The sequence below is a fragment of the Barbatula barbatula genome, assembly GCF_947034865.1.
Source record: "Barbatula barbatula genome assembly, chromosome: 13".
Classification (NCBI taxonomy): Eukaryota; Metazoa; Chordata; class Actinopteri; order Cypriniformes; family Nemacheilidae; genus Barbatula; species Barbatula barbatula.
This window is the reverse complement of record NC_136776.1, coordinates 21,383,645-21,498,368: the sequence shown is the minus strand read 5'-3', so window position 1 is coordinate 21,498,368 and position 114,724 is coordinate 21,383,645. Positions and strand designations below refer to the sequence as shown.

The 114,724-nt window shown below is 39.4% G+C and overlaps 7 protein-coding genes and 3 long non-coding RNA genes across 18 annotated transcripts; 9 read left to right on the top strand and 1 right to left on the bottom strand.

Annotated features, from left to right (window-relative positions):
- The first annotated feature begins 352 nt into the window (after positions 1–352).
- Positions 353–6,541, top strand: LOC306902381 (uncharacterized protein). The gene is made up of 8 exons (XM_079470899.1): positions 353–654; positions 1,026–1,349; positions 1,538–1,876; positions 2,479–2,604; positions 3,466–3,759; positions 3,954–4,244; positions 4,392–4,430; positions 5,662–6,541. The coding sequence occupies exons 1-7, from the start codon at positions 597–599 to the stop codon at positions 4,418–4,420; spliced, it is 1,461 nt and encodes a 486-aa protein (XP_079327025.1). The 5' UTR covers positions 353–596; the 3' UTR covers positions 4,421–4,430; positions 5,662–6,541.
- Positions 6,542–7,738: 1,197 nt separating this feature from the next.
- LOC306902397 (uncharacterized protein) lies at positions 7,739–19,165 on the top strand. The gene is made up of 12 exons (XM_079470919.1): positions 7,739–7,902; positions 8,769–9,095; positions 9,176–9,517; positions 11,714–11,839; positions 12,216–12,521; positions 13,049–13,327; positions 13,634–13,933; positions 14,131–14,169; positions 14,654–14,692; positions 16,599–16,676; positions 17,067–17,372; positions 17,820–19,165. The coding sequence occupies exons 1-12, from the start codon at positions 7,791–7,793 to the stop codon at positions 17,954–17,956; spliced, it is 2,391 nt and encodes a 796-aa protein (XP_079327045.1). The 5' UTR covers positions 7,739–7,790; the 3' UTR covers positions 17,957–19,165.
- Positions 19,166–23,674: 4,509 nt separating this feature from the next.
- Positions 23,675–35,265, top strand: LOC306902311 (uncharacterized protein). 2 transcript variants are annotated; one of them, XM_079470778.1, is made up of 10 exons: positions 23,675–23,836; positions 25,724–26,050; positions 26,131–26,472; positions 27,307–27,432; positions 27,807–28,112; positions 28,640–28,933; positions 29,408–29,686; positions 29,880–29,918; positions 33,764–34,069; positions 34,483–35,265. In XM_079470778.1, the coding sequence occupies exons 1-10, from the start codon at positions 23,725–23,727 to the stop codon at positions 34,635–34,637; spliced, it is 2,286 nt and encodes a 761-aa protein (XP_079326904.1). In that variant the 5' UTR covers positions 23,675–23,724; the 3' UTR covers positions 34,638–35,265. The 2 variants fall into 2 exon arrangements, with proteins under 2 accessions (XP_079326904.1, XP_079326905.1); XM_079470779.1 differs by having other exon boundaries at positions 23,695–23,836; positions 25,724–26,018; positions 34,483–35,264.
- A 1,589-nt stretch (positions 35,266–36,854) lies between these two features.
- Positions 36,855–49,918, top strand: LOC306902310 (uncharacterized protein). Of its 2 annotated transcripts, none has more exons than XM_079470776.1 (17): positions 36,855–37,003; positions 37,397–37,723; positions 37,803–38,144; positions 41,715–41,840; positions 42,191–42,496; positions 43,024–43,302; positions 43,645–43,950; positions 44,159–44,197; positions 44,565–44,600; positions 45,602–45,640; positions 45,866–45,925; positions 46,067–46,102; positions 46,999–47,037; positions 47,268–47,555; positions 47,753–47,791; positions 48,101–48,403; positions 48,817–49,918. In XM_079470776.1, the coding sequence occupies exons 1-17, from the start codon at positions 36,949–36,951 to the stop codon at positions 48,933–48,935; spliced, it is 2,739 nt and encodes a 912-aa protein (XP_079326902.1). In that variant the 5' UTR covers positions 36,855–36,948; the 3' UTR covers positions 48,936–49,918. The 2 variants fall into 2 exon arrangements, with proteins under 2 accessions (XP_079326902.1, XP_079326903.1); XM_079470777.1 differs by having other exon boundaries at positions 36,861–37,003; positions 41,733–41,840; positions 48,817–49,910.
- A 2,598-nt stretch (positions 49,919–52,516) lies between these two features.
- Positions 52,517–54,477, top strand: LOC306903077. Its single transcript, XR_013787505.1, has 5 exons — positions 52,517–52,781; positions 52,888–53,211; positions 53,374–53,487; positions 53,664–53,749; positions 53,824–54,477. It is a non-coding gene; the product is annotated as an uncharacterized lncRNA (long non-coding RNA).
- Positions 54,478–54,780: 303 nt separating this feature from the next.
- LOC306903078 lies at positions 54,781–56,128 on the top strand. Its single transcript, XR_013787506.1, has 4 exons — positions 54,781–54,916; positions 54,995–55,528; positions 55,754–55,812; positions 55,911–56,128. It is a non-coding gene; the product is annotated as an uncharacterized lncRNA (long non-coding RNA).
- A 5,961-nt stretch (positions 56,129–62,089) lies between these two features.
- Positions 62,090–63,471, top strand: LOC306902385. Its single transcript, XR_013787440.1, has 3 exons — positions 62,090–62,543; positions 62,790–62,878; positions 63,089–63,471. It is a non-coding gene; the product is annotated as an uncharacterized lncRNA (long non-coding RNA).
- A 2,560-nt stretch (positions 63,472–66,031) lies between these two features.
- LOC306902809 (uncharacterized protein) lies at positions 66,032–68,388 on the top strand. The gene is made up of 4 exons (XM_079471659.1): positions 66,032–66,112; positions 66,205–66,282; positions 67,210–67,304; positions 67,507–68,388. The coding sequence occupies exons 1-4, from the start codon at positions 66,085–66,087 to the stop codon at positions 67,603–67,605; spliced, it is 300 nt and encodes a 99-aa protein (XP_079327785.1). The 5' UTR covers positions 66,032–66,084; the 3' UTR covers positions 67,606–68,388.
- Positions 68,303–73,128, bottom strand: atp6ap2 (ATPase H+ transporting accessory protein 2). Its single transcript, XM_079471658.1, has 9 exons — positions 72,951–73,128; positions 72,226–72,356; positions 72,021–72,149; positions 71,463–71,558; positions 71,194–71,331; positions 70,587–70,640; positions 69,988–70,137; positions 69,359–69,478; positions 68,303–69,052 (listed from the first exon to the last, which is right to left on the bottom strand). The coding sequence occupies exons 1-9, from the start codon at positions 73,000–73,002 to the stop codon at positions 68,858–68,860; spliced, it is 1,065 nt and encodes a 354-aa protein (XP_079327784.1). The 5' UTR covers positions 73,003–73,128; the 3' UTR covers positions 68,303–68,857.
- A 3,883-nt stretch (positions 73,129–77,011) lies between these two features.
- Positions 77,012–114,150, top strand: bcor (BCL6 corepressor). 7 transcript variants are annotated; one of them, XM_079471651.1, is made up of 15 exons: positions 77,155–77,737; positions 77,852–77,928; positions 84,564–84,638; positions 85,245–88,199; positions 89,411–89,467; positions 89,863–90,070; positions 91,726–92,007; positions 93,079–93,468; positions 96,659–96,966; positions 98,806–99,087; positions 106,790–106,956; positions 107,801–107,946; positions 110,042–110,119; positions 111,163–111,310; positions 112,915–114,150. In XM_079471651.1, exons 3-15 carry the CDS (start codon positions 84,636–84,638, stop codon positions 113,207–113,209), a joined length of 5,319 nt encoding a protein of 1,772 aa, XP_079327777.1. In that variant the 5' UTR covers positions 77,155–77,737; positions 77,852–77,928; positions 84,564–84,635; the 3' UTR covers positions 113,210–114,150. The 7 variants fall into 7 exon arrangements, with proteins under 7 accessions (XP_079327780.1, XP_079327776.1, XP_079327782.1 ...); XM_079471654.1 differs by having other exon boundaries at positions 77,012–77,928; positions 98,809–99,087; XM_079471650.1 differs by having other exon boundaries at positions 77,012–77,928.
- Positions 114,151–114,724: the final 574 nt, after the last annotated feature.

The window sequence follows — 114,724 nt, the reverse complement described above, 5'->3', positions numbered from 1 at the left end:
AGCAGCTTCGAACGTCCGAATCTGAAACGTTGTAGAGCGTTTGGTAAAGGCACAGAAGGAAGTGTGATGGTCTGTGATAAAATGGGTTAGTGAGACGACACTGAAGCTTCAGCGTGCACATCATGTGAGGTTGTGAAGGGTTTTGTTAGAGCCCAATAAATGTCCCCATGCATTTGAAAGTCTCAAAATCGTATTATGAGCAATAAAGTTTGAGTTAAGCCATTTATAATGATTTCAATCTTTGACTTGGTCTTACCAATATGATTTTCACCATATTGCTAAAGAGAAAAGGAAATTTAACAAGAACCTCCCACCTCTACAAAATGGTCACTACATGATAAAATGATGAAATAAGATGAATGCTGATCACATTATTTGAAGCACCATCATTCTGCTAGATAGACGACAGTCCCAACAATACATAAACGTAACTTACTTGACTACAACATTGCTATTTATCTGTTTTGACTCTGACAAAACACTGCCCAACCTGAAGCTTCAGGGCCATCTAACCATTTTATCACAGACCATCGCACTTCCTTCTATGGTTTTACGAAACGCTCTTCAAACATTTCACATCGCGTCTTTTCAGAACGATGGAGCTGCTGCAGAAAATGCTTGACGTTTTGATTTTGTTCTGTTTGTGTTTGGCTGGTGAGTAGAATTTTTTTATGGTGTGTTTAAACAGACAGATTAGTTTACATGTTTCTAATCTGTGCTTTAAATGTATTTTTATTTATATTTTATTACATTTTCATGTATTTTTGGCAATATGCTCGAAAAGCGCCAATTTACAGTTTACAACATGGCATGTTCTCTTCCTCTCTCTCTTACGTCTCTATTCACCTTGGTTTGTTTTATTTTCATGAGACATACCATGTATTTTAAAATAAATGCTTTTAGCTTTACTATAGTCTTCACACATAAAGAGGCAGGAAAGATAAATGAATGATTGAAATATTGCAAATAAGGAAGTTTTACAACACATTTGAGAAAGTTAAATGTAAATGACTTTTGTTCTCCAGGTGTGTACGGCGCCGATGGAGAGAAGTCAGTGCCCGTGAAGGAGGGAGATTCTGTCACTTTACACACCAATCTTACTGAACTAAAGAAAGATGACGTGATTCTGTGGAAGTTTGGACCTAAAGACATTCTTATAGCTCAGATCAGTATAAAGGAAAGAGAGATATATAATGATGCTTATGGGAGATTCAGAGACCGACTGAAGCTGAACACTCAGACTGGATCTCTCACCATCACGAACATCAGAATCACCGACTCTGGACTTTATAAACTGATCAGTACTAGAACAGACACCCCGCTTATGATATTCAACATCACCGTGGACGGTGAGAAGAGATTTCTGCACTAGCCGACTGACATTACAATTTCTTTTAACAAAACCCTTTTACTTTTAATCTGATTTGTCGTAGTTTTTTCAGTTTTACACCGGGTTTGCACAATGCTTTGTATGAAGGTCTTACAACGCGAGCCTTGAGGTTTTAACTAGTTGTTTCTTCACGTTTTCTTTCTTCAGGTGCGTTTGGTGTTGATCCAGATAAAGTGAAGTCCGTGTCAGTGATGGAGGGAGATTCTATCACTCTTCTCACCGATCTTACTGACACACAGACAGACATCCACATACTTTGGACTTTTAAACTTCAAGAGCCTGTGATAGCCGAGATCATTATGGGAAACCAATCGTGCTTTATCTCTGTCAGTACTGAAGGGATATTTAAAGACCGTCTAAAGATGAACAATCAGACCGGATCTCTCACCATCACAAACATCACTACCAAACACTCTGGACTTTATAAACTACAGATCAGAAGAAGCACCGAAAGATCATTAAAGAGATTCTATGTTGCAGTGTATGGTTAGTATATCACGTATCTGAAATGAACAGTTTTCAATAATGCAATATATGTCCAGCATTTGCTTTGCATAGAAGTTTTAAATATGTACTTAAAATAACAATATAAATATAGTAGACCGGTTCTCAAACTGGGGTCCCCAAGATGATTCCGGTGGGGGGGGGGGGCACGGACTATGTGGCATTTTATGAAATATAGAAACTTATGATTAACTTTATAATATATCAGAAAAACAAGACCACCAACAAAAAAATATGTTCCAGCATCATGTAACAGAATATGTTGTTGAATAAATTAAATTGTAAGTTTAATTGAAGTTTGAGGGGGACCGAAAAGCGATGCACCCCACACAAAGGTGGCCTTGCAATGAAAAAGTTTGAGAACCATGCGCTGCAATAGACAATGAGAAGATAATACGAACACATATATAGTCATAATGAGCATTTCAGAGAAAGATTGTATCACTCACCAGAACCACAGACACTTTTTTTCAGTTTAATTATCAGGCAAGACACTATCGTTCAACTTCAGCAGGTGATCTAGTGATCTAGCTGATGTTTTTAGTGATTAAGATAAATGAGTGTGTGTGTGTTTCTCATTCCAGCATCAGGAATATCTTCAGGTGCTGTAGCAGGTATAGTTATTGTTGTTCTGCTGGCCGTGTCTGGAGCCTTCTGCATATTTGTGTTTTGCTTTTGCCGCAGAACCTCTAAAACACAACAACAAAATAGTAAGTATTGGTAAAAATCATATTCTCTTAAACGCGGAATGTCTGTGTTAAAATTAAGGCTACAACGCATCAATAAATAACTCAGCAACAAAAGAACTACAAATGACTACAAACATGACGGGGGAAACAGGAGACAAACTTAACACAAAGTAAAACACACAAACTAAAAGTCCCCCAAATTTGCACAAAACAAGAGGTAAACCAACATGTGACGATATGATTTAAATATTTAATGCAACCAGCCCTCCACTGTAAAACTTTCCTGCCATAAATTAAATGTACAATTTTGTTTTAAACATACATTTATCCTGTTCTTGTATTTTCTTTTATAGAACAAGACTAAATATCTTAGGTCACATTTATTTTTATGTTAATGTATTTAAGATGCTTTCAATATTTTTACTATAAAACAAAAACGCACAGCAAGAATGTCATTTTTGTAGTGTTGCTGTGCCAGTAGTGAGACCAGTCTCGTCTTGCTCAGTTTGAATCTTAAAAGTCAAAGTGTTTTAATGTGGATGAAAGTAAAGTTGAACTCAAACAGCACTAATAGGAAAGTGCACTCCCTATAGATGCACAAGATGGCGCCTGTGAGCTTTTCGGTGTCGTGAAATACTGTGTGAAGGATTTTTGGCCAGTAAATATGGATAAAAAAAAGATAGGCCTAAGCTATATGACATCTTTACATTGCTGAGCACTTTGTTAACTCAATAGTGTCATACCACCGGAAATTAGCAGACTCTTGGCGCCATCTTGTGAAATCTACAGTAAATTACTGGCAAACCTGCTGCAAAACTACTGCAAAGTTGTGTAGTAATTAAAATTTTGGAAATATAACTGCAAACCTTGTGTGTTTGACAGATAAACTGTCTATGAATGAGGGAGAATCTTTCACTTTAAACTCTGGTCACACTGAACTAGAAGACAGTGAAGTGACGTGGAGGTTTGGAAACAAACCCGTAGCTACAATCAGTGGAATTCCGGCATCTGTTTGTGTTGAAGAGAGATTTAAAGAAAGAGTTCATGTGGATCGTCAAACTGGATCTCTGACCGTCAGAAACAGCAGAGCCGAAGACTCTGGACTTTATCAACTACAGATCAGCAGAAAAGACAACCCAGAGAAATCAGAACAGAAATTAATTGTTGTGGTCCATGGTGAGCAAGCCGAGGTCTTTGAGATCACTGTACAGTAAATGAAAGTTTATTTGCTTAAAAATGATCAAGTTGATGTTGTATTAAAACTGTAGCAAGAAGTACACCGGCAGAGAGATCTGTAATGAGAAAGTGATATGAACTTCTTTCCTTGTTGTCGCTGCACCATTTAATTTCTGCATTTCTGTTTCTGACAGAGAAAATACACAACGTGTCAGTGATGGAGGGAGATTCTTTCAATCTTAACACTATGATACAGAGACCTGATATGATCAAGTGGGAGTTTGGACACAGGTGTATAGCTGAAGTCATTGGTATACAACCGGCTGTTAGTGCTGTTTTTGATGACAGATTCACAGACAGACTGGAGCTCGACCATCAGACTGGATCTCTCACCATCAGAAACAGCAGAACCACAGACTCTGGACGCTACGTACTGAAGATCGGCTCTGAGGATTCAGAATGGAAATTCAACGTCACTGTCAGAGGTGAGTCGCTCAATTTCAATTCCTTACTTTTTTCATACCTGCTAAAAACTAATATTTCGCTTCTCAAATTCATTTATCTTATTTTAGGCTTGTTTAGATATGTTTACTTGACAAAAAGACAAATCTATGTTTATATTGTTTAAACAGGCCCGCCTCCTTGGAAACAACGTCCATAGTCGAAAAAAGGTGAGATTTATTCCTGCTGTTTGACTGAACCTAATTTTACACGTAACGTTCAGTGTTTCCTTAACAGAGAACCCCTCAGTCAAAAAACATCCCAAGTGCTTTAAAAGCTGCCCAACTTGGCAACCCCGTGCACAATATATAACACAGTGGTTCACAGAGGTTCTGAGACTGGGGGGATCCAGGGGGGCCCGAGATCTTTTAAGGAGTTTTTGTAATTTCAATGCAATCAAATATCAGAAAAATAAGACCACCAACCAAAAGAATTGATGTTCCAGTATTGTATAACTGAATATATCTTTTGATCTGTTTTAAATTCTAAGTTTGGGATTATAATTCTTTATTTGGGGAACCGCAAAGCAGTGCACTCTACACAAAGGGGCTTATAAGGTAATACTTTGAGAACCAATGGTCTAGCATCACACATCTCTGGATGAAGGGGCTGCTTGATTATGAAGAACACGATTACTGACCGACTTTTGGAATAATACAAAAAATAAGTAACTTGAATTTAACTGAAAGACCAATAGAAATCTGCACTAATCGAAATTTCATCCGGGTGGATTAAGGTGTTTATATGAAGGCTTTTCAGTTCGATTAAGTAACATCTTGTAATGTCTTGTTCTGAAATGTTGTTTACACACACACACAACACCCTTTTAACTTCCACAGAAAACACACAATGAAAATGATTTTAAACTCACTCAGACTGGATGAGCAGACAGGTTTCACCACATTTCTGTGTCAAGCCTTGTTGGCATTAGTTCGAAAACTTGATTCAAGTCAAACAGTTCAGCTTCTGTAGAAAAATAGAAAAACGTAGATAATCTCCACACATATCAAATATATATTTATGGTGGTTAGCTGGGAAACTGGTAACCGGTAACCGTAAAGTCATTATATTGCATAAAACCAAGCTTCTTTAATTGATCATATTTTAATGCGGTTTAGATATTTTACTTATACATGACAAATATATGTGAGCAATAAATACAACTTAAAGGAGTTTTGCATTGATAGAAAACATAGTTCTAGTTTATTTGTGAACATGTTGCATTTTGGCCGGATTTACTGGTTAATCGGGAAGAGAGAAGTTATGATGGAAAAACCTGAAGGTGTTGTAAGACATCTATGCGTTGCACAAAAGAAAGAATTAATATTTGGTGAACTGTTCCTGAAATTTAACACAGTTTCATTTTCTCTTTTAACGCATGTGGTTTTTCCTGTTTCTTAGTGCCTTCCACAGAAAACCAAGAGGCGTTACAAATACCTTTGATGAGTGAAGATGCTTCAGGTAGAAGAAATTATGGAATCAGAAAAGAAGCTGTTAATGTTGTGGATGATCAGAAGGGAATAAGCACACATTAAACAAATATGTTTAAAAGGCATCAATCTGAAATTCTATGGGAACGTAGTCCATTTAAAAGAAAAAAATCATTATTATTTTAAGATATACATCTATGTGATATGCATCTAGTTTTGTATTATTGTTTCAATGCTTTCTACGCAAAAACTTTATCTATCTCTAGAGGGGAAGATGCTTTACAAATGGCTTCAGAAATGCAATGTACCAGAACAATATAAATGCCTTACCTTTGACACATTTTTTAAGATGTCGTGGCAAGTGTCTTTTGGTTAAGACAGCTCAAGCACACTTCTGGGATCAGACTCGAGCCTTTTATAATTTTTTTGTTTATCAGAACAAGCTTAGTTTTAACTCATGTCAAAACTGTGAAATAATCCTCCTGCATTGTGAACAAATCCCATAAAAAACTGTAATATTCTGCCAGCTGCGTCATTAATATACCATAAAATAATAGTTTTTCCTCAAAAATTACATGCTACATTACAATATACAGTAAAATGATTGTTTTTCCTTTAAAGTTAAATGTTTTTCTAGTAAATTTGATATTTTTTACGGTTTTGATTGTATTTTAAGAATTACATGAAAAATTTGTAAATAAAACTTAACAATTGTGTACTATTACAGTTTTATGGACATAAACAGAAAATGTGTAAAAATAATAAATAGTCTAAAATTCTGTACAATAATATGTTTTACAGGGTGTCTTTATCTTTATGTCCTTGTTGAAATTTATGAAATTATGAGTGTCTATATTATTGTTGATTCATTTCTTTAGTTCAACATTCACCTTCACTGTCAAGATTATCTTAAGAAACAATCTAAAGAATCATAGTAAAAAATGGAAGTTAGAAACTCGTCATATTTAGGTAAAAAGAACAACACACACGCATGCACGCTCACATGCACGCACACACACTTGTGTGTAAGTTGCCCTTAAGAAATTCACATTTACCAAAGAAATCCACACGTCCTCCCAAGGAACAGGTTCGATTACTTTAGTTATTTCCGTGAGCACAAATCTTAATGCTATTCCAGGGAACTGTGTGCCTCTTAAAGTTTGGCAAGGGCCCTTTTCTATTCTGACATGACAATGTCTCTGTGTACAAGGTAGGGTTCAGAAAGAAATTATTGATTTAGTCAGTGTGGAAGAACATGAGGGATCTGTATAAAGCTCAGACCTGAAGCTAAAAACACATGCATGCATGTTCAAGTCGGCGTGAAACAGAAGTGCCGATTATGTTTTCTTCTGAGTCTTGATGTATATCTGAATGACATGAGATGAATGTTGGACAGGGCTTGATTTAGGGAAATGATTGGGTTGTTGGAATTTAGAAGTCTGGCATTGGACAGTCTGGAACAGTTGGGAGGTGGAAAGGAATTTTATCATTCTGATTAAAGATTATGAGGGCACATAAATGTAAAAAAATCAAAAGCACACACAAATAAATTATTATAATGAAAACTCCAATATTGCATGAAAAAGTAAGAACTTGGATTTCTCAATGACCTTAAACAAACCGCTGCAGATGTGCTATTATGTTCCTCCTGTCTGATGGTGGTTCATACAGATTGGACAATTCCGGCATTATGGATGTGAAGTATTTGACTAAACCTCTGAAGATAGAGTATGTGACATCGCTCTAAAGAGTATCTATTTAAGCCTGATTCTCACAGGTGTGTAAATTCTTACAGCTTATAGATGGCGCATCAGAGGGTGTAATGCCGGCATCAACCATCAGGGGCCAAGAGGGAGTCACGACAGAAATAGTGATAAAGAGAGAACTGAAATGATCGCTTGTGTGGCTCTGAAAAGACATGAAAAAAAGGGAAAAGTTACAAGGTACTCATGAATATTTAAATAATTTGCACCGCCCAGTGAAACAAAAAACATAGGCTCCCTACAGAAACCTATATATATATATATATATATATATATATATGTGGACTATTCTTGCTTAATCTGGTCTGTGCAGTTCAGGAGCTCGAGAGATGCATTGATGCAGTTTTATGAATTCTTCTCATCATCATTAAACGAAAGGCTATTTTACATCAATATGAAGAAAACTTTTACTATAAATGTGTTGTTTTATCTTCTATTTCATTTGTGCGGTAAGTGCATTACTTCTGTTTGTCTTAAACACTTTTTCTTTCGGTGTTCTTCAGTTGCAATTCATTCAGACTTTGTTGAACCACTTTAAGACACATTGCATTCGCATTATAGTCCTTTCGCACGGGATAAGTATTATTATCTGGGGATCTCGTGGGATTTATGATGTCCCCACATCTGTATTTCATGTGGCGCATTCGTGATTAGTGAAGGATTGCACTCAAATTTACGGATTTATTTGTAGCACTTTATCTATCAGTCCTGTTTCCCACGTGTGTACTTATTCCAGTAAATATAATAACTAGGTACTAGGGGCGTAAGTGAGGGGGATGTATGTGATTTGTTTATTAACAATAAAAACGATGGATACAATGACAGATTGGTACAAAATGTATAAAAAATAAGATATAAAACGCTTCCCATTTAAATGGGTGATACTAGAAAAGTGTATAATGATTTGAGGACGGACCTGTCGGAATTTGAGATCCGAGATTGCGATCCGGACAAAAGATCACCGAGCGCGAGCGCGGGTGTCAAATGTAATTACGGGAGTTTCCATGAGAAATAACAAAACGGTTAAATAGATTATATTATTGTTTTGAATTATACACTAAAAGAGGTGTAGCTATCACTTTTATCTGCACAATGTACACAATGTATACGAGATAACCGAGCAGACATTTTTAAAATAAAAGTTTTAATAAAATGAGCCACCAAAATATATTTTATGAGTCAGTCATCATTTTGCAAACCATATCATATCATCTTTTTTTATGTTCAAATGTTTCTTGGTTTTTCACTTTCATCCCCCTGTAAAAATGGTCTTATTTATTTTCCTTGGTCTGAATTGTCTCTGTTTGTTCTTCAGGTGTGTTTGGTGTTGATCCAGATCAAGAGAAGTTAGTGTCAGTGATGGAGGGAGAATCTGTCACTTTACAAACTGATATTACTGACATACAGAGCTATTATCTGACATTGTGGAGGTTTGGAGATGAAGGCGTTACCATAGCTCGACTCAACAGAGATAAGATCATATATAGTGATATTCCTGCATTTAGAGACAGAATGATGTTGGATGATCAGACTGGATCTCTCACCATCACAAACAGCAGATTCAAACACTCTGGACTTTATAAGATGGAGATCAGCAACAGCACCGGGACGTTTGTAAAGAAATTCCGTCTTAGAGTCAACGGTAACTATTAAACTACAAGCTTAATAACTGACTGTAAATTGTATAGTTATAATCTTTCTATGTGAAACTGTTTCTTTTAGATTCTCCGTTTTTGATCGATGCTGAAAAAGGTGAATTAAAGACGGTGTCGGTAACGGAGGGAGATCCTGCCTATCTGAAGATGGAAGATGTTGAAATTCTGAGATATGATCTGATAGTGTGGAGGTTTGGAGATGACGGCATTCTTATAGTGAAAGGTGACAGAGAAGACAAAAAGACCACATTTAGTTATGATGAGATATATGGAGACAGACTGGAGCTGAACTATCAGACCGGATCTCTCACCATCACAGACGCCAGAATCACAGACACTGGACTTTATAAAGTAAAGATCAGCGGTGACAGAAGAGCCGAATACTTGAGATTCATTCTGACTGTCAGTGGTGAGTAGATCACTTCAGCATCATATAGTGCTTTCATACTTAATAGTGTTTAAGATCAATGAGTGTGTGTGTGTTTCTCTCTTCAGCATCATATAGTGCTTTCATACTTAATAGTGTTTAAGATCAATGAGCGTGTGTGTGTTTCTCTCTCCAGCATCATATAGTGCTTTCATACTTAATAGTGTTTAAGATCAATGAGTGTGTGTGTGTTTCTCACTCCAGCATCATATAGTGCTTTCATACTTAATAGTGTTTAAGATCAATGAGTGTGTGTGTGTTTCTCTCTTCAGCATCATATAGTGCTTTCATACTTAATAGTGTTTAAGATCAATGAGCGTGTGTGTGTTTCTCTCTCCAGCATCATATAGTGCTTTCATACTTAATAGTGTTTAAGATCAATGAGTGTGTGTGTGTTTCTCACTCCAGCATCATATAGTGCTTTCATACTTAATAGTGTTTAAGATCAATGAGTGTGTGTGTGTTTCTCACTCCAGCATCATATAGTGCTTTCATACTTAATAGTGTTTAAGATCAATGAGTGTGTGTGTGTTTCTCACTCCAGCATCATATAGTGCTTTCATACTTAATAGTGTTTAAGATCAATGAGTGTGTGTGTGTTTCTCTCTTCAGCATCATATAGTGCTTTCATACTTAATAGTGTTTAAGATCAATGAGCGTGTGTGTGTTTCTCTCTCCAGCATCATATAGTGCTTTCATACTTAATAGTGTTTAAGATCAATGAGTGTGTGTGTGTTTCTCACTCCAGCATCATATAGTGCTTTCATACTTAATAGTGTTGAAGATCAATGAGTGTGTGTGTGTTTCTCTCTCCAGCATCATATAGTGCTTTCATACTTAATAGTGTTTAAGATCAATGAGTGTGTGTGTGTTTCTCACTCCAGCATCATATAGTGCTTTCATACTTAATAGTGTTTAAGATCAATGAGTGTGTGTGTGTTTCTCACTCCAGCATCATATAGTGCTTTCATACTTAATAGTGTTTAAGATCAATGAGTGTGTGTGTGTTTCTCACTCCAGCATCATATAGTGCTTTCATACTTAATAGTGTTTAAGATCAATGAGTGTGTGTGTGTTTCTCACTCCAGCATCATATAGTGCTTTCATACTTAATAGTGTTTAAGATCAATGAGTGTGTGTGTGTTTCTCACTCCAGCATCATATAGTGCTTTCATACTTAATAGTGTTTAAGATCAATGAGTGTGTGTGTGTTTCTCACTCCAGCATCATATAGTGCTTTCATACTTAATAGTGTTTAAGATCAATGAGTGTGTGTGTGTGTTTCTCACTCCAGCATCATATAGTGCTTTCATACTTAATAGTGTTGAAGATCAATGAGTGTGTGTGTGTTTCTCACTCCAGCATCATATAGTGCTTTCATACTTAATAGTGTTGAAGATCAATGAGTGTGTGTGTGTTTCTCACTCCAGCATCATATAGTGCTTTCATACTTAATAGTGTTTAAGATCAATGAGTGTGTGTGTGTTTCTCACTCCAGCATCATATAGTGCTTTCATACTTAATAGTGTTTAAGATCAATGAGCGTGTGTGTGTTTCTCACTTCAGCATCATATAGTGCTTTCATACTTAATAGTGTTTAAGATCAATGAGTGTGTGTGTGTTTCTCACTCCAGCATCATATAGTGCTTTCATACTTAATAGTGTTTAAGATCAATGAGTGTGTGTGTGTTTCTCACTTCAGCATCATATAGTGCTTTCATACTTAATAGTGTTTAAGATCAATGAGTGTGTGTGTGTTTCTCACTTCAGCATCATATAGTGCTTTCATACTTAATAGTGTTTAAGATCAATGAGTGTGTGTGTGTTTCTCACTTCAGCATCATATAGTGCTTTCATACTTAATAGTGTTTAAGATCAATGAGTGTGTGTGTGTTTCTCTCTCCAGCATCATATAGTGCTTTCATACTTAATAGTGTTTAAGATCAATGAGTGTGTGTGTGTTTCTCTCTTCAGCATCGTATAGTGCTTTCATACTTAATAGTGTTTAAGATCAATGAGTGTGTGTGTGTTTCTCACTCCAGCATCATATAGTGCTTTCATACTTAATAGTGTTTAAGATCAATGAGTGTGTGTGTGTTTCTCTCTTCAGCATCGTATAGTGCTTTCATACTTAATAGTGTTTAAGATCAATGAGCGTGTGTGTGTTTCTCTCTCCAGCATCAGGTGTGTCTTCAGGTGGTGTAGCAGGTATAGTTATTGTTGTTCTGCTGGTCTTGTCTGGAGCCGTCGGTGTATTTGTGTTTTTCAATCGACGCAGGACCTCTGCATTAAAAAAACAAAATGGTAAGAATTGGTAAAAATCATATTATCTGAAATAGCATAAATGTCTTAAAATTCCCAACACATGTTTGTGTGTCTGTGCTTTTGTGTATGCGTTTGTTCATGTTTGCATGACATCGAAACCCATAATGATTAAAAACAATAAAAATTATATTTCTGATTGTTTGCTGTTTTACTTTACTGTGAAGAATAGACGTTTTACTCTTAAGAACTGAAGAGAGTTTTTGTTCTGAGACTTGAATGCAGTATTACACCATAACAATTTATGAATATTTACAATAAAACTGAGTGCGCAAATAATGTATTTTATTAGACCCGACTCAGTGATTCCAGCTGTATTGATGCACTGAACGTGTCTTTGTTCTGTTTTGTTCTCTAGATGGACTCATTGATCAGTCAGTGTCAGTGAAGCCAGAAGATACTGTCATTCTAAACACTGGTGTTAAAGAAATACATGAAGATGACGAGATAACATGGATGTTTGAAGACACATCAATAGCTAAAATGAAAGGAAATCAAACTATTGAAAATATTGATGAGAGATTCAGAGGCAAACTGAAGCTGAACCCTCAGACTGGATCTCTCACCATCACAGACACCAAACCTGAACACACTGGCCTATACAAAGCAAAGATGAGACTTCAAGATGTGCCATCATCCCAGATAATCAGTGTTTCTGCCAGTGGTAAACTGAACACTTTCTTTCTATAGAGTATTTAGATCAACACTGTAAAGACAGAGAAACTCAAACATTAGTTTACTTTATACAACGATTAGTTTCAGTTCTTGATTCTGATTGGTCAATAGCTGTGGTTCATTCACAATAAAGCACAGCAATGAGCACCACACATACAGATGAGTCTTCAGTAACAGAGGAAAACAAAAGGGTTTGTATACAAACATTGAAACACATTATTAAATAATCAACACGACTACAAAGAAAACAAACTGAATACAAAGTAAAGCACATAAACTAAAAGTCCCTAAAATTACAAAACATAAGAGACAAACTAACTGTGTGACACATGAAGCTCTCAGAATCAGTTCAGTGATCTTTCTTACTCAGATTTCTTTAGGACGGTTAACCTTGATATGTGTAAACATGTGAGTCTGATGTAAATGATCAATGCACATGAGCCTCCTGTAATAACTTGAATCTTCACACTCACTTGATGTTTTTGTGTGTCTGTATTGTCTTTGTGTGTTTGACAGATAAACTGTATGTGAATGAAGGAGATCCTTTCACTTTAAGCTCTGGTCAGACTGAACTAGGAGACGATGTCATGATATGGAGGTTTAAAGACAAACTTATAGCTACGATCAATGGAAGTGAAGCATCTGTTTGTGTTGAAGAGGAATTTAAAGGCAGAGTTCATGTGGATCTTCAAACTGGATCTCTGACCGTCAGAAACAGCAAAACTAAAGACTCTGGACTTTATCAACTAGAGATCAAAGAGAAACAAGAAAGAAATTTCAATGTTACTGTCCGTGGTGAGTAACCCGAGGTCTTTGTATTACAATACATTCAAGTTTAAATTTAAAGTTTGAGCATTTCAAAATGTTATAATGTGTTAATTTATCTACACATACAAATTCCCTTCCGATAGTTTCTTTCAACCCCATTGAGTTTCATAAGCATAACATTAAAAATCTTATAGAATTAATGGGTTAATATAAATAAATATGTAGCATGAAGTACATGGGCAGAAAGTGTGTTTTGGCCCATGAACCTGTCTGTAACTTCTAGTTTATTTGTCGTTTTGCTTATTTTAATGTCTGCATTTCTGTTTCTGACAGAGAGATTTAAGAAGGTGTCAGTGATGAAGGGAGAATCTTTCACTCTCAACACTGGAGATGCTTTCATACAGAGACCTGATATGATCCAGTGGGAGTTTGGACACAAGTCTATAGCTGAACTCATTGGAAAAAGACCTGCTGTTGTTGATAAAGATGACAGATTCACAGACAGACTGGAGCTCGACCATCAGACTGGATCTCTCACCGTCACAAACAGCAGAACCACAGACTCTGGACTTTATACACTGAAGATCTCTGGCCCTGAGGATTCAGAATTGAAATTCAGTGTCACTGTCAGAGGTGAGTCGCTCAATATCAAAGGAAGAAAAAACAACCTTTCACAATAACTGCAACAGTGGCTGCTGGACAGTTATTTTCATTACCCCAAATAATGTCATAATATTTTTCACAATTATACTTCTGAAGTGAATTTTTCTTGTTTTAAAGATGTTTATACTTGACAAGACGACACATTTATGTTTATATTGTTGAAACAGGTCGGCTTCCTTGGGAAAAACGTCCAGAGCAGAAAGAAGGTGAGATTTATTCCTGCTGTTTGACTGAATCTAGTTCAACCCGTAACGTTCAGTGTTTCCTTAACAGATGATTATACAATAATCTCATCTGAGTAACACCAGAAAGAGAAATTAGAAAGAAAATTCACTGTTACTGTCCGTGATGAAAGCCGAGGTCTTTGAGATCAGTATACAATACATTCAAGTTTAATTGTTAAAACAATTGATTCATGATTCAATAAAAATGTTATGTGTTCACTTATCTTCACATACAAATGCACATTTTCCTTATTGTATCAAAAGTTTAAATTACAATGGAAATATAGTTTCAAGCGTTACATCCAGTTGAGTTTCATCAGCGTAACAGTGAAATCTAATAAGATTAATGGGTTAAAATTGTCCTAATGTTTTTCTCAATTATTTCTGAAGTTAATTTATCTTGTTTTAAGGTTTAAATGTTTTTACTTGAAAAGAAGAAAAATCTTTATTTATATTGTTTAAACAGACCAGCCTACTTGTGAAAATCTTCCAGAGCAGAAAGAAGGTGAGATTTATTCCTGCTGTTTGACTGAACCTAGTTTAACCCGTAACGTACAGATACCTTGCAGCGAAAATGACTCCATTACAACTTACAAGTCACAGTATCCAAAAGGACTTGAGTAAAAGTCTTGGAGTCTCTGATTTCAACAGCACTTGAGTATTTTACACTGAATGTAGACTCAACGCAGCACTAGTCCTCAACACTTACGAGACAAGTCAATGACAAAAAAAGAAACAGTTGATTCATGAGGAGAGGAATCGCATCAAACTGAACCCAAAATCAATGTGGACACCACAGACTTCTATTACAGACACACAAGTCTCAATTAAGATCAAGAAAAGCAAACCAATGTCCTCCAAGAGCTCTCTTCATTTAAACAGAATAATTAAATAATGTAAAGTAAAATTACAAAAGTCAAAAGTCTTTTTGCACTGGATGTGCTGGTTTTGTTCTTCTCGCCGGCTGCAGTCTTGTTCTCTTCCCACATAAAACTCCAGCGATGTCAACGACCTGATAATGCCCCCGCATTCACATAGAGAAGCCATGTTGACAAGTTTCACGAAGTAAGGGCACAAATGCACAATACTTTTGCACATTTACACATTTGGCAGACGCTTTTATCCAAAGCGATTGCATTACATTGCATTATTCTCTACATTTACATAGGTTTCTGCAATACCCTCGGATCCAACCCAAAACCTTGCTCTTACCGCTGAGCTACAGGAAAGATATATATTTCAATGCCCCGTAAATGGCAATATTGCTTCTTCTGTAGCAGAAATAAACTGCAGATAAAGTTATTTGTCATGCAAAATGTAACGTGTAATTGCAAAGAGTACATATACTTATTATACAATGTAGTCAAGTAGAGAGGAAAAGTTGCTAATATCTTTAATACTCAGTACAACTTAAGTACTTTCCTGTAGCTCTGTGGTAAGAGCATTGAGTTAACAACGCAAGGTTGTGGGTTGGATCCCAGGGGATTGCAGATACCTAGGATAATGCAATGTAATGCATTGTAAGTCGCTTTGGATAAAAAGTGTCTGCCAAATATGTAAATGTACTCCAATACTTTAGTAATGCACACACACACACACATTAACTAGTGATGTGACGAAGGTTTTGTGAAGCACTGTACCGAAGGTTGATTAGTTTTGCAATAACCACGTGACCATCTTTTACATCCAAAGCTTCATTTTTAGACACAATCACGTGACTGCTTCCTAATCCGATTAAAATGTTTCATGAACCCTTGAGCAGGTTTCTTTTGTCTTTCGCTTCAGTAGTGGATTTGGTCTACAACTGTCCCATGTGTAAGAACGTTCCTGAAAGCAAAAAAGGTAGTGAATAAAAAAAGAAATAGACCCTCGCATTGTTTAAGACGTCCTGTTTCTTGAACTTGAAAAGTATTTTTTATTATTATACTAGGCCTTCCCACAAAAAACAAATCACAAGCATGTCACAGTTGTATTTTATTTTGTCATGTATACATCGACATGAACTTACTGGTTTAGGACTAAAGTAAAGGTTTCTGTGAACGAGGCTGCTAATGTTGATCAATGCAAATACATGTAAAACATTTATTTTGTTCCTTTTAATCTTTCTTAAATACATTCATAGACTTTGTTATTCATACAGTATGTAGACCTAAGTGCTACATCAACACTAACAAATTAAAAACGGGTTATTTTTATTCATGTTAAGATGTATTACATGAAACAAAACATAAATGGGCACAAGTGGAGCATTTCCCTCCTTTGACCTCAAGATGGCGATAGTGCGCACTGTCTAGAAAAGCCTCCATTAATGAACCATGTATGGATACACTTGATGGAAAAGCCTCAGTGCTTCCCAAAGCTTCATTTCACCATCACTCATTTTAACTCACTATGATCATGTTTTCTTTCAGAATCCACAGAAAATACACCAGAAGAGTCAAAGCCGCCAACAAGTCCAGACTCACCCATCAGAGCAAAGGAGCAGACGGGTTAGACCACATTTCTGCTGCATGTTGCCCTGATAGATTATCTGTAGTGAAAAAACTAAATTATGTCTTTCTGTGTCTTCTGTCCAACACAAAAAAGTGAATCTGAAGCCACATAATAGCTTTTTGTGAGGAACGTTGACAATATTAACTTATATTATTGTCTTCTCTTAAATCGATTGTGAATATTCAGTTATTTGGCGGCTCTAGATGTGTTAAAAGTCCTCTGCTCTTTCCTCTAAAGCATTTTATTAACAGTGTTTACTTTAGTCTTTATGTCCCATGAACCAAACTAAAAACTACAGTCTTATCTTTCACAATTATGCTTCTCAAGTTAATTCATCTTGTTATATCACTTGTTTATTTTAATGTCTGCATTTCTGTTTCTGACAGAGAACATTAAGACGGTGTCACTGATGGAGGGAAAATGGTTATTTATCAGGACTGGGGATGTTCACACAAAGAGACCTGATATGATCAAGTGGGAGTTTGAAGGCATTTGTATTGCTGAACTCTCTGGAAATAAACCTGCTGCTGCTGCTGATGTTAATAAAGATCACAGATTCAGAGGCAGACTGGAGCTGAACCCTCAACATGGATCTCTCACCATCAGACACACAAGAACCACAGACTCTGGACTTTACACACTGAGGATCAGAACAGGGAATAAATACTGGAAAATTCTTGTCAATGTCAAAGGTGAGTCGCTCAATTCCAAAGAAATGTTTTTTTATTGGTTAAAAACAACCTTTCACAATAACTGCAACTTTAACAGTAACTTGATAAAAGTCACTGATGCATTTTTACCTTCATTATCAAACTACATGAACATAATAACAGTTTACTGGACAGTAGTTAAGATACTTATTTTCTGCACCCCTAAAAACTCTTCATTTCTTTTACAACTGCTTCTCAGGTTCATCTTGTTTTAAGGATGTTTAGATTTTACTTAAGACAAAGATGAATGTACAGATACAATACAAATACCTTGCACTTGTGCTCTTTCAGTTTATATGAAACAGGGAAACTTGAAGGTTTTATAAGACATCAGTTGAAATTCGTATTGGCTATTCCTTCAAATTCAGAAATATTCCTTTAAGCACAGTTTCATTTTCTCTTAACATGTCGTTTTTTCTCTGTTTCTAGTGTTTTCTAAAAAAGAAGGGAACAATTCAGAGACTCACACACTGACTGATCCTTTATTGCTTGGTCATGTTGTAGAAAATAAACAGGAGATGAGTCCACAAAACCTTTGTATAATGAATGTGTTTCTGAAACCCTGAATGTGATGTGAAGTTAAAGTGACTCTGAGATTCTGTGTTCATATGTTCACAAGTTCAGTTTAGTGTCACACAAACAGACTTTGAATATAAAGTTTTGTCCTCATTATTATGATCTTCATCCAAGAACCGCACCTCCACTGACATGTAAACAACCAACCAGAGTTTGTTTATTTACACAACATTTACATTCATGTGACAGACCTTCATTGAGTAAAGTGTTCTCTGTGAGTGCTTGTACAGAAAATGACAAGTGACACGTGACGTGTGTAGACTGTGTTATCAGAAATACTGTCCACAAGTAATGAGAAGTAACTCTTAAAACAAAGCAGAATCATTCTGCATGAACTGACTGTCAGAGGGACCACTAGCCCCCTTCATAAATGAACAGAAATAAACATTGATCATGTTTATGATATATTGACACATTAACTGTAAATGTAGTCGCTTCATTCATTTGTTCACATTATGTTATTAACGGCTGCGATGTGCTGTTCTGTCTTCTGTCTGATCTTTTCTGTCCTCTAGTGGACAAACAATATTCTAGGTTTTCAGTCTTCGTACAATCTGGATCTGTTGAAACAATAACGGTGTGTATTTCCCCTCAAAGTTCAGTTTAAACTGTAACAAATAGGGCGTGTATACCATTTTGGGGGCCCTAAGCAAAGTCAAGACCTGAGACCCCCCACACATTGCCTAACATTTTTAGTTTGAATTTGCACAGCAGTATTGAGTACATCATGGAAGTAATGAGACATATATACATACAAAAAAAATTGATTTATTTGACCTTGAACCTCATAACAGCACAACTTTCTCTACAGTTTGTAACAAGAATAAAACTTCTTGGTTTTGGGATGAAAAAGTGTCCTTGTTTAATTCAGAATAACACAGAATGATTTTACCTACAGTACAAGAAAGTAAAATGTTCAAGATTCTTCTTTTCATTGCCCTTTTCACAGCATTGTTTTGTGTAAAATTAGTATAAGGTTCATTTTCCTTTGCTTTCTTTCGTTTTTGAGCACTTCTTGCGTATACCTGAGCCACTAGGGGGCCACCAAGGGTTTGCGTTGTGGAATCAGCCTGTTTCTGTATCTTTGTTTTTTTGATGTTATTGTGTTAATGAAATTATGATTTTTTTGTTTGATTAACAGAATGTGAACATATGATGTTTGTAATATTGTTGAAAAAATAAAGATTTCTTTAGTCGCCAACATAAGTGATTTTTTCCATTAAATAGAAATGCTTGTCAGGACAACACCATCAGTGTCAAGAGTTTCATATGATCGTCTCAGGTGTGGATATTCATGGCAACACGTTTCAGTGAATTCATTCATATTCCTTAATAATCTGGATTATTTGTGGAAGCAAAAAAAGATCTCTAAATGATGTTAAAGCAGCATAGATTACATGTAAGATTTATTGCGAGCATTTTGATCATTGCCGAAGGTTTCGTTATAAAATGAAAGACGGCTGGGATCTTTAAAGTTAGTTTGTCCACTTTATTTATTGATCTGAAATAAAAAAAAGAGGAACACAGTGGAAATACAGATTGTGTCGTGGTCACATGGCGCACATGTGTTAAAACAACCGCGGGAGCATCTGGACACAACCAACCGTCTCACGGGAATTCGTGAAATTGTCACGAAATGTAAATCTATTCATTCGTGTTCATCAACACGAAATTCCTCTTTTTTTCGTGTTACTCAGCACGACCTTTTTCGTGTCACCAGTTTCGATACAAAGATGCAGAACGTGACAGATGGGTGGGCCTGGATGAAGTCGAGGTGGGCCTGAATGGGTGTTCCGAAATCAAAGCAGTTGTCCCGAATCCAGCAGGGCTGTGTTTCCCGAAACCTTCTTAACGCGACGTCATTCTTCTTATGTTACACAGTATCGTATATGTGACCCTGGACAACAAAACCAGTCTTATGGGTCAATTTTTCGAAATTGAGATTTTTACATCAACTGAAAGCTGAGTAGTTAAGCGTTTTATTGATATATGGGTCGTTAAGATGTGATAATATCTGGTGGAGATACAAGAGTGTAAAACTCTGTAAGTAAAGGGTGCAAAAAATCTAAATATTGAGAAAATCGCCTTTGAAGTTGTTAATCCGAGGCACTGTAGCAGGCCATCCACTCACAAAAATAAAGTTTATTATATATTTTGGGTTGAAAATTTACAAAATATCTTTATGGAACATAATCTTTACTTAATATCCTAATGATTTTGGGCATAAAAGAAAAATCTATAATTTTGACCCACACAATGTATTTTTGGCTTTTACTAAAAATGTTCCCGTGCTACTTAAGACTGGTTTTGTGATCCATGGTCACATATGTGCACGTCACGTGTACATCCATTTTGAATAAGAAACTATAACAAGTCTATAAAAACATCCCAATACATGCCATTTCAACTATTTCCATTAAAGAAAAACGTATTTAGGTTCATATATATGTTCAGTATTATAATATTGTTTTTTTATTTATTTAATCTATCTTGGTTATAAAAAGTGATCACTGAACAGCATTATAAGAGGCGCAATATGACATGCCAGACATGATTATGACCACTTCATAGGTTTGTTTAGAAAGACTTTATTTAAAGTGAATTTCGTTTTGTATAAATTGCATCTTAATGTTAAATCAAACAATTTCCTCGATTTAATACATAAGTAGCAAACCAAAATGCTATATTGTTTAAAAACAATAAACGTGATGTGACTTATAATGCTGAATTACAGAGCTGGTGTAAACATATCAAACAACATCACTGTGATCAGACCAGACTCTTTCTTTCTTTTATTTACCCCACTGTCATTATTGTTGTGTGTTATTGTTATTGAGAGGAAAGCGCTCAACACATTCTGAGGTTATAATGTGGTGTAATTCAAAATACGTTTTCCACTTGTCTAGTTCAGGGTTGCATTGACCAATGAAAACACATCACCAACACACTTACATTTGAAACAGTTATCAGGCTTACTTATAATTTTACCATTTTTAACATAACATGTTATAGATAAAGTACACCACATAAAGTGGTATCCATGTTTAACTATACAGAGTAGTATTTATAAGTGTAGATCCCTTAAAGGGATCGTTCACCCCAAACAAACTCTCTCATGAATCGCTGATCCTCAAGTTATTTCAAGCCCGAATGAAGTTCTTTGTTCTGCAAAGAAAGATATTTTGAAGAATGTCACCAAATGAGATTTCTGAGGCAGTATTGAGCACCATAGTAAAAAAAATCATTGTATTTTTTGTTCCGTTAAACACAAAAGGAGATATTTCAAAGAAATTAGGAAGACAAACAGTTCTGGGGCAACTATTACTACCATTATTTGAGCACCAAAAACATGAAAGTGCTGTTTATTCTGTATGTCTCTTAAATGTTAACATCTGATTCAAAAATCCATCATGTACATTAAATGCGTACATATATATTCAGAGCAGAATTTATGGGCAAGCTCACAGCTAGGGTTGCCAGATTCTTGTAACAAAATCACAGCAACGGCTATTCAAAACAATCCAATCCCATGACAACCGTTTAAAAACAACCAGTGGGGTCCGAGACTTTTGTTTGTTTCATCTGTGTTTATAAAAGTTTGGAAAAATCTTAAATAAAGTTAAAAAAAAGTTGACAGACTTGGCAACCCTGCGACAGCGTCTAAAATCACACATCTCTTGATGGTGGGGCTGCTTGATAATGAAGAACACGATTAGTCTTGTAATGTCTTCTTCTGATCTTTTGTTTACACACAAACACACACCGTTTTAACTTCCACAGAAAATACTCAAGAACAATCAGAGCAGAAAATTATTTTAAACTCACTCAGATCGGATGAGCAGACAGGTTTCACTACACTGTGTCAAGCCTGGTTGGCATTGGTTCATTGTAAAACTACATGGTTGCTTTAAATTGCACGATTCCGATTCTGTGGAAAAATAGATCAATGTAGAAAATCACAACCATCCGGGCTCACCTCCTCCAGGCCACGGAAGAAGCCTGCCTAGACAGTAGATGCATGCCACGGGTGGACCAGGCAGGTTTTTTGAGGGGATAACCACAAGCAACATAACTTACCAGTTTTGGAAATATTGTTTGAATTCATTGCACCAGTGTGTAAGACTATGTTGTAGTGTGTGTGTTTTTGAGGGCTTGTGTGGGAATTGTGTGAGACGTTATGGATTTGTGTTTACTGGTTTGAGAATACGAAGCATAGTTTCAAGAAATGTGTTTAAGCAATCGACAAAAACGGTTACACATGTGGTTTTTCCTGTTTTACTAATGCCTTTTACAGAAAACCAAGAGGCGATACAAATACTTTTGATGAGTGAAGATGCTTCAGGCAGAAGGAGTTATTGAATCAGAAAAGAAGCTGTTAATGTTGTGGATGATCAGAAGGGAATAAGCAAATGAGTCTAGAAGAACGAGCACACATTAAACAAATATGTTTAAAAAGGCATCAATCTGAAATTAAGGGAATATTAAATATTTAATTGTATTATTACTTTAAGTAACAGACCGTCGGTCTAAAACAAAATAAATACTTAAACATTTTAATAATAAAAGTTGGTCCTAAAATGGTTTACATCTATGTGATATGCGTCTAGTTTTGTGATATTGTTTCAATGCTTCCATGCATAAACTTGATCTATCTCTACCTAGTTTTCGCATTTTTAAAATTAGATGAAAAATCTGTAAATAAAACAGCAGAATTGTGTACAATTACAGTTTTATGGACATGAACATAAAAATGTGTAAAAAGAATAAGTAGAGTAAAAATCTGTAAGATGATATCATGTTTGTGATTGTGTTGATGAAATTATGAAGTCAACATGTATGACACTTTGTATTATTCTTGATGAATTTCTTTAGTTCAACATTCAACTTCACTGTAATCAAGAAATCTATAAAAACACACAATCAGAGATTAACACACAAACACTCAAGTTACACATCTATGAGTGCACAGTACATACACTACAGGGACAAATTTATTGGGACACCCCCTTCTAATGAACAGGTTCAACTAGTTATTTCCGTGAGCACAAGTCTTTAATTATATTCCAGGGAACTGTGTGCATGTGTTTGGCAAGGGCCCTTTTCTATTCTGACATGACAATGTCTCTGTGCACAAGGTAGGGTTCAGAAAGAAATTATTGATTTAGTCAGTGTGGAAGAACATGAGGGATCTGCATAAAGCTCAGACCTGAAGATAAAAACCGATGGACACAGACGCACACATGCATGTTCTAGTCGGCATGAAACAGAAGTGCCGATGGTGTTTTCTTCAGTCTTGATGTATATCTGAATGACACGAGATGAATGTTGGACGGGGCTTGATTTAGGGAAATGATTGGGTTGTTGGAATTTAGAGGTCTGGCATTAGACAGTCAGGAGATATGTAGAAGAGAAAGTATTTGAACCCCTGATGAAAGAGTATTTGACCAAACCCCTGATGATAGAGTATTTTACTAAACCTCTGACTCTTTAGCTTGTAGTGCCGGTATCTACCAGCAGGGGCAAAGAGTGAGTCACGACAGAAATAGTGATGAACAGAGACAGAACTGAAATGATCACTTGAGTGGCTCTGAAAAGTGAATTGTTACAAAGTGAAAGTGAAAAGTGCAAGTTACAAGGAACTCATGAATATTTTTATAATATATAACACCGCCCAGTGAAACAAAAAAATGGGCTCCCAATAGAAATACGTACTTGCTAAATCTGGTCTGTGCAGTTCAGGAGCTCGAGAGATGCATTGATGCAGTTTTATGAATTCTTCTCATCATCATTAAACGAAAGGCTACTTTACATCAATATGAAGAAAACTTTTACTATAAATGTGTTGTTTTATCTTCTATTTCATTTGTGCGGTAAGTGCATTACTTCTGTTTGTCTCAAACACTTTTTCTTTCGGGTTTCTTCAGTTTCAGCTCATTCAGACTTTGTTTAGACACATTGCATTCGCATTATAGTCCTTTCGCACGGGATAAGTATTATTATCTGGGGATCTCGTGGGATTTATGATGTCCCGACATCTGTATTTCACGTGGCGCATCCGGGTTTAAGTGAAGAATGCATTGCACTCAAATTTACGGACTTATTCCCCAGATATGAAGGCTTCGCGTATAGTTTCTATATAGTTGTATAGTGTATAATGATATGAGACCGGACCTGTCGGAATTTGAGATCGCCGTTGCGATCCGGAAGATCACCGTGATCGCGGGTCTCAAGTGTTACGGGAGTTTCCATGAGAAATAAGAAAACGACAGTTTTAATATATGATATAAATAATATTATCACAGGACCTCGGTGTTCGTCAATACACGGTGGGTTATTTGAGGGGGAATTTTTACTTACTGTTGAAAAGACGTGGCCGATTCGCAGGCGATTATAATCACAGATTATTACACGACTAGAGGTCACCAGGTGTCACTAATGTAACCTTGTGGTCCCTTATAAGGGCAAGTAATCCGGCAGAAGGCGGTAGTGCAGTTTCAATAGAATAAACATTCCTGTTCTATTCAACAATGAAAAGACAAGAGTATAAACATCTTAGACAAATGTACAAACCTTTGACGCAACTACCCAGAAAAAAGAAAGAGAAGAAAACACATAACAGCCCCTGGATGTCCACAGAGAATCTATATGGTGAAGACAAAATAGCCGAGAACTAGGCAAACGTGCTCACACTGCTATCAAGCTCATAGCAAACCTAAAGAAAGATAAGTGACCAAACCCGTCATCCACCAATGAAGGGACAAAATCGAATAAATCAGTCAACGCCCTGAAATAACTACAACTAGTTGCATTATTTTCTTGGGTAATGAGGACCAGTGCAACATCCAATAAGGGAAAGAGTTGAAATACAAACAAAAACCCAAACAATCAAGTATAACAATGAAGTATTAAGCATAAACAAAACATCAAAAGATAAAACATTATAAAATTATAAAAACGTTTAAAACTTTGTTTTATAAACCCTTATGTTTTAAGAAGTAAAAGCAATAATACCTACCATCCGCTATTCTGATTTGTGATACTCAGGCAGCCATCTCGCCATAATACTTAAACATATCTATAATATAATTTTAAATAATATCAATATGACATGTGTTAAATTCAGCACACCACCATACTCTCTCCGTATTTAACATGTCTGCACATAGATGTTCCTTATCTGCTGGTTACTGCCACTATGTATTACATAAGCCAGCTGCAGCTTCCATTCAGTGAACAAATGGGATTTGTAGTTTTCCATCTCCCATTAACAGCAGAAGAGGAACAACAAATCTCCTCACTTCCTTTTATAGTGCTAAACCTGATGGGATTTGTAGTTTTCTAAGCATATCCCAATACACTGATCCCGTGCGAATTTGTTACTGGGTTGTTTTTAATTATACACAAAAGCTTTGACCTTTTTGCATTCACACAATGTATACGAGATAACCGAGCTAGAATTACATTTAAATTTACATTTATGCATTTGGCAGGTGCTTTTATCCAAAGCGACTTACATTGCATTATCCTATACATTTTTTTCTAAGTATGTGAAATCCCCTGGGGATATTGTTTTAAATAAAGTTTCAATAAAACGAACCACCAAAAGATATTTTAGAAGTCAGTCATCATTTTGCAAATCATATCATATCATCTTACTTTTGTATGTTCCAATGTTTCCTAGCTTTTCTCATTCATCCATCCGTGAAAATGGTCTAATTTAATTTCCTTGGTCTGAATTGTCTCTGTTTGTTCTTCAGGTGTGTTTGGTGTTGATCCAGATCAAGAGAAGTTAGTGTCAGTGATGGAGGGAGAATCTGTCACTTTACAAACTGATATGACTCACATACAGAGCTATTATCTGACATTGTGGAGGTTTGGAGATGAAGGCGTTACCATAGCTCGACTCAACAGAGATAAGATCATATATAGTGATATTCCTGCATTTAGAGACAGAATGATGTTGGATGATCAGACTGGATCTCTCAACATCACAAACAGCAGATTCAAACACTCTGGACTTTATAAGATAGAGATGAGCAACAGCACCGGGACGTTTTTAAAGAAATTCCATCTTACAGTCTATGGTGAATATTAAACTACAAGCTTAACATCTGACTGTAAATTGTGTAGTTAATGTTTTTCTATGTGAAACTGTTTCTTTTAGATTCTCCGTTTTTGATCGATGCTGAAAAAGGTGAATTAAAGACGGTGTCGGTAACGGAGGGAGATTCTGCCTATCTGACGATGGAAGATGTTGAAATTCAGAGATATGATCTGATATTGTGGAGGTTTGGAGATGACGGCATTCTTATAGTGAAAGGTGACAGAGAAGACAATAAGACCACATTTAGTTATGATGAGAAATATGGAGACAGACTGGAGCTGAACTATCAGACCGGATCTCTCACCATCACAGACGCCAGAATCACAGACACTGGACTTTATAAAGTAAAGATCAGCGGTGACAGAAGAGCCGAATACTTGAGATTCATTCTGACTGTCAGTGGTGAGTAGATCACTCCAGCATCATATAGTGCTTTCATACTTAATAGTGTTTAAGATCAATGAGCGTGTGTGTGTTTCTCACTCCAGCATCATATAGTGCTTTCATACTTAATAGTGTTTAAGATCAATGAGTGTGTGTGTGTTTCTCACTTCAGCATCATATAGTGCTTTCATACTTAATAGTGTTGAAGATCAATGAGTGTGTGTGTGTTTCTCACTCCAGCATCATATAGTGCTTTCATACTTAATAGTGTTTAAGATCAATGAGTGTGTGTGTGTTTCTCACTTCAGCATCATATAGTGCTTTCATACTTAATAGTGTTTAAGATCAATGAGTGTGTGTGTTTCTCTCTCTTCAGCATCATATAGTGCTTTCATACTTAATAGTGTTTAAGATCAATGAGTGTGTGTGTGTTTCTCACTCCAGCATCATATAGTGCTTTCATACTTAATAGTGTTTAAGATCAATGAGTGTGTGTGTGTTTCTCACTCCAGCATCATATAGTGCTTTCATACTTAATAGTGTTTAAGATCAATGAGTGTGTGTGTGTTTCTCACTTCAGCATCATATAGTGCTTTCATACTTAATAGTGTTTAAGATCAATGAGTGTGTGTATGTTTCTCACTTCAGCATCATATAGTGCTTTCATACTTAATAGTGTTTAAGATCAATGAGCGTGTGTGTGTTTCTCACTCCAGCATCATATAGTGCTTTCATACTTAATAGTGTTTAAGATCAATGAGTGTGTGTGTGTTTCTCACTTCAGCATCATATAGTGCTTTCATACTTAATAGTGTTTAAGATCAATGAGTGTGTGTGTGTTTCTCTCTCCAGCATCAGGTGTGTCTTCAGGTGGTGTAGCAGGTATAGTTATTGCTGTTCTGCTGGTCATGTCAGGAGCCGTCGGTGTATTTGTGTTTTTCTATCGCCGCAGAACCTCTGAAATAAAAAAACAAATTGGTAAGAATTGGTAAGAATCATATTATCTTAAATAGCATAAATGTCTTAAAATTCCCAACACATGTTTGTGTGTCTGTGCTTTTGTGTATGTGTGTGTTCATGTTTGTATGACAACAAAACCCATTACGGTTAAAACAATTAAAATAATATTTCTGATTGTTTGCTGTTTTACTTTACTGTGAAGAATAGACGTTTGACTCTTTAGAACTGAAGAGAGTTTTTGTTCTGAGACTTGAATGCTGCTTTACACCATAACAATATATGAATATTTACAATAAAATTGATTCCGCAAATAAAACGTATATTTGACTCGACTGAGTGATTCCAGCTGTATTGATGCACTGAACGTGTCTTTGTTCTGTTTTGTTCTCCAGATGTATTCATTGATCAGTCAGTGTCAGTGAAGACGGGAGATTCTGTCATTCTACTCACTGGTGTTAAAGAAATACAGAAAGATGACGAGATAACGTGGATGTTTGAAGACAGAGCAATAGCTAAAATGAAGGGAAATAAAACTATTGAAAATATTGATAACAGATTTAAAGGCAAACTGGAGCTGAACCCTCGGACTGGATCTCTCATCATCAGAGACACCGAAACTGAACACACTGGACTATACAAAGCAAAGATGAGACTTCAAGATGTGCCATCATCCCAGATATTCAGTGTTTCTGCCAGTGGTAAACTGAACACTTTCTTTCTATAGAGTATTTAGATCAACACTGTAAAGATAGAGAAACTCAAACATTAGTTTACTTTATACAACGATTAGTTTCTGTTCTTGATTCTGATTGGTCAATAGCTGTGGTTCATTCACAATAAAGCACAGCAATGAGCACCACACCTACAGATGAGTCTTCAGTAACAGAGGAAAACAAAAGGGTTATTATACAAACATTGAAACACATTATTAAACAATCAACACGACTACAAAGAAAACAAACTGAATACAAAGTAAAGCACATAAACTAAAAGTCCCTAAAATGACAAAACATAAGAGATAAACTAACTGTGTGACACATGAAGCTCTCAGAATCAGTTCAGTGATCTTTCTTACTCAGATTTCTTTAGGACGGTTAACCTTGATATGTGTAAACATGTGAGTCTGATGTAAATGATCAATGCACATGAGCCTCCTGTAATAACTTGAATCTTCACACTCACTTGATGTTTTTGTGTGTCTGTATTGTCTTTGTGTGTTTGACAGATAAACTGTATGTGAATGAAGGAGATCCTTTCACTTTAAGCTCTGGTCTCACTGAACTAAGAGACGATGTCATGACATGGAGGTTTAAAGACAAACATATAAATACGATCAATGGAAGTCAAGCATCTGTTTGTGATGAAGAGGAATTTAAAGACAGATTTCATGTGGATCTTCAAACTGGATCTCTGACCGTCAGAAACAGCAAAACTAAAGACTCTGGACTTTATCAACTAGAGATCAACAGCAGCACAGACAAAAATAAACAAGAAAAGAAATTCACTGTTATTGTCCTTGGTTAGTAAGACGAGGTCTTTAAGATCACTGTGCAATACAATTAGGTTTTTGTAAGACATTACATTATTATTAAGACACCATCAAGGATATTATTGAAATTTAAATGTTATATTATGTTAATTTATCCCACACGGAAATATCATTTTTAGATTAACATGCCACAGAAATATCGCTTTCAAAAGGGACATTTCTGTCACGTGTGACACCAAGTTGAGTTTCATCAGCACAACACTGAAAACTACTATAATGAATGGGTTAAAATAGATTTTCCTTAGTAATATTTGCAACTGACAATTTATTTTTAATGTATTAAAACTGTTGCAAACAGTACATTGTTACGTCTCCATGTCTTAAGTCTATTCTATGTCCCATGAAACTGTCTGTAATGAGACAGTGATATCAAATCCTTCATAAGATAATTCTACTCCTCGTTGTAGCTGCACATTTTAATGTCTGCATTTCTGTTTCTTACAGAGAGATTTGAGAAGGTGTCGGTGATGGAGGGAGAATCTTTCACTCTCAACACTGACTTTGATTTCATACAGAGACCTGATATGATCAAGTGGGAGTTTGGAGACAAGTGTATAGCTGAACTCAAGGGAATACAAGATGTTGTTAGTGATGTTGTTGATAACAGACTGGAGCTGGACCATAAAACTGGATCTCTCACCATCACAAACACCAGAAAGACAGATTGTGGACATTATACACTGAGGACCGATCCTGAAAGGAAATTCACTGTCACTGTCAAAGGTATGCAGCTCAATTTCAAAGGAGGAAAACTTTTAACACCCTTTTAACAATAACTTCTACAACAGTGGCTGGACTGCTACTTACTGTATTTTGTCTTAGCCCTAAAAACTAAAAATAATCTCTCTTGTCTTGTTTAATGTTGTTTAGATATTTTATTTGAGAAGACAAATCTGTGTTTATATTGTTTAAACAGGCCGGGCTTCTAGGAAAAATCTTCCAGAGGAGAAAGAAGGTTAGATTTATTCCTGCTGTTTGACTGATAATTCAACCTGTGATGTTCAGTGTTTTCTTAACAGAGAATTATTCAATAACCTTCACTGAAATGATCGTGAATGTGCTGTTTATATGTCACAATCAGTTACATTTTTACATGAAGGCTTTTCAGTCTGATTGACACACATGCAAGAACATACACGTTTAACTCACTTCTGTGAGTCAGTGTCACGAAATGGTGTGGACAGAACCCAGATGCAGGCAGACAAAGGTTTAACAAAAAACTTTATTAAATAAAACACCCGCAATGGGGAAAAACAAGAACAAAAACACACTAGAAAACAAACACTAGAAACAAAACACTTCACAAAACCGAAACAGGGTAGTCCAACAAGACGAGAAACAGGGGATACTACCGTGAGCGTTGATACAAACACCAACATCAGACAAAAGATAAAGACAATGCACCAACACTGAACAGAGAGAAACTGAGACCATATAAAGGGAGACACTAACGAGGAGTGATTACATGGGGAGAGTGGTGACAGCTGATGGGAATGAAACCCTAACGAGGTGAATTACAAAATAGACGATGGGAATGAAACCCTAATGAAATTACAGGAGATAGGAGGGTGGGGCTGAGAGACATAACAGGAAGACACGTGGCATCACGTAACAACATAAAGCCACATGTCTTCACACATAACACAACAGAAACCCGAAAGACGTGGCAATGTCATGACTCTGCCCAGGGAGCTTGAAAGCTCGAGACAGGAAGGACAGAGTCCTAACATTACCCCCGCCCCCAGAAACGCCCCATGGCGTCTCAAGGGAGAAACCTCAGCGGGCCAAAACACAAAAGCACAAAGACAAACACCACAAGCACAACACAGAACAAACTAAAGGGAACGTAAGGGAGGATATGAAGGGGTTCGGGTGGGTCAACAAAAACAACAAACATGGGAGGGGGGGTGGGGGAATGGGAGGCCAAACCTTGGGGACACCAGGAAAGGGTGGGACAGGTTGAGGAGACTTGAAACAACCGGACGAGACCGGCGGGGACTTGAAACAACCGGACGAGACCGGCGGGGACTTGAAACAACCGGACGAGACCGGCGGGGACTTGAAACAACCAGACGAGACCGGCGGGGACTTGAAACAACCAGACGAGACCGGCGGGGACTTGAAACAACCGGACGAGACCGGCGGGGACTTGAAACAACCGGACGAGACCGGCGGGGACTTGAAACAACCGGACGAGACCGGCGGGGAGTTGAAAAGGCTAGGGAGAGGTGTGTGTCCAAGGGGGAAAAAAGTTTGAGGTGATGCTGGCCGGAGAACTGGCTGAGGCACCGGCTGGAAGTCCCCCTGCGGAAGGACAGGTCTGGATGCCTGCGGATGGGCAGGTCTGGACGCCTGCTGATGGGCAGGTCCTGAAGCCTGCGGAAGGGCAGGTCCTGATGCCTGCGGAAAGGCAGGTCCTGACGCCTGCGGAGAGGCAGGTCCTGACGCCTGCGGAGAGGCAGGTCCTGACGCCTGCGGAGAGGCAGGTCCTGACGCCTGCGGAGAGGCAGGTCCTGACGCCTGCGGAGAGGCAGGTCCTGACGCCTGCGGAGAGGCAGGTCCTGACGCCTGCGGAGAGGCAGGTCCTGACGCCTGCGGAGAGGCAGGTCCTGACGCCTGCGGAGAGGCAGGTCCTGACGCCTGCGGAGAGGCAGGTCCTGACGCCTGCGGAGAGGCAGGTCCTGACGCCTGCGGAGAGGCAGGTCTGGACGCCTGCTGGATCGCTGGCTGTGAACCCGGCTGGAGAACCGGCAGGAGCGCCGGCTGGGCTGGGTTACGTGCCCCCCTCCGTTGCCTCTTCCTCTTCTGCCGAGCCAATCTCCTGGTAGTCGGCTGGAGGAAGGTGAAGGACGGGGCTGGCTCCGCGTTGGAGGCCTCCGAAGAGGACCCCCAGGACTCTCTCCTTCCACGCTTGCCCTGAAGACTGGTGGTTGGTGGAGAGGTTGCAGGGTCCGAGACTGATGGTGCGGTGGTGGTCACGACCCCAAGCTCCAGGGTGTTATCCTCAGGGATCGAACCCAATGGGGTCGTAGAGCTGAGGCGTGTAGAGACCCTGGGCAGATCCCGATCACTAATCCGCTGAACAAGATCAGTGAAGCCCAGGTGTCTCTGTAACTTCATCTCCTCCTGGGAGAGCGGTTTTGCAAGGCAGCCGTTGAAGATTACCTTCAACTCCTCCTCCGTGAAGCAGCCTCGCTTTGCCGTTGCCAAGAACTTGTCAGCGAAGTCCCATATGTACATGTCTCTCTGGCGGAGGCCAAAGAGAAGGTACGCCTCACTAGCACGGGCAGTCGTGTCCGTACTGCCTGCTGGGTTCAATGTGGGTTGGTGCATTCTGTCACGAAATGGTTTTGGACAGAACCCAGATGCAGGCAGACGAAGGTATAACAAAAAATGTTTATTAAATAAAACACCCGCAAGGGGGTAAACATGAACAAAAACACTAGAAAAAACAAACACCTCCAACGAGGGGGACAAAAGGAAACAAAGTCCTTAATAATAAAATAATAAGTCCACAAACTATTTGCCTGGAGTCGTGTAATCCCCAGTCACAGCTCAACATAGACATCCACATTAGACAACCAATATAAGACAAAGACATATGATAAAGACAAAGACAATGCACCAACACTGAACAGAGAGAAACTGAGACCATATAAAGGGAGACACTAACGAGGAGTGATTACATGGGGAGAGTGGTGACAGCTGATGGGAATGAAACCCTAACGAGGTGAATTACAAAACAGACGATGGGAATGAAACCCTAACAGGAGATAGGAGGGTGGGGCTTAGAGACATAACAGGAAGACACGTGGCATTAAGTAACAACATAAAGCCACATGTCTCCACACATAACACTACAGAAACACGAAAGACGTGGCAATGTCATGACTCTGCCCAGGGAGCTAGAAAGCTCGAGACAGGAAGGACAGAGTCCTAACATTACCCCCGCCCCCAGAAACGCCCCAATGGGGAAAAACAAGAACAAAAACACACTAGAAAACAAACACTAGAAACAAAACACTTCACAAAACCGAAACAGGGTAGTCCAACAAGACGAGAAACAGGGGATACTACCGTGAGCGTTGATACAAACACCAACATCAGACAAAAGATAAAGACAATGCACCAACACTGAACAGAGAGAAACTGAGACCATATAAAGGGAGACACTAACGAGGAGTGATTACATGGGGAGAGTGGTGACAGCTGATGGGAATGAAACCCTAACGAGGTGAATTACAAAATAGACGATGGGAATGAAACCCTAATGAAATTACAGGAGATAGGAGGGTGGGGCTGAGAGACATAACAGGAAGACACGTGGCATCACGTAACAACATAAAGCCACATGTCTTCACACATAACACAACAGAAACCCGAAAGACGTGGCAATGTCATGACTCTGCCCAGGGAGCTTGAAAGCTCGAGACAGGAAGGACAGAGTCCTAACAGTCAGAGCTTCCAATGATTCAAGACTCACACAGCAGACAAGTTTCATCACAATTCTTTTGCATTTTGACTCAATGGATTGTCTAACATAAGAATCCAGATAAAGAAAACAAATTCCAGGTCTAGGTTATGATTTCCTGGAGAAACTCAATGATTTATTTCTTGAACATCTATTCTGTGCAAGTTTTCCTTTTTAAATAAAACAATTACTCTTATAGTCTTATATTTTACAATTATGCTTCTCAATTTGATTGATCTTGTTTTAAGGATGTTTATATATTTTAACTTGCCAAGAATATATATGTTCCCACTCTTTTATTTTAATGTAAATATTTCTATCTCTGACAGTGAATATTAAGGCGGTGTCAGTGAATAAGGGAGATTCTGTAACTCTCAGCACTGGGGATGCTTTCACACAGATGCCTGATATGATCAAGTGGATGTTTGAAAACATTTGTATTGCTGAATTCACTGGAAATAAACCTGCTGCTGCTGCTGATGTTGATAAAGATGACAGATTCAGAGGCAGACTTGAGCTGGACTATAAGGATGCATCTCTCACTATCACACACTTCACAAGCAAAGACTCTGGACGTTATAGACTGAGAACCATAACAGGGGATTCAGAAAGAACATTCAATATCGTTGTCAATGGTAAGTATCTCTTCATTGGTTAAAAACACAATTTTACGATAACTTCTACTTCAACAGTAATTGGTTAAAAGTCAGCGGTGCATTTTTACCTCCATTATCATACTATATAAACATAATAACTTGACTGGACAGCTTCTAATTTGTCTTACTAAAACTAGTCCTAAAACGTGTACAACTAAATCTTCATTTAAGGATGTTTAGATATTTTTCAGAGGACTTGAAATAAAATTTACAAATACAATACAAATGCACATTTAACATATATGAAGCAGGGAAACGTGGAGGCTTTGTAAGACATCAGTTGAAATTCGTTTGGGCTGAATAAATAATCACAGGACTTTTATTTTCTTAAATGTTTCCTTTAAACACAGTTTAGTTTTCTCTTAACATACGTCGTTTTTCTCTGTTTCAAGTGCATTCAACAAATACTGAAGGGAATGATTCAGCGGCGGCACCCACACAGACTGAATACGACCCTTTGTACGACCCTTTGTTGGCTGTTCGTGTTGTGGATAATAAGGAGGAGATGGGTCTACAAGAATATAAACAACATTATAAACACAACTGACCTTTTTTAGTGAACAAGAAGCATATTTAAAATTCAATATCCAATGTAAGCAATCAAAAATGTCTATTTTAAATTCATTTTATGTTGAATCTGAAACTCTGAATGTGAAGTTAAAGTGAGTTTATATGGACTCACACAAACAGACTTTGATTTTAAAGTTTTGTCCACATTATTATGATCTTCATCGCAGAACTCTTAAAACAAAGCAGAATCATTTCAATGACTGTTCAGATACAGTTCATGATATTGACACATGAATTTAGAAATGTACCTGCTTTAATTTACTTATTCACATTATGTTATTTACGGCTGTGATGTGCTGTTCTGTCTTATAACTGTGTGATCTTTTCTGTCCTCTAGTGGACAAACAATATTTCAGGTTTTCATTATTTAAATGATCTACAGCTGTTGGAACATTAAAGGAGGTCTAACATGCCATTGTGCCTTCTTTATACTGTTAAACATGCAGGGTCCTCAAGCTTAACACGGTCAACTTGTTAGAAATCGAGTTGGACGATGATGTAGTATTTCTGTGCTTGATACTGTACAGAACAACCGTGTTCTGAAAGTTTTTTATAAGTCTGTATTGTGTACTTAGAGATTGAATAAAAGTTTGTGATAAAATGTGATTTTGTCAAGTATTTTTAGAGAACAAACAGAATCTATACGAGTTTTAATGTTGTTGTTTAAATATAGATTTCTTTAGTTGAGATGCCACGATTATTAGTGATCTTTAATACATTAGAAACTAATGTTCAGGAGGACACAACAACATTCACCTTCAGTGTTTCTCATGATTCTTATTTCCCATAAATATGTAGTGAAACATATTTTAGTGAATTCATTTGCATATGTTGATCGAACTGGATTATTTATGGGTGCAAATATGATGTTAAAGCAGGATCAGCTTTTAGATCATTGCAGAAAGAGTTTGTGTTAAAACTAAAGAGGTCCGGCCGGTGTGTTTTGAGTTTGAAGTTTGTCCACTTTTTCAATGATCTGAATCAACAAAACAAAACCTGAGGAAGCATCATTAGTATACAGATTTAGGTGAGTAAATGATGACAGAATTTTCATTTTGGGGTGAAGTTTCCCTTTAAACCACCAAATATTGCAATCTGACCAGTATTGTCAAAATCTAAAAAGTTCTTCATCTTAAGTTTGACATTTACATGGAATTGCCTTATTGAAGGTTTCAAGACGGATGTACAGACGTATGGTGATGTTTTAGCTTTTCCATTATTGAGTAGATCTAAACGTACTCAGAGTCGATCCTAGATGTCTGGGGGCCCAAAGCGAATCTTTGTGGGGGTCCTTGTCATAGTTAAGTTTAGATAAACATAACTGTAAACTATAAGAAAGAAAATGTAAATTATTATTTACCTAATAACGCGCGGGTCTGGAAGCATAGCTTTAAAAACACGTAAATGTGGTGTGTTTTTACTAACCAAATAAGTGATTAACAAAAACAAAACATAAATATAGTTTAATCACGGAAGCTAAACATATGGAAACACACACACTGTACAGCTGGTTTTGTGACTGTAAGTCACTCCCATTAGCTATTGAAGTTAGAAATTTGTACGTCAATGTTTAGCCTATGTAACTTTAGAGACGGTCTCTAAATTCAGACTATCGAACATCCAACTTCAAAGCAACTTAAATTCTGAATTTGTAAACCTGTACTGGCATAATTTGGCAAAACTAAACAAGACTTTGAAATAGTACAGAAAAAAACATATGTTTTATAGCCACATTGCCATATGTAGAAATGCATCATCATCACATCACGCCCATGTCATCACCTGCTGTGCACTACACGAGTATGTCAAAGTAATGAAATAAATATGAATATTAAGTATGAATCCATAATAAAGTTATACAAATATTGTGACTTGTAAACATTTTAGTGTTTTTGTACTCAAGGGGGAGACCTGGTGGTGCAGAGGCCCTATGCATCTGCGTTTAAGGAGGATCGGCAACTAGAAATAGAAAAATATCTAGAAAAATACCTTTATAATTGGAAAAGCTTCTTAGCATCAGCTCCGGGTAAAGCGAGTCATGGGCCATGGTATGAGAATTGTGATAAAGAGATAATAAAACGATGAACTTGCTCTGAATAGAAATGACAAAGTGTAAAGTGAAAAGAACTCATGAATATTTGTATTTTATGCACCGCCCAGTGAAACCAACAATATATGGGAGTGCCTATAGAAACTGGTCGGTGTAGTTCTGGATCGCTGTCGCTTGTGAGACGCAATGAGCGGTTTTATGAAATCTTATCGTCATTAAATGTCTACTTTACATCAATATGAAGATCAATTTTACTATAAATGTGTTGTTTTATCTTCAATTTCATTTGTGCGGTAAGTGCATTACATCTGTTTGTCTTAAACACTTTTTGTTTTAGTTTTACCTGTCGAGGCTCATTCAGACTTGTTTTAACCAGTTTAAGCCACATTACATTCGCATTGTGACTTTACCCACAGAGGTGTAGCATCACTGTTTTCTGCATTCATACAATAAAGATACGAGAGGACCAAGTTAGAATTTACATTTTTAATAATATGTTATAATAATGTTTTAGTAAAATGAGTCCGTCAACATTTTGCATATCAAATCATGCATTACATATTTTTTATTGTGCGTTGAAATGTTTCTCAAGTGTTCATAAACCTTATAATTTGGCATGTAAAGTTTTAATACTTTTTTTCTCATTCGTCATCTGTAAAAAAATTCTAATTTATTTTGTTCTTCAGGTGTGTTTGGTGTTGATCCAGCTGAAATGAAGTTAGTGTCAGTGATGGAGGGAGAATCTGTCACTTTACAAACTGATATTACTGACATACAGAGCTATTATCTGACATTGTGGAGGTTTGGAGATGAAGGCGTTACCATAGCTCGAATCAACAGAGATAAGATCATATATAGTGATATTCCTGCATTCAGAGACAGAATGATGTTGGATGATCAGACTGGATCTCTCAACATCACAAACAGCAGATTCAAACACTCTGGACTTTATAAGGTGGAGATGAGCAACAGCATCGGGACGTTTTTAAAGAAATTCCGTCTTACAGTCTATGGTGAATATAAACTACAAGCTTAACATCTGACTGTAAATTGTGTAGTTATAATCTTTCTATGTGAAACTGTTTCTTGTAGAATCTCCACTTTTGATCGATGCTGAAAAATGTGAAATAAAGACGGTGTTGGTAACAGAGGGAGATTCTGCCTATCTGACGATGGAAGATGTTGAAATTCAGAGATATGATCTGATAGTGTGGAGGTTTGGAGATGACGGCATTCTTATAGTGAAAGGTGACAGAGAAGACCATAAGACCACATTTAGTTATGATGAGAAATATGGAGACAGACTGGAGCTGAACTATCAGACCGGATCTCTCACCATCACAGACGCCAGAATCACAGACACTGGACTTTATAAAGTAAAGATCAGCGGTGACAGAAGAGCCGAATACTTGAGATTCATTCTGACTGTCAGTGGTGAGTAGATCACTCCAGCATCATATAGTGCTTTCATACTTAATAGTGTTTAACATCAATGAGTGTGTGTGTGTTTCTCTCTCCAGCATCATATAGTGCTTTCATACTTAATAGTGTTTAAGATCAATGAGTGTGTGTGTGTTTCTCACTCCAGCATCATATAGTGCTTTCATACTTAATAGTGTTTAAGATCAATGAGTGTGTGTGTGTTTCTCACTCCAGCATCATATAGTGCTTTCATACTTAATAGTGTTTAAGATCAATGAGCGTGTGTGTGTTTCTCACTCCAGCATCATATAGTGCTTTCATACTTAATAGTGTTTAAGATCAATGAGCGTGTGTGTGTTTCTCACTCCAGCATCATATAGTGCTTTCATACTTAATAGTGTTTAAGATCAATGAGTGTGTGTGTGTTTCTCACTCCAGCATCATATAGTGCTTTCATACTTAATAGTGTTTAAGATCAATGAGTGTGTGTGTGTTTCTCACTCCAGCATCTTATAGTGCTTTCATACTTAATAGTGTTTAAGATCAATGAGTGTGTGTGTGTTTCTCACTCCAGCATCATATAGTGCTTTCATACTTAATAGTGTTTAAGATCAATGAGCGTGTGTGTGTTTCTCACTCCAGCATCATATAGTTCTTTCATACTTAATAGTGTTTAAGATCAATGAGTGTGTGTGTGTTTCTCACTCCAGCATCATATAGTTCTTTCATACTTAATAGTGTTTAAGATCAATGAGCGTGTGTGTGTTTCTCACTCCAGCATCATATAGTGCTTTCATACTTAATAGTGTTTCAGATCAATGAGTGTGTGTGTGTTTCTCACTCCAGCATCATATAGTGCTTTCATACTTAATAGTGTTTAAGATCAATGAGCGTGTGTGTGTGTTTCTCACTCCATCATCATATAGTGCTTTCATACTTAATAGTGTTTAAGATCAATGAGCGTGTGTGTGTTTCTCACTTCAGCATCATATAGTGCTTTCATACTTAATAGTGTTTAAGATCAATGAGTGTGTGTGTGTTTCTCAATCCAGCATCATATAGTGCTTTCATACTTAATAGTGTTGAAGATCAATGAGTGTGTGTGTGTTTCTCTCTCCAGCATCATATAGTGCTTTCATACTTAATAGTGTTTAAGATCAATGAGTGTGTGTGTGTTTCTCACTCCAGCATCATTTAGTGCTTTCATACTTAATAGTGTTTAAGATCAATGAGTGTGTCTGTGTGTGTGTTTCTCACTCCAGCATCATAGAGTGCTTTCATACTTAATAGTGTTGAAGATCAATGAGTGTGTGTGTGTTTCTCACTCCAGCATCATATAGTGCTTTCATACTTAATAGTGTTTAAGATCAATGAGTGTGTGTGTGTTTCTCACTCCAGCATCATATAGTGCTTTCATACTTAATAGTGTTTAAGATCAATGAGTGTGTGTGTGTTTCTCACTCCAGCATCATATAGTGCTTTCATACTTAATAGTGTTTAAGATCAATGAGTGTGTGTGTGTTTCTCAATCCAGCATCATATAGTGCTTTCATACTTAATAGTGTTTAAGATCAATGAGTGTGTGTGTGTTTCTCAATCCAGCATCATATAGTGCTTTCATACTTAATAGTGTTTAAGATCAATGAGTGTGTGTGTGTTTCTCTCTCCAGCATCATATAGTGCTTTCATACTTAATAGTGTTTAAGATCAATGAGTGTGTGTGTGTTTCTCAATCCAGCATCATATAGTGCTTTCATACTTAATAGTGTTTAAGATCAATGAGTGTGTGTGTGTTTCTCTCTCCAGCATCATATAGTGCTTTCATACTTAATAGTGTTTAAGATCAATGAGTGTGTGTGTGTGGTTCTCTCTTCAGCATCATATAGTGCTTTCATACTTAATAGTGTTGAAGATCAATGAGTGTGTGTGTGTTTCTCTCTCCAGCATCATATAGTGCTTTCATACTTAATAGTGTTTAAGATCAATGAGTGTGTGTGTGTTTCTCAATCCAGCATCATATAGTGCTTTCATACTTAATAGTGTTTAAGATCAATGAGTGTGTGTGTGTTTCTCTCTTCAGCATCATATAGTGCTTTCATACTTAATAGTGTTTAAGATCAATGAGTGTGTGTGTGTTTCTCAATCCAGCATCATATAGTGCTTTCATACTTAATAGTGTTTAAGATCAATGAGTGTGTGTGTGTTTCTCTCTCCAGCATCATATAGTGCTTTCATACTTAATAGTGTTTAAGATCAATGAGTGTGTGTGTGTTTCTCACTTCAGCATCATATAGTGCTTTCATACTTAATAGTGTTTAAGATCAATGAGTGTGTGTGTGTTTCTCACTTCAGCATCATATAGTGCTTTCATACTTAATAGTGTTTAAGATCAATGAGTGTGTGTGTGTTTCTCACTCCAGCATCATATAGTTCTTTCATACTTAATAGTGTTTAAGATCAATGAGTGTGTGTGTGTTTCTCACTTCAGCATCATATAGTGCTTTCATACTTAATAGTGTTTAAGATCAATGAGTGTGTGTGTGTTTCTCACTTCAGCATCATATAGTGCTTTCATACTTAATAGTGATTAAGATCAATGAGTGTGTGTGTGTTTCTCTCTTCAGCATCATATAGTGCTTTCATACTTAATAGTGTTTAAGATCAATGAGTGTGTGTGTGTTTCTCACTCCAGCATCATATAGTGCTTTCATACTTAATAGTGTTTAAGATCAATGAGTGTGTGTGTGTTTCTCACTTCAGCATCATATAGTGCTTTCATACTTAATAGTGTTTAAGATCAATGAGTGTGTGTGTGTTTCTCTTTTCAGCATCATATAGTGCTTTCATACTTAATAGTGTTTAAGATCAATGAGTGTGTGTGTGTTTCTCTCTCCAGCATCATATAGTGCTTTCATACTTAATAGTGTTTAAGATCAATGAGTGTGTGTGTGTTTCTCAATCCAGCATCATATAGTGCTTTCATACTTAATAGTGTTTAAGATCAATGAGTGTGTGTGTGTGCTTCTCACTCCAGCATCATATAGTGCTTTCATACTTAATAGTGTTTAAGATCAATGAGTGTGTGTGTGTTTCTCACTTCAGCATCATATAGTGCTTTCATACTTAATAGTGTTTAAGATCAATGAGTGTGTGTGTGTGTTTCTCACTCCAGCATCATATAGTGCTTTCATACTTAATAGTGTTTAAGATCAATGAGCGTGTGTGTGTTTCTCACTTCAGCATCATATAGTGCTTTCATACTTAATAGTGTTTAAGATCAATGAGTGTGTGTGTGTTTCTCAATCCAGCATCATATAGTGCTTTCATACTTAATAGTGTTTAAGATCAATGAGTGTGTGTGTGTTTCTCACTCCAGCATCATATAGTGCTTTCATACTTAATAGTGTTTAAGATCAATGAGCGTGTGTGTGTTTCTCACTTCAGCATCATATAGTGCTTTCATACTTAATAGTGTTTAAGATCAATGAGTGTGTGTGTGTGTTTCTCACTCCAGCATCATATAGTGCTTTCATACTTAATAGTGTTTAAGATCAATGAGTGTGTGTGTGTTTCTCACTCCAGCATCAGGTGTGTCTTCAGGTGGTGTAGCAGGTATAGTTATTGCTGTTCTGCTGGTCGTGTCTGGAGCCGTCGGTGTATTTGTGTTTTTCTATCGCCGCAGAACATCTGCAATAAAACAGCAAAATGGTAAGAATTGATAAAAATCATATTATCTTAAATAGCATAAATGTCTTAAAATTCCCAACACATGTTTGTGTGTCTGTGCTTTTGTGTATGTGTGTGTTCATGTTTGTATGACAATGAAACCCCTTACGGTTAGATTGTTTGCGGTTTTACTTTACTGTGAAGAATAGACGTTTTACTCTTAAGAACTGAAGAGAGTTTTTGTTCTGAGACTTGAATGAAGCTTTACACCATAACAATATATGAATATTTACAATAAAACTGAGTTAATACGTTTATTTGACCCTACTCCAGTGAGTGATTCCAGCTGTATTGATGCACTGAACGTGTCTTTGTTCTGTTTTGTTCTCCAGATGTATTCATTGATCGGTCAGTGTCAGTGAAGAAAGGAGATTCTGTCATTCTAAACACTGGTGTTAAAGAAATACATGAAGATGACGAGATAACGTGGATGTTTGAAGACACATCAATAGCTCAAATGAAAGGAAATCAAACTATTGAAAATATTGATGAGAGATTCAGAGACAAACTGAAGCTGAACCCTCGGACTGGATCTCTCACCATCAAAGACAACAAAACTGAACAGACCGGACTATACAAAGTAAAGATGAGACTTCAAGATGTGCCATCATCCCAGATATTCAGTGTTTCTGCCAGTGGTAAACTGAACACTTTCTTTCTATAGAGTATTTAGATCAACACTGTAAAGAAAGAGAAACTCAAACATTAGTTTACTTTATACAACGATTAGTTTCAGTTCTTGATTCTGATTGGTCAATAGCTGTGGTTCATTCACAATAAAGCACAGCAATGAGCACCACACCTACAGATGAGTCTTCAGTAACAGAGGAAAACAAAAGGGTTTATATACAAACATTGAAACACATTATTAAATAATCAACACGATTACAAAGAAAACAAACTGAATACAAAGTAAAACACATAAACTAAAAGTCCCTAAAATGACAAAACATAAGAGATAAACTAACTGTGTGACACATGAAGCTCTCAGAATCAGTTCAGTGATCTTTCTTACTCAGATTTCTTTAGGACGGTTAACCTTGATATGTGTAAACATGTGAGTCTGATGTAAATGATCAATGCACATGAGCCTCCTGTAATAACTTGAATCTTCACACTCACTTGATGTTTTTGTGTGTCTGTATTGTCTTTGTGTGTTTGACAGATAAACTGTCAGTGGATGAAGGAGATCCTTTCACTTTAAGCTCTGGTCTCACTGAACTAGGAGACGATGTCATGACATGGAGGTTTAAAGACAAACTTATAGCTACGATCAATGGAAGTCAAGCATCTGTTTGTGATGAAGAGGAATTCAAAGACAGATTTCATGTGGATCCTCAAACTGGATCTCTGACCGTCAGAAACAGCAAAACTAAAGACTCTGGACTTTATCAACTAGAGATCGGAGAGAAACCAGAAAGAAAAATCACTGTTACTGTCTGTGGTGAGTAAGCCAAGGTCTTTGAGATCAGTCTATAATACAATAAAGTTTAAATGTAAAGTTTGAGCATTTCATTTTTTTTATAATGTGTTAATTTATCTCCACATAAAACATTACCATTTGATAGTTTCTGTCAACCCCATTGAGTATCATCAGCGTCATGGAATTGAAGGGTTAAAATGATGTTTTTTTAATGAATTAAATATGTAGAAGCACATGGGCAGAATGTCTTATATGTCCCATGAGACTGAAATATTGTTGTACATGATCCTTGTTGTAGCTTCACTTCTGTAGTTTAATTGTCATTTTGTTTATTTTAATGTCTGCATTTCTGTTTCCAAACAGAGAGATTTAAGAAGGTGACGGTGATGAAGGGAGAATCTTTCACTCTCAACACTGCAGATGTTTTCACAAAGAGACCTGATATGATCCAGTGGGAGTTTGAACACAAGTGTATAGCTGAACTCATTGGAAAAAGACCTTCTGCTGCTGCTGCTGTTGATAAAGATCACAGATTCACAGACAGACTGAATCTCGACCATCAGACTGGATCTCTCACCGTCACAAACAGCACAACCACAGACTCTGGACTTTATACACTGAAGATCGACTCTGAGTATTCACAATGGATATTCAGTGTCACTGTCAAAGGTGAGTCGCTCAATAACAAAGGAAGAAAAAACTCTTTATTGGTTAAAAATAACCTTTCACAATAACTGCAGCAGTGGCTGCTGGACCGATATTTTCATTACTCCAAATAAAGTCCTCATTGAATTGTACTTCTGAAGTTAATTTATCTTGTTTTAAAGATGTTTTTACATGACAAGAAGACACATTTATGTTTATATTGTTTAAACAGGCCGGCTTCCTTGGGAAAAACGTCCAGAGCAGAAAGAAGGTGAGATTTATTCCTGCTGTTTGACTGAACCATATTCAACGTTCAGTGTTTTCTTAACAGATGATTATACAATAACCTTTAGGTTTTCTATCTAACACACAACACAACAGTTATTGATTCTGAATGGTAAATGACCTAATGTTGGGAAACACAGGGGTTTATATACAAACATGGTGATGACAAAAATCTGAAACACCTAATAAACTATCAACAATATCACGTTATCAGAATCCGTTCACTGATCACTCTACATCATGTAGTCATTTAATCTGATTGGTTGAGTAATATACGAACATGTGTGTCTAACTCGTTACTTACCATCACTGAATTATTCTTGGTGGTTGACTAGTTTATATTGTTTAAACAGACTGCCCTCCTGTGAAAGAAATTCCACAGCTGAAAGGTAAGATTTATTTTAGGGCTGTCAATTTGTCATTAGTCGCATCTAGAAGAAAAGTTTGTGTTTATATAACCCTATGAGGAGGGTGAACAAGGTATGTGGTCAGCTCTAGGATTGACTCAGGGAACAGGACGCCCCCTGCCTTGCATAGTCCCATGGGCTACGCCATTTAAACATCCAGGCAATTCTCATGACTGGGCATGGTACATTTGGGACACAAGCTCAGGTTTGATGACCCTGTAGCTGGCCACCTTTGATGAGGGTGTATAGTGTTGAAAGGCCAAAACACCCCCTGATTCAAAGGTACACTACTGATGAGGAGTCCCAAATTTACAGCAGTCCTACGTCTGAGATACAGCTCTCACACCACTCTCAACATCAAGGCCCACCTCATGTACATACCATCCATTGGCACAATGGACAGTTACCATCACGTCCCGTGTTTCATGATTCTCAGTATACTGTATGTAACAGTTCACTGAAGAGGGACGATGTCACAAGTAACAGGTTGTGCGTGAAAAAGGTTTTATACACAAAGTGATAATAAGAACAGAATCAGGGTAATCCAACGTTACATTCACCAACGATGCGTCTCATCCACCAACTTTACATTAAAACCACGCAACCAACAATGGGCAATGTCAAATGATAAGGGAAAAGAATGTCCTGGGGCAAAAACCGGGGGGGGGGATACTAAGGACAGACGAGAGTGTTACAGTATATGTGGTGTATATTCATCTTGTATTTATTAACATATACGCACATGTATACACATTTAAATTACATTACACATTTATCTATCTTACTAATTATCTATTTTTCTTCAATACAGGGATATGTTTATATGTTTATAAATACAAAATGAATATGCACAGTACACATACATATATTGTATAAACTTAAACTTTTATTTTGGATGCGATTAATCACAGTCCTATTTTTTTATATATATAGGCAGATTTTTTACTTGACAAGACAAATCTGTGTTTATATTATTTAAACAGGCGGGCGGCCTTCGGAAAATCCTCCAGAGCAGAAAGAAGGTGAGATTTATTCCATCATAGCTCGAATAAAACAACAAAAATAAATACACCTCAGTCAGATCGATTAATGTACATGAAGGCTTTATGCTTTATGAAGTTTCAAGCAGATTATTTGGTTGGAGGTAAACGTAGCATGATGTCAACTGTTGTACATGCACACACATATAAAATATGAATTTATCTTACTTCTATGACCCTTTCTCCGTTTTCTTTTACAATCCACAGTAAATCCACAAGATGAGTCAGAGATTCCAGACTTACCCAGCGCAATGGATGATCAGACAGGTTAGACCCCAATCCATCAGCTTGTTAATGTAGTTAATCAGAAACTACAGACACGATTCTGATTGGTTGAGTAATATACGAACATATGCATCTAACACGTAACATACCATCACTGAATTATAGTTTGAATTGTTTAAACAGACTGCCCTCCTGTGAAAGATATTCCTCAGCTGAAAGGTAAGATTTATTTTAGGGCTGTCAAGCGATTAATCGCGATTAGTCACGTCTAGAAGAAAAGTTTGTGTTTATATAATACAGTCTGTATGTAACAGTTCGATGAAGAGGGACGATTTCACAAGGAACAGGTTGTGCGTGAAAAAGGTTTTATACACAAAAGTGATAACAAGAACAAAATCAGGGTAATCCAACGTTACATCCACCAACATTACATTAATACCAGGCAACCAACAATGGGCAATGTCAAATGATAAGGGAAAAGAAGGAAAATAAAGGCACATGTTTATTTGTTTATAAATAAAAAAAGAATTTGCACAGTACACAGACATATATTGTATAAACTTAAACTTTTATTCTGGATGCGATTAATCGCGAATAATCTTTTGACAGTCATATTTATTTTATATTTAAGCAGATTTTGAAATACCTTTAAAAACATTCCTGGTCTGAATCTGAGGACAAACAAACGGCATTAACATATTTTGTAATATTTTTTTTTTTTTTGAGTTTTCACAGCTTCCATTGAATCAAGAATCACCCAGTGGAATATATGAGCAGACAGGTCTTATCTCATCTCTGTTGCATTTTGGCCTGATAGATTGTTTAACCGGATGAATGATCAGAATTAGGAAGACAAATATCAAGTCCAAGTTATGATTTTCTGGAGAAACTAAATTAAATTAAGGAAAATTCTGTCATCACTGGCGCTCATATCCTTCAAACCACATATAAACTGTAACACAGAAGGATATTTGTGATATAGTGAAAGTGAATCATAAGCCATTCAAGATCTGTGTTTGGGGAACATTGGCATTTTTTTCTTGTTTAAAAGGATGTTTTGATATTTTAACTTTAACAAGAATTAAGACAAATATATGCTTATATTGTTAAAACAGGCTCTACTCCTTCGAGAAAGTATCCAAAGCAAAATGCAGGTAAGATTTATTCCTGCTGTTACTGCAGTTAATTCAGACTTGCAGTGTTTCATTGACTTGACACGTGTTAACTTTAGCCTGTTACTGTATGTGTGACAGTGATATGTGATCTCTGTCAACATTCCAAACAGATTTATACAATTGTTGTACATGATCCATGTTGTAGCTGCACCTCTATTGTTCACCCGCCCCTTTCATTATTTTAACATCAACATTTCTGTTTCTGTCAGAGAAAATGAATAAGGTGTCGGTGATGGAGGGAGAATCTTTCACTCTCAACACTGGAGATGCTTTCATACAGAGACCTGATATGATCAAGTGGGAGTTTGAACACAAGTCTATAGCTGAACTCATTGGAAAAAGACCTGCTGTTGTTGATAAAGATGACAGATTCACAGACAGACTGGAGCTGGACCCTAAAACTGGATCTCTCACCGTCACAAACAGCAGAACCGAAGACTCTGGACATTATAAGCTGAAGATCACTCCTGAAAGGAAGTTCTATGTCACTGTCAGTGGTGAGAATTGGTTAAAAACACCCTTTAACAAGAACTTCTACATTAACAGTAGCTGGACAGTTACTTTTTTTTCTAACCTCATAAAAACTCAAAAGTCTGAATATCTTTGACAACTTCCCAAATTGATTGATCTTTTGTAAGGTTATGTGAATATTTTTACTTGACAAGAAGACAATATGTTTATATTTTTAAAACAGGTCGGGCTCCTGGGGAAAAACGTCCAGAGCAGAAAACTGGTAAGATTTCTTCCTGCTGTTTGACTGAACTAAATTTAAGGCACACGCACACACACACACACGCGCACACGAATGAATCTGAAAGCATATGTAGGTGTGTGAGAGGAACATTGACATATTTATCTTTCTTCAAATCTCATTCATGATTGTGAATATTCAGTTGTTTTTCCAATCAAGACGTATTGAAAGTCGTCCATGAAAGTTCTGTCCTGTGCAATGTTTGCTTATTGAATAAAGCGAATTACAGTGTTTACTTATGTCATGAACTAAACTAAAAACTATATATGTCAACATTTCTGTTTCTGACAGTGAATATTAAGGCGGTGTCAGTGAATGAGGGAGATTCTGTAACTCTCAGCACTGGAGGTGCTTTAACACAGAAGCCTGATATGATCAAGTGGATGTTTGAAAACATTTGTATTGCTGAATTCTCTGGAACGAAACGTCCTGCTGCTGATGTTGATAAAGATGACAGATTCACAGGCAGACTTGAGCTGAACTATGAGGATGCATCTCTCACTATCACACACGTCACAAGCAAAGACTCTGGACGTTATAGACTGAGAACCATAACAGGGGATTCAGAAAGAACATTCAATATCACTGTCAATGGTAAGTATCTCTTCATTGGTTAAAAACACCATCTTACAATAACTTCTACTTCAACAGTAACTTGTTAAAAGTCAGCGGTGCATTTTTACCTCCATTATCATACTACATAAACATAATAAATTGACTGGACAGCTTCTAAGTTTTCTTACTAAAACTAGTCCTAAAACGTGTACAACTACATCTTCATTTAAGGATGTTTAGATATTTTTCAGAAGACTTGAAATATAATTTACAAATACAATACAAATGCACATTTAACATATATGAAGCAGGGAAACGTGGAGGCTTTGTAAGACATCAGTTGAAATTAGTTTGGGCTGAATAAATAATCACAGGACTTTTATTTTCTTAAATGTTTCCTTTAATCAAAGTTTCGTTTTCTCTTAACATACGTCGTTTTTCTCTGTTTCAAGTGCATTCAACAAATACTGAAGGGAATGATTCAGCGGTGGCACCCACACAGACTGAATACGACCCTTTGTTGGCTGTTCGTGTTGTGGATAATAAGGAGGAGATGGGTCTACAAGAATAGAAAAAAAATTATAAACACAACTGACCTTTTTTAGTGAACGAGAAGCGTATTTAAAACTCAATATCCAATGTAAGCAATCAAAAATGTCTATTTTAAATTCATTTTATACTGAATCTGAAACTCTGAATGTGAAGTTAAAGTGAGTTTATATCGACTCACACAAACACAAACAGACTTTGATTTTAAAGTTTTGTCCTCATTATTATGATCTTCATCCAAGAACTCTTAAAACAAAGCAGAATCATTTCGATGACTATTCAGAGACAGTTCATGATATTGACACATGAATTTAGAAATGTACCTGCTTTAATTTACTTGTTCACATTATGTTATTTGCGGCTGTGATGTGCTGTTCTGTCTTCTAACTGTGTGATCTTTTCTGTCCTCTAGTGGACAAAATATATACCAGGTTTTCATTATTTAAATGATCTACAGCTGTTGGAACATTAAATGAGGTCTAACATGCTATAACATCCATTGTGCCTTCTTTATACTGTTAAACATGCAGGGTCCTCAAGCTTAACATGGTCAACTTGTTAGATATCGAGTTGGACGATGACGTAGTATTTCTATGCTTGATACTGTCCGCCAGCACAACCGTTTTCTGAAAGTTTTTTATAAGTCTGTATCCCTGTTTTGAAACAAGGATCCTAATGTTTCATTGGCCAATCTCCTGGAAGAGCACGCCCATGAATGAACCAGAGAGCGAGCGGAGATCACGCCCATCAGCGTGTTTCCAAGCTGCGGTGAGAACCGTGCGTATAGTGTATTGCAGTCTTTTTAGCTAATAGAGTTAATAATGGTGTGTTTTTGGATGTGAGTGGAAAAAGCCTTTGTTCAGGCTTCCAAAGGGACCCGGTGTCCAGAACCAGCTCATTTAAGCCCTCCATTAAGGGTGTAGTTTTGCCCGGAAGTACAGTTTTACCTCATGCAACCAAAGATTGTGTATTGTGAGATTGAATAAAAGTTTGTGATAAAATGTGATTTTTTCAAGTATTTCTAGAGAACAAACAGAATCTATACGAGTTTTAATATTGTTGTTTAAATATAGATTTCTTTAGATGAGATGCCAAGATTATTAGTGATCTTTAATACAATAGAAACGCATGTTCAGGACACAACAACATTCACCTTCAGTGTTTCTCATGATTCTCATTACCGGTTATACGTAATGAAACGTATTTAAGTGAATTCATTTGCATATGTTGATCGAACTGGATTATTTATGGGTGCAAATAAAAGCAGGATCAGCTTTTAGATCTTTGTAGAAAGAGTTTGTGTTAAAACTGAAGTGGTTCGGCAGGTGTGTTTTGAGTTTGAAGTTTGTCCACTTTATTCAATGATCTGAATCAACAAAACAAAACATGAGGAAACATCATTAGAAAAAAACAGATCAGTTTCACAAGTTTTTGTTACATTTTTCATCAAACATGATGATCAGCTTCAGTTAATGTTATAGTTTCTGCATGTGAGAAGCTCATATCAGGGAAAGTGAGGTTAAATACTGAAGTTAAAAGGATAGTTGACCCAAAAATGAAATGTCTATCATCATTTAATCCCCCTCAGGTTGTTCCAAACCTTAATACTTTGTTCTGCTAAACACGAAGGAAGATATTTGGAAGAATGTCAGAAACCAAACAGTTCTCTTCCACCATTAACTCCCATTGTATTTATTTCCCCTATATAAATACATGCTGGTCCTATGTTCTTTGTGCCTCACTTCTGGTGGTGTTTCAAAACACATTGGCCAATTCCAGCATTATGGTGTCGAAACCTGAAATATTAAATGGCAGAGACATCAGAAAAATATCAGTCTGTGCACAAGTTAACTGTGACAGTGAAGTACACACACAGAAGATCATTCAGAGAGAGATGCTTTGATGGAGAATAAGGCTGTTGACATTGCAAATAATCAAGAGTCTACAAGAATGTATATATAAACAGTATATATAACATATTTATTTATTGAATGAGAAGAATATATAACAGGCAAGTAGTATATCGAAATGTAAGCAATCAAAAATGTGTTGCTATTAGTGTATTTTACACTGAACATGTGTGCAGCATCAGTACAGTTAATCTGCCTTTCAGTCCTATTGTCTGATCTTTTCTGCACTCTAGTGGACAAACAATATTCCAGGTCTTCATTCTTCGTGTAACCTACCAACTTTAATAAATAACGGTGTGTAGTTCAGTTTTAACTCATGTAACCAAATATTGTGTAACAAAAGTTGTCTTGTGAAAATGTGTATTTATTTTTGATGTCATTGTGTAAATGAAATTGTGAGTTTTAATATTGTTGTCTATAGATTTGTTTAGTTGAGATTCCAAGATTATGAGTGATCTTTAATTTAGAAACGCATGTTCAGGACACAACAGCATTCACCTTCAGTGTTTCTCATGATTCTTATTTCCCGTAAATATGTAGTGAAACTTATTTCAGTGAATCATTTGCATATGTTGATCAAACTGGATTATTGATGGGTGCAAAAATGATGTTAAAGCAGCATGGATTAGACGTAAGATTTATTGCATAGCATTTCGATCATTGCAGAATGGGTCTGGCTGGTTTATTTTCAGTTTGAAGTTTGTCCACTTCACCCAATGATCTGAAATCAACAAAACATATTAAGCATTAGTAGAGAAATACAGATTATTATTATCACAGGTTACTGTCTTATTTTATATCAGACAAAAATGGAACGACCCGCTTCGGCGTAGATGTCGTGCATCGCCCAGAATTTTAAGTATTACGCAGCCGTTTTTTGGGTCACTGTGGTTCAGAAGAGTAGTTTCTGTTAAATTCTAAAGATAAACAGATTTTTTATGTCACATTAACTACAAATATTTGAGTTAAAGGGATACTTCACCTAAAAATGAAAATTGGAAAATTGTTTCCAACCTGAATAAATGTTTTTGTTCTATCATCAACTGATACTTTTGGGGCACCGTTTACCATTTTTATCTTGGTGCCACAGATCTGTAAACTGTAACATTCTTCCAAATATCTTCTGTGTTCAAACGTGGGTGAGTCATTCATGACATAATTCACGACAGAAATGTCGTTTTTGGGTGGAGTTTGCCTTTAAAATTTCTCGCTAAACTGTACTGTCTGCCAAAAAACATATAAAAAAGAAAAAAAATAGAAAATAAATAAACAAATCATGCGCAGTAAACGTAACGCATGCAAATATATATTTTTGAAATGTGAATAATATGAAGAATTCATTTGAAAAACAGATATCTAAGTAAAATGTTCGTAAATCATGTATTTTTATTGTGAATTTCAAGTAATATCAATCTAACTACAGTCTGGGTATTTGGATTATTAAATAACTCAAAACATACAGCTAAATAACATGATAAAACACAATAAAAATGTGACATTTTTAGTTATCTGTTTTTGCAAATAAACTCTTCATATGTACTGATGCTTGACTCAACAACACAACATTGTTCTTAATGCAATGCACTACTGTGTGTGCGTGCGTGCATTCGTGTGTGTGCGAGTTTTTTTGTGTGTGTGTGTGTGCACAATATGCAACGGTCGTAACCAAATTCATCCTGATCAGAGTCCCACCACACGTGACTATGGAGAGAGAGACTCATCCGAGAAATGAAAAGCTCCTTATTTTTAAGTGGCACATTATGGCACCCATGACCTTCCCCTCTGGATTGTAATCTGTTGGATTTCTGGCCGCAGCCAGTGCTGGACACCGACACACACACCCATCTTCTGAAGTGACTTCCTGTTTTATTTCTTAAGTATTTGTGTCACTTCCTGAGTGATAGTGAAGTCAACCATCTTATTGCACAGAATGACAACCAAGCCGCTGTTTTTCGTCTGTAAGTTGATCTGTTATTACTTGATGATAGTAATAATTGAAGTTTATGAGGTTTAATGTAATTTATAATTCAGAAACAACTGATGTTCGTGTGGTTTTCTTCACAGATTTACTGCTGTGCTGTCAAACTACAGAGAGTTTAACTCTTAAACGGGTGATTTTAGGGGGAAATGTGACTTTAGACTGTGAGCTTGATAACAGAGACATTTATTGGTTTGTCTTGAAACCACCAGAATCTCTAGTGAAGATATTTCGTACTTTTACAGCAGAATCTACAAATCCTTTATTTTTTGATCAAAGATTCAAAAAGAAATATTCATCCAAAACTTTAAGTCGTTTGTTTATTAGTAATATAACAAAAGATGAATTAGGAATATATTATTGTGCAAAAGCATCTCTACAGCTCAGCAATGGCACCAAACTTTACACTGGTAAGTGTAGGATTATATATGCTTGGATCAATGAGTTACATTAACCAAATCATCAGTACATCGATACAGTTTAGCGCATGTACGATTTCTTACCTTTACTTCTATCAGAACCTTATCAAACAAATATTGTATTTATATATGTGAAATTGGTACTTTTAACAGAAACGGTCCATCAGAATTCAACGGAAGTACAGGATCAAGCACATCAAAACATCAAACATCAGACTGTGGCGATCGCGTCCATCTCATTCATTGCGTTGTTTTCGATTTTTATAGGTAATATTTCAGAGTTTGACTAATGTTGAAAGTGCAGTCCTGTTACTTGTGATATTGTGCAAACATTAAATCTCATTCTTGGCCAAATTCAATGAACTATTAAGATTCGTGGTAACGAACTTGCTGTTTTATTGTTTGATAACAATTTGCATTGACAATTCATTGTGTTGCTTTAGGTCTGTTAATGCTGAAATGTGAGAAACCCAGAAAACTCGAAAACCAGACCAGAATGTCAAAGTTTGATGACGTAAATACAGAAGAGGTAACACTGACTCTGTATATTCATATTTACATGTTATATATTTATAAGCTAACGTTTATTTTCTATCCATGTAGTTTACGAAAGTGGACTTCCGTCTGTGTGAATAACACACAAGACCAATCAGTCCAGCGGTGATACATCCATAAAGACCTTATGCAGTATATGGTTTTATTTGCATTAATACGTCCAAGATGAAATAAAATCTGACCTCTAAATAAAGTTCAAAGTAGGTGCACTTGAAGGACATCACTAAGAGAGCTGTCTGGCTTCATGCTAGTGTCAAGTCATCAAAATCCAAAAAACTGGTGCAACACATTTCTATTTGTTGAAAGTGATTTGAAAGTAAATCAGCTTCATCAAAATAATATTGACCGTATTTGGATTTAGAGCCGTGGTTTCCTATTTAACCTCGTGTAAAACCAATATGGCTTTTATTTTGTATTGTGTCTTGCCGTGTGTCCTTTGCTTCCTTCCTGTTCTTGGTTCTGCCCTGTCCTGATTGGCTGGACCCCTATTTACCTTAGATCAAAAGAGTTTAGAATATACTCTTTATATAAATGCTGTTGTTTTTGTTCAAGTATATCAAGTGTATGTAGATTTGTTTTTAGATATGTTTTTAAACTGTACTGGGTTTGTATTGGTATTTGGACAGCGCTTTACAAATGCCGTATCTCACACCTTTGGCTTTGTATTTTTTAATAGCAGAAAATAAACAACATTCAAAAGTTTTTTTATGTGGTTGAGTAGTCATCCGTTACACACTGACGTCAGGTCAATGCAATCTTGTTTCCTTCCTGTAGCTTTCTTTAATGTCGCAACTGTAATTTTACATTTACATTTATGCATTTGGCAGACGCTTTTATCCAAAGACGCCTATTACATTTCATTTTCCTATATATTTATACATATGTATCAATCCCATGGGTTTGAACCCACAACCTTGCGTTGTTAACGCAATGTTCTTACCACTGACCTACAGGAAAGCTTGTAAGGCTCATTTTATAAGGCAAATCCGAGTTTGTTGCTTTGTTCTTTATAATGTTGTCTTCTGGTTTGGTCTTGTGAATCTCTGTCACATCCTGTCGGAGTGATAGTGAAGTCAACTCTGTTATCATCTCACTGCAGTGTGAAACCATTACAGAATGACCACGCTGCATTTATTTCTCTGTAAGTTCATTTTACTCTCATTTTTTGCAATAATAGGTTTTTTGACGTTCATTTTGTGAATGTGTTCTCCTTGTACAGATCTCCTGCTGTGCTGTCGGACTACAGAGAGTTTGACTCTTAAACCGGTGATATTAGGGACCAACGTGACTTTATATTGTCATCTTGTCGTAAGTGACATTTTTTGGCTTTTCCTGAAGCCGCCAGAATCACTGGTGGTGATAATGGTTACTTCCAAATCATACTCAACGTCGGCTGATTTTTACGATCCGAGCCTCCAAATCAAATATTCCTCAAAACTGTTAAGTCGTTTGTTCATTAGTAACATAACACAAGATGAACTAGGAATATATTATTGTGCAAAAGTCGTGTCTTTGCAGCTCAGCACTGGCACTAAACTTTACACTGGTAAGTGTTTCATTGGATGAAATATTTTAACCAAATCGATAGTTGGGTATAGTGCAGCACATTGGGATTTTTATTTACCTTTATTTCTATCAGAAACGGCACATCAGAATTCAACAGAAGAAAACGATCACCCATCACATGACATCAAACTTCAGACTGTGGCGATCACATCCATCTCATGCATTGCATTGTTTGTGATTATAATAGGTAATATTTCAGACTTATGTTAATGTTGAACGTGCTGAAAAACCACAAGAACAAACAAACGCATGACTGTCAGCCCTGTTACTTGAGATATTGTGCAAGCGTTTGCTTTTTTCTATATACTGATTAAATCTGGCTAAGTTATATTGGTGGGAACACAACTTTGAGTTTAATGAAACTTGTTGTTTTATTGTTTGATACTCAATGTACATTGTTGTGTTACTTTAGGTCTGGTAACTCTGAAATGTGAAAAACCAGATCTGTTTGATGACCTTAAGACAGAAGAGGTAACACTGACTCTCTCTCTCTCTCTCTCTCTCTCTCTCTCTCTCATATACACATATATGAACGAAAGTTAATGTATATTTATTTTCGGTTCATGTAGTTTAATGAAGTGGAATACAGAATGTGTGAATAACATTTTGCGAGACCAACTGAACTTTTCCCTCATAAACCAACGACAAAATGAAGAAAACAGATGATATACGGAAACCAGTGTCTTTATATCCTGACAATAACCAACACTTTCTACTCTTAATCTAAATGTTTTGATATAATGTTTTGTTCCAACAAATTGCATGAATAATAAACAATTCTGAGATGACTTGATTCTTTATTTTCACAATATAAACCAATATATAATCCAAATAAATACACTGTAACAAAACTTAACAATAAGGAAACCGATCACAAGCAAATGTATGAGTTATCTCAACAAATATAGTCTGAAGTCCACACAACTCAACAAAACAATTGTCAAAACATGAATATTGAAGTTTACCTAATTAACAACAGAACCAAATATGTGTTGTTGGCCGAACTTAATTAGGAAATAGATTGATTATTCAAAAACAAACAAATTTATTTGTCTTTTACAACAATTGCACATGTTTTCTGCCTCAAACAGGCCAAAACTTTGATCAAGTCCCTGTGTAACAGTTTGTGTTTAGAGCATTTTATTGCTGTTGTGCAATGCGCTTACATCTGAATATTGAACAGACAAACCTCAACCGTGGTAAAAATCAAAAACCATCATTCATTGAAAAATCTCTAAACACAAGAGATAACAAACGGTAACAATGATATTTAAGCGTAAATTTAGCCAGCAAGAACTAAAACACTCACCTTTAAAAGAAAAACAAACAAGAAAACAATATTGTTTGTTGAGAATAAGTTTTGTAAGTTGGGTGAGCTTTGTGATGCACTTTGGCCCAAAACTTGAGAATCTAAGTCCAGTCAACAAAATCATCTTTGTTAGAAACATGGTTAGTCTTATTTTGTTCAGTATATGCAAAACTTTTAAGTAACTTATTTATCACTTTTCAAGTAGGATTTTTTTACGGTGTACTTTATGCATTTGATGTATATACATATATAGTCATCATAAAGTCTTCAGAACCAAAAAACAACGAAGCGATGCAACACATTCGAGAGTGTTTTGAAGTCTTTTGATCAAAGGTTCTGAGTCAGAGTTTATCTTTAATCTCTTGCAATAACACATGTGGATAAAGACTTGTATTTTGTTATGTGCATTCTTTCTGTTTTGTGTCCTGTCCTGGACCGATGTTTAAAATGAATAATATATGTTTGTTTGCTTGTTTCTCAAGTTTTGTTTTTGACCTCTTATGTGTCAGTCTGTGGTTTAGTAGGTTACCGAAATGTACTTCACAAAGGTTGTATATCTAAAGCTTTATGAATGTCTTGATCTTTTTGTGCGGTCACGCTGCACATCATTCTATCGATAACAGGTGACTTCCTGTTTTTCCTATTTCTTCTTTGTCTCTGTGGCAGCACTTCCTGTCAGAGTTTAGCCAACGTGTGCATCTCACTACCAAAGAACCATCACAATGAAGACCACATCGCTTTTCTTCTTCTGTAAGTGTCTTGCAAAAACTGTTTGTTGTTGATGAGGTGATTTGTTGTGTATCAGAAAACTTGTTGTTTTCCTCATACAGATCTCCTGGTGTGCTGTCAAACTACAGAGAGTTTAACTCTTAAACCGGTGATGTTAGGGACCAATGTGACCTTAGACTGTGAGCTTGATGTAAAAGAGATTTTTTGGCTTTTCTTGAAACCATCAGAATCTCTAGTGGTGATATATCGCACTTACAGTGCAGAATCCACAATGTGTCTTTTTCATGATAAAAGGCTCCAAAACAGATATTCATCACGAACGGAGAGTCGATTATTTATTCGAAATATAACAAAAGATGAGTTGGGAATGTATTATTGTGCAAAATTAAAAACATCTCTGAAGCTGAGCAACGGCACCAAACTTTACACTGGTAAGTGTTTCTAAACACCCGGAAACGTGTTCATACCCAGAACTTGACCTTGTTTTATTTTCATGTTTGGTAAATATGTGGATTTTTTTAACAGAAGCGAACCATCAGAATGATCAACCACAACATCATACTGCAGCGATCACATCCATCTCAATAATTGCTTCGTTTCTTATAACAATAGGTAATATTTTTTATAGTAAAAGTGCTGAAACACTACAAGAACATGCAAACGTTCGATTACCAGCCCTGTGAGATTGTGAACATGCTTCTTATAATCTGGCTTGAAGTCACGTGGTCAAGTTCATTTTTATTTAGATTTGACTTGAGAACCAAATTTTAAGTTTAATGAAACTTGTTTTTTTTATCATTGTTTTAGGTCTGTTGACTCTGAAATGTGAGAAACCCAGAAAAACCAGACAACCAGATCAGAATGACAAAGTTCAGCAGTTTGATGTCCTGAATACAGAAGAGGCAACACTGACTCTCGCTCTCTCTTTCTCATGTGTATGTATATATATACATACATGTATATATATACATACACACATATACATACATACATATATAGACACATACATATTTATATACATATGAAGAGAAAACATTGATTTTTATTATGTTATCATGATTTTACGGTGTTTTATTGTGTAAGTTAGACTTAGATTTTCTGTTTTTGTAATGGAGTTATCTCATTTTGGAACCAAACTTTTCATATATATATACTGTATATATATATGACTGAAAACGAGCAGCTAATGTATATTTTCTGTTCATGTAGTTAACTGAAGTGGAGTTTCATCTGTGTGAGACCGACGGGACTTTTTTCTCAAAACCAACGTCAAAATGAGAACATACAGAACACAAACTTAAGAAAAACTCTTACATGTTTTGCTATAATGTCTTTTAACAACATTAATAAAATATTGTGGTGAAAAACATGTGAAAGTGTTTTATCTGTGATAAACCCAACTTTATTCAAATGATCATTTGATCTATCTTTGGACATATGTGATGGATTCCATTTTAACCAAAGCAGGTATACGGCCTGTAAACTTTTATTTTGTAATGGAGATTTCATTTGTTCTCTGTTTTCAATTCTGATTGGCTGAACTGCTGTTTACTCTAAATAATAAATGTTTGTTTGCTCAAGTCACGTTTGTTGTCTGTTGTTTTAACTTTAACGGTTTTGTACACTTATTAATTTCACACGTCTTGTGGTTTGGTCAGGCTGCACATCATTCTATCGATTACAGGTGACTTCCTGTTTTATTTCTTCTTTGTCTCCGTGGTAGCACTTCCTGTCAAAGTTTAGCCAACTTATGCATCTCACTGCACAGAATGAGGACCGCACTGCTTTTATTCTTCTGTAAGTTCATATTCATTTCAGTTCTTGCTAAAGTTAGATAGTTGATGAGGTTGCAAGGGATTCATTGTCTAATAGAAATAATGTGAATGATGTTTGTGTTGTTCTCCTTGTACAGATCTCCTGGTGTGCTGTCAAACTACAGAGAGTTTAACTGTTAAACGGGTGATTTTAGGGGGAAATGTGACTTTAGACTGTGAGCTTGATAACAAAGACATTTATTGGTTTTTCATGAAACCGTCAGAATTTCTAGTGAAGATATTTCGTACTTTTGCTGCAGACTCTACAAAACCTGCATTTTATGATCAAAGACTCAAAAACAAATATTCATCAAAAACATTAAGTCGATTATTTATTAGTAATATAACGAAAGATGAATTAGGAATATATTATTGTGCAAGAGTAGACACAACAGGTCTACACTTCAGCGATGGAACTAAACTTTACTTCACTGGTAAGTTTTCTTTAATGGATTCCAGCAAGTGTCTTCTTGTACACTTTTGTATAAAACCCTCAAAGTGATCATTTATGCTGCTGTACATCACAGTTAAAAGCAACATTTTCACCTTTAGTTTCATCAAATAGTTGCCATGCAATGCAACTCAGAAACATTTTATACATTTTGTTTATGTTTCTTTATTAGCAGTAAACATCTATTGTATTTGTCTATAGTCTGGAAAGTTTTTTTATCATACTTGTATATATAACAATAATAAGACTTGACTTTGGTTTTTATAAAAAGATTAAACTGTAAAATTCTTGCTTTTCCAAAATCGGTCAACCAAACGGTTCCAGAAGAGAACGATGAACAACAACACATGCAGCACAACACAACCACAACACATTGGGCTCTGAAGCTTACATCCATCTCACTGAATGTCCTGTTTATTACAATAATAGGTAATATTTCTGACTTCTGTTCATATTAAACGTGCTGAAAAACCACAAGATCATACAAACGCATGATTGTCCGCCCTGTTACTGGAGATATTGTGCAAGCGTTGGCTGTTCATAACTATTATTCTACATACTGATTCAAGTTCACTTGAATTTAGATTTGTGGGAACACAACTTTGAGTTTAATGAAACTTGTTGTTTAATTGTTTCATAATTAATGTACATTGACAATTCATTGTGTTACTTTAGGTCTGTTGACTGTGAAATGTGAAAAACTCAGAAAAGGTCGACAACAGAATATCAAAGTAAAGCAGTTTGATGACCTGAACACAGAAGAGGTAACACTGACTCTCTCTCTCTCTCTCTCTCTCTCTCTCTCTCTCTCTCTCTCTCTCTTTCTCGTGTATATATATATATATATATATATATATATATATATATATACATACACTGACTCTCTCTCTCTCTCTCTCTCTCTCTCTCTCTCTCTCTCTCTCTCTCTCTCTCTCTCTCTCTCTCTCTTTCTCGTGTATATATATATAAAACACTGACACACTCTCTCTCTCTCTCAATCTCTTTCTCATGTATATATATATATATATATATATATATATATATAAATATATATACACTGACTCTCTCTCTCTTTCTCATGTATATACATATATAAACACTGACTCACTCTCTCACTCTCTCTCTCTCTCTCTCTCTCTCTCTCTCTCTCTCTCTCTCTCTCTCTCTCTCTCTCTCTCTCTCTTTCTCATGTATATATCTATACATCTATATCTCTCTATATATATACACTTACTCTCTCTCTTTCTCATGTATATATATATATATATTTATATATGTATATATATATATATATATATGTATATATATATATATGTATATACACATATAACAAGCAGCTAATGTATATTTTCTGTTCATGTAGTTAACTGAAGTGGAGTTCCGTCTGTGTGAGACCGACGGCACTTTTCCCTCAAAACCAACGTCAAAATGAAAAAATTAAAAACTTAAGAGGATGACAACTCATATCTGTCCTTCTGTATAAACTGACAAGAAAATATTTACTCTTAATACAAATGTATTGCTATAATGTTTATTAAACAACATTAACAAAATATTGTGGTGCAAACCATGTGAAAGTGTTTAATCTGTGATAAACCCAACTTCATTCAAATGATCATTTGATCTATCTTTGGACATATGTGATGGATTCCATTTTAACCAAAGCAGGTATACGGCCTGTAAACTTTTATTTTGTAATGGAGATGTCATTTGTTCTTTGTTTTCAATTCTGATTGGCTGAACTGCTGTTTACTCTAAATAATAAATGTTTGTTTGCTCAAGTCACGTTTGTTGTCTGTTGTTTTAACTTTAACGGTTTTGTACACTTATTAATTTCACACGTCTTGTGGTTTGGTCAGGCTGCACATCATTCTATCTATTACAGGTGACTTCCTGTTTTATTTCTTCTTTGTCTCCGTGGTAGCACTTCCTGTCAAAGTTTAGCCAACTTATGCATCTCACTGCACAGAATGAGGACCGCACCACTTTTATTCTTCTGTAAGTTCATATTCATTTCAGTTCTTGCAAAAGTTAGATAGTTGATGAGGTTGAAAGTGATTCATTGTCTAATAGAAATAATGTGAATGATGTTTGTGTTGTTCTCCTTGTACAGATCTCCTGGTGTGCTGTCGAACTACAGAGAGTTTAACTGATAAACGGGTGATTTTAGGGGGAAATGTGACTTTAGACTGTGAGCTTGATAACAAAGACATTTTTTGGTTTTTCATGAAACCGCAAGAATCTCTAGTGAAGATATTTCGTACTTTTACAGCAGACTCTACAAAACCTGCATTTTATGATCAAAGACTGAAAAACAAATATTCATCAAAAACATTAAGTCGATTATTTGTTAGTAATATAACAAAAGATGAATTAGGAATATATTATTGTGCAAAAGCAAACAAAACAGGTCTCAACTTCAGCAATGGAACTAAACTTTACTTCACTGGTAAATTTTCTTTAATGGATTCCAGCAAGTGTCTTCTTGTACACTTTTGTATAAAACCCTCAAAGTGATCATTTATGCTGCTGTACATCACAGTTAAAAGCAACATTTTCATATTTAGTTTCGTCAAATAGTTGCCATGCAATGCAACTCAGAAACATTTTTTTAATTTTCTTTTATGTTTCTTTATTAGCAGTAAACATCTATTATATTTGTCTATAGTCTGGAAAGTTTTTTATCATACTTGTATATATATCAATAATAAGACTTTGACTTTGGTTTTTATAAAAAGATTAAACTGTAAAATTCTTGCTTTTCCAAAATCGGTCAACCAAACGGTTCCAGAAGAGAACGATCAACAACAACACATGCAGCACAACACAACCACAACACATTGGGCTCTGAAGCTTACATCCATCTCACTGAATGTCCTGCTGTTTATTACAATTATAGGTAATATTTCTGACTTCTGTTTATATTAAACGTGCTGAAAAACCACAAGATCATACAAACGCATGATTGTCCGCCCTGTTACTGGAGATATTGTGCAAGCGTTGGCTGTTCATAACTATTATTCTACATACTGATTCAAGTTCACTTGAATTTAGATTTGTGGGAACACAACTTTGAGTTTAATGAAACTTATTGTTTAATTGTTTAATAATTAATGTACATTGAGAATTCATTGTGTTACTTTAGGTCTGTTGACTGTGAAATGTGAAAAACTCAGAAAAGGTCGACAACAGAATGTCAAAGTAAAGCAGTTTGATGACCTGAACACAGAAGAGGTAACACTGACTCTCTCTCTCTCTCTCTCTCTCTCTCTCTCTCTCTCTCTCTCTCTCTCTTTCTCGTGTATATATATATATATATATATATATATATATATATATATATATATATACATACACTGACTCTCTCTCTCTTTCTCATGTGTATATATATATATGTATATACACATATAACAAGCAGCTAATGTATATTTTCTGTTCATTTAGTTAACTGAAGAGGAGTTTCATCTGTGTGAGACCGACGGCACTTTTCCCTCAAAACCAATGTCAAAATGAAAACTTCAGAAGATGACAGCTAATATCTTTTCTTCTGTATAGACTGACAAAATAATATTTCTTTGTTGATTAAACAACATTAATAAAATATTGTGGTGCAAAACATGTGAAAGTGTTTTATCTGTGATAGACCCAAGTTTATTCAAATGATCATTTGATCTATCTTTGGACATATGTGATGGATTCCATTTTAACCAAAGCAGGTATACGGCCTGTAAACTTTTATTTTGTAATGGAGATGTCATATGTTCTTTGTTTTAAATTCTGATTGGCTGAACCGCTGTTTCCTCAAAATAATAAATGTTTGTTTGCTCAAGTCACGTTTGTTGTCTGTTGTTTTAACTTTAACGGTTTTGTACACTTATTAATTTCACACGTCTTGTGGTTTGGTCAGGCTGCACATCATTCTATCGATTACAGGTGACTTCCTGTTTTATTTCTTCTTTGTCTCCGTGGTAGCACTTCCTGTCAAAGTTAAGCCAACTTATGCATCTCACTGCACAGAATGAGGACCACACCGCTTTTATTCTTCTGTAAGTTCATATTCATTTCAGTTCTTGCAAAAGTTAGATAGTGGATGATGTACAGCACAGTTAAAAGCAACCCTTTTTGTACTACTTACAAGTAGTTTTTTTACAGTGGCACATTACTGCAGAGCATCAGGGGTAAGGTGTCTTGCTCAAGGGCACTTCAGTCATGACCTGCTGGCACTGAGATTCGAATCGGCAACCTTCTGATTAGAAGCCCTTTGTGACCACAGTGTACCCATCTTCTGATGGCTTCTTCCAGCATGGCTCTAACCACCAGGCCACAGCTGACCCCGCCTGTTTACTCTGAAATGTGAAATACTCGTTGAAAAAGTCGAGTGTCATAGCAAAGCAGTTTGATGATCTGAACACAGAAGAGGTTACATTGACTCTCTCGCTCTCTTTCTCATGTACAGTATATACTGTGTGTATATATATATACATACACTGAGTCTTTCTCTCTTTCTCATGTATATACACTCACCGGCCACTTTATTAGGTACACCTTACTAGTACCGGGTTGGACCCCTTTTGCCTTCAGAAGGGGGCAAAAGGGGGATTTGCCTCAATCCTTCGTGGCATAGATTCAACAAGGTACTGGAAACATTCCTCAGATATTTTGGTCCATATTGACATGATAGCATCACGCAGTCGCTGCAGATTTGTCTGCTGCACATCCATAATGTGAATCTCCCGTTGCTCCACATCCCAAAGGTGCTCTATTGGATGGAGCTCTGGTGACTGTGGAGGCCATTTGAGTACAGTGAACTCACTGTCATGTTCAAGAAACCAGTCTGAGATGATTCACGCTTTATGACATGGCGCGTTATCCTGCTGGAAGTAGCCATCAGAAGATGGGTACACTGTGGTCACAAAGGGATGGACATGGTTTCCTTTTTAACGTAATGTAAACCCAAAGCAGGTATACGGCCTGTAAACTTTTATTTTGTAATTGAGATGTCATCTGTTCTTGTTTTCAGTTCTGAACCGCTGTTTACTCAAAATAATAAATGTTTGTTTGCTCAAGTCACGTTTGTTGTCTGTTTTTTTAACTGTAACGGTTTTGTACAGTTCATTTCACAGGTCTTGTGGTTTGGTCAGGCTGCATATTACTCGATGTTATAACAAGTGACTTCCTGTTTTATTTCTTTTTTGTCTCTTGGGTACTACTTCCTGTCAGAGTTTAGCCAACTTATGCATCTCACCACGCTGCTATAGACTGCGATCTTGATGTTTAAGACATTTTTTAAGACTCAAAAGCAAAAATTAATCAAAAACTTTATTTATTCAGTATATAACAAAAGAAGAATTAGGAACATATTATTGTGCAAGAGTCAACACACACATTGTTTCTGAAATGTAAAATAAACTTAAAGCTATGAATTATTTTATGTTATATGTCCTGTAGAGCAGTACATATACACATTTTATCAAGAACTTATTAAACACTTTTGGTAAATCCTTGGATTTTATTTCCAGAAACTGTCCATCAGAATGAGACAGAAGTGAATGATAAACCCCATCACATGCACCACAACACATTGGGCTCTGACGCTTATGTCCATCTCACTGAATGTCCTGCTTTTTATTACAATAATAGGTCATATTTCTGACTTATGTTAATAAAACAACACAATAACATAGCAATGTATAATATACTGTATATAAAATTTTTTAAACATTTGTCATACTAATTTCTTAGTGATAAACTTTAAGGTTCCTGAAATTTGTTGTTTGATTGTACGATGGACATTGGAAATTCTTTATCTTTTGATGTCAAAGCAAAGCAGTTTGATGACCAGAATACAGAAGAGGTCACACTTGCACTTGATACAGAATATGGTTTCAGTGCTGAAAACACATTCAAGGATTAAATCAAATCTGTACTCTGAATAAAGTTCATGGAAAACGTCACTATATATAATACGTCTGGTTTGCATGTTGGTTTGAATTAAGGTCACAAAACCACACGCTGGTGCTTTCCTAAAAACTGCAAAGCTGTGCAACATATTTCCTTAACTTGTGTTACCTGTTGCTTCAACTTTTTCAAAATGGTCGTCTGACTTATGATTCTGAAACATCGTCGTGGAGACGATTCTTATAATGATCTGAGAATGACACGTGAACAACGTTTAAAGTTTCATTTGAAGTGAATTGCTTTCAGGTTCAAAACACGTCAAACGCAGTCACTTTCACCTCCACATTTGTACCTTTGGCCTGCTGAAATAATATAATGTAAAGCGGTTCGGTCAAAGCCAGGTCAGGTTTCACATCCTCTTCGAAAAAAAGTGTGACTGATGGCTTCCTTCTTATGTTTTCTCACTCTGTCATAACACTTCCTGATAGAGTAAGAGTGAAGTCGACCTGCATCTCAATGCAGAAGAAGTAAACGCCTAGAGAATGAAGACCACACCGCCTTTATTGCTCTGTAAGTTCTGAGGTCTTGACATTTTACAGGTTTCATGTATACAGTGCATCAGAAATAATGTGAATGATGTTTGTGTTGTTCTCCTTGTACAGATCTCCTGGTGTGCTGTCAAACTACAGAGAGTTTAACTGTTAAACGGGTGATTTTAGGGGAAAATGTGACTTTAGACTGTGAGCTTGATAACAAAGAAATTTATTGGTTTTTCATGAAACCGTCAGAATTTCTAGTGAAGATATTTCGTACTTTTGCATCAGAATCTACAAAACCTGTATTTTTTGATCCAAGATTCAAAAACAAATATTCATCAAAAACATTAAGTCGATTATTTATTAGTAATATAACAAAAGATGAATTAGGAATATATTATTGTGCAAAAGTAGACACAACAGGTCTACACTTCAGCGATGGAACTAAACTTTACTTCACTGGTAAGTTTTCTTTAATGGATTCCAGCAAGTGTCTTCTTGTACACTTTTGTATAAAACCCTCAAAGTGATCATTTATGCAGCTGTACATCACAGTTAAAAGCAACATTTTCACCTTTAGTTTCATCAAATAGTTGCCATGCAATGCAATGCCGAAACATTTTGTAAATTTTGTTTATGTTTCTTTATTAGCAGTAAACAACTATTGTATTTGTCTATAGTCTGGAAAGTTTTTTTATCATACTTGTATATATATCAATTAAAAGACTTTGACTTTAGTGTCTATAAAAAGATTAAACTGTAAAATACTTGCTTTTCCTGAATCGGTCAACCAAACGGTTCCAGAAGAGAACGATGAACAACAACACATGCAGCACAACACAACCACAACACATTGGGCTCTGACGCTTACATCCATCTCACTGAATGTCCTGTTTATTACAATAATAGGTAATATTTCTAAATTCTATTTATGTTAGACGTGCTGAAAAACCACAAGGTCATACAAGTATACTGTATATTAAACACTCCTGTATATAAGCCACTGTGCGATATGGCATATTCATCTATTGTTCCTTTAGAAATTTCAGTGTTTGTGAGTAACACTGTTGGACTAAACTTGTTTCACTATCTGACAAACATTGTAATTGAAAGTCTATTTTGTTACTTTAGTTTTGTTAACGCCGAGATGTAGGAAACCACGGCACAGTCCAAAACAACATCAAAAGGTTGAAGAACAGCCGTTGGAAGTCCTGGGTGCACCTGAGGTAAAACTGACTTGTATATTAAATTCTCATAGTTTTATTTAATGGCTGTCAAGAGGAATTATTTTAGAGTAGTGTTTCTAAGTAACTGACATATTTTCATGTGTTGGTAAATGATTGTGGAGATGACGTTTGAGATTTCACAACTGATAGACACTCAGATGAATGATGCAACATTTTAAGCGACTGTCAACTTTGCTTGTAGTATTCTGAAATCGAGTTGCCCACATACTCCAGCCAGATCAATGGAATATACACCCTCCTCGAGAAACCAAAGCCGGACGCCAGACACACAAACACATGAGTGTGGGTGGTTCTCGTCTGTCATGAGACCAAACTTTATCAGATTTTAGTCTTGGCGAAGGTTATGTTTCCATTTGCACAAGATTATTTGTATTAACGTTCTGATACCAAGCAGCCAAAGTAAGATGTTCATACTAAAGGTTCCTTCTTAGGAACTTTAACTTCATGTTTTGTGAGTAAAGTGTTTTGGGCACATGAAGCTATTAGATGATATAATGTGACACTGTGCAGAGGATTGTGAGTCAAGACGCTGGTGTTTTGTGCAACAATATTTTGTCATGTGGATGTATTTCTAAAATTGGGGAAAAATGGTTCCTGTTTTTGAGAAAAAACTTCTGCAAAGGGCCAACTATATTCAAAACCTGACATACTTGAAATCTTTTTAAGAAATGTGTATTTTGTGCAAGTTGTATTTTCCAGAATAAAACATTTACAACCAGCTAATGGTAACATGCATTGATCAACTGTTATGGACATAAGGAGATAGTTCACCCCAAAATAAAAATGATGTCATCATTTATTCACCCTCATGTCTTACAAAACCTGTATATGACTTGTTTATTTTGAGAAATGTCTCTGTGGTTTTGTGCCCATACAATGGAAGTCAATGGGGGTCAATGATGTTTGTTACACCAACATTCTTCAAAATATCTTCTGCAGAAGAACTTGTACAGTGTTGGAATAACACGAGGATGAATAAATAATGACATCATTTTTATTTTTGGATGAACAACCTTCCAATATTGTATGTATTGTGAGTCAAGACGGAATTAAAACATGTTTAAGTGACTGATGTTTTTTTTTATTTGAGTAACACTTACACTTTAATATTTCATTTGATAACACAACGTAGGCTTGTGTTCAACACCTGTACACAGAAAACACTCATATGTTACAGCACACTTCCCATTTTCACTTTACCTTTAGAGATATATGCAATAAAAACTGCATTGCAAATTAAACAAATGTACACAGGAATGGAAAATCCAGCACAATCGAGTCAACAACAAACAATAAATAGAGTTCAACTTCATTCCATCACATCCTAACTCGTCATTACGTAAATCTACCATTTAAATTTCAATCCATCAATAAATAATCTACATCTTTTGTGTTTTAATCGCAATGTCTGAATATTTCTTACAATATGTAATTCTGTGGTGCATATACATCAAGGATCAATGTACAGAAAAATAAAACACACACACGCTGAAGTGCACAACACAAACATTGGAATGGAGATGGGATGGCGATCAGTCCAGACGGATCTTCTGATTGGTCATTCTGTAGATGATGCTATCGTATCCGGGATCCATGTTCCAGAGGTTGTATGAAATGGCGATGACGGCCAGAGCTAAAATGATCATCAGCCAGAGGATGATGTTGAAGATCACGGCGTAGTTGTAGTTGTACTTGTAAGCCAGGTTGTAGGGGCTGTCTGGTTTACTCTGAAACGACCACAACATTGCATTAAACAACGTACTACGAAAAGTAGGTCGGTGGGAGTTTTCTACCGTACGGTTCCAAAACAAAAAGGTTTCGTTGGGCGCTAAGACGAAGCATACGTTACCTGTTGCTAAACTTACATTATGACTAGCTAGCTAACTAAATACTACTATCTGAACAATCAACGGTAAATGTCTTACGGCAACGGGCCTCAATCGATTCTTCCTTTTCGTACCCTGATGAACAAAACAATGCTGAAAAATGTTGTTCCATCATCGCACATTAAAGTATTTTTAGAGTTAACTTACGATCTGCTTGGACTCGAGGATGGACCGAGACTTGCGGGTGAGAGGAACTTCGAACGTCTTCACCGTGACGACTTCCACAACTGCATTGTTGGCATAAACGCTGGACACGTCATCTGCAAACTTAACGTACAAGCGAAGCCAGATGTGACTTTTTTGACAGATTTGAATTTAGTAAATTATAAAGAGTAAAAATAGAAACAATAGTCACTTTGAATAGAAGTATTATTGCGCTTAAAATATTAAAAAAAGGAAGTAAAATACAAACACTACAGGAACTGTTAATATCTAAATATCCTTAAAACCAAGATCACTTGACAAGCACAACTAAACCTTATTTTAAGAGAATTACATTTTCATATATTAAGTTAATTTTTTCTTACCTCAGTTTCATAAACCTTCTGTTACAACAGTTTATCAACAATTATACATGTTTTGCCTATTTTTCTTTGCTTTCTTTTTCTGTAATTTTAAAAATACATCAAAAATTCCATAAAAGTGTTTCTTCCCCCCGTGTGAGTCCGGATTTTTACTAGACAACAAGATGAAAAAACTACTTGTGGCTTTTAATACTTTTAAATATGAGAACTTTCTAAGCTCAGAATGAAAATGTAAGCTGGACAACTCCGTACCTTCTGCAGCGCGGTCACCAGGATCCTGGTGGCATCCTTGAACTGCGGGGAGTCGTTGCCGTAGCGACGGGAAATCTCCTCTAATCCCGCCAGCTCCAGGGAGTAGAGATCAGGAGCGGGGTCTTTGGCCAGGTGCTTGTGTTTCTGCAACTGTATCAAACACACAAAACATAAGAGTTTAAAATAAGGCTTCACAACATCAAAAAGATCAAAATATGCAAATGTGCATATCGCAGTGGTTTGCAATAACTTATTACTTTAATACTAAAATGTTATGATGTCGATGTAGATAGCAGAAAGACTGGCACATGAATGCCTGTGTGTGCAAAAGTGTGTCTCTTACATTATTTTGAGTTCCTATTTTAATAAAGTTACAAGCATTTTACAAACTTAAACCATTATTCCATTGCATATGGCGTATTACAATATCTAGCAAGTTATATTGTTCAGCCCATAAATGAAAGACCTATATTAACTTTTATCTGGAGATCTCTACCTTTAATGTATAAGTAGCATGTAAAAGCAGAGGTTATAAAAACCGAAAACAAAATATTAAAAGACAAATGTTATTGAGTGGGTCACAGTCAAAGGAAACTCACCAGCGCTGAGATGTCGTACAGCACCTGAACCTCAGACAGGAAGAGAAGATCGGCCTGAAATACACATACATTATTAAATGCGGTGTACATGTATGAAAGGATCACAACACGTTTACTGAGAATTAGTTTCGATATAAACTCGTAATAAACTGAGGCGAGGTTCCTATTTTCACAAACCAATGACTCTCTTGCACTGCATGGTACCTTCAGGTTTAGTACGACTCTACTCTGTACAGCTCACTTCACTAAGGGTCAGTTTGCTTTTCCACAGCAGTTTAGTACCACTTCAACGTGGGTGGGGATTATACATTTATCATCATTTTTTATTTCTATTAATAGAAATCTTAGAAAATTACAATATTATACAGATGTGACAATAGACCATACGAAGAGGAAGAGAAAGAAGAAAATAAAAGCGAAATAAAAACAAGTATTTCGAGAGTAAGCTAATGTAGCATTAGTGTCTCAATCTCTATAAGTTTAAGTTTAGAAGACTTGTGTACGGTGTACCTTAAATGAATGACACTAGTTTAGAGCACAAACAAGACAAAGATTGAGAAAGGGGCGTGGTTTATGAGGGGTGCGAGTCACGTGACCACATCTTTACCTCATTGTTGCGGCTGAGAGACGTGAGAGGCAGCGAGGTGAGAACAGATCCGTCCTGAGACAGACGTCCCCGAATCTGCTGCAGTGTCACAGGCAGATCTTCAAACACTGTGTTTGCCATTCCCATCATATACAGCCTCTAAACCACATAATACAACATCAAAGGTGACTTTTAAACTTATCTGCAACATTTCTCAAACGCTTGTTTGTAGATCACATTTGTGCATGAGTGAGCATGAATCAGTGAATCGAGTTTCATTGTGGCAATACCTCTTCGCTGGGAGCGAGTTGCAGGACAACAGGTGTGCTGTCTGCAAAAAGAGTATGAATGGTGTTCGCCACGCTGTCCAGTGTGAACGGAACCGGCTGGAGAGAGAGAGAGACAGTGAGACAGACATGAATAAAAGAGAAGTGTCAGAAACAAAATCAGTCTTATGATATATAATAAGGGAAGCTTAGTGGGAAACTACCCAATACTAAATGCCCCTGGTCTCTCTCTTCCGGAAGAGTTTTGAAATCTTTCATCTTTCCACTACCGCTAAAAAGTTTTGGGAAACTTACTCATTGTGTGTTCATATTTTCCCCACATTTTAAAATAATAATAAACTCATCAAAATTATGGAATAAAACAAAGGGGACTATGGGAATTATGAGAAACCTTCCAAGTGTCCCAAACATTTTGACCCGTAGTGTATTTGTTGAGATCTTACCCTTTTTCATTTTAATGCAAAATGTCAATCTGACCAAAGAGCAGAGAGACTTAACATAACAACACATGACACTGACCTCAATGCACTACGTTCGCTCATGTGACAATGCATCACTCACGTTGTCGAGAGGGTAAGAGGTGACATTTTTTGGCAAATCGAGACTGTCCACCCCACGGACGACGATCAGCGCATTGGCACGCGGGCGCTGGAACAAAGAGCCCGCCGACAGACCCGGCCAATAGAGATCCTGCATAAAAAACGAACGTTTAAGTTCCAACAGAAAGATTCATCGATCATATGCAGGAAATAAGAGGATGATGTACCTCGCGAACAGAGAAGCCCATGGTCAGAGAAATCAGATCTGGGATCTTCTCGCCCGATATGGGCCACTGGCCATCCAGAAAAGTCACATACGGCGGATTGCGTAGAACAGTCAACCTGTCACCCAAAACACCTGATGGGAATAATACGAAACGAGACTTTTGATGAAAACTGTGTTCTTCAACACACATATATATATATATATATATACAAACGTCATATTTAGATACAAAAGATACCATTTTAGTCAATGTATGACTGTATGATGTTTTGCTTTTCAATGCATTTGGACTGTTTATAGTACATATGTCTAATACTACTTCTAAAATAACAGCAATAATAATAACAACAATGAGTCTACATTAATACCATAATCGTAATTTTGCTAACCTCTACAATAAGGATGTTGAGGTCATATTAAATGAACGTGACTGTCACATGACCTCCCAGCGCTTCCTATTTTCCTATCGGCATTCATTTAATAACCCAAAGCAATACAAATACAACATTTTATTTAATACACACAGTATAAAATGATTAAAAGAACCAAACTGCATATAACAAGGCCGCTTTTATCAAACAGATCCTCCGCAGGTTACATGGTTGCGGATTATTATGCCCATTTCAATGCGGACGCCATTATTTCATCAAACATCCCATAAAACCTTACGAATCCTGTTTAATAAAGGCACACATATATCAACGATGAAGTATAAGACGCATTTACCTGCTAAAACGCTTAAAAGCGCAAATAAAGAGCACAAGATCGACCGATTCATCCTGGGGAGATTTTCTGATGGACTGCGCTTCCTCGGTACACCGGTCACATGACCGAGGGCTGACGCGGACGTTCTGCGTCATGACGTCACAGCAGATTTCGGCTCTTCTGCAACGATGTTGTTGACCTTAATCAAAATTTTAGTAATTCATCTAGACAGTTTCTTTGTTGAGTTTCTGTTGTAACATTGTTTTGTTATAGCAAAAGGTTCAATAAAGCATTAAAAAAAAACGATGTTGTTGAGCTAATCTTATTATATTTTGAAATATCGTTTATATTTGAAGCGTAAAGAATATAATAAATACTATTTTGATGCCATTGCGAAAATATCGAAAAACAAAAGATAAGCAAATCGTGAAGAATTAAGGGATTTCTAATGCTAATTTCCTTTTTCTAAAATCATTATTACTTACGCGGACGTTCTGCGTCTTGACGTCACAGCAGATTTCGGCTCTTCTGCTTTTCTAGAGAAACAATTTTGACGCTTTGTTGAGTTCATCTTATTATATTTTGAAATATCGTTTATATCTGAAGCGTAAAGAATAGAATAAATACCATTTTGATGCCATTGCGAAAATAATGAAAAACAAAAGATAAGCGAATCGTGAAGAATTAAGGGATTTTAATGCTGATTTACTTTGTGTAAAATCATTGTTACTTTCTTTATTGTTTGTTAGGTCGTAAATGTGCCGATAGCCCGCTCTTACCGGTGACCTTTAACCCGGGTGAGCACGTGACACGCAGCGTGTCTGTTAACGTTTGCAGGATTCCCCGTGGAAGAGTTTTATCGGTAACGTGACTTTTCATTTACATGTTAGTCACTTCGCTGAGTGACTTTAATTTATAACAAGTTCTTCGTTCACGTAAAAGCTTTTGACGTAAACCCGAGAGCGTGTTTATGGTTTACGATGGGCTATATCATTCATTCAGATTTAAAACGTTAAACCATGGGCTTTACATTTAAAATTCATTGCAACAATAAGGGGTGTGTCAACGCACAGATGCCACGATGAATAATTCACGCAACAGTTAGATAAACGCAAAAAAAAAGATGAATACGCTTGATTCATCTATAACATCAGAAGTCGTTATAATTTCTATGGCTTTTTCTAGCAGGGTCCAATTGAAGTCACGTTTCAAAATCAAACCCAAAGATTCTTGCTTAGATCTCAACCCCACATGCTTTTGTTAGTTCGCTTTACGACCCTGAAGATGTCTTGCAATACCACCGTCGTCCATTTGGAGGCGCTCTAGTTACGTCACTCAGCGCTGTACGTGAGCGCGTATCGACTGCGTTCACCGGTTGCGCAAGAACTGGCTTCAGCGCTCGGCCCCGTTATCTCTGGACCGCAGCGATCATTTACCAGCCAGGGTGAGATTACTGACACGTGTATTCTAATGCAATATATCTCCGCAATTTCCATGAGTAACCTAAAATATGTATTCAGTGAGATATTTAAAAATAAAAATAAGTAGAACAAACAGATTATTAAAACTAAATATGGAAAATAACGCTAATGTGATGTATTTAAATGATATAAAGTAACATGAAGTGGAAGGATAAGACAACAAATATGGTTTGGCTGGTGGGTCCGAACCAAACACCAGAATGTCATCCACACAGCGCATGACCTGCGATATGGTGATTTTAAAAGCAATCCGTTTTCTCGTTTCGTGTCCTCGGAGGCTTTTGTGTTAGGTGGGTTCTGTCCCGCGCATCGCCTTGTTTCGCAAATAGTGCGCCGATGTTCTCCGTTCTCGCCGTGAGCGGAGCGTGCAGCCGCCGCGGAGCGCGACCCCGTGACACGCCTCCTCTGATTTTCACATTCCATTAGGTAATTCAATAGCAGACAATTAGAGTGACCCAGGCATCGGCCCACCCAACGGGACACAGCCGACACGATGACCCTGATGGGGAAGCGCGGCAGAGGAGTTCTGTGTCATCCATTTGAGGATGTCAATTATTAATTAGATAGATAGATAGATAGATAGATAGATAGATAGATAGATAGATAGATAGATAGATAGATAGATAGATAGATAGATAGATAGATAGATAGATAGATAGATAGATAGATAGATAGATAGATAGATAGATAGATAGATAGATAGATAGATAGATAGATAGATAGATAGATAGATAGATAGATAGATAGATAGATAGATAGATGGATGGATGGGACCGGAGCGCAACATATAAACCCTTAAGCCGGTCTGATCGTTTTGAGTGACAGTTCACGCCTGCAAGTGACAACGTCTCAGTGAGCGCGCATTAGCACCGGCGCTGATGGACGCCCGCTCGTCTCTCCTCTTTCATTCCGCGAAATAGGCGAAGCACAGCGCCTCGGGCACTCAACACAATGGAGAGCTGGAGAGGCTGGGGCTGGGGGAGAGAGACCCCATGCATGTATAAACGGATGGGGGAAGGTAGGGGCGGCCTTGACGAGATCAGATTAAACAACAGCACAAAAGCCCCACCACACTTGCCTCTTATTTATTTAGATTTTAATGAATGGGGTGCGTTTGTGTCAGCTGAAGAATCCTAATGTCCAAAGCGCGCAGTCCTCTCGACGCACTAATTTGGGCTTAATGGCTTGTTTATTTCTGGGTTTGTTTAGGGGGTTTTGGAGTCCTGTGCTGATGCCAATTGTCCAAATATGTGTGGACCAGAGGCTTCAAGGTAATACATTTGTTTACAAAAATTGACTTGATTGATTAAAACGATCAATTTAGATTAAATGAATACAGGTGCCAGAACGTACGCATCCATATATATATATTAATAATTAAGCTTTGATCTTCAAATCAAGTTCATTTTAGGCGTTGTCACTTTCTTATCAGCAGATAACGTTATCATTTTCTTTTATCACTGTGGAATCAGACATTTTACAGTCATCTGTTTTGATTGAATTTACGTCATATTTGCTACCGGTTGACGCTAGATAACAAAACACAATTTCATAAATTGTTAGGAATACATTTTTATTTTTGGTTTGACCAAAACATTGTTTTTAAACATGTTGTTATCCAATAGTCACGTGTTCCTTCAACAGAATAAAAGTTGTTATTGTACCATTAGTCCTAATAATGTAATCAAATCCACAAACTAAAAAGTTCAAAGTGTAACACTTATGCTTTTTAATCAAATACAAACATATCCTCAGTAAAATAGAAGCCTCAGATGGCCAGCTTTTACGTGACCAACCTTTTTGCATCCAATCCATACACATCTACACCGTCGGTCCCTTTTGCCAAAGCATGAATCGTTCGCCTGTGTGCAGAAGTGCACGCTCCCGAGCTCTTTACGCGCGTTCCCCAGCGCGGTGACCTCCAGGTCGCCTCCCCGGGGACGATGCTTGCGTGTGGGGGAAGGGTTTACCCGTCAGGCGGTGGCCAATACATCCTCCGTCAAAGCCCCGAGCAATCCTGTTACGCACGCAGCTCCTCTGCGCGATTATCCCGCTCCGGCTTTTCAAGAGCTTGACATAAACAGTGACCACGATCTAGCTTTTCATTTGATATGTTTAATAGTGGTACTTGTGCGAGAATATGAACGTACCGCATTGTTTATTGATCTATGCAAGTTGTGTAAAATATGGATTGGATATTGAAGGAAATCGTTTTCAAGTTAAACGTTTGCTTTATCACAAATAAGAATAATTTTCGCTCATCTTTGAAAAGTATAAAAAAAACGTTTTTAGCCCCATTTACTTAAACATTTATTTCACCTATAGTTTTTTCTAGAATCCCAGTTTTATTGTTTAACATATTTCATGTTTTTATGTTATAAATGAAAAGTCTTTAAAACATTTGGACAAAAATATGCACAACATTTTCTCTAGCTTTAATGCCTAAAACATCCCATAAATCCACCCACACCATCCCTCCTTAAATATTGGCCAAAGAACAGTTTTGTGGTTTTCCAGAAGCCTCTCAGCTGCACTGCCGATTAATTTTGTTTACGGAGCCCGTGCGCTCTGCTGCGCGAAACGTTCCCCCTCCCTCGCTGCATTTTACACGGCGCGTCGAGTCGTGCGGAGGGAGCACAGCCTACTGGGTTTATGGTAATTGCGGTTGTTCCCCCGACTGGCCTTCTGGGTAGTGTGTGTGTGTGTGTGAGAGAGAGAGAGAGAGAGAGAGAGAGAGAGGGGAATCGAGATCGAGGCAGCGCTCAGCTTTCATTCCCCGCCGCACGAGCTTACAGAGACACGCACACATAGAGCAGTCGTGCGAGCGCGCCGTGCGTTAGGGATATCGCATATCAGAACCGGGACAAAGACTGGGCACATTTTCCCGTGAACGCCAAAGTCTCGGTCCGCTTGGTAAAAGGTGAGAAAGGGGAATTTACGCGGCGCTTTTGTCAGCCGGTGGTACGTAAACGTGCGCGTAAGGACCGGACCGCGTAAACACGCGCACACACATTGCTGTCGTTCTCTCGGCGTAGCTCGTTGTCTCGCCCGAGCCCAACATGGCGCTGCGAGGCGTCATTTAGCAGACTGACTTCAGTTCAACCAGAGCCCCGGGGATTTTTCACCACCTGTGCGTTCACGCCGTTCACGTCAAAGTCGCCGTCCTCTAGCCGACCAAGGGAATTAAGTTCGAACGCCTCTCTATGGATGTATATGGATCCTCTACGTGTGTTTACAGTTTTTGTTGGAGTGGATGTTCCTATTCGGCAAGTCCGGAGCTACTCTGAACTTCTGAAGGACTTCTTTTGAGAACAAAGACGAAACAAGGTTTGCCAGATTAAGTTATTTATACAGTAATGCGGCTTTCAGCAGGAGCAGCCGATCCTCTTTGTTTTAACGGGAATCTTTGCATATCCCAAACGCCACCCGCGCTCTTTAAAGAGTGAAAACGCTTCACTCTTGAATTCAGAGAAGGAAACCCATCAGATTTATGTGACAACAGACATCAATACAGTCAGGTGAGGACATTTCAACATCGTACTATTGTTGATTTCCATGCGCTATCCGCTTGTGTTTGTTCCGTTACATTGTCCGCTGTAGGCAAATGCGTGCGATCAGTTTCGTGCGGACCTTTGGAAAGCCCGTCGGGGGTTCTTGTTCATATCCAGGACTGTTTAAAACGCAAATGTCTTGATATTATCTTCCTCTCTGGGTGTGAGTTAAACAATGACAGCATTTGCGTTTTCGTACAAGTTTTCAACATCTTTGTCTTGCGTGACTGGCATGTGTTGCGACCGCGGCGATGTTTATGCGATCTCTTGCTTGTTCTCTTGTTGGTTTTTGATATTTTCGTGAATATATCGAGGCTTTCTGTGAAGTGCTGCCACATCTAAATGATCAGATTTTTCCATCGGTCCGCGGACTGTTTTCAGTAAACCATTCCCTTGGTTACGGGACTTTCCTATTTAGTAGCTGACCTTTTTCGCCAGACGCGCTGCTTCACGTCGCCTATTCAAAGCGAAAACAAATCGTAGATTTGTGGAACTGTTGGTTTCACGTGAAATTCACGTGTGTTCGTTTCTCGTATTGAGTAATAAGACGCCGGAGAGGTTGCGGGCGAGCGCGCGCTCGCGGTGGCGCGTAGACTTTTTTCCAAACGGGATACGCCGCGAGAGCCCTATTGATTCGCGAGCCTCGCCCTTTTGCATGTTATCTACCTTGTGAATATATCGAATACATATTTCCTAGTTCCCTTTCAAGCTCATAAAAACAAGAATTGAAGGTGACCTCCAAACATATACGTGTTTGGAGGTCACCTCCAGTTCTGTATCTTTTTGTTAGCGACTGAAAGGAAATAGTTGCCGTTTGACTCTTATCATAAAATGAAATAAAGCTTCGTTGTTGCGTGCGTTTTCCATGTGCGTCTTCAGTAAGACCGTTTTGTCTTTTCTTAATACAAGTAAGTGTTGCTCGAGACACTTGGCGACCTTCTAGCGCACGAAGTTGTTCGATGTCTGTCCGGGACGGAGGGAAAGTAACCTTACACTGTATAATCTGTCAAAGAGCCAGTTTAAGGACATGGCTTATCTTTTTGTCCACAATATCCGCAGCCAGTTGTACATTTTTTTTAACATGTCAAGTTTTCTTTTCTGTTTCACCCCACCCGGAAATTTTCACCCCCATTGTCACCGACACCGTCGTGTCATTCTAACAGACATTGTGTTGCGTTCACCCACCCTAAGGCTATCTTGAAATAATCGGAACAATTTTCATTATGTATGATAGTGGGGAATTACAACTAACCCCCAGGTTGCCCAGCTGAGTGTCTCAGTATTGCGCATAATTATTTTGGTTAAACGACACTGAATGGCTTATTAGTATTTATGAAAAGTCTTTACAGGCTAAAGTGCTTTGAACTCACGAAGAGTCTTAAGATATTGTTGCTCACGCACGCTCTTGCTCAAAGTTAGGCCGCTTCCTGTAGTCAGACCTCTGGTTAATGTTTCACAGACGTCTCGCTATTCTGCGTAATTAGAGCCGTGGACGCTAAATCAAACGTGTAAGAGCGCATATGAATGAACCCCGGTGGAAAGAGAACGCTCGAGCCATCCATATTTTACAGGCTTGCCTAAAATGTCTACATCAGATTTTTGGCTTTCTGGGTTAATCACACAGGCGAGTTTCAAGTGCGTGACCAGTGAATTATTTTACTTTGTTACAAATCACACCAAATTCTCCAACCTGCAGCTGCAATTCCGAGTTTAATAAAAGCACAAACAGTCTACTCGGTGGTTGTCATGTGCTAAATTATTACACTTCTGTTCAATTTAATCAATGTTTTGGTCCCGTGAAACGCACTTGGGTTCCTAACGCACTTTTCGAGGCCTACGCGTGCGCATGTTGCACTAGTTTTACTGTTAATATTATTTTATATTTACTTGAAATATATATTGGTTCGTTGTTGTAATTACAATGGATGATCATTTTGTACACAATACGTATGTAATAGCGCGGTGCATATACGTTTTTGGACGGTTTTGCATTCGTTGTGCGACTACATGGTTGTTTTTCCAGCGTTTATTTCGTGCACACCTCCCGCGCGACCCCCGGCTCTCTGGATTTGTTTATTTATAGCAGGCAGCTCAGCGTGAGCTCACGCCTGCACGGTCTCCTTACCCACGGAGCCTGTCTGGAGACGGACCAGCCTATATTCCGATGTCAGCGTCAGATTTGAAAGAGAGAAAGTGCGACATGTCTGACCCGTATTGTCACGCTCTATACATACCCGCGGGTGTAAGACCAAGTCATGGCCTGAGTTAAACCGGTGCCACAGTTTCCAGAATATTTTAAAGTGATTGATGTTGGCCACGAATGAGGCATCGAATGAGCCAAGGGGAGATTTATGATGCATTTGAGGTTAGTGAAAGAGATCAAATGATAGGAAATTAAAGACCAGCCTAATATGGTCAATATTTGAGATGGCTTTGGTGGTGTACTGTTGGAAAATGATATAACGCGACGTGTTGTGTTTAGAATGGTGCTTAATGCACACATGTACCCAAAACGAAATACTGTGGTCACCCCCAAACTCGCATATAACACCTTCAAACCGAGCTGAAATTATGGTGGAATGACTTCCTTTCCTGAATCGCGTTGCCAGAGTTTGCTTTTGTCTTGGCAACTCATTCGCTTTTATTCGCCAGTGTTAGTTCGTGAGCGCGGAGAGATGCGCCCGGATCGTTTGGCTCCCGCTGGAGACGTCACGGTTTGATTGAAGTTTCCTCCAAGTCCGAGCGGTCCCGCGGGACGGCGCGCACTGAAACGGGAGAGCTCTTCTCTCCGCTTCACCGAGCTTTTGTGCCGCAGCAGGATCCCCGGTGCGCACGGATCGCTGCGTGCCCCCGGAGCGACGTCTACCCACGAATACATTGTTTGGTTTTGTTTGCGCTGTTTCTTTTTCCCCCACGTATTGAAAGCTGGGAATCATTGCACCTTATTCCTGTTTGGGACACACCTCGTTACTCTTTAATCTTGTTTTAACCCAAATTTGAACTTATATACTTTAAACAAAAGCTTTTGATTTTGTATTTTACCGTCTGTAACCTGTTGACGCATCAATAAATGAATACTTACCACTAATAAAAATGAACCACACACCTTGAACAAGTGATGGTTTATCATATTAGTTGGTTAAAAATGTCTGTCTGCCTTGGCGTGTTGTTGCACACGCATGCATAACAAAATGCGTCTCAAATAGGCCCATTACCACTTCTGCTACCAAGACTAATGAGAGAAAACGGGGTCGACAGACAAGCTAATACTCCATTTGTCCCATCTCTTCCTGCACGAGCTCAAAACAACCTTTCTTTGGGTATCTAGAGCTAAAAATCTCCAAGAACCCATCTCGTATCGATTTCTGCTATCACACAGAAAGGGAGAGAGAAAGAGGCTTGGCGAGACCCAGCGCTATAGTCTCTAGAGTGCACCCGAGCAACCCACCATTTTACAGCAGCGCAGAGCGCACGAGGCAGACTGGGAGGAGAGAGAGAGAGAGAGAGAGAATGGCTGCGGGGGCCGCACGCGGAATGCGAGCCCTTCCAGCCTGCGTGGCTTGCGGCAGTTCGTATCGTCTCTCGCAGCTGAATGTCAGCAGGCAAATGAGCTCTTTTGTACAAGATGCGTCTTAAACGTACGCGCACTGTTTTGTTGCGTTCGTTTTTCCATAACGGGTCAGCCGACGCACGAGCGCATATAACACGCAACAAAAGTTTAGTTTGTTATTCAGGACTTTAAATGATGCGTATCGGACTGTTGGGCTAAAAAGCTCATCGAGCTCTCTCTCAAGGTTGTTAGATTTAACGATGCTGTCAGCTCGCCTTAGATAATGGGAGAGGCCGTTTTTCAGACTAATAAGAAACGTTGATTGGATTCATTTTGGAAAACGCCATGACTTTTAGAAAGGTCCGCAAAATATCGCATACAATGTTACTAAATAGTTCAGTTAATTTGAAGACCTATGTGTTTTTTTAACATGAAAAGTAGTAGTCTTTGTTTAACGCGTATTAACACGTTCAAATCCAAATCGTTTTTATATAAACCAAATGGGCACTTCTTTTCAAAATGTTTGGTTTTTTAACGACTGATTTTATATTATGCTGGGGCTGTATTATAAAGGATTTAAGCATATAGGATTATAGCATAGTCATTTTGCGCACGAGCGTTTGTTTTTGTGTTAATCTCACCCCAAATGTTTTCTACATCATTTGCCTCCTTGTGCTATGGGATATTATAAAACATTTACTGCCACTTTAGGAGCCGTAGAAAGTCTCGGCGAGGCGGACGATGCACTTGGCGATCTGCCACAGTTAAAAGGCTGTGGTGGGGCACGGTGAGCTTTTACGTCGAGATCTCAGCGGCCTTTCTTTCTCCACACACGAGCCCTGACTGCAAAACCGCACACCCCGGGAGCTAAACATTTGACGCTCTCTTTCATGCTCTGCGCGCTTTACGTCTCGTGTTCTTCTGTCAACACTGACCTGAAGCGGCGGCTTTCACGCCTGGTCGTGCCCTTGGCGTCTCCTTGTCACGCTGTCACACGTACATCTTTGCCTTTAAAAAAACAATTAGTACAACCTTAAAAATATGTTTCCCCATCCTTTGGGTCTCTACACCGAACGAATGAGAATTTTACGTTGTTTCTTATTTAAATGCATATTTAGCGTTTAAACATAAATGTTATGTTTATATAACAATATTTTAATTTATTCATGTTTTACTCTTTTCTGTACACATCGTTCTTTTTTATTTTAATTCTTTTAATTTGATGCGTTAGCTGTAGGCCTTTGCTCTGCGTGCGCATTACGCGTTTCCTTCAGTACCTCGATAACGTTGAACTTATAAACCAATTCTGCGCTTGTTTTAAGCACAGATGAATGTTTTCTGTGTTATTTTTTATTAAGCGTCAGACTTTGTAGAATGCGTCATCAGTATTGCGCCATAACAGCGTTGCGTTTTGAAGAGGGAAATTGATTTTCAATACCTGTTCCGTTCAGTTGCGCTACGTCTGGCTTTCGTGAACGCAAGAATGCGTCCCACGTGAACGTCCCCGGGGGGGGGGGACCTGTCCTTATGGGTATTTTGGAAGCCAGTGTAATTAGAAACAAAGTCAAAACGTCGCATAAAACCCCGGATTCGTGTTGTCTCACCTGCATCGGCAGACAAAGCGCCCGGCGCGCTTGGTTTGTGATTGATGTCTTTGAGAGCGGAGGTTTCTTTCCTCAGTGGGGGGTGAGTAGCCTTCTTACCGAAGCGCCCCTCAAATGCGTAATGTCCGCGCCCCCGCTGGGTCGCTCAAAGAGGGGATGGAAAATGAGAGTACAGAGAACGTGACTGAATGGCTGAAGCGAGAGGGTTTCTGGTGCGCTCCCCACGGTAGGGTCGGACTTGGATTCGCATTTTTGTGATCAGGGCAGATTGGGGGAAGGGAGGCACACGTTTCGGGAACGGGGCAAAATCTTAATGGTATGAAAAAGTAGCTTAGTTCTTAGGCTTGTTTTAGATACGGCCAATTCTGATTTTATGTCCGGGGTAAAACTAGAAATCTGTTTTCACTATTCATTAGTCATTAATTATTTGCTGCGTTTAAGAGACATTCAAAGAGTTAAAAAAAACATAAAATAAGATATTTTGAACAATGTTGATAACCAAACAATATTCACAACACCCATCGACTTCCATTGTATAGACAGATACACCAAATCACAGAGAATATCATCTTTTGTTTTCCTCATGAAAAGTCATAAACAGGTTCTGAATGACACGAGGGTAAACAATGTGCAATGTTTTACTTTTGGGTGAACTATAAATGTGCATATGCTTAACATGCCCAGCGTTATTTTTGTCATGGCAACCCTTCCCGTTTTGCATAAATGCTGGTGCTTTGTGTTGAATTTTGATTTTATAAATCTCTTTTGTTCATGCATTGAATCTGTTTTGTGACAGGTTGCTATGGAAGTGACGCATGGACATGCACATCTGTGTGTGTAGGCTGGTTTGATTGATGACAGAGGGCAAACTGCATCACTCCCTCAATGGCAGCAACTGTGGCCACGTCTCTAGATAAGCTCCGGGGCTGCGTTATTGAAATCTGGGGTCTGTAGAGCCATCAATAACAGAGGGGCGGCTCGCCTACCCAACAGCGCTCTGCTGTTATGTCTTGCCAAGCCGTGAGGCTGGGCGGCAGTATTTGAGGAGAAGGGGGAGGCGGGTTTGATTGCTGCTTTTTCCTCTGTAATGATGAAACCCCCCTCACTCCCTCCCCTTGCGTTTCTTTATACGAGTACAGAACGCAAAGGGATTCCTTATCAGAGCCCTCGCTTTGAGATAACAAGGCACGTGGCCCTACGGCCGTTAGTTGAGACGAAAGCATGTTGAGGTGGAGAAACTGCCCTGAGGCTTAACCACGAAGAGCCAGGGCATTTCGCATGTCCTCTTTCTCCACTTGCATTATGCTAGTTTCTCTGCTCTGTGATGTTTTCCCCCCAAGTCGTCTTTGTTTATCTTAAAGTGAAAACAGCACTTTTATCTGGAAAATAAATGTAATATTCAAATATTTTTCTCAAGAGTTGAAAACCCTTTTTTCTCCCCCGCACAGATTTTTCTAGAGATGCTGAAGACCAGAGAATCTGTTGAGAACTAACAGAGAAATAGAGTCCTCATTCAAAGCATGGTAAGGATCAGTGCACACTTTACACAGACACACCATGTATTTTCCTAAAATAAAAGCTGCCAAGTAATGTATGTATATATGAACTTTCTTAATATAAATTTACAGATGCACTCTTTCTGAATGCACAAGGCAGAACTGGCATGATTTAACTCTCAGGTGTCAACTACTGTATGTATGATGGAAAGCGGGATCTTTGCTGTCTGCCTGATTACTCTAAAAGCCTACATTAAAACTTGCTGCAGCTGACATTTAAGAATGATCTCATTCCCTTTCGTGACCTTGACTAGTCCAATGCGTTGTGAAGTACTGTAGTTTTTTTAGAATAATGTGAATGAAAATTAAATGTGTGTAACGTGACCACTTAATATTGTATAAAATTTTTTTGGGTGTCACATTATTTACTTTCTCATTTCAGTGATTAATTCTGCACTCGTGTTTAGTGAAAGTTGAATCTTATCTCCAGATAAAGATTGGATTGATCGTACCTGTTGTTAATCTAGATTGCCCTTATTCTGCTTGTTGTGTGGGCCTTAGTGCTGCTTGTTTGATGTTTTTTTTTTTAGCCTTCCTTCACCCCACCATGACTTTGTACGCTTTTTGTCTAAGGTGGATGCGAGCACAGCCTACAGAATGAACCCTCTCAGTGCACTCGGCATCGATCGGACCAGCCTGATGCGGGAAAGTCTCCGTGTTCATGGAGGAATGGTTTATCCGCAAGGAATCCGGACCCTGCCAACAGAAAAGGGCTTTGTTGGTGACAGAATTCCAGACCTGCTCTACAAACCAGATATGTCGCTCGACAGTAGAAAGACCTCAAACAGTTACGTTGGACTTTATAAGACTTCCCCACCGGGGATTCAGAAGCAGCTTGTTGTGCCTGGTGCAGATGCTTTAGGGCTGGACAGATGCGTCTTACAAGCAGACAAAGCTCCCGAACTAAGCCTGAATGGTGGTAGCAGCTATCTGCGGGTTCCCTGGATGAATCCCTATCATGAAGCTGGAATGTACCCTTTCATAGACTCCAGTAAATATGCTGCTTTAAACATGTATAAAGCATCATTCTTGTCACAACAGCCACCTTACCTTCCTCAGCATCTGGCATACCAGTCTCTATGTGCAGGTGCAGGAGGAAGTGCAGCTGGTGCCGATCGCTTATTCTACATACCTCCCTATCCTCCTTCACCTATATCTTCACCCCTTGCCCCTCCTCTCAGGATCCCCACCGCCACTGTCGCTCCTACAGCACTGTCACCAATGATGCACCACCAGGACAAATCCATGCAGAGCATGGGCCAACGTGTTCACCACGAGCCCTCTGCATTTGGGCAACAGACCATACATCAGCAGACCCAGGCTCACCACCAGTCATCTAGTGACAGGCAGCACAACAGCAGTGGAAACAGTGCCAGCCACAGCAAATCCAACCGGACCCCATCCAGCAAAAACACGAGCAGTACAAGCAGTAGTGTAAGCTGCAGTAGCAGTGTTGGAGTTAGCAGCAACTCCAGTTCCATATCAGTAGACACAATGCAACCTCCCCGTCCAACACCACGCCCCCCTCAGCCATCTGCAGCTCCCCCCCCTCCACCTCTTGTGGACAGCACTATTGAGTTTCAAAAGCCTCTTTACAGGAGTCCTTCTTCATCTTCCTCATCCTCTCCATCAGTTGCTCACCCTACCTACATTACCAACATTTCCCCACTCCGGCCCACTACCCAGAGAACTAAAGCCAAAGAAGATTCGACCAGAGGTACAGTAAATGAAAGAAAATGCAGCAGCTCACCTGTTAAGACCTCTTCTGAGAAACCACCTGAAAAACACAGGCCTATTACCAAAGACCCGGCAGATAAGCCTTTAGACCTATCTGCAAAAATCATGGACTTTGAAGGACCTCCCAATGGATATCAATCAAAATTAGAGGCCTTAGCTAAACTTGGTTATTCCCCCACCTCTCGTTACGGGCTTCCCCCAAACAGGGAGCTTTTAAAAGAAACTCTTTCTCCATCATCCTCTGCCGTTAGCACTTCTAAAACTCCAGAAAGACCTGAGATAATTAGCACTTTGTCATCTTCATGGGTGGTGCCAAGTCCTACCCAGACAATCAACTCTGAGGCTAATCAAAACAAAGGCTCCAATATCATAAAGAAAAAGAATCTTGAGCATTTAGTGCCACAGTCAAGGAGTTCCTCTTGTCCCAGAATTGATGACCAAAACAATGTCTCGGTCCCAAATTCTGCCCCTGTTGTCATAACTACTACATCTCGGCCATCATCTGCCTCGCCGTCCCCCAAGGTGAATGGTGAATGGACAAAGTCAATCCCCACCCCACCAGAAAAAACTGCAACTAATAACCATGGTCACCCCTCAGCTACAAAACCCTCAAAACCACACAAAAAACCTGAAATGCCTGAAATTGGCTTCAAGCACCAGCAGTCGCATTTAGAGAATGGACATGCACCAAGCCACCTCTATATGACTCATGGTGAAACGTATCTTCCTCCCAACTTAGCATATTCTAGCAGATATCTTTCATATCCAGTACCTGAGAGTCTGTCTCTCCCTCACTTGCAGATGCCTGGAAAAGGGCCAGTGTACCCTCACCCGGTTCTTCTGGGCACTAACAGTCTGTATTCCGCACGTTTGCCTCACAAACATGGCCTCCCTTATGGAATCCCACCAAGCCATGGAGAGTATATGACCTACCACGACTCACAAGAGATGGTTCACCCACTAATGTCTCCCCACCTGCCCTTGGACCACAAAGTATCTGAGCGTCTTGAGCTGAGACACAGGCCTTTGGAAAAGCCTTGGCACCACGAGGAGCCTCCATATAAGCGTCAGAGCATCGTAGAGACAGAAATGGGTTACAAATCCGAGAGGCAAGAATTTCACAGCTCTAGGACTCAAAGCAAGCATCACACAGTGAATAAGGAGGAGATTGTCTGCATTGACCTGGTCCAAGATGACACAGATGGCAGTCCAGAGCCAGACAAACATAGTGTCACTGATGCCAAAAGCAAAGAGCCAGCTAAGCCAGTCGGCAGTGGGACGGGGAACGAGAGTGGCGGTAAATGTGAAGGTAAGGAGCCAGAACTCATGCAGATCTTGCGTTCTGGCCAGCCCGCCATATCCAGGCCAGCTGAGTCAGAGCGGCGGCCAGAGGTATGCAGTTCACCTCGGCCTCAGATGCAGGCTGACTCCCCTGTGCATAGTCAGGGTGAGGAGAGCTCATCTGAGCATAGCCCGCTACCAGACATGTTGGAGGAGCAGACTTTACGATGTGCCAGAACATCAGGCGAACGGGCTCGGGCTGATGGAGCAGAATTTAAAGTTGATCGGTACCATGCTAATCGACAATATGTGGAGCTGGGAAAGGATAGGGCAGACGACGAGTCCCATGATGATGAGGAAGAAGGACATGGATTGTCTAAAAACAAGAGATCCAGCCTGGCCAAGAGAATAGCCAACTCATCAGGCTATGTTGGCGACCGCTTCAAATGCGTCACAACCGAGCTGTATGCGGACACGAGCAAACTGAGCCGGGAACAGCGAGCACTGCAGGTGAGTTGCACACTCCTTGTACATTTGTAAGAATGAATAGTAAAGATTGTGCAATTTTGGACCATTTCACACATCATTGTTTTTCACACAACATTGCTTAAGACTCATACAGGAACCTTAAGTAGAAGTTAGAGGTCTATAATTTAAACACCTCACACTTCCTGTGCTATTGTAGAATCTTCACAGACCAGTTACTGTCATTGCATTTGACACAGTTCCCTGCAATCCGCTTTTTCATTTCCGGCTTTAGGCGAGCACTTGCATCCTACTTTGCTCGGTCGTCATGAAAGCCTCGCTAATTACGACTCTCTATAACCCACCCACCCTCCCTCTCTCTCTTTTTCTATCCTTTCTTACTCCCTACTGTGAATCTGTCAAGCAGGCTCTAGTGTCACAGTTAGCGTGAGAGAATGTGTGTTTGTGTAAGAACACACCCTTGAGCGTGTGGTTCAGTTAGCAGCTGAAAGGGTTAACACAGCTTGCCGTCTGTGGCCGCTCTGCCCAGTCGTGCGGAAGCTCAGATGGTGAGTGTTTGTGTGTGCGTGTGCATGCCGTGGCCTAGCTAGCACGTAATGCTGCAGGCAACTGTTAACCTCCCGGTGAGCCCTGGAGACTGGTGTGTGTGTGTGTTTGTGTCAGGAAAAAAATGTGCGGGTCATACTCAAACATAACCACACACCCTCTTCTACAAGCTGCTTCTTGTGCTCTGTTTCTCTCTTGACGCACACACACACTCAAACACTCCCCCAAAAGCCATGTGAGTGGTGGCAGTCCTCCCGGCTTAAGTGAAATTCTCCTGATGGGGAAGATTAAAACTTACCAGCAGCATAGAGCTCGCCGGATGGCACAGTCATTAGTGCACACACACAGTGTGCGAGGACAGAGACGGAGAGGCTGACGGAGGACAATCACCCCATTTCAGATTCCCCACATGATTTCGAAAAGACCCTTTATATAAGCCTAGTTTTGTCTTCATATTTTCACATATCCCACAATAAAGTTTTGTCCATTTACACAACAGCTTCAAAAATTTATAATTTTGAAATGTCTTGAATTTCACCATGTTTTTATAAATAAGAATTCGTCTCTTGCTTGTAATGCTTTATAATGTGTAGTTCCGTAATAGGGTTGATGTTGATGTTTGTGTTAAATTTGTGAACATTTCAATTCAAATCAATGAAAAAGATATTGAGCCCCATTCTGATTGATAGATGGAAGGATTATCACAAGAGGACAGTAATTTAAGTCAACCAGCTGCGTTCTGGGAGGTCAGTTCATTTTATTTTTAAATTCCTAAACCGTTAAAATGAGTAACTCTTGGTTTTGCTCCCACAGGCAGTTGTGAAGTCTGTGTCCCTTTTTTTTACTTTCATCCCTTTTCAGGGGCACTGAAAATTGCATGGTCAAATTTTAGGAAATCCCTTGACTTCACATATCTCAGTTAGTGTTTGTTTTTGGTATGCGCCTGCTGCATATACTCTGCATATGATGCGCTTAAGCTCCTGTTCAACTTTCGCTACAGATTTATTTTGTGCCAGTTTTATGCATTTTTTCCTCTGTGTTGTAACCTAGCGCACAAGAGACAAGTTTTACAGCTGGTGCTAGTAACACTGGGTCTGGTTTCACGATTGTGCTATGTGTGTGTGTGTCTTTGTGCCTGTAGCGTGCGATGATCCGTTTCTCAGAGCTGGAGCTGAAGGAAAAGGAGGGGTGCGTGTCGTCTGCGGCGCCCGGACCGGAGAGAGATCGGGAGCGAGAAAGGGAGTTGGCAGAGAGCCAGTACGGAGAGGGAGACTGGGAACTGAGCCAGCCGAGCTCCAGGCCCTCCGCAGCCCTTTCAGTCCTCTCCGATCTCACAGAGCAACACAACGGTAAGATGCGGGCACATCCATACACACACACACACACGTGCTTGTCTTCTACTCCTGAACTCCTTTACTTTTTTTTGCAGCATCTGCGTTGTGTGCCATCTAACTTTAATCTCCATAGCATGCTATTTTCTTGTGTCCTACCTCCTGTAATCCTCCACATGCATACCATTCTCTCTTCAACCCCCAGCACGCTTCCTCTCCATGTCACTAGGGACGGTCCCTGCGCTGCGGCACTCAATGCAACAGCGCTAAACCACGGAAACAGCGTGGTAAACATGGCTTCCGTCACCGCCACCCTCAAGCAGGCGTCACGTACATAAATAAGCACACTCTCTGCTTCTTTCTCTCCATCTCTCTCTCTTTCTTGGCCGTTTTGACTCATGTTTTTTCCACTTGAGCTCTGCTAATGGCCTATTGCCATCAGATTTCCAAATCAACACTTTGCTGCTATGTGGCCTTGCTTTCCCTGGCGGCTTTCGCAGAGGCAAAGCGTTTCCTGTGCATGTGGGTCAAAATGTGTGTGCGATTGCATGTGTGTCAGCCACACGGACAGTTAACAGCTCTCTGGATTACGTAAACAGAGTAGATCGGCAGTTTCTACGATGCTCAGAGGGCAAATTAAGTGGGGGGGGGGGTGGTTAAAAGAAACTTCCAGGGAAGATTTGGCAAGGGCCTGGAACTGTGGAAGTTCATCATGGCTGTCTGATCCCATCGCTGTCAAAAGTCAATATAATTCATGTAATTGATTTAAGCTTTGATAATTTAACGTTGTCTATTTTTTTATCGCTCAATGTTATTTTTGCTGTCCTTCAATATATCCCTCTCGCTCTGCTGCGACGACCCGAACAATGTTACCATGGAAATCCGCTTTAGCCCAGAGTTGCTATGCTGCAGACGTTGCCATCAATTATGGGATGCATGTGGTGTTAGTCACATGGTTTTTGTGCGTGTCAGCGTTAGCCCGAGCCGGGGCAGGGCGGACCGCATTCTTGCCCTAGCCAGTATGAGGGTAGTTCTGTTTGGCATCCACAGCGTGTTAATTAAAGCTTTACATGCATTTTTGTAAAGACGATAGTAATCGGACATTTAGAGTATGTGTGACAATGATTTTTGTGGCAGCTTTAGAAGTAGCCTGTTTTTGTGTGCTTGCGTGGCGTTATATATGGTGAGAGTGCTTGTGTTATGTCTGTGTGAGTAGCGGGCAAGCTCCCAGGGCCTATCTTTGATCTGCGCTCCTGCTCAAGTCTGCCGGGAGACATTCTCAAGGAGCGCTTTTCACTGCCACACACAGAACGAGAGAAAGAGGAGGGGGCGGTTAGCGGAGACTCTGTTGCCGCTTGCGATCTTGGCACGAATGTTTCAGCCTAATTTAAGCTCACGGAGAGAGCGAGCAAGCCGTTCCTGTTTGCCGTCTGGCTCTCTGTGTAGGAAGGGCGTGGTGCAGTTAGCACAAATACGCAAGTGTCCAGGGTAGGGGTTTGTTTTTCTCAAGCTCTTTCCTGTCTTTCTGTCGCACTCTCCCTGTGCTCCAGTGGCCTTGTTTTCTACCGGCCTCTAGTTCTCCTTTGAACTTGCATTCTGTGCTGTTGAAAGGGCCTTTCTCCACAAAGCCGTGACGTAAAGTGTTTGACTAACACGTATTTGTGTCTCTGCAGGTGTGACACCGACGTGTGCAAACAACAGAGTTCCCGTGCTCCAGCGGTGCGGCCCGCCGACCGACGTCTCACAGTCCCGTCGAGCGGAGGAGAAGAGAGCGAGGGATGTGAAGGGCGAGGAGGAGGGGTCTGTTGGCACGGCGACGAGCAGGAAACGTGCACTGGGCTTGGAGCCGAGCCAAGGCCACCCTGATTGCATGCACGCCGCAGAGGAGGGAGAGAGACGGTCGAGAGAAGAGGACGATAACTGTACCGCTGCAAAGAGGGCTAGACTGATTTCAGGTAGACAATTAAGCTGTCTTTCACTTCACCTCGTCACGATGTATGTCCTGTTTTTTTCACCGTTTAATTCCATTCCTTTTCATGATGAAAAATTATTAGTTGGGATAATGCCCGAATGAAGAAGAGGCCTTTTACAATTAGGCTAGTTTTTGGTTTGTCTGACCTTAATAAGAAAGGCGTTTACATTAGATGCATTCTAGCGTTCAACAACTGTTTTCTCATCTTTCCTGCTGCCTAGCATGCCTCATTTTATTCCTCTTCCCTCTCTCTCCGGCTTTGATCCATTCGCTGGCCTTTTTGGTTCTTCTTGATTTGTGTTTATTGCCGTCACATGGTCTAAATAAACACAACTGCCGGGCGTTCTCTGGCCTTCTTTCTCTTTGCTCTCCGCCTAAAGGGCGTTTTTGGATCAAAACCGCCTTTGTATAATCTCACATCATCTAAACGTATTCCAAATGACTGCGTTTGCCAGCAAAATGTTTGCGTCTGTGTAAGGGTGTCTGTTGCACTGCATTAGTTTAAAAGCTATGAAACTCTTGGTTGTTTGTTTTCTTGGAGAGAACAATGCTCATAACGGTAAATACTGATCTGAGTGTGCCACACTTAAACTGAGACAGACACCCTCATACAAATACATACCTTCTGAATAATACATTTGCATAAGACATGACAAAATACATTTTGACTCTGACTTTATTCGTTCTCATGCTGTTCACAACCTTTATATGACTCTTTGATCCGTAGAAGACTTCAGAAGATATTTTGAGAAATGTCTTAGTGGTTTTGTGTCCATACAATGGAAGTCAATGGGGGTAAATGTTGTTTGGTTAGCAATTTTCTCAAAAGATCTTATTTTGTCTTCTGCATGTTTGAAATAACATTAGGAGAAATGGGTGAACTATTCATTTAACATAGAATTCAGACCTTCCATTTAATGAAATCCGAGCACAATTGGTCACCGGAGACACTTTTGAAAGGCATGTTAATACTACATGGCATCTGTCCCGACTGACCACTTGTGATCGGATATCTCAAGACGGATGCAAGGCATAACCTTATCTCCCTTTGCAGACGCGTGGCCGCAGCCCTCCGAGCAGGAAGTCAAGAATCTGAAGGTGTGTATCGAGCTGACAGGTCTTCGTCTGAGTAAACCCCGCCACCTTCATAATCTCCAGGATCTGTGGGATAGACAGGGACAGATTAACCATGACAGGCCTCAATTCGGAACTCCCAACCCGGGTTTCCCTCCCACATCCAAAGCCTCTCTTCCACCGTTGCAAAGCAGCAGGAGGGAAAAGGTCGACGCCTGCCCCCCAGAGGTCCAGAGAGTCACCCCCGGCGCCCCTGCCGCGGATCGAAAGGTCAAGACAAACGGATCGGAAGAGAAGGCAGTGAAAAGGAAAAGAGAGCCGGAAAGAGGATGGACTAAGGAGCAGCTGGAAAATACAGAATCCGACACGGGTACGTCCTCGCTTTTTTATGCCAGTATTTGGCATTTATTAAATTATAAATTCTGTGGAGAGCGGTGCATTCTGGGTGAAATGCAAAAGGTAAAGAGGATCTTTAGAGGACGTTTGTGTCAGCTGGACCTTGGACTTCAGACGGTGAGAGAGCCTTGGTGTAAATTGGTTTTGTCATCTGTTATCCCGTTTTATCTGAAGGTTTCCGAATTCATCTGTCTAGCTCTTGCACCCAAACTGTTCAAAAATACAATTGAAAAATCACAAACGTCACCTACGAAGGGCAGGTCTGTAAATCTAAGCAAAGAGCGTCTCGTTTAGTTATGCAGGGCAAAGAAAGACCCAGAAGGGGGGAATCGAGTCGAGAGACACGAGTGGCGTGCAGATCAGTGAGAACAAAAGGGACAGACAGCGAGAGAGGGAGCGAAAGCCTGTTAAAAAGGACAGGGAAAGGGTGGAACGAAGGAGCAAAAGATAGCAGAAAGAGATGAAGAGGTGATACGGAGCGCTGAGGTGAAAGATGAGAGCGAGGAGTGAAAAACAGCGGGGAAAGGCAGATTAGAGGAAAGCGGAGCGCGTCGCCATGTGTCTGCGGCTTCGGGATCGCAATAATGATTCTTGTTGATTGACAGGCACACACGCTCTCGCACGCACACGCTTAGACGCTCGCTTCCTTGTTGGTATAAAAGCATCGGCGAGAAAGTGCATGCCGCAGAGTAATGAGCCATGAGATTCCACAAATGTGCAAATAGCAACGTGTGTGTGTGTGTGTGTGTGTGTGTGTAGCTGCCCGTCAGTATCTTGGCTGCTGGATATTGTGCTGGCGTTCTGTCAGGAGGATTAGAGAGCAGCAAGACGAGAGACGAGACTCTTTATCTCCCTCAATCCCTCAGTCGGGTGTGTGTGTGTTAGAGAAGTTCAAAACGGCGCGTTTTATAAAATGGACGGGTTTGGTGGGTTGCGTCATGAGCTGGTTGACTAATTGTTCTGGTCTTATTGAGCAGTTTTGGGTTTCAGCTGTTGACGTGATGTTTACGTGACACATTCTCGCATTCAAAGGAGGCCGCATTAGAGTGAAACCGGATGCAGGGGTCTCCAGATGAGTGTATAAAACTTGAGCTAGGAACTTGAGCTTCCTCTTCAAGGAATAGTGCACCCAAACATTTTTTATTCCCTCATGTTGTTAAAATCCTAATGCTAAATATGACTGTTTCTTCTGTGTACCACAAAAGAATTGAGTGACACGTCACTAGCATAACTAACATGCGCTATACATGTTTATCTTGGTTTTACCCTGCGGTTTGCTGGAATATGCATTATGGTGTGTGCGTATGTTCGCGTGGCCAGTTGCGTGCTAATGGGAGGCTAATATCCCCCAGATGTCCCTGTCAAAATCTGTCTCCCTCTACACACACATGCGCACCTCGCACGTCTAATTTGCGTAGTCTGGGATGAGGCGTGAGAGACGACACGCATACTGTCGAATCAAAACTCTCCGCCGTAAAGCCCCAGGGTGTGTGTGTGTGTTTAGTGCGCTGGTTTTGTTCTGTTGATTTTAAAAGCTTTAAGGTCTTTGCTTCCCTTGTGCTAATTGAGTGTTCCTCTTCGGCTAGAGAACACGCACACTTGTGTATGTGTGTGTGTGGTGGGGGGGTGGTGAATCTGGTCTCAAGGGTCTCGGGGTAGGACTTTAATTAGCCTGTCGAAGGAGAGAAGCACTTTACGCAGACTGGAACGGTTTGCCTATGGGGACGTGTTCTCGTGCGCGCACACACATGCTGGGCGGTGCACGGTTGGTGGTCTGTGTGTTGAATGTTCTCGGTAAGGTTCTCCGCCTTGGGTTTGTATGACAGAGCCGCATGTGCAGGTTCCACCTATTTTATCGCTTTTTATGTCAATCGTTGATGTCTGTAGTAGTGGCAAATATAACGCTGAAATTGATGAAATACAAATAAACAATAGCAAATGAGCAGCACAAAATTAGTGCTAAGTATCGAATGCAACTTGTGACTATAATTTAACATTTTAACTGTATTTGAACATATAATATATGCTTATTAATTTTAATTGAAAGTAAAATTATGACATTTGTACAACTTAAACAAGTTTTATAAAATATTCTTCAAATTCACAAAGCATTTGAAAGCAAAAAAAATTTAATTGTGAAATATCATCCAGTTAATATGTATATATCTGTTTTTCAAATTGGTTTTGCGTGTTTTTGATTGTTTTTCCTGATGTCCTCTGTTCTCGGCTGCATGCATGTGAGAGATTTCCTCCGTGCGATTTGATCTGCGCGCGCAGTGTGTGTGTGTGTGTGTGTGTGTGTGTGTGTGTGTGTGTGTGCGTGCGACGGAACGGGGGATATGATGAATAATGGAACAGATGTGGAGCGTGCTCTGTTTCAGCCTCTCTCTCTCTCGGCCTTGCGCTCACTCTTTTATTGTCTGCTCTCTCACCGCTGCGCTCTCTATTCTACACTTTTGTGTTTCCCCTTTTCCACTCTGTTTTCTTTTTTTTTTACTCTCATCTTGCGTTTTTGTTGCCTTATCACATTGGTTTTGTGATGTGAAACGACAAGTAGGCGAAAGAGGATGCATCAATGTTTGTGCATTCTCTCCATCTCCTCTGTCCGTCCTTCATAACAAGGCAGTCTGTCTACTGTTGTCCGTTCTGCCGTTGTCTGTCTGATTTACCTAACAAGACCTTCAAGAGGCTTCTGTTGGTTTGATCTGTGCGTGTTGCTCACAATGAGCATAATGTAATGCCGCCTTCCATGTTTTGTGCCGTTAAAGGTTATTTAGTTTTCTCTCCAATTATATTTGAATGATGTATGTGCACTTTGAGACTTCTTTTTTCTGAACATTTTTACATTGATGATATCTGATTCTGTAAAATCATTTGATTCCTAACTTGTGTTCGAATAATTTTTTGTTATGTATTATTTTTTAAGCTTTTATTGTTGAATACGGGTGTTTGGCAAACATTTCCCTACAATTAAGGGGGAAAACCGGCCTAGAAACATGCTTTGTTGTTTCCATCCATGTTTGGGTAAAATATGGACAAATCCAACTAATGGTTTATTATCCCACCTTGGGTTGAGACAACCCAGCATTTTTTTAAATAAAGATTGTGAGTTGACATTGAAGTAGCTCACTGTTTTTCTTCATCTTTCACTTTTTTCCCAATAGCCATTCCTGTCCTCTCCGACGGCTTCAGTGGAGATGCCTCCATACATAAATTTTCCTCCCCACCTCAATCACATTTCTCGGACAAGCGACAGCGGTTCAAGGAGCATCGCAAGTCCACCGGTTCCTCTTCGCCTTCCCAAGACTCTGATGGCACCTTTCCATCTCGCTTGCGACGCCATGGCGACCCTGAAAAGCCAAAGGGCAAGCGACAATGCAAAACCAAGCACCTCAGCCAGCAGGAGCGCAGGATGCTGTTGCAGTCCGCCAATGAGGACTGCCCTGAACTCAGCCCTTCCCACCAACACAAGGTAAGAATGTGACATCACAGTTCAGGGTATTCGCTAGTATGTGTCTTGGGTCTGAGCTTATTGCCAATCAACATTGTTAGAATTAGCCACAAGGCTCAAATGATTGGCATTGAATGTTAAATTTAAGCTGTTAAAGCTTGCATACTTGGGGGAGACCACCATAGAGATGGAAATGATAATGGATAATCTCCTTGGTCTGGCATAATAATTCAAGGTCACCGCTGTTTGGTTGCACGTACGAGAAGGTCCAGTCTTCATCAGTGCGTGATGCAAACGCTGTTCTCTTTGCCTTGGCCCACAACCAGAAGGCTCTCCCCGGGCTCAGCGAGGAACCGTTTAAAACGTGTCTCCAATCACAACAATGTTAATCATCCCAATTAGGAAAGCGCGGCGGCTCTCTGGGATAGCTCAGCGCTGACGGAAGGGGGGGGTTGCAGCGTGTGTGTTTAGAGTGCGGTTGGTTTGACCTCCTTGCGCTGAAAGGCAGATTCCCAGCGGAGAGGCAGGAATGGGGGCGGGGTGAAGTGAAGGCCAGGTCAGAATTCCGAACTCTCTCTCTCTCAGTCAAGGAAAACGATTCCCTCAGCGAACACGCTGTGCATTCTTTAAATAACACTCAGTTCTCCCTGTTGCTGAGTCGCACGCAGATGCAGCACACATGTGCTGCGTTCTGAATCTCAATTTGACATTTTATAGGTAGACTTTGGATTAGTCTGCTAGTCCACTTGGCTTTATATATGAAAAGGAAGTCAATGGTGTATCCCTTTTTTTTTAAACATGCATGAGACTTTTCCTGCAGTGTAACGCCAAATTGTTTGAGGCTCGGCTGTGACAGAGCTGTGCGTTTGTGTGTGTGTTTTGCTCTGACAGCTGCTGTTGTGGAAGTCCTCAGGGGAAGGTGGAGTTTCCACCCTATAATCCCCCACCCCAGGTCGCTCGCATGAACTTGCAGCCTGCGCACACACAAGCCTCCCCGCTCATCCGTCCGCTCCGCTGCGCTCCACAGATAGAGAGCTGTCATGTGGGAGGGTGGGGAAGATAAAGCAAGCGGGAGAGAGCCGAAAGTCTTCCGTCGCTTCCTGTTTAACTTTCCCTGGCGGCGAGCGTGCTCGCTGATGGATTTACAGCGCTCCATCCGTCTCGCAAACAAACATGCGGTCTAGAACAACCGGCACGAAAGATCAACGTCGTTCCATTAAAAAATTTGTTTATGGGAAGTTTGTGCAAGTGTAAATAGTCTGTTTGTTTCGGCCCATTGAGCTGTGCCAAAAATAACCTTGCTGACCATGCGGCGCTCTCTTTTTACTGTGTGCATGAGAGGAACTTTTGTTGGTCTTGGTAGTTGTGTGTCTGGTTTATGGTGAGAGGCATAAAGATTGGATATTGGATAGACACAGAATGTATCGACATTAGTTAAGCTAAAATCTTTTAAAAAATCCTTATTGAGGGAAAATAATCTATGAATTCATTTGTTTTACTCTGCATTTTAAGTAAAAAAAATTATTTCATTGAAATATATACATGTATATATTCTGTATGTTGGTGAGATATGGCCTTATAAAGTGCTAATTTAGATGTTTCCCTCTCAATCATATCACTATGCCTGCTTTGAACTTGTGGCTGTGATGAATTAACGTTCCACCCTGTCTGTTGCTCCATCACCATTTCCCGCTCCATCTTTGTCTTCGTCTGCTAGAACAGAGAGAGGGAGCGATAAAGAGATGATAGTGATAACTTGGGGGAATATCTGTGTGAAATATGAGCCCTTGGGATGGTTTGACTATCACGTCGTTCCGATCTGTCATACATGCCAACGTAACACCACTTTTGTTCTCCCAGCAGGTGCTGAAACGTTCTGCCCAGAAGCGGCCAGCATCGCTCTCCGATTACGAGTCCTCTCCGGTAAAAGCCCAGCCCCCTTCCCCCGCCTACCAACCAGTCGCACCCCTGAGCCCACCAAGCACCGTCCCAGAAACGCCGACACCTCCAGCTGCCCCTGTGCCTCCAGTGCCGGCCGAGACACTGGCCAGCAGGCCCATGCCACCAGAAGCACGCCGACTCATCGTCAACAAGAATGCGGGCGAGACTCTGCTGCAGAGAGCTGCACGTCTGGGATATGAGGTAAGTGTGTGCGCATTTGCTCGTATCTCTCTCTCTCTCTTTCTATCTCGGTTGTTCTGTCTCACTCCGTTCGCATCTCATTATTTCTGCGTGAGACTGACTCTGACATGCGAGAGCCCCTGACAGGCACAGAGCGATCGCTTGGCGCATGAGCACTCACATACTTTTTCCCCCTGCTTGCGACAGCCTCTCTCTTTTCTCTCCTCTGTCGTGCACACACGTCTCGTCTCTTTCTCCGTTCGAATTTTTGCACTCCCACTCACAACCTTCTACACTCGCATTTATTCTCTCGCTGACGCGCTTTTCTTTGCCGCGTACTTTCTCTGCCTTGTCCTTGCGCTTTCTCTTAGCGGAAAGTCTTTACTCTTTCGAAACCTGTAGCCAATCTTTTAAAACGTTGCCTTTGTGTTCCGTTCCATTGAATGTTGCTGGGCTGCAATTTTTTTAAAGAATGTCGGAACTTAATTCCATTTTATTGATTTAATTTATATTATTAGGGGCGCTTTGAAAGGCAAACTTTGGTTTATAACTCATCGCACAGCGAACGCGCTACAGACGCAAGTGATACCACAAATCACGTGTGGTGACAAGTGGAGGGGTTAATGTGGCAGTTGATTGGCAGACAATAAAATGAGTAGAAAATATTTTGATTTGATTTTGATTTGATTCAATTTATTGTCATAACACACATACAAGTACAGTGCAAGGAAATGTCCCATAGTATTTAGATTAAAGGAGGGATCTGAGTCCATATCTAGACTATCAGACTTTTTTTTACAAGGGCCAGTAATACATAGCAACGCCCTGGCAACGATTTGGCATCTGCATAGCAACACACTAACAACCATTTAGAAGACCTTAGCAACAGCATAGTATGGCATAGCAACCACACACATGCTGTTATAGAATAGAAACTTGATTTACATTTTTATTAACTAATTGTCCACAAGAAGAGTCGCATTTAATATCAACAAATATTTTGATGTTTAATTATAGTAGATTTTCATATTTTTGTAACCCTTTTATTTTTTGTCAGTTGATGTTCTGTGTAGTCTGTCTGTGAGTTCTGGAATACGGTGGGTTCTAGACTGGTTCGGCGTTCCGTGTCCAATTTGTGCAGATTAATGTGGAGCTAGATTAGTTCCGGCAGCGCGTCTGAAAGGACTGGCACGGAGAACAGGAAATGAGCGATTACTGCTGCGAGCGCATGATCCCCCTCGCTCCGGCGCCTTGAATTCCACCGAAAGGGAAAGTTTCTCATTGCGTTTTACGGACCGTTTTTAGCAACAACGCGGGCTGCTGTTTTAGATTACAACACGCTCGCTCGGTGTTGGGATCAAGCTAGTTCACGGTTCCAGATTTATTTTGCATTGTTCCATCTGTTACTCTCATTTTTACACCTTTTGTGCCTGGGTTTTCTGTTTCTCAACTACATGCTCCATTTTCTTCTACGTTTGTTCCATTGTTTTGTTGTTGTGTGTTAATCTATGTCGTTGGTTTGTTTGAAATGACCAGGCGGCTTCGTCGTCGCCGCGTCCCCTGTGTAGGCTATATCCGAATTCACACATCTGGCTGCTTCTACTCACGTACACGCACGTTTGAAGTTTCCCCTCCCCCAGCGTTTCTTGTTCGCTTGTTTGTTTCCTCACCTCCCTCCGGCTCTCAACTTGAGTTTTACTGAGACACACACACACACTCTTTCATTATGGTCTGCCAACACTGACGTTCGTGCGGTGTTACGATGCTGCTTGTTTACTTTTTTGTCGTCGCCTCCTTTTATGACTCAGAAAACTGGCCTTTGTGCGTGATTTGAAACCTATCGTTATGTGTTTGTGTGTGCGTGATTATGTGTGAAGCCTCTCTCTCTCTCTCTCTTTTTCTCTCTCTCTCTTTTTCTCTCTCTCTCTCTCTGATTCTGCTGCAGTTGCTAGTCTGCGTCAGTAAATCCGCTCTCAGGCAGAATGGCTCTTTGCCATTAAGGTCCAATCAGCGATCTGACAAGTGCTCTCCGTAATCTCCACCTTAATTAATCATTCGGCTGAAGGTGCTAAACACGTGCTGTTTTAAGCCATTAGCTGCCCGTTCCACGCACCTCCCGATCTCTCGCAGCCCGAGCTAACGCCCGTCATTAGCGACCGAGCAGACGGGGAGGGAGGTTTTTTAGCTGATAACTGAGAGGTGGCTGATTCTGCCAGAAAACTGAAACCAGCAGTTATGGAGCACAGTGTTTTGTACTGTATATGTTAAAATGCATAATTAAATGTATATATATATATTATACAAATTTCTAATGACTGATCGTTTGAATATGTTATATATTTTATTGCAGCTAGACTGTATACATATGTTTATTAATTCCTTTTTATTTTATCTGTTGGTTTTCCAATCGTTTTTATAGCATTTTTCATCAAGAGGTTTAGAGTTTTTCTGTTTCCAAAATTGGAGAGGGCTTATGTGTTGTGTTGTGGTGGATTTTCTCGCTCTTGTTACCTCTGCGGCGCAGGGCTTTGTGATTTCCACGCTGCCGCTCGGGGTCTAATTCTGCTCTAATGGCTTTATAAATGCGCTCGGTGACATCGGTTTAAGGCGGCTGTTCTCGCGGGGCTGTGCGTGCGCCACAGATACGGAAGGGGGGCAATGGAGCGTGCAGCGCAGGGCACTCGGCGCCGCTGTGTTGTGGGTTGTGTGTGTTTGTGTGTCAGAGGAAGAGAGATAAAATGTAATCATTCCCGCCCTGTTTATTCCTCATTTCTCCATCTGCCCCCCCTCAGCGCCCTCGCGTTGGCCCTTAGCAGGTGGGGACAGACCTTCCGTCAGTCTGTCTTTGTGTGTGTTTCTCTGTCGACAGTGGCTTGTTTTTCTAGTCTTGCGTTCACTCCGCTCACCCCCCGCTCGCTCCTGGTTCAGACAGGAAGCTGCTCTCACTGTGTGTGTGCGAGAGATAAGCCACGAGCGGTTCGCTGAGCTGCCAGCACGATGCGTTTGTGTGTGCGTGTTGAGCTACGAGCAGCTCCGCCGCACTGCCAGAGTTCTAAAATATGACACGATTGCGCGGCCGAAGCTTTCAACACAAACCTTGCCAGCTGCTCCGTGTGCGCACGTCAAATTCAGGGGAACGAGAGTTCACACGCTCAAACGTGGCACTTCATCTCGGTCCCAGCGCAACTGCAGTAAACACGCAAATAGCACGTATCCCTGCTCTCTCTTTCTCTCTCTCACAATCATTTCCATTTTCTCATGCGCACGCACCTTCAAAACAGACCGCTCTTGGCCTGATGAAACTCGTGGGCCCCTTTGAGAAGCTCTGCGATTGAGTCATTTTGGCCCGCATTTCAAGCATTAACCAGGCTCGAGTGGAAAAACCGGCATGTTTTCCACAATCGACTGCTTGAGCGTGTCCGCCGGTCAGACTGTCCATTCAAGGCCGCTTAAAGCTTCCATCCATTCTGTGCTCAGTGCACCAGGGGATCTTTTGATGTAGGCACCCACCACAAAACACAGCCTGTGACCTTAAGTAATCCTGTCGCATCTGTGCACTTGATCTGAATTCTTTCTAAGAATGTCCACAATCTGCATAGTTTAGAATATGAAAACTAGTGACAAGTTGATAGATTGTTCCTCTCTTAAATTGTTTTGTAACAAGCAGAAAGCGTGATCTTGCAGGATGACAGCCAGTGAGGCGTGTGTGTGGGTCACACCCTGTGTTGTCACTGTCTGCCAAGCCCCGGCAAATAGCAGGATACAGTCCTTCGGCTCTCAGACTGACTGTGGTTATAACACATAGTCTCAGCCTGAAACCGCCCCACAGCCCGTACTCTGTCCGTCTGCATTGCACACACAACTGGCACACGTAATCTTTGTAGATACGGCAAACTTTAATCTGATTGTCTGACTTTGGCTCACTGTTTTTTCACGGTTTGTTGTTATCAGTCGAGCTGGAAATAAAGTCACATTTGCAAGGTAAACTAGGATACAATGACCTTCTTTGAGGATGAAGTAATCTCTAAATTTGAAAGTATGTGTGGCTAGCGGTTTTGAAATTTGCAAAATTTTAAATCCAGTTTTGGGGCCTTTGTGGTATACGTTGAACTGTTTTTGTGAAATAACGGGTAGTTTAGATTTTGCCCTTGACATGTCAACACATTTTCCATTTCTCCTTTTCCAAGTGACTGTCAAAAGCGACTGCTGCGTCATTAATAGTTTTCAGCTAAACCCGCCCTAAAACGGCACGTAATAAACTAGATTTCTTGGTGGGCGGTTCTTGCCCAGAATAGTCGGCACTGTGGTTCAGACCTTACGGCTCAAGTCAAAGGTCTGGCTATTCACCCTCGTCTATTTAGCATGTACGTTTCGAGCTTCCAGCACAAGCAAGAATTCTTAATTTCTCAAGAAGCTGTAATGCAGGTTTATGGTGGAATACTCGCCAGTTTGTGTAACAAAGCCTGACTGATAAAGACAGATGCGTAACAAAACATTAAATGCAAAGCCGCACACGCACACACAGGGAAAATTCCTGATGCGTTAATGATGCACTGCTTCTAAGGAGGCCACCTCAGCCCTTTCCCCTCTGTTATCGCAACTCCCATTTCAGTCCCGCCTTTCTCTCTCTCAATTAAAAATCACATGGAGGGAGTTTCTCTCTCTCTCTCTCTCTCTCCCTCATCCTCATATCCTGCTCTCTTTTGGGTTTTTTTGCTGCCGTATTATCTTTCTGTCCCAACTCTCTCACTTTCCGAGGCAATGACGTCTCCTCAGTCTGAAGGCTGTTTTTCCTGGGTTGTGTGTAAAATTAGAACATTCGTCAGCACCGTTTGTAGCCAGAGGATCATTAAGCCAATGCTTCCCCGGTCAGACTCTAGAGAAATTCACAGAATTCAACAAGAACCCTTATCAACTACCTTAAGAGTTCTAGAACTATCTTGAGATGATACCGCTTTTGGCAGACAACTTGCATTGAATTATCCTATACATTTGTTTCTAAGTATGTGCAATCCCCTGGGATCGAACCCATGACCGTTGCATTGTTAACGCCATGCTGTTACCACTGAGCTGAGATTTCTAGAACTGTTGTATTAAATGCTGTAGAATTCTAGAACCATTTATCATCTGTGTTTGATTTCTAAATCTCTTTATTAGCTGCTGTAGAATTCTAGAACTTTTATAGTTTACCTCAAACTTTGAGAACCTTTCATCAACTACCTTAGATGTTTAGAACTAATTAGTTTTTGTAGAGTTCTAGAACCTTTTATTGTCCACTTTAGAATCTCAAAACCATTTATCGTCTTCCTTGGAGTTCCATAACCTATCTGCCTCAGGATTTAGAATTCTAAAGAATTTGTCATGGAATTTTATCACAGTATCTTAATGTGTACCTTGTATATAAGTTGCATTTATCACACAGATTTTTCTGACGGCCTTAAACTTTATTATTTAAATTCTAGAACTCTTGAGATCTTGAATTTTTTTAGCTGGAAACTGGATTTGTAATGCTTTTGACTAAATATGTTGACCAGAGGCTACAAGCTAGCAGTAACAGAGACTGGTTCAGTTCGGGTCTGCTTTGCTAGCTTCTTTATCGCTTTCCTGACTGTCTATTTTGCTGCCGTTCTTATTCCTTTTATTTTTTATGATGTGGATTGGGTTGACTAGGCGTTGTGGGAAAATGGATCGACCGTTGCATTCCGACGTTCGGTTTGAAGTTGTTTGGTGGGAATGCTGTCGCGGAAGGGTTAAATGTCTGAAATGACACATCGATTGCTAGCAAGAGACAGCAGGGGAGAAAAAACAACAGTACGCCTGAGCTCTGAGGAGAAATGGCGCGGAATGTTCTCGCTCGACTGTGCAACACAGCTTTTATTGTCTGTTTAATGTAACTCCCAAATATTCCCGTTGAGGAACTCCCAGAGGCGGGAAAAAGCGGGAGACCTCACTGGTAAGGGAATGAGGCGATGGAAATTATCCTCAACCGCGGCTCGCTCTCGGCAATTGAGCGTGATAGGTGTGTGCGCGCGTTTTCTCCTACCGTGTGCTTCGGTCTCCTGTAAGCCGCGGAGCAAGAGTTTCCCGTTTGGGCTCGTTAACGGCTCGGCGCCGCCGCTAACGGCTCGTTCTTTTGAATCGCTGCCAGCAGTATGCCGTATCCTGGACACGGAGCCGGCGGGAAGCGCGAGGCAGAGCTGCCAGCAGCGGCGCGGGTCGTACCACCGCGTGGCTCCGTCGAGGGGGTGAGGGGTTGAATGCGTTCTCTGAGACACTGCCAGGGTTGAAGTGCGAGCGCTACGCCTCCTGAATCCTAATGCCCTCATTCGTCTGAGCGCCGAGCGGCCACCAGCCCTCCCCTCTCAAACCCATCCGTGTGTGTGTGCGCGTGCGTGCGTGTGCGCGCTTTTGTTTTTGTTGATGCCGCGCATGAAAAATCGGCTGCGGTGATGGATGAGGGAGTTTCTTCAAATCTTGAGTTACAAGTACAGAAGAAGACTCCAATTAATCGTGCGTGGGCTGTCAGTAAATCTGCCTCCTTCCGGCTACTACTCTTGCTCAATTCTGAACGCGTTTTGGGTACTTTGGGTATACTGCAATGAGATCACCGTAAATACTACCTCTGTTACTACGGCTTTAATACAAATTAATATTATAGTGTAATAATCATACCTGTTATAAGACTTTACTAACAAGCGGTTTTTCAAAAACAAATGCCAACTAAGGATGGGTTTAAGTCACAATCAAATTTTGGTCTCCTCTTTAAACAATATTGTTGGTTTATTTATTGGACAGGCATTCGTATATAGATCATATGTCCTGACGCTTAAATGGAAAATAATTTCGATATTTAGCAGATTGAAGATCGATTGAAGGTTTATCATTGAGTAAATAAAATAACCATCCTAGTGGATAAAAAATGTGTTAAAAAACCCTTAGAGGTACATTCAAGCAGTAATCTGAGCTTGAGATCGTAATATAAGACCAGGAGATAGGGCTGTTCAATTAATTGAAAATGAATCGTGATCGTCAGCTTTGGACTTCATCAATTACAAAAACGAAATAATCGAGGTAAACAGTTATTGTGCTGCATTCCTTTCTGTAAGGATCCTTTATTTTCTTGTAGTAAAAATCCCCAGCGCACCCTTTTCTTTACAGTGTTTCAGCAGTGCTATTTCTTTACATTTACTTTAAGTTAAATTCAGAGTTTTAAAGGTCAATGAGTAATCGTGTTAAATAATCGTGATCTCAATATTGGCCAAAATAATCGCGATTAAGGTTTTTGTCATAATCGAGCGGCCCTACTGGAGGGTGGGTTATTATGAGCTGGGCCAGATAACAAGCACACCAAAGAAACACCTTTTGTAGATACCATATAATAGCAACACCCGGGATACCTACTGGGAAACCCATGTCTAGGTACCAGAATATTGAAAATACACCCGAGTCGACATTGTGGCAGTCAGTTTTGCAAGCCCTTCCCTTAATTATTTAAGTTTGCACACACACACTTCTCTCGGTTGTGTCTCGGACGTCTCTTATGGAAAGTGAGCAGCAGGATTCATGTGTGAAACCCCTGATACCTCACACATCAATAATCAGCTCTGGGCAGAACCTCTCTCTCTCTCTCTCCTCTTTTAATGGTGTCTAATGAATTTCATTCCTCTCTGCTCCATAGTAACCGCTCGCCTCTCTCTCTCTCTCTCTCTCTCTCTCGCTGTAGGATGTGGTTTTGTACTGTCTGGAGAATAAAGTGTGTGACGTGAATCATCGCGATAATGCGGGTTACTGCGCTCTCCACGAGGCCTGTTCCCGCGGCTGGCTCTCCATCGTGCAGCACTTACTGGAGCACGGGGCCGACATCAACTGCAGCGCTCAAGACGGCACAAGGTACACGCACACATGCATACAAAAGCTATTACTCAGATCTTTGAGCTTAAAAACCCTAGAAGAATAAAAGCCACACTGCCCTCAGAGCGCAACTTGTTTCCATGACTTCCTGCGCTTTCGTCATATTGCAAGCGTCTCAGCCGCTCTGATAATTACACGTGCATGCACGCACTGCCGCGCGCACAGCCTTTTTCAGTAATTATATGTTTGCTAATAATGGCTTTACAACAACAGAAGAGGCCGAGAATCTTAGCTCGGATAATTACCGCACGAAGAGCAGATTAAGCGCATGAGATCCGTGTCTTCGGTACGCACTTAAAAATCCAATTTCGTTTAGCGTCCCGATGTCTGTCTCGGAGATGAATGACACTGACAGGTTTTAATGACTGCTTTATTGGCCAATAGGATCATATAAGATTAAGGTAATTAAGGCCGAATGGAATAATTTAACTGATTATTGAAACTACACAAAAATGACAAAGTAAAGTATACTTTTGATTAACACCGCTGCTATATGGAGCGCTGACAGACTTTTAATTTTATCTTCGGACTGTGGAGGGATGGGCAAAGGTTAACCAGTAACATCATAGCATGACATTATCGATCTAATCCAATTTGTGGCATGATTAAAAACAAAAATGTGTTATTTTCTATTAAATATTCTTAACATATCATTTTTGATCCAATCCAATTCTGTCAAATTATCCAAAAATATTTTCCACTGAATATCCTGTTTAGCTCAAAAACGCATAAAATATCACATTATGCCAATATAATAAACCACAAATGTCTTAAAATTTCTGTGTTCCACGTCTTGACTGTTTTTAATCTTTTTAACGTACAGGCCTCTCCATGACGCTGTCGAGAACGATCATTTGGATGTGGTACGTCTGTTGCTTTCATACGGTGCCGATCCGACTCTAGCTACCTACTCCGGCCGCGGACTGCTGAAGATGACCCACAGCGACATAATGGAGTGTTTTTTGTCCGGTAAGAGCGCCTTTCCCTCTTCCGTCTCCATCCCCAGAATTCCCCTTCCATCAAAGCCAAGGGTTCGGCTCCGCTTGGCTATCTGGTTACTAAGCAACAGCTGGAGCGGAGGAGAAGCCTCTAGCACCGGCAAATCAGCTTTTCCCGAAAGGAGATTATGTGTGTGCGTTCGTCTAGGCACGTCTTTATTTCGTCTCAGGCGTTGTGTGTCTGTTTTGAAGGGTGTGCGGGTTGTCTCGCACAGCGCTGCTTGAAAGAACCAGGTCGGGTAGAGGAGCACAAATGGTGATCTGATTTTATGTTTTTTGTGTGGTTTCCAAAAGTTGTCTGGTTTGACTTTTTTATTTTAAATTGTTTTTATGACATACGCATTTATTTCAAACATTTATTTAAATAAGACAATACAGTTGACTTTTATTGTTAGTTACTTTATAACTGATCTGATTGTGACATCGTGTAGGTCAGGGGTTCCCAAACTTTACAGCCCACGACCCCCAAAATAACCTGCCGGTGACTCGAGACCCCCACTATCCTCGGATGTGATTTAAGTATACAAACGTTGCGTGCAAATGCGCACATGCACCTATTCACCTATTTTACTTGTTGTTATACATCAACAATGAACTATTACTGCAGGTGGTTGAATTTCATCAAACTGATTCGGGTGCTGATGGATGTACCTCTTTTCGTACCTGAGGACAATGGCCCCTCTGACTGCGGCGCTTCTCCAGGCTCCTACGCTGGCTTCCCTGCGTTGTCTTTGTTGAAATGAAACGTTGATTAATATCGACCAAAGTCGAATATCCTAAACTTAAAGCCTGAAAAATGATCTGCGTGCACATGGGACTGTTTAAAGCTGTAAATGGACTTGCTGCATCATACCTAATCTCGTTAATGTGACGTAATATTTGTATATTTTGTTACACTTATTGATTACATGCGCTATTTCTAATAAAACAAAATTGTACAACCCCGCGGTCGCGGCCTTGCAACACCCCCCCCCCCCCCCCTCCCCCCCCCCCCCCCCCCCTTAGTGTAGGTGATGGTTCATATGGAAGGGACTTTTGCATGTGGAGATGTCCACACAAGCGTGAGACGTGGCATTTACAAACGCTCTTTCTCCTTGACTCATCCCATCCAAGCGAGACAGCCCGAAAGAGACGGACTTTCTCTCTGTCTGTGGCCCTCGCCTTCTTTTCCAAAGCACGGTTTGATTAATGGTCTGAAAGTTTGGAGCCGAACTAGAGGGCAGCACAAACAAATTTTGTACACAGCTGGTGTTCGTTCTTGACGGAGTTCTTTCACCTCTAGAGCTGTCTTAATACTTGTGTGTGTGGATTAGCTTCAAGGCTGCCAGTTAAAGGGCGGTTCAGTCACATGCTAGAGGTTCACACTGACCGTGTGTGTGTGTTTGTTATGGATGAGTTTTGTGAGGCGGTAAAGCACTCCGGCCTGGAAGCACAGGGCAGCATTTTGTGTGTGTGTAAATCAGTAGGCATGTCCCGTTCTGCTGTCTGCTGCGCTGATTTAGAGACCCTCCCCAAATTTGTTTTCCCTCTGTGGGAGCCTTCTAATCAAGCGCGTCTCCCTCTCTCTTGCTCGCTCGCTCGCTCTCTTTCTGGGTAGAATCATTAATGGCTGCGCTGGCGAAGGCGGCTTCTGTAGCCGCTAGCAGCACCATACCGTGCCAAGAGGCAAGCGCTTGCACAATGTCAAGAGCTTTCACACTCACCGTAGAAGAAAATCCTGTTGATTTTTTACTTGATGACTGTGGTCTGTTTGCTTTGGGCTTGGGACAATAAACTGATCATCATATCGATCTGACATTATTTAGTTACCCTCACGTCATTCAAAACCCGAATGTGACTCTTTGTTCTGTGGAACAGATATTTTGAGAAATGTCTCTGTGGTTTTGTGTCCATACAACGGAAATCAATGGGGGTCAATGTTGTTCGATCACCAACGATCTTCAAAATATCTTCTTTTGTACCCAAACAATAATATATTATCCATCTGCTTTGTCAACATTTATGTTGGTGCATCAAGCTACTTCCTGTTTACATCACTGATATTCTCTCTCTCTCTCTCTCTGTAGATTACTTTGCCGACCTCCAGTGCAGAGCGGACGATGACCCCGGTGTGTACTGGGAATTTTACGGCAGCGCAGTGTGCGGTGAGTAACGCTCAAAAACACACACACTCTCGCACAAACGCAGTCCCAGAGAGCCAAATGAAAGAAACAAACAAAGGCAAAGAGAAATCGCTAAGAGTCGGGCACACAGACAGAAAGACAGAGAGAAAGACGGATAGGTATAGCCCTGGAGGTAAATCGCTGAGGGAACCGTCAATGTTTGAAGATGGTCATTGATCTAAAAATGAAAAAATAAATAAATAACAGGCTTGTGAGCTTTTTTCTCCTCCTCTCTCTCTCTCTGTCTCTCCCCCTTTCTCTCTCTCTCTGTGATGTTTACTTTAAAGATTTTACGCGTCCTCTGGGTGGTAGGTTCGGCACCATGGGGCAAAAATGTGTAGCATCATTTTTTATTGCTCATTTTTTTACGTTCTTAACGAATTCTAGCTGCGTAGCGAGAGTTCCCCTGGCTGTCGTATATCAGCAGATCGCTGTGTGTGCGTGCGAGCGGGCCCGTCTCCAGCTGGCCGAAAACAAACCCGTGCTACTGCACATTTTCCCTCAGATTCCTGGAATAACAGCGCCAGGAGAGAAGGGAGGTGTGGAAGGGTGCCGCGCAGCTATTTTGGGAGCTCTGCTCCGTTGACGTGCTGCCTCGGAAAAACACAAATTGTAAAAACGAGCCAGGGAGCGGGAGAAGGAGGCAGAGAGGCGCCCGAGTTTGTCCTCGTTTCGCTCTGAGGCACGAGCTGTTCTGCCAGACCTCGCGAGTGTCTGAAGTGCTTCGGCACGCACACGCTCGACTCCTCCCGCGGTGCCGCTTAATGGAGGAGAGTGCAAATAGGAGAGACTTCGGACGAACGTGTCTCGGCGTGAATCCGTTAGGGAGAGGGAGGGCGGGCGAAAAGGGAATCCGTGGGGATATATTAGGAGTAAATCCATTGGTAGCTCTCAAAAACACCTGCGAGAGGGAAGGGAGGGAGGTAGAAAGATAAAGAGAGAAGAAAGTGTGTGTCCACACGTGTGGTTTCATAATTCACACATCGTCTCTGGTTTCTAATCGATCACATCTCTCTAACAAACAGAGCCTGGCGACGACTCCGGTTACGAAATCTTGGCCAACCCTCCAGGACCCGGCGAAGACGAGGATGAACAGAGAGAAGTGTTCGAGTTCGAATTCTCCGACCGGCCACTGTTGCCGTGCTACAACATCCAGATTTCTGTCTCACAAGGGTAAGAACATACCACCACCTTTGAACTTGCCATTAACCTGTTATTGTCTATTTGTAATACTGATTGCTATAGGAATTTTTATTGCGTTAAGCGAAATTTATGAAAATTAGCTTTGACTATTTATTGAAGATTGTTGATTTTAAGCTGTTTCGTATTGATCACAATCAATCGGTGATACTAAAGTGATACTAAAAACCCTGACTGTGATACTAAAAACCCTGACTATCCGTATTGTGTTAATATTGAAATATCGTAAATAATAGTGCATGATAACATCGTAAATAATTTAGCACCTGTTTTTGCCTTAAGAGTCACAATGGTCACATACTGTCACTGCCTTGATACACCCATATATGTGATTCATTGTCCAGAAAAGAAATAACGCAAAATTGAAGATTGTCTTTTGACGTTCAACATTTTTCAGATCTGCCAATACATCAAAGTATCTTAAAAACTTCCGGGACTTTATTTTCGTTATTATTATTTAAAATATAAAGTGTATGTAATATAGTTTATGTACTCATATTATATTAAAAACTTAAATAGATATTGTTTAATGAAACTTGTAATAGAAACATAGACAGAACCGCAATGTCAAGATTTATCTATTTAGCCATAGAAGCTAGAGCACAAAAGATTGGTATTCGTTAGATAATATTTGATCATTTTTACAGTGTGTTATTTTTTGTCGTACCTGAGGCAGGTGTTCCCCCCCGGGTGATGTAACAATGTTAGTTTAGCTTCAGCGGAGACGCAAGACCCGTCGCGTTTAAACAGCAGAGCGACAGAGAGAGAGAGACAGTCTAGTGACATGCTGCTAAACAGACACAGCTAATTACCTCCCACACAGACTCTAGCTCGACCAGTTTCGCGCGCCACTCTCTCTCCAGACCCCCCGTCCAGACCCCCATTCACCCCCCTCGCTCCCAGGCTCAGCTGCCGCGCTCACTGTTGTGTATAATCTTCAGTCTGCGCTTGTCTCTCGGCTGCCTTCCCTTCCCCCCATCCTCGCTCGGCACTGCTGCCTGATGCAGTATTAATGGCTTTCTGCTCTCCTCACATTTCCTCCCCCTCCTCGCTCGCTCGCCCGTCTCTCTCTCTCTCCATTCAGGGTTTCGGCGCTCGGCGAGAGCCGCAGACCGACTCAAGTGTCATCGATTGAGCGCTGCCTGTTACTGCTTTCCCCGCTGTGTGTGCGGGTGTGTCAGACAGACTCTGTCTGCGTCTTTTGTGCCTATTGCGTGTTTCAAGTTCAGGCCTTGAAAATCTTGGTGTTATTTTGTCTTATCTGTGCATGTGTGCGCACAAGGGCGAGCGTTGGAGCCCGTTTTATCGGATATATCGGATGGCGTGGATGGCGAATTCCGATTTGGCGTGCTACAATATCCGTTTGCTGTTATATATAAATAAAATGCCCATAAGCACTAAAATGCATAAAAAATGTAAATCTGTCGGTCGCAGAATGTCGTCAGGGCAATATGTGGTTGCTAAGGATTTCATTCGTTGTCAAGTCTGTTACTCAAAGTATGCTCGTATGTTCATTAGCCAACAAAAATCCAGAAATCCCGTATCCTAATTGCTCTCTTTCTAATTCTTTTCCTCAGGCCGAGAAACTGGCTGCTGCTTTCGGATGTGCTCAAGCGTCTGAAGATGTCCGCCCGAACATTTCGCACCACGTTCACGCACGTAGAGGTGGTGACGATAGCCGAGGCGGAGTTCTACAAGCAGGCGTCTCTGAGTCAGCTCTTCTCTTGTTCGGAGGAGCTTGACGGATTCATGCCCGACAGCAAGGAACTCTTAGATCTGGTGGAAATAAGCGCCGAGCTGGTGGCGCTGTTGGGGTCGTCGGTGGAATGCCTGGACGACCGCTGGGAGCCGACTTCCAAACCTCGCTCATGAACTTATGCACGCACACACACATGACGGACCCTTGGACACCCAAGGAGCACTAGAAGTTAAGGACGAGGATGTTCTGGGACTTTTTTTGACTTGGAGACAGTTTGGTCTCAACGCAGAAGAGGATTCCGTTTGGCTATGAAAAGGTTTCAGAACGTCTCGATGCAAACCTGTACATACTGTACATTCTGCAAATAGAGAAAGAGGAGATGAGATTTGGAGCGCTGTCTCTAACTAGGAGATACGAAGCCATGCTCGAAACAAGACACTCTTTCGTATAAAAGAGTTGTTTTTTTTAATAGAAATATAACTATATATACAGTCACTGTATTTTATTTGTGTGTATTATAAATAGATATAAATATATATATATATAAAATATAAATATATATGCGCTGCCTTTTTGTCTTGTTTAGTCAGGTCTTTATTTTATAATTGAATGTTCCGAGGTGTAAATATGTCTGAATCTGGGTTTTAAACGTGGAAGAAGCAGCTCACAGACCCGAAAGCCACTTCAACAGGAGTTCATAAGCGCACTTCGTCTGTGATTCTTTGCTGGACGTTTTTATGGTGTTGACCAGTAACCGGGATTTTTCGGTCTCAGTGTTAAACTCTAAACTACAAAGCCGGTTCGTACTCTGTACGCTGGCGGTTTGGCTTCGACTACAGTCACTTATTTATGAGTAGGAATTAAGATATTTGAATGTGGCTTTTCATTTGTAAGATATTAAAGTAATTGTAAAATACTAATCTGACGCTTTGTTAGGCAAAGACATGCTTGAACTTGTAAATAACGGGTTGACTATTTCAGTAACATGTTTCTGACGTGTGTTATTATTGTTTTTCGAGCAGTGTTTGGACTTTGTAATTACATACGCTATCATTTGTATTTATATTTTACCAAAAAAAGTTCCTTTAAATAAATGGCAATAAAAGATCTTGTACATCTTGTGATCTTTGGTTTTTAAAGGCAACGTTTGATCATGTTTACATTATTTTGCCAACCTGGAGTTTTGCATCATTCCAGCTATTCTAGTTTGCATTCTTCCTTAGGAAATTGCATAGTGCTTGCAGCGCCAAGGTCAACGGTTCGATTCCCATAGAAAACGCTTCGGATATAAGCCAAGTACATAAATGTTGATGGAAAATAGTGTAATTCAATCAATTCCTCATTGATATTATTATTCCCCTAAAAAAAATATTTAAATGTATAGACTTGGTTAGGACATTTGCTTCACCTAGGCATTAAAAGTCTGAGCGTGTTGAGATTGTACGACTGCTCCGTTTAATTGATGTGCAAAAATGAAATGGATCATTAAACCGCACGGTTTATTGCTATAATCGAGAATTAAGACTTAAATTCCATAATGACATTTCTGCCATCAGGTGAGCTTTATAAAACATGAGACGGCAACATCCTGTACCGCTGGACAAAACAGGAAATGAAGACAGAGTCACCGGATATTAGAGGCCTGAGGCAGAAGTGAGGGAAGCGTTTGTCTGCCTGATAACAGCTTC

What these genes read in the sequence shown, in the direction of transcription:
- LOC306902381 (XM_079470899.1), top strand. Translation starts at nt 597, where the DNA reads ATGGAGCTGCTGCAGAAAATGCTTGACGTTTTGATTTTGTTCTGTTTG. An exon ending in GTTCTGTTTGTGTTTGGCTG is followed by an intron (nt 655 to 1,025) that starts GTGAGTAGAATT and finishes TTTGTTCTCCAG; the next exon opens with GTGTGTACGGCGCCGATGGA. An exon ending in ATTCAACATCACCGTGGACG is followed by an intron (nt 1,350 to 1,537) that starts GTGAGAAGAGAT and finishes TTCTTTCTTCAG; the next exon opens with GTGCGTTTGGTGTTGATCCA.
- LOC306902311 (XM_079470778.1), top strand. Translation starts at nt 23,725, where the DNA reads ATGCAGTTTTATGAATTCTTCTCATCATCATTAAACGAAAGGCTACTT. An exon ending in TGAAATAAAAAAACAAATTG is followed by an intron (nt 27,433 to 27,806) that starts GTAAGAATTGGT and finishes TTTGTTCTCCAG; the next exon opens with ATGTATTCATTGATCAGTCA. An exon ending in TCTTCCAGAGGAGAAAGAAG is followed by an intron (nt 29,919 to 33,763) that starts GTTAGATTTATT and finishes TATCTCTGACAG; the next exon opens with TGAATATTAAGGCGGTGTCA.
- atp6ap2 (XM_079471658.1), bottom strand. Translation starts at nt 73,002, where the DNA reads ATGAATCGGTCGATCTTGTGCTCTTTATTTGCGCTTTTAAGCGTTTTA. An exon ending in TGTACGACATCTCAGCGCTG is followed by an intron (nt 70,138 to 70,586) that starts GTGAGTTTCCTT and finishes TGTTTGATACAG; the next exon opens with TTGCAGAAACACAAGCACCT. An exon ending in TCCTCGAGTCCAAGCAGATC is followed by an intron (nt 69,053 to 69,358) that starts GTAAGTTAACTC and finishes TGGTCGTTTCAG; the next exon opens with AGTAAACCAGACAGCCCCTA.
- LOC306902809 (XM_079471659.1), top strand. Translation starts at nt 66,085, where the DNA reads ATGAAGACCACACCGCCTTTATTGCTCT. An exon ending in CACACCGCCTTTATTGCTCT is followed by an intron (nt 66,113 to 66,204) that starts GTAAGTTCTGAG and finishes CTCCTTGTACAG; the next exon opens with ATCTCCTGGTGTGCTGTCAA. An exon ending in GGAAAATGTGACTTTAGACT is followed by an intron (nt 66,283 to 67,209) that starts GTGAGCTTGATA and finishes TTGTTACTTTAG; the next exon opens with TTTTGTTAACGCCGAGATGT.
- bcor (XM_079471650.1), top strand. An exon ending in GGGAACAGCGAGCACTGCAG is followed by an intron (nt 88,200 to 89,410) that starts GTGAGTTGCACA and finishes TCTGATTGATAG; the next exon opens with ATGGAAGGATTATCACAAGA. An exon ending in GCCCTTCCCACCAACACAAG is followed by an intron (nt 96,967 to 98,805) that starts GTAAGAATGTGA and finishes TTGTTCTCCCAG; the next exon opens with CAGGTGCTGAAACGTTCTGC.
- LOC306902397 (XM_079470919.1), top strand. Translation starts at nt 7,791, where the DNA reads ATGCAGTTTTATGAATTCTTCTCATCATCATTAAACGAAAGGCTATTT. An exon ending in TCTTCTATTTCATTTGTGCG is followed by an intron (nt 7,903 to 8,768) that starts GTAAGTGCATTA and finishes TTTGTTCTTCAG; the next exon opens with GTGTGTTTGGTGTTGATCCA. An exon ending in ATTCATTCTGACTGTCAGTG is followed by an intron (nt 9,518 to 11,713) that starts GTGAGTAGATCA and finishes TTCTCTCTCCAG; the next exon opens with CATCAGGTGTGTCTTCAGGT.
- LOC306902310 (XM_079470776.1), top strand. Translation starts at nt 36,949, where the DNA reads ATGAAGATCAATTTTACTATAAATGTGTTGTTTTATCTTCAATTTCAT. An exon ending in GTTCTATGTCACTGTCAGTG is followed by an intron (nt 47,556 to 47,752) that starts GTGAGAATTGGT and finishes TTTTTAAAACAG; the next exon opens with GTCGGGCTCCTGGGGAAAAA. An exon ending in ACGTCCAGAGCAGAAAACTG is followed by an intron (nt 47,792 to 48,100) that starts GTAAGATTTCTT and finishes TGTTTCTGACAG; the next exon opens with TGAATATTAAGGCGGTGTCA.